The following is a 144179-nucleotide window of genomic DNA, read 5'->3' as shown; positions in this document are numbered from 1 at the left end:
TGATATTCTCAAAGCAGCTTCAAATTCTGACGACTCGATTGCACAAATTACAGCTAAAACTGGTATTTCGGCAAGCGTAAGAACAGCGCAGCGTGTAATTTCGAAGGCTGAACATCTGAAGCGATTTAAACTAAAGAAAAATCCACCACTTAACGATGCTCTAAAATCTATGCGCTTGGGTTTTTGTCGAACTCACATGACGTGGAATAACGAGTGGCACCGTGTCCTTTTTTCAGATGAAAAAAAAAATTAATTTTGAAGGCAATTATTATTTTCACAATCTCCGAAAAGAGGAGCATTAATTGAATCATTTGCATAGCAGAGTGGGAAGGGGTTATGGTGTGGGGAGCCATATCCTATTATGGTATCTGAGAACTGACATTTTTGTCCAGCATCATGAACGCTAATTGCTATATTGGAGTGCTACATGAAGCGTTTCCTCACTTTCAGAACATTTCTGAAAGCTCAGCGTGGTAAAGTCATGGATCAAAATGTTAATGTGCTCGATTGGCCCCCTTACTCGCCGGACCTTAACATCAATGAAAATGTTTGGGGATGGCTATCTCGTAAAGTATATGCTTTTGGAAAGCAGTATACTACCAAAGAGGAACTTATTGAAGGCATTAAAGTGGCTTGGTCGACCATTTCGCTCGATTACATAAAATCATTGTATGATTTTATTCCCAATCGAATTTACGAAACAATCTGTAAAAATGTTCATAAAATGTAAATAAAATTACAAATTTTTATAGCAAACTATCAATAAACTGTTTTTTTATAGTAGGGTCCTATTTATGTGACGCAAAATTTGAAGGCATTTGTTTTACTTGGTTTACAAATTTTTTTATAAAAACAAAACCAGTGTATGTATTGAACCAATTTTTGTAGTGTTTAATAACAACTAAATTACCTTTAAATATAAATAAAAATTAAGTTCGTAACATTTTTTTTGTAGAATCTATAATCTTTTGAAAAAATTTTGTTAGGGGGTCCTATTCATGTGACAAGGAGTGTAAGACTATTTCGGACGGCTTTGAACCTCGACGTAATACAAATTTAGAATTTATTTTTCTTTTATAATAAACGAAGAAACAACGATTTTTTTAGGATTTTATACTTTAAATGCACATAACTTTAGACTCAGTATTGATTTTTAAAAAAAATCGAGAAAGATTTGGATCCGCTATTAACAAAAAATCATAATATAATTCCGAAAATCTTGAGATAATATGTATGAATATCGTCGATCTGGGAAATACTAAACCATTAATCAAGGTTCAAGGATAAACTAAACGAACATGTCAGAGACTGACAGAACTCCACGTCGACATAACTATGAAATCCTTTGGGGATATTCATGTCAAACCTGGAATATCATAGGAATTCTGATTGGAAACCACTCAGAAATTATATTGAGAAAACTAGGTTCTTAACCTAGACGACCATGGTTTTTGGAACACTTCCTCAAGAGCACACAACATGTCAAGTTGGTCATATGCCTACTCAACCTAACCTAAGCAATATTTAACGTTATCTCAAATATAGATGGCTGGATGAATATTTGGGACAAATAATGAATAGGACGATAATGGGCCTAATATTATGCATTATGATGTTTTTCAAATATATTACATTTTAATTTGAAGATCGCAACATCGCTGTTAAACAAATATTGATTTCATTAAATACAAATTTACATCTTAAAATTCTAATTTTTAAAAAAAAAAAAAACTGTTACGAATAAAATGCGCATACATTAAATAAATAAATTTAACATTTGTGTCTACGCAATATCCTGTCAATCAAGAGAAACAAAATCGATACAAACTTACTTTGTGATAAAAGATTCCACTGCAATAAACGTATGTGATTTGGATCAGATAAGGGAGCACTGCATACTGTGTAGTCGTGGTAGTAGTACAAGTTTAGGCAATATTCAGCAAACGAAATCGAAATGAAACAATAGAAATTTACATTAATTCAAAAACAAATTTATACAATTTACAATCAAATGGAAGTAAGTTAATAAAAATCCATTTTGCAAAAATATTCAAATCTATGCAATTGTATAAATAAACACTCACCTCGAGATACAGTATCTAATTTGAGACAACGCAGACCATCTGTTATGTCTGATGAAACCATTTGAGCAGATAGAGTGGACAAGGGTTTCAAAAAGAAACGCGTTAGGAGTGGCGGTTGATGTTCCCCACGTAAATGTTTGCAATGTTGTAAAAGCTCTGGCGTACTCAGACCTTTGGGTATCTGCAGACTATCATCTTGGCAATCGGAATTATTAATTTTTGGGGCCGAATTAAATGAACCCATTCTGTAAAGTAAAAAAGCAAAACGTTTTAAAAACACTAAAACAATAATCATTACAAAAACAAAAAACTAGTAAAAAACAATTAATTAATTTTTAAAAAAGATAAATTTTTCATAATTAATATTAGTAAAATAACAATGAATCATCCATCACTCACTCAAATCATTATAAATATAAAATTAAACACTTGTAACAATATATTGAACAAATATAGCAAATACATATATTATTAATCAATCAATCAATCGAGCAAAAATAAAACTTTAAAAACTATAAAATATGAACAGGCAAAAACGATTACATTCTTGCTAAGCACTGTCTGCTCCATATGTACTCACAAGGTCGGGGTTCTAAATATAATCTTTTTTAAATATATAGTTATCATAAAGAGGGTATGACTGTGACGAGTAGACCCTAGATTCATGTTACTGGCAGACACCTTACTGAAATTACAAATGATATCACACAAAATTAAACGTGGACACAAAACTCAACTTGTCTTATTAAGTAAAAATAAAACTACTAACAAACAATACAATCAAATTGAATTGAATTGTTTATAAGTTTCATTATTGTAATCGTTATCAAAATTATTAATTGAACATAATTCTATTTTATGGAATTTTACTATAAAAATACAGTAATGTGTGATAAACATATTGTCAGAAACAAAGCAGCTGATTAAATTTCTATGCATTTTCATAATCTTTTAATTTCCTGAAATTAATATTAATATTAACAATTTTTTAAAAATTATTACTCAGAATTTTAGTTTTTTTTTTTGTGCGAAAAAATATTTTTTTGTTAAACGGGAAACTTAAAAAAAATATATAGATATAGATAGTAATTCAGACACAATTTTTCAACAAGATCGGTCAAGAACTCTATGAGTTAGAGGGGGTCAAAATTTGACATTTTGGTCAATTGTTCTTAGCAAAATGTGTCCCAAGTAGTTTAGATAGCTATTTCTTCAAAAAAAATATATTTAAAAAAAAAGTTTTAATATTTTTTTTCCGAAATCAAAAACTTTTTTGACTTTTTTTTCAAAATGGGCCCTTTTTTATTAAAAGAAAGATTAGACATTTCCCTTGAATACCTATTTGGTCGCTTAGTGGGATGCGAGTTCGATATCTATCAAAATAAATGTTTTGTAACTTAAAACTTAATTTTTTTGTAAATCAAAAATGGACCCTTTTTTATTTTTTGCTCAAAACAAAGCTCAGGTCTATTCCTTTAAGAGAGTTTTAGTCGCTTAGTGGGATGCGAGTATCAAAATAAATATTTTGTAACTCAAGACATACACATTTTTTTTTAGCAAAATCTAACTTTTTTTCCAAAATGGGTCCATTTTTTTAAATTTTTTTTTTTGCTCAAAAGAAAGTTTAGGTCCATTCCTTTAAGAGGGTTTTGGTCGCTTTGTGGAATACAAGTGGAATATATATGAAAATAAATGTTTCAACTCAAAAATTGTATATCTTGAGTTAGAAAACATTATATCCCCCATGTACATATATCCAATTTTTCCTATTCAAATTCAATGTTAAAAAGAAAAAGAAAAGAACTCCCGTGGATTTTTTGGACTGATAATATATTTATAAAGAATGGTTTTTAAGCCCGATAGAACCTGAAAAAACATATATTTTAATCAAACAATGCATTAACATTTGAAAATGATTTCGGGAATATGTTCATATTTCTGTTTTTGACGAAGCTCATTCTGGACGTCCAATTTTGGTCCTTTGTCCTTACAAACAACACAAACAATGTTACCCTTCAAGGCCTCAATTGTTGCTGATTTATTAACATAAACCAGTGACTTCACGTGATCCCACTGGAAATAATCTAGAGATGTCAAATCATACGATATTAGTGGCCAATTAACAGGTCCATTTCTCGAAATGAAGTTATCGCCAATTCTTGATTTAAATAAATCGATGGTGCGGTAACGATCTCCATTGATAGAAACGCAAGCTCGGGCTTAATATTTGAAGAAATAAGGTATTTTTTTTATTGATTTACGATGTTTTTGAATTCAATTCGAATAAAATAAAACAAGCGCGGTTATTGAGATTAAAGTAGTGAAGTTAAAGTATTGAATATTTGGATATTGAGTACTCAATACTGACTGATTTTTTTTAATATTCAATACACAAAAGTACCTATTTAATATTTTAAGAGTAAGGCCCTAATTTTGTAAATCACGTCACCAAAGTGATATTTATGTGAATAGCAAAAACAAAATTTCAAACATTTTAAAAATTTGTTTTTGTTTTATAAACAAATTCTGAACAGAACAAACGCACCAAAAGGCATTGATTTGCCTTACACAATTTGAAAATTTTGTCTGAAAAACAAAAACAACTTGATTTACGTGATTTACAAAATTAGAGCCTGAGATTTTTAAACAAAAATGCTTTAAAAGAAGAAAATATTTTATTGAGTGTTTAATTCATCTATTTTAAAGAAGTATTTAGATATATTTATGGTTTCATATAAAGATAGTTAAACTTTTGGTTTATACATGTTTAGTAAATTAACTTAAAAAATTTAAAAATATTGCGTAATATCTCAATATTTTGAAATTTAAAGTATCGATATTTTACAACACTAGGTGACTTGTCCTAAGTGTAAGAAGTCTTTCTAATAAATAATAGAATTAAAATAAATTTTATTTACTGATTAGTTTTTGTTCATCAAATATTTGCCATATGTGATCGTACCTTAACTCTTTACACATTTATTTAATTGTTTTTACTTTCGATCTCAGTTACTTACAATTTTTTCTGACAGTTCATAACAGTATTTATGAGAGCGCACTTATATTTAGCGTCATTAAAAATAAGATTTATTACAATTGAGGTTCAAGAACATTTAGTGATTCATGCAAATATCGTATATCTGGTGTATTTGTGTAATTTTTGTATGTTTTGCTTTTGTAATTAATATTGAAATTGCAAGTTAAATAGATTAATATCAATATTTTTTTTTTATAATTAACTAATAGCAGTTTTATCTTTAGAACAACTTGTTATCGTTTGAAAATTTCATTATAGACTAACAGGCTGATTGACTAACAGCGACGTCTTCGCTATTTGTTTGTTTTGAAATTGTTTTAACTACAGTTTTTTCCCCATTTTGTTCATTTGTTTATGACGTCAATTTTAATACGAAAAATATATATTTTTCTGCTGTAAAAAAATATTGTTTCAGACAATTATCTTTGCCGCATGTTGGTATTTTGGAATTTCTGTAACGTAATAAATAAATGAATGAATTTGAATACTAACTGTTAATCACATGTGAAATAAATGGCCAGATTTTATAATCAAAATTATAGATTCATTGTTCTGGTATTATTAAATAAATTGTGTAATTTACTGCAATATTTAAACTAAAAAAATTTCAATTTGGTTAACGATCTCAGAAAACTTAGTTTGATTTAGAGATCGGTTTGGAAATCAAAATGTTTGAATTTCTTAGAGAATAACTGCATTAATATATCGTGAACATTCTAAGTGAAAATTTATGAAATTCTGAATTTTCGAATTGAATTTCAGAATTTTCAATTGTATTTCAGAATATTCCAATTATATTCCAGAAGTTTCCATTTATATTTCAGTACTTTCTAATTTTATTTCAGAAATTTCCATTTGTATTTCGGAATTTTTCATTTATACTTAAAATTATTCTATTAGAATTTGAATTTGCTATTAGAATTTTTTGAAATACAATTAGATAATTCTGAAATACAAATGGAAAATTCTGAGATATAATTGGAATATTCTGATATTCAATTAGAAAATTCTGAAATATAATTGGAAATTTCTGAAATTCAGTTAAAAAATTCTGAAATATAATTCGAAATTTTTTGAAATTTCTGAAATACTATAAGAAACTTCTGAATTACAATTGGAAATGGTGTAGAACTAGTTCTTCCATCATTGTTTTTTATACGAAATTGTCATAATTGGAACTAGTATAGTATTTTAAACCCTGACTTATCAATTCTTGGATATATTTAATCTAATTGCAAGATTAATATATCCATCCAAATTTATTTTATGTTCCATATTTGTTTGGCACATTAAATTTATTTTTCCATAACAAAATTAAATTTTGTTTAATGGTTCTATAATGTTCTTTCGGAACTACACCATTTCCAATTGTATTTCTGAAATTTCTAATTATAAAATTCCAATTGAATTTCAGAATTTTCCATTTATATTTATATTATAGGCGTATTTCAGAAGTTTCCAATTCAATTTCAGAAATTTCTAATTACATTTCAGCAAATTCCAGTTCAATTTCAGCAAATTCCAGTTCAGTTTCAGAATTTTCCATTTATATTTCAGAATTTTTGAAATGTATTTCAGAAAATTCTAATAAATTCTGAAAATCAATTGAAAAATTCTGAAATACAATTGGAAATTTCTGAATTACAATTAGAAAATTCTTAAATACATTTCGAAAATTCTGAAATACAATTGGAAATTTTTGAAACACAATTAGAAATTTCTGAAATACATTTCAAAAATTCTGAAATATAAATGGAAAACTCTGAAACTGAACTGGAATTTGCTGAAATTGAACTGGAATTTGCTGAAATGTAATTAGAAATTTCTGAAATTGAATTGGAAACTTCTGAAATACAATTGGAAATGGTGTAGTTTCTATTCTATAGAACTAGTCTAGAATCAATGTGTTACTATTAAACTCTATAGAATTTCTTAAGAATCACCATTCAGAACGGGTTTTAGAAGTAGTTGGGATATCACTAGTTCTATGAATGTTATCAAAGAATCTGAAGTGGTTGTGGTTATAGGCGTTCAAGAATTAGTGATTTTGAAACAAGTTCTAAAGATTTTCGTGGCTTATTAAAAAATATTTAAAAATTGTTGTTACTGAGAGGATCAGAGGCTTCCCAATTCGTCCCATTTTGTATGAAAATTCTTATTTTGCAGTAAGAATTTTTCGTACCCGCTAAAAATTAAAAAAATATAAATTTTTGTGCTTATTTGGGAATAGTTGAATAGCAAATCTCAATTTTTATACCCTCCACTTTTGTCATTCCGTTTCCAAAACATTGAAATTTTGGTCGCAGATCCACAAAAGTATATACAGTGAGCCTCAAAAGTGAGTATACACCAAAAATGATTCGATTTTTTTTAAGATAATGAAAATCCTAAAATGTATTCATTGATTAAAATTGTAATGTTTCGGTTTGTTGGAGATTGAGTTGAATAATAGATTCGGTTGTGGAAAAAAAGATTTAAGTCGGACTATAATGATTTTCATGATCCTAAAAAAATTCAAAAAATTCGCGGGTGTCAAAGACGATTTAGCTATGTCCGTCCTTCTATCTGTTGAAGGCACAATAGGGCCTAGAGGGAAGGACCTAGGGGGATGAAAATTTCCCCAAACCTTCTCTGTTGGTATTGACAATTTTAAACAAGATGTTAGTTTGTCATTTAAAATATAAAATTAAATGAATCGGGTTTTGCAAAATGCACACAAAACGGTGCACTTATTATATTAGCGGTGGGTATGTGAATAACATTCGATATAGCCGAATAAAATACTCTTAGTTTTTCTTTAAATAAATCTTATATAACCTTGCTTTATAGACTCATATCCATTTTTTTCTTACTTACAATTTTCCTCCCCCTAGTAGTTTAGAAGTTACATATAGTCGTCTTGCTACGCATATTCTTTTCGAATATGCGTACCTTATACAAATTCGAATGATTTTCTTTTCAAATCGAATTATACAATAACTCCCCTCTTTATTTGTAAGTATATATGAAACCCATAGAAATTTGTATATGTATGATCCTTTGTGACAACTTCGCAATCAGTCGATCAGTTTAAGGCTCCGAAATGATCAAAAGAATAAATTAAACATTTCTTTTATTTGAAAGCAAGATCACGATGTGCATTTATTAAAATTTTTACAATCGCTCCCACTGAGTGTCATCTGTCTAAAGTCGAACTTAACATTTTTACCTGCAAAAGTTTACATACTTGATAAAATTTTAAACAAAAATCCTAAAAATCTGGTTTCAATTTGTTTAAGTTAACTGTTAGATTCCTAACTTGTTTTCTGTTTCGTTTTATTATTATTATTAAAATCGATATAAAATCGGTCAATAGCATTCAAATTATATATAATTAATTATATGAATTTAAATTTCTTCAAAACAAAAACAAAAAAAACAAATACCTGTTTAAACAAACAGAGATCAATAAATTATGAAAAATGTTTAATGTACTCTTCAGTTAAGATAATCATTTAATAATTAATTTTCTTATCATTTAGATAAAATTGAATGTGTTTAGTGAGATTGATACCTGGTTAACATGACTTTTTGCAAATACGCTTTACGATCATTTTTGCAGGGTTGTTTGCCGGCACGTTTTATTTCCAACGATTGTTCCATATTCGACATATTCGACGATTATTTTTGGACTAAATAAAAATGTTTAGTTAATTTTAACAAAAATTTTGTTTTATAAATTCTTTAATTCACAGGAAGAGTGTGTGTTTTTTTTATTTAAGTTCTATTTAATTCACGGCAGTTTCACTTTTACTTAAAAATTTTACGAGCAATTGCAAAATAATTGTTAAACAAAAAAATGTTGAAATCAAGACTGGATTTTGGAGAGAAGAATTTATTCTTGAGCAAACCGTTCTTGAAAGAGGTTTTTATAAAACTGATTTTGTTGAAATGTGAAATATTAGAACGGGAACTGGTTGAATTTATTTTTTGTTTTGTTTTGTGTTTTAATTTTTTATTTATTTTTTTTTTGTTGCTGTTTAAAGATTTTGTTTTTATTTATTTTTATTTTAATGTACATATCTTGTATCTCACGTGCGCCGTCAACGAAAACGAAAACTACTACAAATATGTATCAGTAAATAGTATCTATCAGTCAGTATGAGAGTGAATTTTGAGTATCAATAGAACTGGCAACAAGAAAAATAAAACAATAGAAAAACAAAAGCAACAAGAATAAAAATAAGAAAGAAGTTAAATTGACATCTTATTCCAAAAGTCGCAAACTTTGTATTTTCTACAGACAAATCGGTAGAAAGACAGACAGACGGACAAATCTACATATTCTTAATACATTGTTTTGAATCGTATCGTATGTATGCACTACTCGTACATACATATTTTGGAGTTTAGTTTATTTTTTTTTTATTTCAGTTTGTTTTTTATATTATTGTTATTTGTTATTTTTTTGTTGTTTTGTTTGCTATTGTCATTATTCAATAAACTCATTGCTTTATAATAGTGCAAAAAAAGATACATTTATGCATGATCACACTCTTTAGAATAATTATAAGAGCACAAAATATAAATGATCATAAAACACCTAAAACGATTTGATATTTTTTTTTTAAATAATTTTATTGTTTGGGAATAATTTGTCAAATGAACGATCTATAATAACACATACTATCTAAAACTTGTGCACAATTTGGAATTTTGAATAAAAAAATAGGTTAAATTTGGCATATTTTGGAAGAATTTTTAATTTTAAAACTAGCCTTGTTGAGATACCTTTAAAAAATAAGTTACCTAAACAATAACAGTCTTCGGCCACAAAAAAATAAAAATTCAATATTTTCTCAATTTTTTAATTCAAAATCTATTATTGCTGGCCTCGTAAGAGGTATTTGCAACTTTTTTAATATGATTTTCTTATTTATTTTTTAATTAGAAGGTCATACATTGTGACCGATATTATGAAAAAAATCAATCATTGAGAAATGGCAGATTTATTTACAAAATATTTTGATTATGCCCCCACTGTGCAACGATATTAATTTTCTGTTTTTGATATAATTTGAAAGATTTCTCTATACATGAAATCTAATGAATTACATTTTTTCTAGTTTTTTTGCTAAGATTATTTATTATTATTAAATAAAATTTTTTTTTTAATTTTGCGAAAAAATAAGAATTTTAAAAATTCTGAAATCTAAAAATTAACTATTTTCGACATAATTGTTATCCATAGTTGAAGCTTTTTCTATTGGAAGTTGACAAAGAATTATTTTATCATTGATGTGAGACAGCTACTGTAAAAACTCAACTCCAAGACAAGATCATTTAAATCAAGAGAGTTTAAGTAATTCCATAAAATGACTCCCCGGGATATTATCAATGATCTAGAATTACAAATTAGTTCTCGAACTGTTAGTCGTAGGGAAAAAGAGACTGACCTTGGTTTTTTTTAAGAGAAGTAATTAATAACACTATGCAACAAATGAAGACTTTTGGAAAAACACAAGATCATGACAGTATAGGTTCGACTCTACTACGAAAGGGTAGTAAAACCCTATACTCAGTTTGTCCATTTTGGTGACCGATTTTTTTTTATGGGCCCGCAAAGTTTCTGAAAATCAGTGGGGCCTTTAAAAAAGGTGTCATCAGTTTTTGGTTTACAGCTGATGAAGAAAAATATTTTTTTTTACTTTTTTTAGAATAACTTCCAGGGACTCCTAATTTTTCAATAACAATATTTTGCAAAGTTGTAGCTACGGTAAATCTGAATAACTCTTGTGAACATATCAATGCAATCCGAACATATCTAGGCATTCTAAATAGCTGTCAAAAATCACTTTGTAGTTTAAAAATTTTAGTTTTTTTACTATTTTTTGACTTTAAAACAAAAATTATATATTCGAGTGTATACTTATCTATTGTGCTGGAATAACGAATGGCCAAATCATTATCGGTATGATCCGGGCGCATCACTTTATCCAATCCTGATCACGCAAGACCGGTTTGATGCAAGATATGAAAAAACATTAAAATTTTTGAAAGTTGGCAACGTTTGTGGAGCTTCTGAAGAGTAAATATAAGCTTTTTATATAAGTTTTTGATATCGGTGCAAACCTTATGACTTGGAGATTGACATTTTATTTTGAAATGAATTAATTTTGTGTTATTTCGGACGTATTTTACCTTAAAAACTAACAATATTATAAAATGGTGATTTTCCATAAAGAAAAATAAAAACTTTGAATTAATGTAAAATTTGAACAATTACAGATATCACAATAAAATTTAGAAGTAATATAGATCTAAATGTGCTTAAGTCAATGGCATCACTAAAGTTGCCATTCTTTGTTTTCAAACATCGAAATTCCTAAAACGGGGAAAATATGTTCCAAAAACAACATATAGGGCTATACAAATATGAAGAGTTCTTGAGGATCGATGCTTTGCGTTTTTAGAATATTTTAATCAAACCTAAAAATTCGTTTCAAAATTGGCGAAGTTTGGATAGGTCTGGGGGAGACAATGTCCGCTTAAGTTAGTCAAACTTTACTTTATACGTTTTTGCATTAGTTCTCTTTCCAGATCATAAAAAAATGTGTATAGTCCCGAAGAAAATTAGTTTTTTATAAAAGAAAAAATATGGGGACTTTTTTGGGAAAAAACACACGCATACAAAGTTGAAATATATAAAAAGATGCTTCAACTTTGGATGCGTGTAACTTTTTATAGGCACGAAATAATTTGTTATCAGGTTGGTTTTATTTTCTTTAGAATTTTATCGCAAATATACGTCATATATAAAAAACAAATTTCGACCTTTCGTAGGCCCATTATATATAAAATACAAAAAAAAGATCGGGCAAAATTTAAAAAAAAAATTAAACCTAAATATCTCTTGAACTAAAAGAGATACCTACAGATAAAAGAACTTGAACTATTTTTTTCCATGCTAAATTGTTGAGGTACTTTATTTCTGACATTCTTGTTTGATTTATAGTTAATTTTCACGGATAATATTTTTGCGGAACATTTTAATCCCTAAATCCCTGTTTTAATGGTGTTTTTTGCTTTTTTTTAAAAAGAAGGGCAAAATAGACCAATGCCTTGATGGTTTAGAGGGTTAAAATATTCTACAAAAATGTTCTCCGTAACATTTTACATAAATTTGCTGAACACATTTTATATCTAAAATGTAAGGATCACATGGTTTCTTATGCCGATTAACAATAAGAATGTGCCAGAGTTGGGAAATTTTAACCCCCTCAAATGAAATTCAGATGTCCTCCTTTTCACTTCTCATTTTTCTTAATAAGAGACATTTTTTGGAGAAACTTCAAGTTCATTATTATAGAAAATTCTAAAAGTATAAATTTATGAACGAAACTCCTTAGTTTGGTTTAGTTCTCCTTTTTTGGTATCATAATAACATCTAGTTTCTATGCTATACCGCCGAAAGAGGGCGCACCCTCAATTTGGCAAAGAACATTTAGGAGGACTTACGGGTATGAAATTTTTCTCAAATATTATTTTTGATCAGAAATGTTTGGTGTTAAAAAGGAGTAAACTCGGTCCAGTGGTCCAAAATGTGAGACAACCACAAAATCTGAGTAAGTATTATATTTGTGGGTGGTATATAAGATTCGGCAAAGCCGAAAATAACACTTTTACTTGTTAATTTTAATATTAATGGCAAAAATCTCCTATCACACCGTGCGTAAAGTTATTTTAGTAAATAGATTGAATTATCTGTGAAAGCATTGTCAAAGAAATATGTTGTACTACTATAAGGACTGACTGATGTGGCGATTTCTCGTGAAAATGGCGACTGTTTTATTATTTTTAGTGATCTAATTTTCTATTCGTGATGTAATTGCCTTCTTTTGTATAATAATTCGAAAATAATGATCATTGATAAACCTGAATAAGAAATGATTAAAATCGTGAGAAGAGTTAATCGACCAATTGAATACCATATTGAAAGCTAGGCTTAAAAGCGAACCAATGTGGGATTTTTGAATATCAAAACTAATTATCACCATCTTTGAAAAACATAAATGAGCAAATATTACAGGGACCTCATCGTTTCTTTCTCTAAAATTATTAAACAAAGTGTATAACGTTGTCAATATTGTATTGTATTCATTTCAATAAAAATGTAGATTTTACGTATAAAACAACAATAAAAACATATTTTCATATTCGTTACAAACAATTGAGATGCTCCTGTTTATTATTATACTCAATATAAGAAGATAAAGAGAACTGAATTGTATTGAATTGTTTTGTATTTTTAATTGTTTTTGAACAATTGTTTATGTTACGAGTTGTTGTAATCGTACATATATTTTGTTTGTCTTGTTGTTTTTGTTCATTTATGCAAATTTATTATAAAAAGGAATATTTTAATAAAATCTATCTATGCTCATAACTATTTATTTATACAAAATGTAATAAACATTTTCTGTGTTCGGTTTAGTTTTTTTTAATTCGATTAAAAATTCTTCAATGAAAATCGAAATGAAAATGTCACTTTTAACTGAGTTACTTGAAATATTTTATGTTGTTTTAAAAGCTATATGAACATTTGCCTTTCGGTTGACAACATTGCAGCATCTAAATATACTAGGGATAAGCGATTTGAAAAACAAAATTTAATAAATATAGATATGTATGACGAGAACGGTCCAAAACTGTCAATATTAATGAAGGATTTAAAGTATTATTATACCCTTCACCTTCGTCAGAAGGTGTCATTCCGTTTGTAATTTTCACAATATAATTTTCCGACCCTATAAAGTATATATATTCTGGATCCTTATAGATAGAGGAGTCGATTAAGCCATGTCCGTCTATCTGTTGAAATCAACTTTCTGAAGCCCCCAAATAACTTCCATACACGATTCATACATCAATATCTCCGGAATTCTTCGGGCCCGGTTGCTTTTTAAAATCGAGAAAATCAGTCCACAAATGGCTGAGATATAAAAAAAACAGGACAACCTCAATTTTTTACTTATATATATCTATTACAAAGTCATTAATATAGACAATATGGATATCTAATGATAGATATTTCAAGGACCTTTGCAACGACGTATGTATATAAGACAATAGTAAGTTGGATCTACAATGGGTCAAAATTTTAAAATTTAAAAAAAACAATTCGAAAAATTTTTTTCCAAAAAATTAAAAAAAACAACATTGCAAAAAAATAAAAAATTTTGTTTACTTAAAAATATTTAAAATTTTTATTTTGAAGTATAATTTGGTGAAGGGTATATAAGATTCGGCACAGCCGAATATAGCTCTCTTACTTGCTTTTAAATAGTATATTCGATTTAAATAGAACATGTCACAGGGTCACAATTGCAACAACAATATGGAAAGCTTTAATCTTCCTCTACTGATATATAAAGTTTTGTAGCTACCGGGTGGAATAGTAGGTTAGGAGTAGGTAGGAAAATTTCCCGTGAATCGGGAAATTTTTTTCTACATTCCCGGGTACCCGGCTATTCCCGAATGATACTGTAAATTAGGAATATTATAGCCAAATTTCATATAAAAATTTAGTGTTATAATTATTAAATATCATGCTTCGAATTAATTAATAAAATTTGTGCTTAATTCACTAAAATCTTAATCCGTAATTAAAGAATATAACGAATGAAAGGCTGCATTCCATAAATCCATTCCTAATATTTAATTTTTTAGATTCATTCCAAAGCCTTTATTAAACTGAATTAATTTTAAAGTTAATTAATAACAGAATTTATTCAAACTTTTAATGATTAAATTTTTGTTAAATCAAATCATTTACAAAATGAATCGATCAAATTGTCTTAAGCCTTTTGTAATAGATTTGAATTGAAGAATAATTTAATAATTTAATAAATTTTTGAAGCTATTTTGATATGGATTTGAAGAAGAAATTTAAAGAAATTAGAATGATTCAATAAAAAATAAATTCTATAAATAATGAATTCACTTTTTAATTTTTTTGTTTTTTGGTGAAAAAAATAGAGTTCTAACTTGTTTTCTATGTATTTTCGTCAGTTTTTAATTCCCGGGATTCCCGACTAAAAATCCCCGGAATCGGGTAGTGAAAAATTGGAAAAATTCCCGGGAATTCCCGGGATAAAAACCCTAGTTAGGAGTTCAATATTAATTCCAAAAACATAATCAGTTGACTTTATCTCGATGACTTGTTGCTCCAGGATACACTGTACACTGTTATATTTATTCTGAAGAGAGTGATTATCACATGAGGTGTAATTTCAGGGTATCATCATTTTTTTTAAATACAACATTTGATCACTAAGATTTTTTAATGGAGTTGAATATTTGTTTTAAAATATGACATCATATTAAGTTTTTTACATTATTTTTGTTGAGAAAAATCACCAAGAGTTATTGTTTCATTAAAAATAAATTAAAAAATAAATGAATTGAACTTTACCTTGGTATGGGCACAGCAACGCGGCGGCGTGTAAACGTTCTTAACGTTACAATTAAACGTGATGATTTTAATAAAAACTCCATTTTTTTTATCTTGTAATTTAGTTAATAAAAATTAAATAAATATTTAGGTTACTAAACGAGTATAATATCGAAGTATGTATGTATCTATCTATCTAATACTTTCAGGTCCTTATCACTGTGTGGAGTAAGTGAACTTTATTTTTGTATATTTAATTACCGATAAAATCACGTTATTAAAAGATGTTATTAATTTGAAACAATTAGTTATTGCATATAAAAAGTTAATTGGACCATATAAAGTGATATAGAAATTGACAATATCATAATGTCAAATAAGCGATTTTGTGACAAATGTTCCTAAAATGAAATAAAATAAAATTGAGTTGAATTTAGTTGAATTATGTCAAATATTTACAATATTTTTGAAAATGTGTTACCATTGCAATGTCTCGCATATAAAAGTACCTAAATTGCGGAAAATTTTATAGAATTTTAAAGCCCGTTTATTTTACATTTGAAAACGTTCCTTGTGTTACTGAAAGGACGGCTGCGTCTGAACAAACTAAAATGAATTAGCGTCTGATAGTAAATGTAATCGGTTTTTTTTTTCATTATTCTTTATAACAGCTGTATATATATGTATACTTAAATATTATTTTTTTTAATGTAAAAAAAATCTTATCAGTTGTCTAATAAAACGCTAGACGATATTTTAAATCATTTTTTTTTATTTTTTAAAAAAAAACATTGTTTTAAAAGCTGAGGGTTTCTTATCACGAATTCATCTGACATTATATCATTTGACTCACTTACATTAATTGTAACTACAAGGTCATTACAAATCACTCGTGTTTATATGAATAAATATATGTTAGAAATTAAATTCGAATAAATTTCTGGATTTAGCACAAATTCTTAAAGATAACCTAACACCTCTAATCATTATAATGCTCGTGGAAGTCGTACCACGTTCTTTTGTAAATATGTCACCCTAAAAAAATTAGTATGAGGTGAATTATATTTATTGTATTTTTATAAAACTGACTCAACCAAATTTATTGTAAAAATAGAAACAATTCTTGTTTTGCCATCAATGCCTTAGAGTAAAGTTATGGTCGAAAGTGGTGCCTATATCAATAATATCGATACCTACATATATCAATAATATAAAGTATGTATATTAGAGCGATTTCCCAAAATTTATAACCGATCCTCAGAAAATTTGGGGATTAATGTTTGTTTAATTTTGCTGCTGATATCATTTGAATACCAATATAATATATCTCGGAATAAACTACGGTCAATTAATGACCAACATTTCAATATATAGGGCTGATAAGGTAATTACTAATTTATGACCGTTATGGTAGATTATGGACCCACCGATCGTCAAACAATTTTTATGACTGATTAAAATTTATAAGAAACTAACTTGATTTTAGTTTAGCTTACATACAATTTACTTATACTGAGTTTTGTGTAAATAGTAGTGATGTAAATTATTCGAATTTATTTTGATCGATTCAAATTATCAATTAAAATTTATAAGATCTTATACGAATAATTTAATCAAATTATAAACAGAAAATGTTTAATAATTTGTTTGTTATAACAATGAATAAACATTAATGTGTGTAAGTATTTAGAGCTTATTGCAACATTTAATTGACAAAAATAATAGTTTAAATTGACTATATTAAATTTTTTAACTTAATTGACATGATTAAAACTAATCTCCCAATTAGCATATAGTATGAAATGAATTTGACTCAGATTGTTTATCTGCTATTATAAAATTGTTTATTGTATATTTTTTGAGTTAATACCATTTTTCTGAAACTTCTCGATATTTTTTTGTATTATTTTATCAACACAGAAAAAACTATATTTCAATTCAAACATTTATCATATATTAAACTGGTTTCAATTACTTCATAGTTGAATCAAGTATTCATGTGCTCAAAAACAAAATTTTCTGATATTTTCTATTGAATTTTTGAGTTTTGAATTTGATAATTTTGACAATAGAATATACAATTTTCGTTATTGGTTGAACTTTAAATACAAAAATGATGAATTTTCGTAATTGAAAACACAAAAAATAACAAAAATGTGTTTTCAATTACGAAAATAATTTATTCAATAATTTGTGTATTTAAAGTTCAACCAATAACGAAAATTGTATATTCAATTGTCAAAATTATCAAATTCAAAACTCAAAAATTCAATAGAAAATATCAGAAAATCTTGTTTTTGAGCATAGGAATACTTGATTCAATTATAAAATAATTGAAATCAGTTCAATATGTGATATGTATTTGAATTGAAACCGTTTAGAAAATAGTTTTTTCTGTGAACAAAACAGTATTAACTCAAAATACAACCAAATTTAAATAAAACAAAATTTTATTATTTTTAACTTGAATAAAGGCTCAATTCAAAATAATACATTTTTTATGAAAATATACGATGTATTTCTATTTAAATTTTTGTATTAACTCAAAATAATACCATACAAGGTAGTCACTAATTATCACGAAAATGGTCTTAAATGTGGTTTTCGATATGAAAGAGTAATCGGAATACTTTAAAATGTTTACAGTAGATATTGATGTTGTTAGTTTAGTTCTTGCAAAAAGTGAATTTTGAAAAAATGTTGAGTTAATACAGTATTGTTGAACGAGTGCGACATATATTTAGAGAATATATATTGTTTTATTATAGGAGAAAAATCTGTCACGTACGGTATGTCACGTACGATATTAAATTTTATTTATTATAAAATCATCCAAAGATTATTTTTATTTAAATATGACAGATTATAAAGGAAAAATATTTGGTTTAGTGTAAGAAATTAAAAAAAAACATAATGCTTCTCACGATTCGAAAATTTTCGCATATTTCTACATGTTGAGGTACATCTAGAAATATGGGAAAATGACTTCCGTTTTATGTCACGTACGATATACCCTTATTTCGCTCGATATTTTGGACAACAATGATTCGAATGAACTTTTTATTATTTTAAAATATTGTTATTTTTTTTTCAGATACTCTTATTTTTGCAAAATCTATTCCAACGATGAATAAATTCAATTTAATTAAAAGCCTTTGAATAAAGTTAAAGAATTAGATTTTAGGAATAGATGACAATTGTTAATTCAGAATTAACAATTCAGTGAATTATTCTCAAATTGAATTAATTATTGTAATTAATTCATAGCTCTGGAAGCAAACAATACAAAGGCCAGCAAAGATGACCGAATTCTGCTAGTATTTGTGAAACATAAAATACAAAATTCCGACTTTATTTGTTTAGAATTTTACAGATTTAAAAGTAAATCTGTCATACACCTCATCCTATTTTAACGTCGGCTTAGTGAGGTAATTTGTATAATAAAAATAAGTCGTATTCATTTAATCACGTTTTCCACTTAAGCTCCATTTACAGTGTCACACAAGTAATATGATCTGTCTAAACATAATTGGTCAATTCACAAGGTCTCCTATCAGTCATATTGTCATAATTAGAGTTTTTCTTTTCCCGTATTTTTTCATTTCCCGGGAAATAGGGATTCATTTTGAAATTTCCCGGGATCCCTAGAATTCCCGCATAGAGCAAATTATTCAGTTTTAACAATGTAGACTTTGTTAAAAATCTAAAAAAATTCTTTGGTTTTAAAATGAAATTGGATACACATAAAAATCCAATAAAAACTTAATATAAAGAAATAAACTGACTCGATTTCTAATTGTGGTTATGTACAAACCTGTCACCATTTGTCATTTGTATTCGTTAGATTCCAATTAATTCAGTTAATTCGCAAATTACTATTTTTTTTTAATTTTGATTTGGCAATGTTTTGCTTATTAAATCAAAAATTAAGTAAAGATGTTAATTAAAAATTGAAGAAAACCCAATAATATTAAACAAAATTCATTTCCACGGAAGGTGGTTTTATTCAAAAAAATTTTCTTTTACTCTTTGTAAAAAAGCTAAATACTAAAATAATTCCACTTTCGATCGGAATAGAATTCTGTGCCTGCTCTGAACATTCACGAGTTTTTGGAATAAATTGAATAATGAACATGTTATTGGTCTATTTGGGTTAAATATTTTTTGTTGTATAAATCGTCTGCATTTCTTTTGGAGCTTTAAGCTTCTTTTAGAGAAAGTCAAGTTCAAAAAACATCAAATAAAACTAAGGAAAATAATTTCGGGATTGAAAATTTTGAAAAACTGTAATTATATGGTGGTGCCGGGTATAAATATGGGAACATTTTAAGATTAAAATTAAAAAAAGAATTTATTAAGAGAACAAAAACGAGTTATTGCCGTTAAAATGGTTTAAAATGTATTTGTATTATTATCAGCAATATCAATTGGAATAGCAAAAATTCAATTGAACTTGAGCAAATAACAAAACATAAAATCTAAACAGATCATAGACATACAAATCTGAATTTGATTTTTTTTTTCGCACTTAAAATAATGAAATCGTGTAGAAAACATTCAATAAACTACCATGAACCATTAAAAATATAAATAAAAAAAATAATGAATTAGTATTTGTTTCTAATAAATGATAAAAAGTACTTAAACAAAACAATTGAAATTGTTTAAAGAATCTAAGTAAATAAATACCTATAATGTTGAAACTACTCATACAATTAAATAATTTTATGGAATGACCACAGCTCAAATACTGAAGTTAATAATCTAGAATGATTTAGAAAATATCACCTTTAATAAGAGTATGACGCAGATGCTCTAAATATTGAATTGTCGGTTGATTTCTACCAGACCACCAGTTTTGGTAGCATTTGGTTTTTATACATGTTTGTAAGTATGTAAAATAATTTATGATTTAAATATAAGAAATATAAATATGTAATTAATAAGTACATATTTTGTTTTTGTATTTGATTGTTCAATTACCTTACAAGGTAGAGTAGCAATTCGCGTGGTGGTTCATAATCATTATCGTGGTACGGAGACACAGTGTCTAGAATTTTATGACTCAAATTTTGTTTTGTAACGGCATCGGGCACACCTTGCACATCGTCTGTACTACAACTGCCACCAATATTATTATCATTATCATCATCATCGCCAACATCGTTGCTGGCTAGACCTGTTTTATGTTTATAGTTGTCATGTACTGCTCCGACAGACGAGGTGTTGGATGCATCATGTGTATTTTCAGTTTGATTTTTATGTTTAGCATTCTCCATTTCAATTTCCACTTTACGAGCGGCCAGACGTTGTTTTATTTTTGATGTTGAGGTCATTGCCGAGGTCTTGGCAAGTGCTTCCGCTATTTCAAATTTCTCACGAAAATCCTTGAGCATTTCCAACTCGTGTGCATCAATTTGTATGTTTGCATGCGTTTCTTCTACATCTTGGTCACTTGGTGATAATATGGGTAATGGTGATGTGGAAGGTGTAGTTGCTGGTGGTGGTGGTGGCACAACTATCCTGGTCACTATTTCTAGCAATTCTTTAGGTGGTTGCTGCTTATCCAACTCCTCATCATCACTACTCATGTTGGCATTTTGCATTAAAATGTTTGTAAGAAATTTCTTACGCTGTATGGCAATATTACCGGGAGGCCGTAGGGGCAATGCTGGTGGTTTAGTTTCTAGTGGCAACACCAACAATTCTTCATGCTTTACCGGCCGAGGTGGTAATTTTGGTGGTGTATCATAAATTTCATCAATAGGTTTCTCCATAGAACTCTTTACGTATTCACCCAATAACTCGCGATTATTTAAAATCCTTTCAGTGTTACCCGGTGCTACCAGTCCCGCCAAACTCAAACGCAAACGACATTCTTCGGTACATAGACGCCTGCACATTTCATTTATGGCACTTGGCCGTGAAGTCAATTCAGTAGGTGCAGAGCCAACACAGGTCAAACAGGGAGTATAAAATTTTGAATTTCCTATTAGCGATATATATTCCTCAGAGTTGGACTTTCGACGATCACCTCCATGATCTGACTCACCATTGCTACTGCTGCATTCCGACACTAAGATCTCATATTCCAGTTCTAAAAGGTCCAACTCATCGTCGGTATCCAAATTTTGTTGCTTGTGCTCAGAGGTTTTTTTTAAATTTTCCACCTCACGATTGGGTGACATATCATGTATGGGAAAGTACAAGGGTGGTAGTTCTTGTTGTGTTGGCGAGATATTACCAATGCCACCATCGCTGCGTATATTTTCTGATATCTGCAATCTGGAAGGTGTATAGTTGAGGAGTAGAGTGGTTATAGGCATGGATTTGCCCAAAGTATCGGAACGACGATGTCCGCGATTCTTCAGAGCATCTGAACCGAATGTATCTTGATGGGACTGCATTTTGATATGTTTTTAAATTTAGCTAAGTTCGTGAGAATTTTATTGAGAATTATTTCTCCTTGAGTTACTTTTTATAACATTATTATTATTATCGTTTGTAGTAATTAGTTAATTTGTCCGAATTTTAATTTCGATAAAATTTTTGCCAACATTAAGTTTTACGTTACAATTTAGCGGAATAGTTTATTTTTAAGTCCCGAATTTTCCAGTTAAAAAAGTCAATTTTTTTTAAGGCAAGTAAATTACTTTGAATCCATTTTAACCATTAACTATCTATTTACATTTTCCTTCTTTCTTATAATTTTGTATAACATTTGTGTAACATGGGAGAATCTAGAGTTGTGTATTTCATGAATGAAATTGTTAATTATAGCGATTCAAACAACAAGAATGTGGCAGTTGGATGACAACTTGAACAATTTTGAAACTGTTTTGTAGTTATAGTACAACTGCCACTACCTCATTGTATGGATAGTTAAAATGAACGATTTCGTTCATGAACGTCTCAAGGCTGGGTCCATCTCAAAATAGACCGAAAATTATTATTTTCATATTCGTCGTTTTCGATTTCAATGGAATTTATCGCCGTTATGAATATATTCATAGTGTTCATCAAATCATTGGCATTTTGCAGATGCAGATCCAATAATACTTGAAAATCGGACCAACGATGTGTGTCGTTTTCTATTACTTTTCTATTATGGCCAAATTTGAGGATAGGGAGAAAATTCGCTGTTTTTGACAAATTCAGTTTTCAGTAAAATATAAATTTGGGAATTAAAAATAGAATATGATGCTTTTTCTACCACGTCGGCAGACATCCGAACTTTTCACAAAATTTTTAATCACATTTCGCCAAAACGTATCTCTTTAATGCAGCGCTGAACTTCATCTTTCAGAACATCAGTTGTTTGTGGTTTATTTATGTAAACCATGCCCCAGCTAAAATAGTCCATGGCTGTCAACAGAATGGTTTAGACGGCTGAGTGACTCATGGTACCACACAACATCAGTTTGTTTACATGAAAGATAATTAAGTTTAAAAATGCGTTGTTTTCAAACGTTCCAGTTTTTTTTAAAAAAAAGTCTGGTTAACATTTTCCAATTTTGACAGCTCAATTATCATTTAACAGCCAATTTACTAACCTCCTAATCCTAACCTCAAATTGTTTCACCCATTAGTATCCAACTTAAAACTCTTCACAGTCATAGACAATTAAACTTTTAAGAATCGAAAAGTCAAAATCGACTTTTTGGTCGGAAATGTTATTCCGGATTATGTTATTCCAAAAAATACTCGGAAAGTCGACTTAAATAAAAATGAGGTTAAAAGTCGAAAAATAGAAAAAGTTCAAAAGTCGATTATTTTAAAATTTTAAGTTCGAAAACTAAACTTTTAAAAATATGAAGAAATTCTTACTTTGTACCCCACGATTCATCATTGAACTATTGAAAGAACAAATTTTATTTATACCATTGTCAATATTTCATTTTAAAATTTAATCAAAATTAAAGTTGTAGTATTGCACTAGGCTGGGCCGATTTGTATCGATTTTTCGAAATTTCAGAAAAAGTAAATTAAAGTTAAATATAAATAAATTTTTTTACTTTTTCTGAAATTTGGGCGCCTCGAAAATGCTTTTTTTGATATGTCGTAGTGAAATTTTTTTTCTCATGCCAAAAGCCATCAAAAAATCAATACAAATTGGCCAACCCTAGCCTAGTGTACACATTTATACAATTTTCAAGTTTTTTTTTAATATTCCAAACGTCAGAAATCCAATAATTTGATAAACACTTTGAATATATAGTAGTGTGTGGGGACAATTTCATAGAAATCGAAAATGATAAATCCAAAAATATAAACTTCATGTCCGTTTGCGAAAGATTAGCTCATATATGACTTGGGTATGCTCAGTACTTCTCATAAATTTGTTGATTATCATTCCGAATTCAAAAGTTTTTTTTTAATTTTTAATAATTAAAAATTTTTAATTTTACACTTCATTATTAATTTTTTGTAATTTCCGTAATATATTATTTGTTTGTATAATTCATTTAAATTTTATAATTATGTTTCAGTTTAATATTTTTTTTTTTTTTTGTGATTTTTTAATAAAATTTGTTGCTTCACATAATAAATTTATTGTTTGTTTATTAAATTATATTTTTATTATAAACATTTTCATTGCACTCCTGCTGACAGCCGCACCAAATCAAATTTCTAACAAATTTCATTTAAACCGATTTTATTTTTTTTTTTTAAAAATTTTCGTTTTATTTAAAAGTAATAAAGGAAATTTTATCTTATGCGAGTAGATAGATAAAATAAATATTTATAAAATTGTGTGTAAGTTTTTATTGACGTCCAACTTGCGTTTAGAACATGAAACTAGTAAATCCGAGAGACAATAAGTGTTCCTTATTTATATGGCTAAAACCGAGGCTATCCACAATTCCACACAAACACACATTAGTACACACTCCCATACATCCAAACATACATACATATTTATAAATCCAAAAACAGTAAACATTGTTTTTGGGTGAATGTGTGTGAACGAACGAACGAATGAATGAATGGTGAGTAAGTGACTTGACAGCTAGTCAAAATGATTGTAGTACGAATAGTCTAGTAACTGATCTACAAGTGCTGCTGCCTGCCGTCTTGTTTCCTTCCCTGCTCTGCTCTACTCTACTCTCTAAATAACAACACCAGACACAACAACAATAACTTTACCAAACAAACATTAGTTGGCCCGAAAGTCGCTGAGACGGCCAAAAAGTTAGACAGACATTCAGTCGATCAGCCAGCTAACCCACCAACCAATGTTGCTTACAAGCCAGTTTGTTTACAGTCTTCCGCCTTAGGTTGGCTGGCTGGCTGGCTGCTGTCTGACAGATTGACTTGTTTGTCTGTCAATTGGTTGGTCGTTTAGTTCGTTATTCAATTTTATTTATTTAATTTGTTTGTTCAGTGACAAACAACAGCAAAAATAGTTAAATCTTTAGTTGTGATTTAATAATAACAAAAAACTACTGTTTTAGAATTTAACTTTTATTTACTAAATAAAATACTACTTTTCTTTCTATTCAATAATTTATTTATGTTTTTATTTTGTTTTCGTTTTATTATTTATTTATTTTAATGAGGTTTTTGTTATTAGACAAATCAAATTAAAGGTAATCAACAATAATATTTACTTTTTTGTTGAAAATATTTTAAAGAAAATAAAAATAAAACAGACGAGTTAAATATCTTTCAATTTCTATTAGTTCGAAAACCACGTTTGGTGACGACGTTGAAGTTTTTAATATAAGACATACAATTACTTAGTTATACAAGAGTTTTTTATGATCCAGGACTACATCTATTAAATTTGGAAAGAGAAAGTTTATGGTGATCAAAAATAGTAAATTTCAGCATTAATGTTACAAAAAAATGCATTAATACTTCTTAGCATTGAAAATATAATTTAATAGTGAGATAGTTTCCAAAACTACCCGAGAGGTTATCAACAATTTAAAATTGAAAATTTTAGATTATTGATTTTCCGCAGGGCAAATGAGGCTGGTTTTGGTTGCTATTGCTTCGTGAAGAACCTCTTATTTCTAAAAAAACCCTACTGATCGTATACAATTTGCCAAAGAACATTTTAATAGGTCGAGACAGAAATGGAATAATGTTTGTAAGAAGACTGAAGGGAAAGATAATGGACCCAAGGACACAAATAAGACAGTCAAGTTTGGTGGTGACAATATTATGATGTCATAAAATATACTATGACTGGAATTAGGTACCAATCATTTTTAAAAAATGTTATGTATCCATACGATGAAAAAATATACCCTTAGTTTGGAGATACCAGTACCACAATGGCCCCAAAACAAAAGCTTTAGCAGATGCGGTTATAAGGGAATGGCTGAATACTGCAAAGGAGACGAGTGAATCTTGAATTGGTAAAACGCAGCGTCGCTGTGTAACAGTTATAAAAAACAAGGGAAATCCAACAAAATACTGAGTCACTAAAAGGTCCAGGCAAGTTTTGTAAAAATGAAACCTAAGTTACCTAATTGATTCCATAATAATAAACACTTTTTAGTTTAGTTTCTATTTTCAGAATTTTATAAATTATGTTCTTATTTTTTTTTTTTTTGCAATAAAATTTTCAGCGAATTCTCAATAGATTTTTTACTGTCGGTCTTTATGACTATTTTGGTTATTGTGAAAAAAAAGGTTAAACTCTTTGCGCTTTAGTTGTCACTTTTCTAACCACCTTTTCTAAAGTATTTAAAACATTTTTATTTACATATATTGGCATTTTACTAAACAATTGGGTATTCAATTAATCGGGTTTCTGGATTAATCGGTTAATCGAGCAAATAATTAATCGGGGTTTAGATTTAATCGGTTAATAATCGGTTAATATTAAATTATTCGATTAACCGAATAATTTCTATTTTAATTTTAAATTGAAAAGAAAAACACGAATTTTGTATACTTATATAAGCATTTTGTTAATAAAAAGAACAAAAGCATTAAAAACAAACAAAACATAATAATTCTACAAAACAATAAATAAAACATGTGAGTTCTTTTTTTCGATTTTAGGGAGATCTTCTGAAATGATCTTTTAAAAAAAGAATGGAATTTAAATCCTTCAATTTTAAACGATTTTTTTTTTGTTTTAATTAAACTTGACTTGAAAAAACTATCTCACTGTCCAATTTCTCAGTTCTTTTTTAGTTTTTTCTAAGCATATTTTTTAGATTTCTAATACTTTAATAGTTTCCTTAAGTTCTGATTAAAGACTCGTTTCAGTAATATCTTTAGTTTCGTCTATTACCATATCGCCCTTCAACTCATTATCACAAAGTTCAATATAGAATATTCTAGAAAAAATGTCATTTCTAAATTCCTTAGTTTCAGTTTTCGTACTATACTTTATAAAACTATTGCTAGAAGGGAATGTTCACGAGTTAAAAAATTTAATTTTACAAAATAATTCTGCATAAAGTGCAAAAAAAATAGACATTTCGGTTAATCGGTTAATCGACACAAATTAATCGGTTTATTCGTTATTTGAAAATCGTCAATTTTAAATTATTCGAACAGTTAACCGGGAAAAATTAATCGGTTAACCGATTAACGGTTAATCGATTGAATACCCTACTAAACAATAACGTAAGTAAGTAATAGAGTGGTTAGATTGCACAGTACAACACGAAAAAAATAACCATATACGGACAACACTACGTGATAAAAGACCAATAAAAAGAACCGTGTCTCCCAGTTTTGCCCAAAGTCAAGAATTTTTTTATGGGCCCCCAAAGATTTGGGGCCTCGGTGTAATTTTTGCAAAAAAGTGATAATTTCCTCAGGCTCATATCTTGCAAACAGTTCGGAATTCGGACTGAAATGGGTTATATATGTATAATGTATTTCTCTGCATAATTTTATGTTATTTTGTAAGGATGCCGCGTGTAGTCAATGGAAGTGAATATAGAAGATATTTTGTTGGAAGGTATACCTTCGGATAGTCTTGAATCCGACAAAGAAGAGAATTATGAGGTGCAAACCGATCTCATGGTGCTCGTTGACATACCTTTGGAGCTCCTGTCAAAATTTTATGGTGATTTTGATTCGTATGATGACATACATACCTCTATGAAATTTTGTTAAAGTTAGTGACTTATCTACCCAAACTGTTGTGGTGGAACCAAAATGAGGAACAAACTTTAGATTGGAAGAGATGGATGATTACACAGGAGATATAACAAATGATATAATAAAATTGGAGAATGTCTGTCTCACCCACACAGCTATTTCGTTTTGGTCAATAAATTTATTCAAAACTAGCTGACCGTCACGGCTTCGCTCGGTTTCTATTTACTAATGTTAGTTCTTCAAGTTTCTCCCAAAACTGTCTCTTAAAAGAAAACTGAGAAGTGAAAATTTACGAATTTTTATTTTTTTCTTTACCAACCATCATCAGCCAAATCGCTCAAGCCGTTCTCACGTGATGCCATTACATACATGGATCATTTCATGTACATATGTATATATACATTAGGGTGGCCCTTAATAAACGAAAGTTGGATTTTGGCCATTCTCACCCTCTTGCGGCACGTCTTAACCCCAACCGATTTACCTAAAACTTTTTCAGGATGATTTTTTTACTAATGTTCACCAAATTGGAGGGTGAGAATGGCCAAAATCCAACTTTCGTTTATTAAGGGCCACCCTAATATACATATATAGATTATTAGCCTTCAAAAAAATTTATACACTAAACACTATGAAAATGGATATCATAATTACTTTTAATGCCAACCGCCATGGTGGTTAATAAACTAACCACCCCATTCTATAAAAACCTTTAGCTGTATTAATGTGGACTTATCTCATTTTCATATAACGATTTTTCTTTTAATTCTGATATATGATTTAAAGTCTCTATTGTCACTAAAGTTACTCTCAATACACAATGCAGCAATGTTTTTGATATCAGTAGTCGAGATATTAATAAATGTCAAAATGATACAAATTTCCTTAAAAAATAAGCAAATAATTAAAACAAGCTTAATGCTAATATAAATTATTTGCTAATAGTTTTATCTATAATATTTTATTTAAAATCATTTAAACTACATTAAACAATAGAAATTTGAGCAAAGCTTTATCTACATACTTGTAGATAAAATTTTATTAAAATAAACTTTCCTAAAATAAATCAATTTTTGTTGAAGTAGGCAATTTTGAAATTTCTATTTTTAATAAATATGGTTTTAAATGAACTTGAAGTATTATTTTTTGTTTTGTTTAATTTTATGTAGCACAATGTGTAAATTGGTAATAAAATTAACACTTTATATACACATGTTTTCTCTATGCCAAATAAGGAATAAATTTAAAAATACATATTATTAAGTTGATTACGTCTTACTTATTAATCATATAAGCAGGGCAACCCACGTTTTTCCTGTAAATAGAGCATAAAAGTGCTCCAAACAATAGAGTACAACTGTACTCGTACTTCTTCATAAAAAATCATACTAAATTTTTTTATATTTTACTGGAAAGTGTAACTCTTAAACAATTGAGCGGTATTAAATACCGGAAAATAAACTGAATACTAAAATCATAGAGAAATACACATAAAGACGAGACAGTCCGTTTTTTCAAACAAAAATACAACAAATTATATGTCTGATACCATAGCTGTAACTTGTGAATAAAATACAAAATATAAATATTTTTTATATTATTTTAGTTTTTGTTTACAATTATAAATATTTATTTTCCAAATTATTTATTAGTTAAATAAAGTATTTGTCTAATTTATTAATAATATTTACAGTTAAATTTATGCATATTTATATCTTTTAAAACCGAATAAATTATAAATAAAATCATTTTATATTAGTTTAATTAAATTATATTGATATTTTTTTTAGAAAATAGTAAAATTTTATATATTCAAATAAAACAAAGTTGAATAAAATTTAAATTTATTTCATTTAGATACAAATAAAATCAACTAATTTCTTTGGAATATTTATTCAAACAAAACACAAAAAACTAAAATTATTCAAACAAAAAATGATTGAATAGAAATAATTCTAATAAAACTTTAGAAATATTTTTATTTTTCACAAATTTGAAACAAATAAATTTATTTTTCCAAAAATTACTGAATAGAAATAATTCTAATAAATGTTAAAGAATATATTTATTTCACAATAATACTGCTGTAAAATATCTTCTGATTGCATTCTGAGTTGAAAAAGTTATTTTCGAAACGAATTACAAATTTTTTTCAGATTTAACTTGTTTTTTCTTAGTTTAGGAATGGAAAAATTCCGGGTAATTGGAACCCTAGTTCTCTGATATCTAATATTTTATTTTTAAAAACTATTACTTAATCATTGATTATCACTAGAATATGGACACAGATTAATGGTTTCAATTGGAGGTTTATTATTAATTTAAATTGTGAAGAACAAAATTCATGAATTATTTTTAAAAACTGTTTTTAAAGTAACTAGTTGTTCAAAATGATCGTCTTACATGGCATTCCTCGTAGGACTATTTAATAACCCTGCAAGTGAAATTAGACGTTCAAAATATCGTTGAATTATTTTTGAGCATTGTTTTTGTTTATTTATAGCAAACGAAGGATCTTTTTCATAATCCTCGGAAGAAAAATCTTTATCGTCCGAGCTCATTTTCACAAACAAAAATATTTTTTTTATAAAATTGTTCAAAAATTTGTTGTTAAAATATTTGACTTTATTTTCACAAATAAAATTATTCAAAGAAAATTTCTATGAATAAAAAAGTATTCTAAAATTTTTTGTTGAATATTTAAATATTTTTCTTTTTTTTGGAGAAATAAAATTATTCAAAGAAAATTGCTTCGAATAAAATCTATCAACAAATTTTCGAATAAGTAAAATAATATTTTATTCATAACTAGTTGAATAAACTAAATTAATATTTCATTTTTACTATAAAAATATAATTTGAAAATAATTACATGTTTTCATATTGATTAGAATATTTTAAAATCTATTCATTATATAATAAATAAAATACAACTTATTGTTACTAAAATACAAATACTATTAGTATAATTTTATAAATGTTTATTAAAAACTTTTAAGTATAATTTATTTAATATCGTATTCTATTGAAATCAAATAATATTTAATGCTTTATATTCTAAATAGATATATACTAATTAGTATCCTATTTTGAATTATATAGAATGATTTCAATATAAATTTATTTTTTTAAATATAACTAAAATTCAAAAATAATTAAGTTTTTGGAAATATTTTGAATAAAAATATTCACAATTTACAGCTATGTCTGATACAACTACAAAATACATTGACTTACATGTATTTTGTTGTTGCAAGAGTTAGGTTTTTGACAACTACGTCTCGTCTCTATGTTAACCTATGACTAAAATCATAGAATAAATACATAGAAGGGAAGGAGAAAGAAGTTTCAATGAAAAAAATTAATCAAAATTACTCTCCTTTTACACATATGGGCAATTCCACGAGAATCGCAACCACGACTGAAGAAACAAAAACCCTTGAAACTTTTTTTCAAGATGATTTGAATAGAAGAAAATAAAAAAATGTTACTATGTGAAAGTATTTAGATCATATTAAAACATTTTAAAGACAAAAATAATAGTTTAAACTGATTATATTTAATTTTTTAATGGTTTAAGTATGTTTTAGGCTAAAATTGCGGCGAAAACTAGGCTCCCAATTAGCTTGTAGTATGAAATGTATTTGACTCTGATTGTTTTTTCGCTATTGTCAAATTGTTCATTGAAACCGAATGTATATTTTCTATTCACTTTTTTAGTTTCTGTATACATATATTTACAGAATATATATTGTTTTATTATAAGAGAAAAATCTGTCACGTACGGTATGTCACGTACGATATTAAATTTTATTTATTATAAAATCATCCAAAGATTTTTTTTATTTAAATATGACGGATTGTAAAGGAAAAATATTTCGTTTAGTGTAAGAATCTCACGATTCGAATATTTTCGCATATTTCTACATGTACCTCAAAATGAGTTCCGTTTTATGTCACGTACTCAACGTACTTATTTCGCTCAATATTTTGGACAACAATATTTCGAAAGAACTTTTTATTATTTTAAAATATAGTACCCTCTGAATGGAACATAAAGACCAAATTATTTTTCAGATACTCTTATTTTTGCAAAATCTATTCCACTCTATAGGCGTACAAATGTCACGTACGATGATATGGAATTGCCCATATACATATGTGATAGCATAACAAAATACATGGCAATACATTCTCATGGATTGGAATTTTCACAACATACTTAGGATTTTGCCTCTGAGTTACCAATCTAGTTGTCATTTATGACGAAAATTCTCAATATTTTGATAAACCTGCATACATATGTATATAGAAGATTAAACTGTTTAATAAATTTTATAAAACAAATTTCTTCTAATTTGCACTTCATATTATTTGTATCATATTTATTTATACATATGCTCGTATAAAAAATCAAGCCTTGACCGAAAGAAAGTTTCCTCATGTGCTGATAAGTTCATAATATATGTATGTAGGAACACTAGGGTGGCCCCTATTTAGCACTTTTTCGATTTTTGAATGCTCCAAGGGCTAAAATTGTATTCCGTCAAATAAAGACCAAATGCTGAAAATTTGAGCAAAATTAAATGTTGGAAAAACAGTTCAATTAAAAATACTTTTAGTTTTTGTAGTTCATTTACCTATACATGTTTAAATATAAGAAATTTCTGACATCGATAACTCATGATAACAAAAAAAATCATAGACATTTTTTGGTTTAATATGGATTAATAAAGTCTAAATACCAATTTATGCACAGTATTTTACCATACGAAAATAATCATAATGAAAGTTCTCACTTTCACCATTCACCGTATTTTTGGAAGCATAATTACAACAATACTATGTAATTTCCACAGCATTTCTAATTATAAATCTTTACACGTGATTTTTTTAACTTCAATTATATAATTTTAGAAATTTTATTTAATATAAATATTGTTGTAATTATGCTTCCAAAAATAAAGTGAATGGTGAAATTACGTTGATATTATATATCAACGTGTAGGAAATTATGTCCTCTTTTCAAAAATGTACAGAATTTTTAAGAATTCAAAAAAATATAGAAGACTTTTTTTCAAAAATATGGGTATAAAATATTGTAGCTGACTTTTTTTGAAAATTTTAATTTATAAAATGTATTAAAAGTTTTGTTTGTGAATAGTTTTTAATGAAATTTTATACTTATAGAAAAACTTTTGATCCAAATCCAGAAATGAAAAACATATTTGTGAATTGTTAATGACAATCCCACAATTCTCAAAAATCCCAAATTGGGATTTTTTTGATTTTTGGATCTATTGAAGGCACCAAATTCGGGGCTATGAAATCCCTTTGCGCAATATTGAAGAACATATTGGAACATACAAAACTGGTCTTAATTTTTTGAAGGCAGCTATACGTTTAGAGAACATGTTGTCTAAAGTTGAAATTTACATAAAAAATAGGTCTACTTTGGAAGGCTCTGGACCGACCACGCACTAATACGAATTTTGATATTATTTTGCTTTTATAAAATTTCCCGAAATGTTATCTTGCAGAAAAATATAAATACATTATTTATCTTCTTCTTATTTTCTGTATAATTTAAATTTATGTAAGTACTTTTTTGGAAAAAAAATGGCGAAAAAACTTTTTTACTATTTTTAAGTTTGAATACACATAACTTTTGACTCAGTGACGGTTTTTAATTTATTAATTTCCTTACGGTTATTAATAAATTTGTTTTTAATTCAAAAAAAGATAATTCAAGAAAATCGGGAAAGAATTGGATCCGTTACTAGCAAAAAAAGCAGATCAAGGCAGGTAAAAACATAAAATAGTATTTTTGAAATGCGAATAACTCGTAAACTATAAGAGACTGGCTGTCGCGGCAAACATTGTTCTGCCATAGCTCTCACAAAGTTTGAAGACTCCCACTATAATAGTACCCCAGATATGCAATAATAAATTTTTACTTTGTATGGGAGGTGCCATGCCCATTGTTTCTATATAGGTCAATTGTGAAACCATCCAGTGATCCACTCAAACACACACAACAAATTTCATCGAAATCGGCCCAGCCGTTAAGGAGGAGTTCAGTTACTAACACACGTACAGAAGAATTATATATATAAAGATAATATATGGCTAAAGCAACGTTTTTTGCAGGTCTCGTCTAGTAGACTTCATATATATAAAAATCTTTTAAATCAGATCGCAAAAAAAATTGTAATCATTTTTAATTTTTTATATATACGAAGTGCCCTACTTTGGGGCATTGTGGCTCAGCGCCCCCATGGAAATTTTTGTTAAAATCGGTCTATTTGTTTAGAAGTTACAGATTTATTTCCACTTTTTTTCTCAGTTCCCCCACTGTGCAACGGTGGCCATTTAAATTCTATTTAAGTTTCAAAAACTACCATATGTTTTTGATAGCCGATTTTTGTTGTCTGTTTTTTACTCTATTGTAGCGTTGTATTTTTTTACAGCATTTAACAAAAACTACACTTCCGATGTGGGGATATTGGGGCCTCTTTTGTGCATTTTCCTACCAATAATTTTATTGTTTAATAACCTTTTTTCTTATTGGGCAAAATATATAAATTTTGCCCAATAATAAATTTAACAAGTAAGAAAGTATGGTCGGTCAAGCCCGACCATATAATACCCTGCACTAAGTAAAAGAGCAAAAATATTTTTCTGTTAAAATTTCTATTATTTATATTTTTGAGTGATTTTCGGAAATGGGCCTTATATGGGTGCTATGACCAATTATGGACCGATCAGCATGAAATTAGGTCGTGGGATTTGTGTCTATATGAAAGTTTACTAAGTTGAATTTTGTGAGTATACCAACATTTTTAAGCGATTTATGCACGTTAAAATGATTTTCGGAAGCGGGTCTATATGGGAGCTATGACTAATTATGGACCGATCATAACAAAATTTGGTGACATGAATTTTGTATATATAAAACTTATTTGGAGCGCAATTTGTGGAGATACATTTATAAATTAAACATTTATGACCGAAAAAGTCCAATTTCGAGAGGACATTTGTATGGGGGCTAGGTGAAATAATGGACCGATTTCAGCCAGTTTCAATAGGCTTGGTCCTTGGGCCGAAAAAAAAACATGTACCAAATTTTATCGAAATATCTTCAAAATTGCGACCTGTACTCTGCGCACAAGGTTTACATGGACAGCCAGCCAGCCGACCAGACGGACGGACGGACATCGTTTAATCGACTCAGAAAGTGATTCTAAGTCGATCGGTATACTTTAAGGTGGGTGTTAGACTAATATTTTTGGGTGTTACAAACATCTGCACAAACGCATAATACCCTCCCCACTATGCTGGTGTAGGGTATAAAAATGTAAAATTTGGGATGATGTCTGAAAATGTTTATATTTTATGTTTAAACATCTATTGGTAAATGAAGAATAAAAACAAATTTTTATTGAAATTTTTTAAAATAATTCTACTTTGACCCAAAACTCGAAAATTCAAATAAAGTTTACAACCTTTAAAGTTTTAGATGACGGAGAACAATTTTAGACATTACAAAATTGTGTAAAATAAGGTTCAGCCTAATAGAACATTAATAATTATAACCGGACAAAGCAAAATAGTATTTTTTAATCTAATTTCAAACAGACATTGATAAGAACTTTATAAGATTAGTAATACATATATAGGTACTTAAATATTATGATATTAAATGGCGATAATTCTAAATTTGAAGCACACGCTTTAATAAAATAGAATGGAAATAAAAATTATAGTGAAAACAAAAATGTTAGACTTTAACAGACGTATTCACAAATGTTTATACAAGTAAACAAAGGTTTGCTAAAAGGCAAATCAAAACATTTAGGTGTTTAATGACATACAAAATTTAAATCAAACATCTTATCCTAATTTATTTAAGGGCAAACAAGATTAACATTTCTAAAACGTAATAAATTAAAAATCAATTGTTATTGAAAAGGATTTCATATAATCAATTAGTATTATGCCATGTAAGAACACACTTTTTTGTAAACAAATTAATTTAATGAATTGAAAATGAAAAACAAACACAAAATAGATTTTTTTAAAACGTTAAAAATACAGCGAAATATTGTAACGTTCAATCATACATATGTAGGTATAGTAAAGCTTAAATGAATTACATTGCTTAGTTGTATATTTTATTTTGTAAAAAAATACAAAAACATTAATAAGCCTTCAGTAATAAATTAAAGTAAATAAAAAAATGAACAATTTATTAAGACAAGTAGCTAAGCACTCGCCTAAGTATCTGCCTGTCTAACGTGTATCAGGTTTTAAACTCTCTCTCTACACAATGTCCAATTATATTTCAGAAGTTTCCAATTGAATTTCAGAAATTTTCAATTATATTTCTAAAGTTTATAATTGTATTTTACAAAATTCTAATTATATTTCAGAATTTTTTATTTCTATTTCAAAAATTTCCAGTTGTATTTCTATTAGAAATTTCTTAAATACAACTGGAAATTTCTGAAATATAATTAGGAACTTCGAAATTTTAGAAATTTAGTTGGAAATATCTGAAATGCAATTGGAAACGGTGTAGAACCTACTCGTACATTTGTTTTTACTTTAGAATATTGTCATAGATTTTGTGTTGAAAATGCAACTTCATTTTACAATTAACATACTCAACATCAATTTCAAGTGCACTTTCATTTTAGCTGTTTGTCAATAACTAGTTGTAATTTTGATTTCCGGAAAAGATTCTAATAAATGTGTATGTGTTTCTGAATGTTTGAAAATAAGAAAATATTACTTCATCGGTGTTAGAAATTAAATTAAATTATTGTATTGTATTTTTTGTATAATTATTCTCTTCTAAAATTTTTGACATGTTTTCTTTCCATCTTTGTTTTAAATTAAAATCTTTAAACTTGCAAATATTAGAAGAAGATGCCCTCAGATTTCTGACTTATAATTTGTTGCTAATAGTACTTTTAATATATTTTCAGTTTCAAATAACAAATAGGATAGTAAAAAAAATCTGTTTATATCATGAAGTTATCTCTAATACTTTAAAAGATATTTAAGTTTCAATTTTGAAATTTTTACCTTGACTTTATTATGTTTGTCGCAAATATCTTTCGTAATAGTTGTCAAAAATTTGTTTAAACTTCAAACTAAGACGTAAAACCTTTCTTTCCAAAATCTCAATTCGCCTAGTCGTGAAAAATAATCAAATTGAAAACTTTGATTATTGACTATTAATCTTAATTTTTTTTAAAATCATTTTCACAAAGATTTTTAAAAAAATTGTAATATTGCTAAAAAAAACTAGCCACAAAAATTTATCTCAAAGATTTTCAAAAAAATTGTAATATTGCTAAAAAACTAGCCACAAAAATTACTAATTATACATTTTTAAATCGATATAAATAAACGTGCATCCTACTTCAGGCAATTGTCGAACATAGTGAGTTTTAACAAAATTCTAAGCTTATTATTGAATCAAAAAATGTAGTATCGAGTTTTTCAAATTTATTCACAAATTTTAATAAATAAATTTATTGGATAGATCTGTCATTTAACACTAAGTAAATGACCAAACACCTATTTCTTTTAAAATTTCAATAATTTATATTTGTGATTGATTTTCGGATATTTTTATATGGGAGTTATTTTCAAAATTGCGAACTGTATTTTGCGCACAAAATTCACATGGACAGCCAGAAGGTCGAACTCATAAAGTGATTCTGAGTCGATCGTTACAATTTAAGTTAGGTGTTAGACTAATATTTTTGGGCGTTAAAAACATCGGCACAAACGCACAATACCCTTCCCACTATGATGGTGAAGGGTATAAATTCAAACCTATTTTTCTTAAAATTGTGACGAATATTTGGGAAACCAAAAATACTTATTAAACTACCGCACCTAGCCTATATCAAAAATATATGTAAGTTTCATTCAATGAACAAAAAAAATTTTTTTTAGTAAACTTGTGTTATTAATGTTTTTCTTATTATTGTTTGTCTAATTATCTATCTTTTTAAATAACTGATTTTCAAATAATTTTTTTAAACAATTTCTTCTTGTAAATTGTTTTATCCTTTGTTGTATTTTTAGCCATTTTCATAAATAAATAACGTTAATAACTGACAGATGGCATAAATTAAATCAAAATCTTATCATTTTCATACATAAACATAGCATATTTTTGAGAATCAAAACCCTCTATCTATTATAAAGGTCCCCAATAATGGAAAATTTTAAAAACCAATTACATCATCGCCGCCAGCCTCAACAACTCCAATGGGAAATGAAAGCTCACCATTAACTTGACAAAACTGCCAAAGGGTTTTGAAAAGTTAGCTCGAATTTAATTTTTATTTTTACATAAACATTCATTGACTTTTTCAGAAAAATTTGAAACTATTCTATATCAAATGAATCTGAAATTCTATTGAATACTAAAGGGTAGCTGTCACTTTTGAAGCTTTTATTCTATGACATTTGACAAGTAGAAACTACGCCATTACTAAAACACGCTTCAAAAACGCATTGAAACTATTAAAATTCACTACAAAAAAGTGTCGAAGAAAACTCAGGTTTGTCCATTCCTCGTTGTTCTTTGGAATTGGGCATTCCACAAACGTCATAGTGGTCGGAGTTGGATGATATTAATCTGGACAACGTTTACTTTCAACAAGACGGCGCTACGTGCCACACAAGCAACGAAACCATTGCTCTTTTACGGGAAAAGTTTCCGGACCGTGTTATCTCTCGAAGAGGTGATCACAATTGGCCACCGAGATCTTGTGCAACTTTTTCCTTTGGGGCCACGTGAAATATAAGGTCTACGCCAACAGCCCAGCATCGATTCAAGACCTCAAAGATAGAATTCGTGAGGCTATCGAGAAAATAGGGCAGCCACTTTGCGATTTGGTTATGGCAATTTCATGAAAAGGATATGGTCCTGTAACATCAGCCATTTGACTGATGTTGTTTTTCATTATTAACGGCATACCTTCCTCTTTATTATGAAATAAACATTCGATCATTTATCTCAAAAAAATAAATAAATTAAATTAAATAACACCTCTTGTTGGAAAACCATGTATAATTTATTTTCAGAATGTGTTTTTTTTGGTCTATAAATAAGTTTTTACTCCACAAACAAATTTTGCTAGAACGGAGTCAAACGACTTTTTCCCTCGGTATCTGTAATTTGTTTTACAAATATATGTCATCAATAGAAATAAATAATTTTACTTTATTTCAAATGGAATAGCAATTTGGTGGTAGCGTTCACCTTGTTTGTTCGTCTGCAAAAAGTGGATTTTTATGGACATATTGACACCAATTTTAGAGAACGCAGCCATAATTGTCTGTACGGATCTCTGATAGCTTTAATTTTTCCCAGTAAGCTCTCTATAACTTATTTAATTGACTTAACTAAATGTTTATTAACCCGTTAAAACGGGAGGTTTTAATTTTCACTAACTTTCAGAAGAATTTCTAAAAATTTTCCATGATATATTTCACTATTCGCTGGTCCATTCAAAAATATATTTTCCACATTGGATTCAATGCAACAATAAGTACGCACAATTACATTCCATTAAATATTTTTATTATTTTTTTTCAATTTTCAATCATAGTGCAAAAAATGGTAAAAAAACCCTTTGGCAGTTCGGTTTACTTAATGGCCTACTTTAATTTTCGGCATCGATTTTTTGATAAACGATTTCCTAAAGGTTCTCAATCGGGTTTAGATCTGGTTATTGTGGTGGCCATTCCATTACATAAACTCTTTCTTGTGCTAACCACGATTTAACAACAGCTTAGGGTCGTTATCGTGCTGAATAACTCATCGAAGCGGAATATTATCCCAGCATAATTCATCCATTATTTCATTAATTTTGAGCAATGGGCCAACTCCAGCAGCTGAAAAACTACCCCCATACCATTACGTTGCATCCTGCATACTAAAAAAATATTCCAAGCACATGAATATTTTGTTTACCTTTAAAACTAGTTTAAACAACTTTTGTAAAATTCTGTTGCTAGTTGCATATGTTTTGACCACCACTGTATAATAAAATTAAACATTTTTCGTAGACAACACTGTTACCAAAAATTATTGCTATTCATGCAACATTGTTTTGATTTCGCTTATCTTTCCGATTTATTATTATTTTCAAAAAAGCCTAAAGATATGCCATTGAAAATAATCAATTCAAGTGTACTTTGGACTTTTAGTTCGATGAGTTGGTGTAACATTGGCGATAACAGTTTGTCATTAAAACATAGAAAATTTCTGTTGTTGTGTATTTTTCTAAAAGACGGGTAAACAAACTACCCCCACCTGTTTATGTAAATATAAACACATATAAATACATACATATGTACGTATGTATTTATAAAAAAAAACCATTTCGTTTTATTTTAAGAAATAATAAGATGCTAAAATAAAATTGGCAGCCTTAAACGGAACCAAAAATTACAAAATTGCTATTGAAATAAATGAGCAAAATAAACACAAGAAAAATATGGAAGTATACATAAGTATGTAGGTAAAGCCCGACTAAATAATACACTACACTTATTATATAAAATACAATAGGAACACACCATACAAAACCTTAATATAATTCTTATTTTAGTTTAGATTATTTTACACATAAGTAGTTTTTTCCGAAGACTGGGGAGCAGTTCACGCTTATTCCTTAAACTGACTTGCACATACATACTACGTTTATACGCACGGCTTATTCGCAAATAAAAATATTGCATTTAGAAAAATTTGCCGCATAAACAGTGAATTAATTTTTTATTTGCGAATAGCTAACTCACGAAAACAATTCCTGATTAACGACACTATTTGCAAATAAGATTTTAAGCATTGCCATATGTTTTAACATTTTTAGTTTATTAAGACTTTTTTTAAATATTTCATTGTGTTTTTGCATTAATTGGATTGCGAGACAAATATGAATTTTAGATTCTATCATTTTTGCATTTAAAAAATAAAAAATTTATCATATTTTGTTCAAAAACATTACTTTTATTTATTAAAGTTTACCATCCGGCATCACATAAAAACATAAATTTTCCGACTTATAAACAGTGAGTTAGTTAATTGCAAATAATTTTTATTTGCGAATAGGCTACGTATAAACGTAGTAACATATAACTAACTTTTTGTAAGCGTTCGAGGTAAGTATTTGCGATCAATGACATTTCAGTTTTGTTTCAAAATCTCTGGTTAAAAAATATTTTTACTGAAATTGGTCCATTGTCGAAATTGGTCAAGTTGTGATATACTTGTTGAAATGATATAAACTTAGTATCCGAAATGTAGACAAAAGTACTGGCAATTTAAATTTTTTTTACTTTATTGTTAATATTTTAATATTCTTTCAACAGTATTTCTGAAATATGAGAGTGTTTTTTACTATAGGTTATCTGAGAGATTTATACGCCTATAGAGTGGGATAGATTTTGCAAAAATAAGAGTATGTGAAAAATAATTTGGTCTTTATGTTCCATTCAGAGGGTACTATATCTTAAAAAAAACAAGTAAGAGAGTTATATTCGGCTGTGCCGAATCTTATATACCCTTCACCAAATTATACTTCAATATACAAATTTTAAATATTTTTAGGTAAACAAAATTTATTTTTTTCAGTTTTTTAATTTTTTGGAAAAAAAAACTTTTTAATTTAAAGAATTGTTTTTTTTAATTTTAAAATTTTTTTTTAGTTTTTACAATATTTAGCAAAAAAAATTTTATGAAAAAAGAAAATTCGGTTTAAAAATTATTTTTTCCAACTTACTATGATCTTATATACGTCGTTGCAAAGATCTTTGAAATATCTATCATTAGATATCCAAATTGTCTATATTAATGACTTAGTAATCCAGATATACACACAATTACTGAAGTATACGTACGTTCTACTTTTTGGGACTTTTTTAAAAAATCGTAACTGTGTGTAGGTCAAAAAACTAGGTTGTCCTGGTTTTTTCCTTATATCTCAGCAATTTGTGGACCGACTTTGCTGATTTTAAATAGGAAACTTCTCGAAAGCATGTCTGACAGAATTATTGAAGATTTGGATCCCGAAGATATCTGGGGTCTTCAGAAAATTGATTTCAACAGACAAACGGGCATGGCTTAATCGACTCCACTATCTATAAGGATTTATAGGGTCGGAAATGAAAAATGTAGAAATTACAAACGGAATGACAAACTTATATATAGCCTTCTCACGTAGGTTAAGGGTATAATTAAATGTAGTCAATTTAAACTATTATTTTTGCCCTCAAAATTATGTAATACGCTCTAAATAACATTTTAGTGTTTCTCCTATTAAAATCATCTTTAAAAAAAAGTTTCAAGGGTTTTTGTTTTTTCAGTCGTGGTTTTCATTATTGTGGAATTCCCATATTGAATTGAGACAACAATTGTTCATATAATGGGTCGAATATATCTCCCATTGTGGGATTTAGAAAAATTATACCGCTATCCCATCATTTTCAATCTAGTTTATAATCTCAGTTTCCACTATGTAACACCTCAGTCTTCAAGCCGGAGCTATTATTACGTTCTTATTCGACCAAAAGCTCCAAAGTTTCGTCCTCCTCCCCACTCGCCCTACAGACGTCATTGTCTGAATGCGACATTTACGAACGGTGCGATTTCAATTCAATATGATCTGTAAAGACAGCTATTAGCCTTCATAATACTGGTGTGTTCATATTCAGGATGCTATTCGTTCTATTCCACCCCGGTGAATTCATGCCATTGCATAATGTCTTCATTTCATGAGTTATATTTTAAAATTCCGGACAAGTGAAACCAATATGAATTTCATACTTTCACCTGTGAGAATTCTGGCAGCTAGGCTGTCTCTGAATATTCTTACAATATCCTATTATCATGTCATTTTAAGCATTTAATACTTTCGATGATTTCAACAACTACTGGTCTACTGAATTGTATATTTTCATTGCTCATTTCCTTAATTCAAACATTCAAATCAAATGTGAACTTCTAAACTTTTAATGTCGATTGTAAACTCTGGAGACATTATCGGAAGGAACGATAACTGTGTGTTACAAACAATGTCTGTAATAGGTGCACTTCGCATTGCGACAGTAATTGAGACAATGAAATGATAACATTATCACAATCCAACAACAACAACAATAACAAAAACAACAACCACAAAAGAATTGGAGCATATAAAATGTGTAAATATTTATACTCCCCACATAGCAACAACAAATTGTTATAAATAAAGAAAATGTTATTAATTTCAATATTCTTTACTAGACTGTACCTCTCAATAGAGGGATGGGGAACAACAGGATTTCCGAGGCATTGCAATTGTAACACTTATTTATTTATTCATTCATTTGATTTGAAAATTGAACTTACCATTTCTTTAGATTAAATCCTTATTTGGGGAGTGACTTTACAGAATTCGAATTTTAAATTCAATTCAATTCAGGTCAGTCTGTCAATTGAGCCACAATAAACACGTTTAAAAAAACAACAACAAATTTTCGTTTATTTATAAAACTGATAAAATTATTTCATAATTTCAAATTATGTTTCATTATTTTCAACTTGTTCCTTTGTTCACATTATTAACAATATTATAAAAGAAGAACAAACTTGTAAGCCTTGAATTTTATAATCTTTTAAACTACAAGACTTTAATTAGACACTTTTTTCTACTATTGTGACTGCAGCATTTGTGTGTGATTATTATTTTTATTTAATAAATTATTCCGAATAGCGCGATTGTCGATTAATGAAAACAACGTTTCTTTTTTGTAGTCCGATCAAAAATCAACTAAAACGCAAAGAAAATACTCGAGAATCTTTATACCCAAAAGAAAATCGTGATTCCTATAAGTCATCGTCGTCATCCGACTATGAGTGGTAAATGAAAATAATAAAAAAACGACTAAAAAATACATAATAAAATCAAAATCAAAATAAAAACAAATATAAACAGTTTATTTTGAGTTTTTTTTGTTTTGTTACTGTTACTGTTTAACACATTTATTTAATTTATTATAAGTATGTTTATTATTTTCAGTTTTTACTAGAAAATACAGAACGAGCATAAAAACAAAACCAACGAGGGAGAACAAAACACAGGCCAGTCAGTCAGCCAGCCAGTCAGTCACTCACTCAGTCATTTTGTGATAAGGATAACAACGATAATTGTTTAAATGTATGAAAATACAATAACATTTTATTTATACTTGCACATAGTACATATCTACATAAATGTACATATAATAAATATAAACTAAATGTTATAAATTCTTAAATAAACAGTTCTTTGCAGTGTTGCCTAATAAGAGAGTCGTGAAAAGTTGCGATCTCCGACATAACAAAGGTTTCTCTTTTGTAAAAATTCATATAGATTTGTATAAATCACATTAGGGTTTGCAATACCGAACTGGTATTCCGCAAAGTGATCGTGAACAACTATAAGTATTTCCCAACTCTATGGAATCAAATAAAACATAATTGCTATATGAGAACCCCTGCATATTTTTGGTGTAGCATAGTGTTATTTACCCATTTTAAACGACATATTCTGGGAGAGACATTTGTATGGGGGTTTGGTGAAATAATGTACCGATTTCTACCAGTTTCAATAATCAAAACAAGTAAAATTATACTTAAAAATATTTTTTTAAATATTTTTATTTAAACAAAATTAATTTGTTTTTAAATTTTTTTATGCAAATTCTTTTTTTAATTTTTTTAAAAAAAGTTTTCTCCAATTTTTTTTTTAATTTTTAAAAAAAAATTTTTTGGAGATTGATCGATCTATACTTAATTATTTTATGTTTTTTATTGACAAAAATAAATGCATTTTTTTAATTTTTAGGTCATATTTTGTTTTTTTTATGCATATTTTAGGCGCATATTTTCCAATAATAAATGCATGAAAATCCGCCCCCTAATAATCACACATACGACTGTTGTTTTTGTTTTTACACAGTTTATTTACTAATACATTCTAACCACTTAGGTTTTTGACAACTGAGTTAGGTCTTTGACAGGAGAGTTTCCGATCTAGGAGGACATTTGGATCTTGGGGGTTTGGTGAAATAATGGACCGATTTCTACCAGTCCTAGCTCTGAAAATGTATGTGCCCAATTTCATCGAAATATCTTCAAAATTGCGTACTTTGCGCACAAGGTCTATATGGACGGACGGAAGTCGTTAAATCGATACAGAAAGTGATTCTGAGTCCATCAGAATACTTTTGGGCATTACAAACATCAGCACTAACGCAATGTACCCTCCCCACTATGGTGGTGTAGGGTATAAACAATGTAAAATCGTTTAGTTAATTATGTACTTTGTTATTAACATTGGTAATGTTCTCTCAATAATTTACAAACAAAACAATAAAATTAATATTGTTTGTTTTGGTATAAAATCGACCTTGCCATTAGATTATGAGTACAAACCAAAGTTTGATTAAATTGTATGGTTATAAATATTTTTGAATCTATTACAGTGTTGGAAAAAATAATAGCAACAGCAAATAATTTTTTAAATTTTTTATTAACCCTTCAATAAATAGTATTAAGTAACTACATCAACTTAAAAAGCTTCAATGTGCTAATATATAGAAATAAAAAAAATTTCATCGAATTTAGTTATTATTTTCATATCTGAGGAAAGCAACTTTCTAATAATTATGATATCCTGATATCTCCGATTCATAGATCTTACACTTTTAAATTTATAATAAATGATGTTTTTTATAGAGGCGGATGAATCACTTTAAATTGAAATAAAACTGAGATAAACTTTTTTAATATCCATCCATTGTAGATCCAACTTACTATGGCCTTATATACGTCGTTGCAAATGACTTTGAAATATCTATCATTTGATATCCATATTGTACATATAAATTACTAAGTAATCCAGATATACATAGATCTCAGCCATTTGTACGCCGATTTTCTCGAGCAATCATGTATGTAAGTTATTTAGGGAATAGGGAAAGTTGATTTCAACATACAGACGGACATTGCTATATCAGCACCGATATCTATAACGATCCAGAATAAACATACTTTGTGGGGTCACAAATGAAAAATGTAGAAATTACAATCGGAATGACAAACTTATATACAGTCAAGGAAAAAAGTCTAAATACATCCTACGATTTTGAAGTTTTAGAGAATTAGTGGCAAAAATTAAAAAAGATGTTATAGCAATGTTTAAGGTATTTATAATTAAGACTGTTTGAAGTAAAAAATAATATGAAAAAAATATAACATAGAAATTATTGGGGATAAACATTATTTGTCAATTCACAAGGTCTATTATCATTCATATTGTCATAATGTCCTGATATATCAAAAATTGGCGGAAAAGATCGAAAAATGTTCCAATAATATTGTTACTCCACGAACAATTATAAAAATTTTACATGACAACGTATTTAATAGCAGAACAACACCCAAAAAACCTTTCAGCGAAGAATCGTAAACTTTGGCTTGAATTTTTTAAAGCTCATATGAACAAGGGTATGGATTTTTCGAAACGTGTTGTCCAAAGTTTGGAGAAAACCAAACACTGCATTTGATCCAAAGAATATTAGGTATAATATTCGTTCAAACATGGTGGAGGCAAAGTTATGGTTTGGGTGTCATGGCGTCATCTGGAGTGGGTCGTTTGGTTTTTGTCGAGCGTAACATGGACCGCTATCAATATAAAAATATATTGGAACAGAATATTAAGGCATTTGTTGATAGTTTGGTCCTGGGAAATCAATGGTTTTTCCAACTAGATAACGACCCGCTCTTTTTCGAGCATACGCCGAAAAACACCATCTATTACAGAGAATTTGGTGAAATTAACGCACGTCTTATTGATGCCCAAGGTGTACCAACCAAATATTAAGAGTTAATTTTTATTTATTAATTTTATATAAAATTTTGAAATAATAAGGGTACTCATTTAAACGCTTAAGTTTCCCATTTGGGCAAATGTGCAAAATTTGCGCGACGTGTTTCATGAACTCACCTTTTCAATTTTGCGCAAGTTTATACAGAAAATTTATATTTGATAAAAATGTCAAATAAAAATAAATTCAACAAAAGCTTTTAAAAAAATTTGTTCAAATTGCATACATTTTAATTTGAAAAATGTTGAATGAAAGTTAAATCTTTGGAACAAATGGTGGTATACATAGTTTGGAAGATTTTGTTTATATTCTATCTGTTCGTTAATGTTTTCAGACACAATGCCATTTAATCCAATCATTCTGTTCCAAAGTTACACAAATTTCACATGCACACAAGTTTTATATTTTTTGATTTTTATTTCTTATAAATAAAAATAAACAAAAGCAGCTGATTCATCAAATGCACAATAAATTCAAGTTTGCGAGTCTAAATTGACGCGCAAACTTATCGGAGTTGTGCAAACGAATTTCCATACATTTTTTGACAGTTCATTTGCGAGAGTGTAAAAATGCACAGATTGCACAGTTTGCGAGACATATAAGCGTTTACATGAGGACCCTTAATATTTATTTTTTTGTAGCTGTATGTATTTTTAATGTTTTTGTTATTATTGTTTTTATTATGTAAATTAATTAAAATAAATCATAGGGTGTATGTAGACTTTTTTCCTTGAATACCCACTCATGGTGAAGGGTATAAAAACCGAAAAATAATTGTTAGTTTCGGTTTTAAGTCATGAAAACACACGGTTTCGATTAAAACCGAAACTCTAATATGTACATGTAATTAATAAGATAAGAATACTTGTATAGATTGGTTTAATACAGTTTTTATGTCGTATTAAATTTGCTTTTGGTAGAGAATTTTTTTAAAAACTCCCAATCACCAACTAAAACTTAATTTATCCAGAATATTGCAGTTCAAATCTCTACAAGCAAAAGCTAATCAGCAACAATTTATTATAAAAGATACAAGTTATAATAGTCTAGTCAATACAGCTAATTTAAAAAAATAAACGTCATGAAACTATAAAAAAGTAATACATATATTTTAATACAACTGCTGTAATAGCTACATAAATAAATACGTCAAATTTAATTTAATTCAGTACAATAACACAGAAGTTTCTGCTAAAATAATTATCTCCATATAATAAAAATAAATGGGTGTGAAGATAAATTCGTAAGTTAAATACGTTCCACATCTATGGTAACTACATAAAAAAGCACTGTTAAATAAAGTGAATTTGAAAAACTTAGTTTTTTTTTTTGCAAAAACGCATTAAAATTAATTTTTTTTTCATCAATTAAAGAAAATACTTTAAATTTAAACTTTTAGTTAAAAAATAAAAAAAAAACATCTACATATTAAGATTAAAATTACAGTGTTTATATGTAGTATTCAAGTTCATTGTCGGGCAGACCTGAATGGGGTTTCGACATAATGGGTGAAAGCTGAGAGGGAGTGGATATCAAAACTATATAGGGTATAACCAGTTGTTTCTCAGGGAGGGCGCTACGAGGGGCGGAATTTGTTTCAAAATTGTTTAAACATTAATGTTCAAAGTGTTATAGGGGCCATTTAGGAAAGAACATAAATGTTAAAACAATCTCCCTGAGAAACAACTGGATATACCCTATCTAGTTTTGATATCTACTCCATCCCAGCTTTCACACAGTATGTCGAATTTTAATCTTAATATGAAGAACAGGCCTGTCACACATTTTGTTCGGAATGGTTTCAATTCCGTAGTTTTTATTCCGATCGACTTCGTTTTAGGTTCTTCAGATTCCGTGTAACTTATTAATTCCAAAAAAATTTAATAATTCTATATTTCTGATTTTAATTTGACAACGTTTTTAATATCAAAACAAAGGTGAAGGTTTTGGTACAGAAATTGATGAAAATTTTTAGAAAAATAAATAAATACAAAGAAATATCAATTCCACTTTGAAAACTGAAAGTGGTTTCATTCCGAAAGAAATTTTCGTTTTACTTTTTCTGAAGAAGCAAAATGCGGAATTAATTCCACTTTCGATCGGAATGGAATTCTGTGACAGGCCCGGAAGTTTTTTTTTTAACTAAAAGTTTAAATTCAAAGTATTTTCTTTAATTGATGAATAAATTTATTTTATTGCGGTTTTGCCAAAAAAAAACTAACTTTTTCAAATTCACTTTATTTAACAGTATTATGTTATGTAGTTAACATAGTTGTGGGACGTATTTAACTTACGAATTTATCTTTCGAATAATCGAACAACTTTTTATGATAAATTTAAAAATGTCTTGATTCGAATAACGAATAAAAATAATTACTTTTATTATTATTACCTATTTTTTTTAATATTTTTTTATGATGGCATTTTTAAATAGCAGAGGAGTAAAAGTGATATCTAGGGATGCCACAATATGATATTATATTGAGAATTTTTATTTTGAAATCTAACAAATTAAATACAACCATTATGTTCAAAATTATATAAGTTACCCCAATAAGTTAAATTTCTAAACATAAATTTTTGTAATTTAGAAAAAAAAATACTGAACGATTTTGGAATGGATCTCGAAACAGAAATTGTAGGGTCAAGTTATTACAGGGAGGTCGTAATGCAAAAATAGGTCATATCGCCATAATGTATTAACTAATCTTTATGTTTAAACAAATAATTCTAAGCAAAATGTTAGCTCAGAAGCAAGTGATATTGAAATTTGGATACCCTATAATAAAAAATAATATGTAGATAGATTTTGTTTTTCAAGAGAAAACTAATAGAAAATCTGTTAAAGTTAATTTTTGATAATTACTTTTGTAACGTTTTTGTAAATATATTGTTACGAAATTGTACTTGAATTCAAATATAACGATTTTAACGGCTGATTTAAAAATAGCATAATGCTTTCAAGTAACAGTTCTGTAAAACTGTAACATATCTGTGGGCATTGTTAAATAAAAGCTTTCAGTTGATTTGATTGTAAGTTGGCAACGCTGTATTCGATTTCGAATAATCAGTAGAGGTTGCAGTCGTTAGTGAGTTTATCAGAGACGCTTTTCGAAACATCATCTGAGTGCCTTAAAGTGTGTTGTGTTTTTCAAGTAAATTCGTGTACATTATAAATTGTGTCTGCAATTCTGAGAATTTATAAACCTGTATAAAAAAACATTTAGTGGCTATTTAATTCTGTTGTTGTACATTTTAAAGAAATAAAGAGTTGTTACAATTTTCAAACTACTAAACGGCTTTTATTTGCAATCAAAAGTATCCGGTTTATTTAAAGGAAATAAACCAGCGTTTTGAAAAGGTTAAAACGTAACAATATTTTATTGAAAATGTGTGTTTTAAACATTTTCAATAAAATATATTTTAGTAAATATTACTTGATTTTGATGACCTCTAGTGACATTAAAATATGTTTGAAAAATATGATGAGACCATACATTTTATTTCCTTCATATTTTTGCCTATGAAATTAATCACCGTGTGCGTGTTTGTTTCATTTCGCAGATATTAAAATATTTCGGTAAAATGAACTCAATACCTCAACAAAAGAATTCCAGTACATATTAAAAATTGTATAATTTGGCAACTAGGTACATATATTTTCAAAACAATTCACGTGTTCTTTCAACAATACAAAGAAAATATTTATGGAATTTTCACAAATTAAGTTTTCTGTTTGTGGACTTGTGTATTAATTGTGACTGGTAATGCCAACATAAATATGTATTCATGACAATGAACTTTTCTTGCACATTTTACAAACGAAATGAAACTATTTACTGTTTTATCAATAACAAATTCTTTTGTCCAGGAATGGGATTTACAATTGTTTATACCGGCAGTAAACTGTAACTTTTCAAACGCACCAAGTAACGATACGATTAAATACATATATAAGTAATATACATATGGGGCATTTCATGTCAAGTTAACCAACTTTTGAAATCGATGTCTTCCGATCGGTATGAAATTTGCACCAAGGTTAGTTCTATTGGATGGTTTTAGACACAATTTTTCTGAGTATGTGTTTTTTCTCATCCATGTAACTTATTATCTATAGTTCTTAGCAAAATGTATCTCAAATAGTTTAGATTTCTTCAATCTTTGGAAAAAAAAATTTGACATTTTTTTCCGAAATACGCATTTTTTCTCAAAAGAAAGCTTAGATATTTTCCTTGAAGACCTATTTGGTCGGTTAGTGGGATTAAATGTTTTGTAATTCAAAACATAAAATTTTTAACTTTTTTTAAATTTTGTTTGCTTAGATATTTTACTTTAAGACCTATTTGGTCGCTTAGTGGAATGCGAGTGAGATATCTATCAAAATAAATATTTTTAAACTCAAGACATAAAATAAATGGCCCCTTTTTAAATTTTTTTTTTGCTCAAAAGAAAGCTTTGGTCCATTCCTTTTAGAGGTTTTTGGTCGCTTAGTGGGATATCTATCGAAAAAAATATTTTGTAACTCAAAACATACAATTTTGATTTTTTTTTTGCAAAATCGAATTTTTTTAATTTTAATTTGTTTTGCTCAAAAGAAAGCTTAGTTGTTCTCCTTTAAGACCTATTTGGTCGCTTAGTGGGATGCGAGTGGGATATATATCAAAATAAATGTTTTGTAACTCAAGACATACAATTTTTGTGTTAAAACATTTATTTTGTTTGCATCCCACAAAGCGACCAAATAGGTCTTCAATCTGTGCCGAGAACCTTAATAGGTAGTTAGTGATTAAAAAGTCTAGTCGCAAACAGATCCACTCCGACGCCAGGGCATGGGTCGGTTCTAATACTTCTTTACCTAGTCCATGTATGACGTCGCTGCATGGATCGTCTATCCCCTTACGCACATACTCATGCGAATCACTTTAAAACAATTATAATAACAACAATCAACAAAAACCTGAAAGGTCAGCAGGGGAAACCCATGTTGGCTGATTGATTAAAAGCTACACTTACCCTCGCTGACAAACTGTCAATAAGGCATTTGTTCAAAGGTGTGCACTTGTAGTGCCGCAACGGAGGAAGAACCACTTCATCAGCAAAATCTGCAAAAATATTGGCCGTAAACCCGGTGAGCGAAATACCACGCAAACAACAGATAAAATTAGATCTTGAATACTGGCTATGAACCTTTTTAATATTATTACTTATAAACATGTCCATCAGTAGAAGGTTCTACTTATCAACAATGTTGATAGCATGCGGTTGATTAGCATTGATTATAAGTATGTTGCCCTACTAAATGTTTAAGCTGCTTACATTAATTTCGAAAGCTCTAGAATTTGAATATACGAGTTTTTACTGTTAAGAACAATCTAGGCTACTCAGATGCAGATGGCAGTGTGTATAAATAGTGAGTGCGGCTGCAGTAGTGAAAGAGTCTAATTTGAAACATCATTAAGTAAAGATATCAACTGCATTACCAGTGTATATTTGTACATTATAAAGTGTGTCTATTTCTTCGAATTTATAAATGTGTATAAAAACCAGCGTTGTCAACTATTTTTAACCAAAACGAGCCGTCAATACTGTCAAAAGGCGCTAAAAATTACATTTTAATATAAAATCACTAAAAATAACATTAAATTCAACTATTTGGTGTTTTAATTCTGGAACAATAGTACATTTTACATTAAAATACTATTTTTAAGTAAAATATTTCAGTTACATTTTTGACATTTTAAATTAAGTTTAGTGTTGCTAGAAGAAATTTTGAAAATTCCCTATACATACTAATTGAATAAAATACTTGCTAAGATTTTTTGTATGTAGGGAAACATTTATTTAATGAAATTTTATGCAGAGTTCTTCTAAACAAAATGATTCCGTCTTATCTTTCACTGGCATAATTTGAAATTTTTAAGATGATTTTCCATTTTGTCAAATCATAAACAATATAAGGAAAACGCGCTGGTTTAGCGCCTTTTTCAAAAAAGCGCTAAGAAGAAAAAATACTACTTTTGGGTTGTTAAAAAGCACTAAATATAACGCGAAAAGCGTTAAATTGGCTACGCTGAATAAAAACACTGAGTGACTATTTTAAACTGTTGTTGTACATTTTAAATAAAGAGTTGTTACAAATTTTAAACTGCTAAACTGATTTTATTTGCAATCAAAAGTATCCGGGTTATTTAAAGGAAATAAACCCCTCGTTTTTAAAAGGTAAAAACGTAACAATATATTCATTCTATCCGACTGAGCCAGAACTTCTGTGATTATAGGAGCTGACGCAAATGCTCACCACACAATCTGGGGAAGCCCTGATTACAATAATGAAGTGCCCGTTTTTTATGGGCCCCCAGAGATTTGGGGTCTCGCTGCCATTTTTGCAAAAAAGTGATCATTTTCTCAGGCTCATATCTTGCAAACAGTTCGGAATTTTGATTTACTCTCTGAGGCAAAGTTGTAGCCCTTGTCATAAAGAACAAAAGTTGAACAAACATCAAAATCAAAAAAACATCTTCAAGATCAGAATCGCAAAAAACTTTAAAAAATTCAAAATAATTTATTTTTTTAAAAAGCTGCCTAAAAGTATGCTTAAGTTTAGTTTATGGTCAAAAACACTTAATTCCTTTAGTTTTTTCTTACTAACTTATAAATGGTGTTAAGAATTATTCCTAAAAATGTCATGCATTAAACACATTCAAGACAGCAGACTACCAACTTCAATCTGTCAATAATAAAATGCACACGTTTATATGAAGACGATTATTTTGACGACAGCACAGCTACACGGCCACACGACTACTCATGCCGATGTAGCCGAATTAGGCTCAATAATGAGATCTTAGGTACATTTTTGTAGTTGATTGTTTCCTAGAATTTTGAACGGTTTGCTACCTAAGGACCTGAACAGGGGCAAAATCTAATGATATGACTTTCGGAAAAACTGGGAGACACGGGGTTTTTCTTTTTGGTCATTTATAACGTAGTGGTGTCCGTATATGGTTATATTTTTTCGTGTTACACTGTGTTACCATCAGCGTTGCCGCTTTGGTCCAATTGGACCAAAATTGGTAGTTTTAAGTTAACAAATTGACTTTTGGTAGTTTGGTTGGTTTGTTCCGATTTTTGTCGCATTTTGGTAAGTTTTTTGAATATGTATTTTTAAGAACAAATTAACAAAAAACTTAACAAAAAAACTATGTTAATCCAAAATAATAAAATTATTTATAAAATATGAAGACAGAATTATCTTAATTAAATTAAATGTGTACGTATTTAGTAGTGTTCAGTTCAAAAAATGCCAAAGGCCTTGCAATACTAAAACTTTTAACGTATTATAATACATTTAATTTACACATTTTAAATATTTCAAAATTATAACACATGTTATTTTAATTGTGTGTAATTATGTTAAAAGAAGAAATAAGTAGTGAGCAAAAACATTTTTCTTTTAAAAGTTCAATAATTTATTTTCGTGAATGATTTTCAGAAGTGGGCAGCTATGACCAATTATGTACCGATCGACATTTGTGTTGAATTTTGTCGGGATACCAACACTTTTAGGAGTTTTATGCTCCTTAAAATAAGTTTTAGAAATGGGCCTTATATGGGGCTTATGGTCAATTATAAAACCATTCACACACAATTTTTAGATGTGACATATTTATGATTGTAGTGTAATTAAATAATATTCATATTGCTATAGCAGCAATAATATAATTTTAATTTAACTATTAATTTTGAAAGGAATCCAAATAGCATTTCACAAATATTTAAAATTTGGTAGGTTTTGGTAGTTTTTAATCTGAAATTTGGTAGGAAAAATATTTTATGAGTGGCAACGCTGGTTACCATACATAACGTGAGAAAATGTCACATTTTGCTATCAAAACAGTTAGTAATTTATGAAAATTGTAGCTGGCTGTGGTGTTGAGAAAATAAATTGGAAAAATACCAAAAAGGCAGATTAAAACAAAAAATTTATTCAAATAATACCTATATTTTCCAGTCTCTTAAATATTCCTTAGCACTGGAATTATCAAATTTTATATTTTTTATCAGCAACAATAAATAAATAATCCACGACCCAAAAACAATAATTTAATATCCAATCTTCAAGTCAAAATCCCGCTCTAAAAGTTAGTCAATTCTAGGTGTATGGGTAGGAAAATGTTTCTCGCCAATTAATTATTATGAAATATTCCCAACTCTGATATTAATATTAATGTATATATGGATGGATGTATGTTTGTATTAAAATCCACACTTTTATGTATTTGGAAAGTTCTTGGGGACAAACAATAAAAGAAAAAACCAACATACATAATTTGAATTGTATGTATGTATATATTTATGTACATATGTATGTATATACTTGTATTATACAATAATAAACACTTGTCTTTACATACAAAATATTATACATATATACATAATTGTATGTATACAAACTTTTCTTAATAAATTAAATGAAAATGTTTACTTACAGAAATTTCTTAAACAATTTGTAGAATGACACAAAATAGTAAATAATTGATGAAATTAGCAACATATTTAGTAGATTCACTTATTTTTATTCACTTTCTGTTTAGTTTATTTTCTTTTCGTTTTTAATAAACAATACTTTAGTTTAGAAATTTCTTTCTTTAATTTGTTTAAATTGACTTTTGTACTTTTGTAAATGTTGTCTTTGTTTTTAGTGTCGAATTAAATAATTTTGTGGAATTAGCACTAGCATTTGTATTTGTATGAATATTTTATTTTCTTTTTAAATTATTGTTATTTTTATGTACATATTTTATTTTATTTGTCTTTTTCTAATTTCCAAAAAATATTTATTTTAGATGAGCATTCATAGCACATGCACACACGTTTCACCTATAAAGTAAAGAACTAAAAGCACAGATGAAGAAAAAACTTGTTTATTGGATCCATTATTATTATTGGAACTTTCAACTTGCTTTTGGATACCGTAAAAAATGTAAACAAACTACCAATCAGTGATGGTACTATTTTTTTTATTTATGGTACTTTTGTAATTTTAACACAATCGGGTAGTAAAAAGCACAAATGTTTCAAAATCAAAATGAATTCATATTTATGATGGTATTATTTACATTATCGTACCAAACTATTTTGAGTGGGTATATTTAACATGAATCATATTTGGATTACAAATCAATTCTTCCATTATTATTTTCAGAAACAATCATATGCTTATTATTGTTTTAATACATATATCTGCAGATTTCGTAACTGAATATTCGTGTGGTCAAAAACAAAATTTTCTAATATTACTCTCTCATATATATATATTATTTCACTACGACAAATTATTACAAACTATTTTCCATTCCCACGACAGCCGGTTCTACGCACCGGAATGACCCGAGTTCAGTCGGCCAAGGGCTGTCAACTCAGCAATCACTACTGCTACAACAACAAACTATTTTCAGAATTATTTTTTTTTATAGCTTTTTGGTAATTTTATTCGAACTTTTTATTTTATATAATTCGATAGAAAATATTTAATTAGGCTTAATTAAGTTCATTTTATTGTAATTTATTTGTAATAATTCAAAGAATATCACTGAATACTAAAATTTTAGACAATTGGCCAATATAATAAAATGAACTTAAGCCTAATTAAAAATTTACTATCAATTTAATTAATTTTTTTATTACAATAATTTTTGAGGTTATTTTTGTTTGTGATAGAAATTAATCGATTGAACTGATTTTATTTTTTTTTGAATTGAAAATCGAATACAATTCTGGTGTCTGGTGAAAAATAAAAACGCATCAACACATAAACATTTTTGTTACCAACACATATTTAGAGTTAGGTACTTTTGTAGTAACACATATATAGAGTTAGGTACTGCTGGTATTCAAAGGATTTCAATTATTTCATAATTTAACCAAGTATTCATGTGCTCAAAAACTAAATATTTTGTACTTAAGTTTAAACGCCCTATTCATAAATGAATTTTAAATTTAAACAATGTTTTAAAATAAAATTTTATATGGAAATTTTGCTTTAAAACATTAATTTTTTTATGAATAAGTATTGAATTATTGATCGAACTTAAAAAAAAATGTTTTTGAAAATACAGTATTCGTATTTAAAATCACATTTTAGTTTTTTCTGTTTTCAATTACGAAATTGTATTTACCATTTTTTTATTTAAGTTCAACCAATAACGAAAATTGTGTATTCAATTATCCAAATTATCAAATGCAATACTCAAATTGTAATAGAAAATTTAGTTTTTGAGCACATGAATACTTGATTAAATTATGAAATAATTCAAATCCTTTGAATATCTTATAAATATTTGAATTGAAACTGTTTAAAAAATAGGTTTTGCATGTGTTGTCATTTTGTACCTTTCTTCTATTGTACATTTTTTAACCCATCATTGTTATGCGCAATTTAAATTTTCATCAGCTGATGGGATAAAACCGTGCATATGGTAAGGCAGTTAAGCAAAACATATCAATGTTGGCATTGCAGTTTTATACGCTTTTTGAAATGCTTTTATGTAACTGAAATAATTTTATATTTTTTTTGCGGATTTAATAGTAAAACTATATAAAAACATTTAAAAGCGAATTTTTGATAACAGTTGATAACAAAAATACATGTTTCTTAAGTATTATTGAATTTTGTACAAATATGATTTCATAATCTATAATGTAATCTATTAACCAAAGAAGACAATTTAAAACGTAAACCTCCACCATTACAGTTGTATACATAATATTTACAAAAACTGTGAAAATGCTTGGAAAAAATAATAGCAACCCAGAAAATTATACATACATAATATGTATTACATATGTATATTGATTTTACTGTCGTATGAGCGTATTCTATAATCAATATATTCCAAGTAAAAACTGCTTATTACACAGTTATAGGATCTAAAATTTAGCATCGAATTTTCGAGTATCTTATACCCACCTCATAGCTAGTGGTAAAAATATTTACCTCATTCTCACCGGGTTAAGTAAAATATCAAAATTTTTTAATTTTCATAAACAAGTGGGAAAATTCAAAATGTGAAAATAAATCTGTAATTTCTAGACTGATTTTACTAAAACAGTGGGGGAACTGAATAAAAAAGTGGAAATAATTCTGTAACTTCTAAACGAATAGCCCGATTTTAATAAGTTTAAGTTTTGAATTTGGGCTTATAACATTGAGGGGGGCCGAGCCACAATGCCAAAAATTGGGGCACCTCGGGTATATCAAAAATTAAAAATGATGCTAAATTTTTTTTTGCGATACTGGATGAGATCTACAAAAAACATTAGCCATATATTATCTCTCATAGCTTACGAGTTATTCGCAAAGTAAAATTTTATTTTTTTTTCCTACCTTGGTCTGCTTTTTTGCTAATAACGGATCCAATTCTATCTCGATTTTCTTGAAATATCTTTCTGAATTAACAATAAATTTATTAATAATCTTAATAAAGAATTGCAGTGTTGCCATTTTAGAAATGAAGAAAACTGTATAGTAAAAACGGGTAAAAAAATTACGAAAAAAAAGAGTAAAAAGCGCCAAGAGAAAAAAATTAAATTTTAACAAAAATATTTGAAAATTTATTTTTTCACTTGCAAATAACACATTCAAAACGGGTAAAAAGGGTAAAAAGGGTAAAATTTTTTAAAAAAAGGGTATTTGGAAAAAATAAAAGGGTAACGAGACCAAAAAAGCGTCATAAAATACCCGAAAAGAATTGGATCCCTTATTAGCAAAAATGCAGACCAAGGTAAATAAAAAATAAAATTTTACTTTTCAAATGCGAATAACCCGTAAACTATAAGAGATAATATATGGCTAAAGCAATGTTTGTTGTAGATCTCGTCCAGTATATTCCATATACATATTTTAAATTTTTGATATACCCGAGCACCATTTTAAATTTTTGATTCGAGGTGCCCCAATTTTTGGCATTGTGGCTAGGCCCCCTTAATGTTATAAGCACAAATTCCAAACTTAAACTTATCAATACCTCCTCTATAGTCATACGAAATTTTATTATTTCCACTTTTTTTCTGTTCAACTGTGCATTGCATGAATATAAGTTTTGAAGTTGGACCATCTTTGGGGTCAAAATAAATCAAAGGGGAGTTATATTAAATACTAGGGTATCCAAATTATTCGATTTTTCGTTGATAAATACATTTTATATATTCATTCAAAAAATATTATTTCTTCTTTATTTAACAATATTTATAAAAAAATATCTTTACTTACTTATTAAGCCAGCAAGTAATATTGGAGCCAAGGCATAACTACTTATTATTTGACTGAAACACTACTTACCTTTGGTCGAGATTTTTAAAAAATTCATGCGTCAAGCTTACAAATGTAGTAAATTTATATTAGCAGAGTTATACAAAATTATAATAGTAACTATATTTTTAGTATGCAGATTGATAAAATTGTATATTTACTGAAATTGACGGCTAATATAGTAGCAATTGTAAACCCTGAAATGTACTTACAATCAGTTAAGAAATCAGTTAAAAAAAAACAAAAAATATTGCCTTGTGTGGGAATCGAACAGTCACATTATTTGCTTGTGTTTGATAGTCAAGCCGCTAACTCACTGCTCCATGTACGAGTTATTTTATTGTAAGTTAACAATAGTTTGAATATGATATGAACCAAAAACTTAATGGCTTTGACAGGTGGCGAACCACTAACCTCCCGTTTTCCAGTCAAACACACTTGATAGCTGTGCTAAATGCAAAAGTTCATTACCAACCTGTATAAAAATAAGTACTTATTCTAGTAAATAAAATAATGTGCTGGGTAACCACCACTCATTACAAAATAATGCATGAAATAACTAGTTGTCATTACAAAAATTCACAAAATTTTTGCTGGGTAAGTATAAAAACCAGGCAGAATTGAAATAAATTGTATAATCACATTTTCATATTCATGTAGTATCAGAGTTGGGGGTAGTGCACTAAATTTGCAGTTTCCACTAAAAGTTAGTGATAGTGCAAAATGTTACACTATCACTAATAGCTATTTAGTGGTGAGTTAAAAAATAACAGCCTCACTAAGCAATAGTGGTAGTGGTACAAGAAAGTTTTTCACTAAAATTAATTTAGTGATAGTAAAAAACGTTTTTAAAGTTTAGTTGAAATTTTTTTTCTCCACTATCACTAAATTAATTTTAGTGTAAAACTTTCTTGTACCACTACCACTATTGCTTAGTGAGGCTGTTATTTTTTAACTCACCGCTAAATAGCTATTAGTGATAGTGAAAAATTTTGCACTATCACTAACTTTTAGTGGAAACTGCAAATTTAGTGCACTACCCCCAACCAATGTTTAGTGGTAGTGGAAAAATTTTCACTATCACTAATTTTTTTAGTGGTAGTTAAAATATGTTTCACTACCACTAATTTTTTTAGTGTTAAATAAAGTATTTTTCAGTGATGAAAAATAGTGGAAAATCAAAATGATGTCACTATAGTGCGATTTAGTGGAAACCTTAGTGCACTAAATATTTAATGCACTACCCCCAACTCTGTGTAGTATACATATGTATGAAAGTTACATAAAATAGTATTCAAATTAAATATTAAAAACAATAAATGTCTGTTGTTTTAATTAAGATTATAGCATTCCGAGAAGATCAATTTTTACCAGATTTTTCAAAGAACATGGCATCCTGTAAATAAGTTTAAACAAAAATTAATATAAAAACTTACACCCGAATACAAATTAAAGAATGTAATAAAAGTATGTACACATAAGGATACAAGCTGATTCTCGTCCTATAAATCATTTTAGCAATACTCAAAACTGGAGGGTGAAATTTATTTTAAACGTGAACGTACTCAGAATTCTGTCAGAATTGTTTCAATATACAGGGTATGTCGATAAGCTGGAGCGATTCGCATAATTACGCGAATCCCTCGAAACAGTTTTTCAAATAATTTTTGAGAGTTTTTCATAGATACATAAATTTTAAAATTATTTTCCAGCCGGGTTTTTGAACCAGGACCTAATTCTTAATTAAATTTTCAAAGTCAAATTAAATGTGATCTTTTAAGCATTCATAACGAATTAATTCATAAGCCTAATTCCCTTCATTGTTTTAAGTATCATACATTATAGAATCGAATTCTGATTGAAGAAAAAATATTTTAATTTAATTTGGATTAGATTTGAATTAACAAAAAATTAATAATTTAAAGGTTAAATGAATTCTATTATGAATTAATTCAACAATGAATGAATTCTATTGAAATAAATCCCTTTGATTGAAGATAAAGAATTAGGTTTTTAGTAATAGTTTTATGAAATGAATTCTGATCATTTTTTAATTCTGAATTAAGATTTTATTAAATAATTAATTCAAAGCATCTTCTAGTTTTAAACATTTAAAATGGATTAAAAAATGACTGTGTTTTAATTTGATAAGTGCCCCAAGATATCAAACAATATTTGTCAGATGCAAATGTAAAATTCTAAAAAGTGATTTCAAGTAAATTTGCAAGTACATTTCATAAATTTTAAAGTATTTAAGTTTTCTTTCCTTGCCACACAAAACTGATAATAATATCCCACTAACTCTATAAATTCGTATATTTAATTGTATTTAAATTTTGGAGATAATAAATTGCTTTTGTATTTTAAACGAAACTTTAGACTAAAAATGTTTAAAGAAATCTCAAATCCCATTTTTAATAAAATAAACAAGCGGTAAAATAGCTAAATAATAATATGTAATTTCGTATTATACTCACAATAAGGAATGTTGCACCTAAAAGCACAGCTTTCATACGCACATCCAAGTCTAAGGGAAAAGTAATGCCAAAGAAATCGGCATCAGTAAAAATTTCACGTGCTAAGCCAGACCATTGTTTACAAATTTTGCCAACATTTCCACCAGTCAGAGAAACGATCTAGATTGATTTAAAAAAAAAATACACAAACAAAATAAATTATTTCACAAACAAAAATCACAATAACTTACATTAAATTCGACATCACCGCACATTGAAAATGTACAAATAGGACCCTCAATACGTAAAACTGTATCACCAATATGATTTTTAATTCTAAATGCTGGTGCACAGAGACTCCATTCTTGTTCGATTGTACCGATAACATTACCGGGTGGTGCCGAAACCTCCATTGATTGTAAACAGCATGGACACAAACAACTGGAACAGGCCAATGGCCGATATACATGCATAACTTCGTTGCGGAAATTATCAAAAATTTTCATATCGAATGGTCGAGCTGGACCACACATATTACGTGTGCAACAGTCGGTGTCTTCCACCGCATAGTACACCATTTGACCGAGCGAATTTTTAATGGAGAATTTATTGTTGGTCTCGAAACCGGTAAATGCCTCTAATAATTCGACTTTTTGTTTAACTAAAAGCTGATCTATACTAGTAAGGTATTCCAAACCGCGTGGACAATCCGGTATGCCGGGAGTTATACTCACCCAGTCGCCTGTAAAAAAGCCAAAAAAAAATTTGTTTCCTATTAATGACAATGATAAAACATTTAGGTACCATTGTGAGCATAATAAAATAGCAATTTAAAGAGAGAAATTTGGGTGGGTGACATTAGAATATAACTCAATTGTAAGCAAATTTAGGTACATATCACAATGTCAAATATTTGTCCACTTTATTAAGATTTTGTTTAGAACATAGTAAACCTTAATATGCTAAGAACAATAAGTAATAAGCAAAGATGGCAACCGAAACGAATAACGGTATCGATATTAATTTTATTCCTATTTCGGTATCGGTAACGGTATTTAAATTATATCGGTATGGGTATACCGGTATAAAAGTATAAAAGTAATATATCGGTATTTATACCGGTATTAAAATGCATCAAAATTAACAAAAAGTTTAAAAAAAAAATCGAAATTACTTATGTGATTAATTTTTTTTTTTATTTATTCATTCAATATAACAAGTAAGAAAGTATGGTCGTAAAGTAAATGTGTAAATGTGCGTAAGTAAATGTGCAAAAACATTATATGGGAACTATGAATAATTATGGACCGATCCATAGTGGTTTGTTAATAGTTTTTTTTTGGTAATAATTGTTACGAAATTTCACATGTTTGAAGCTGAAGTGTTTTCGAGTTGATTTACATTTATTCAGCTTCCTAGCGCTAATGGGGCCAGTGCGTAGCCACTAAAATTTGGTCAACTGGGTCTTAAATTAAAAAAAAAATCGACAAAAATCCCAAATAGTCCTTGAGACTATTAGGTTTATTGATTTTTTATTTTAATTTTTCTCGATCTTTTTATGTTTTCTTATATGTGGCGGGCCTACGGAGGATCCAAATTTATTTTTAAAATATCAGCTATATTGGCGATAAAATTCGAAATAAAATAAAAAAAAAACTTGCTAACAATTACCTTGTCCCTATAAAAAGTTACACGCATCCAAAGTTGGAACATGTAAAAAGGACCGTATTTTTACGTTTTTTGCCTAAAAAGCCCATATATTTTTTCTTTTTTATAAAACAATTTTCTTCGGTACTATATACAATTTTTATATGATCCGGAAAGAGAACTTAATGCAAAAACGTGTAAAGTAAAACTTGGCTCTCTTGAGCGGACATAACACCCCCAGACCTATCCAAGCTTGGCCAATTATACTAATATTTTTGGACGTTACAAACAACAACAGCACAAACGTATTATACCCACCCCACTATTATGGTGTAGGCTATAAAAATAGGCAATAATTTCCCTTAAAGGTTAGGAATACAAAAGTCTTTAATTACAAATATTTAATATTTAAATTAGAAAATATTTTGTTAATTAGTATTTATATAATGTCAATCGACGTAAAAATACAAACATATTCTGATTGTATTACGAAAGCTAAAGAAATTTTCAAAGATAATACTTGGAATTACGAATATACTTAAAATTTTAAAATTAAGGGCATTAAATTTAAATATACAAATTAAATACACATTGTTAATACTGTACTGAATACTCAAGATACATATTTTGAGTATCAAATGAGTATCGGATATCAAGGCACTATGGAACATCAAATATAGTACCAAAAAAGTAAGATCGTAATAATTTTGCCGTCCCTGTCGTCAAGGTTCAAATACTATTTTCTACTAGCATCAAAATTGTTAATTATGTATGTAATTTTAACCCTTTTGGCAAAATTTAATTATAATGCCCGTATGATACCGGTATTGATTTGCAATTGTATTGATACCGGTATGAACCGGTATTAGAGAAAACGGTATTTTAATACCGGTATTTTACCGAAATAATTAATTCGGTATCGGTATTAATACCGGTACTCAATTTCAAACGGCATTTAATCGGTATCTATAACGGTATCGGTTGCCAAACTTGGTAATAAGTTATATGGATGAAAAATAACACCTGTTTGGCCAAAATGTACAATTTTTACCCCTCTGACTCAGAGAGTTCTCGACCGATCTTGTTGAAAAATTGTGTCTGAATTACTATCCAGTCCTATTGGACCTTGTTGCAAATTTCATCCCCATCGGAAGACAACGATTGCAAAAGTTGGTTCACTTGACAAGAAATCCCCCATATGGGCAATTCCACGAGAATCGCTACCACGACTGAAAACACAAAAACCCATGAAACTTTTTTTCAAGATGATTTGAATAATAAAATGTTACTATGTGAAAGTATTTAGATCATATTACAACATTTTAAAGACAAAAATAATAGTTTAAACTGATTATATTTAATTTTTTAATGTTTTAGGCTAAAATTGCGGCGAAAACTAGGCTCCCAATTAGCTTGTAGTATGAAATGAATTTGACTTTGTTTATTGAAACCGAATGTATATTTTCTATTCACTTTTTTAGTTTTTGTATACATATATTTACAGAATATATATTGTTATATTATAAGAGAAAAATCTGTCACGTACGGTATGTCACGTACGATATTAAATTTTATTTATTATAAAATCATCCAAAGATTGCTTTTATTTAAATATGAGGGATTATAAAGGAAAAATATTTGGTTTAGTGTAAGAAATTAAAAGAAAACATAACGCCTCGCACGATTCGAATATTTTCGCATATTTCTACATGTACCTCAAAATGAGTTCCGTTTTATGTCACGTACGATATACCCTTATTTCGCTCAATATTTCAAAAGAATTTTTTATTATTTTAACATATAGTACACTCTGAATCGAACATAAAGACCAAATTATTTTTCAGATACTCTTATTTTTGCATCTATTCAACTCTATAGGCGTACAAATGTCACGTACGATGATATGGAATTGCCCATTTGCCTTAACAAATCGATGCCATTTTACAGCATTGTATTTGGGCGGTCGAGATAAAACATGCTTTTGCATATAAATCCGTCCCCTAATTATGTTTAAGTACAAGGTAAATATTTATTATAAAAAAAGAAAAATATCTCTACTAAAGATTTTTACATACATATCGTCACCTAAAATGTTACATCACTTTTCATAAGTTTATAGGAGAAGCAAAAACGATATAAAAAGAAAACTACTTGAGATGTTGAAACAAAATTTTCAAATCTGATTTACAATAACACTAGAAATATATTTTATACAAAGAAAAAACTATTTTTTTTAAAGCACACTTTATTCTATGTGTCTTACGTTATTTTGAATTGTTGTTTTCTAAAACCAAAATAACGTATAAAAGCAGTTATATATATTTTTTATGTTTTATATTTTCATTACTAACAACTACTTATTTAAACTAAAAAAGGTACTTCATTTAATTTTCATAAAATCTGGAAAAAATTCAAATTTATTAAAAAATATTAGGAAACAACCTAAAATAAGGTAAAATACTATTTATTAATTAATAACTCAAAACGTATACTGTATTTTGTTTAAGAAAATCGTGCATTTGATGATACTTTGTTTTGAATTTTGGTTATAACTTGGTTATTTTTGATAGTAAAAGTTTAATATTTTGTACAACCAGTAATAAAATGAATTTCGATGTTACGTTGTTTTGAATTTTAGGTGAATATATGTACAAGTATTTAAGCAGAGATAGAGAACGATCTATTGTGCAAAATATTAATTTATCATAAAATAATAGTTGATTGTATAACTTACCGGATGGTCCCATAGGTTGACCTGGTGACATAGGCTGACCTGGTTGAGTTACAATAGGAGCTTGTGGTGCACCATATCCTGGTTTAAAAACTCCATTATACTGCTGAGGTGGACCTTCACCGTATTGCATTTGTTGTGGAGGTGCAACATATGCAGATGGCCCAGCATTTGGCGGCTGGGCTCCACCACCAAAAGGTACTTCACCGTATGACATTTGAGGTACTGGTGCGTAACCTTGTGGCTGCTGTCCGGCAACAAATCTGTATGTACTAAGTATTTAGAATGTTTAGAATACTAAAAAATAGTAATTTAATTAAAATTGAATGTGATGTTGCTGGTTCTATTGTTTGAATAGTATTAATCATTCCCAATGCTTAGATTTTAAATATAAGTATAAAAACATAAGGGGATATTTTTAGTTAAATGTTGTTAATTTTACATAATTGACCACAAAACATTGTAAATACTCTTATTTTTACAACAATATTTGTACTCAAAATAACAATAAATTTAACGTATTGCAACTTCAAAAGAAATTTGTCATATTATTTTCCAATGTATTGAGTTCTAACCTCAAATAATAGCTCCGTTCAATAACTAAAAGTTGTTACTAGTTAGTAACAATTGTTACTGGAAATGTGTTCATTAACTCAAAAAACTTGCAAGTAGAGAAAAAATCAAGAGCGCACAGTGGAATGATAAAAAAAAGATGCAATACTTTTTTTCAATTGAAATTGAAATGTTTTGAAATTGATACAAATTTTTCAATTGAAATTAAATTTTTATTTATGAATATTTTTTAATAAAATTATACAGTTATATAGATTTTGCCATTGAAAATAGAAAAATAAAAACAAATTTTGAAATTTGTAGTCAGGAATCCCGCAATTCCCAAAAAAGTGTTGAAAAATCCCAAAAATGGGCATTTTTAGTTTTTTGGCTATAATATCCATACTAAGGGCGGAGTTATCGGAACTCTTAATAGAACAATATTTTGATATTATATTTTGATAATTTTGTCCTAAAATTGAATTTTATATAAAAAAATAGATTTTTTTTGGATAGACCTGGTCTCCTCGGTATCAACAATTTTCAAATTTGTTTACATTTAGAATATTTAATGTAAAGTTAGATTTTCAAAAAGTATAAATTCCTAATACACATTTTTAGAAATTTTTTAGATAACTTAAAAAGAATAAAAGTACTTTTTTCCCAAAAACTAGCGAAAAATCATATTTTTTAAAGTTTTTAAATTCAAATGCATATAACTTTGGATTCAGTCACGAATTTTAAAGAATTCACATACATTTGTTTTTAGTCAAACAAAGGAAAAATAGAGAAAATCGGGAAATATTTGGACCCGCTGTTATCAAAAAACTGGAATGTTGAAAATTTAATTTTCAAATGCGAATAAGTTATAAGAGATAATTGATATCTACGACGAGGTTTTCGTTTTAAAAATTGAACATACCCGAGGTGTCCTAATTCGGGAAACCCTGGCCGCACCCCTGGTGGGCCCATACAAATCAAAACTTAAAGTCGACAACACTTCTTCTTTACGCATGTCAAATTTCATTCAAATCGGACTAAGGGTTACATAATCGTAGCTAGACTATTATTCTGGGGTGGGCAAGTGCCCTTCCCAATTAGTAAAAATAAACAATTTTTTTTATAAAAAAAAATATTTTTTTATTAAAACAATACTAAAGTCATAAAAAAAAAATAGAGCGGAAACTAGAATAAAACTCAAACAAAAAAATTGCTCAAAATAATCACACATACGAGTGTTGTTTTTGTTTTCACATAGTTTTTTCTACTAATACATTCTCACTACTTAGGTTTCTGACAACTGAGTTAGGTCTTTCACAAGAGAGTTTTCGCTCTATGACTAAAATATCACAAAAATTCAGTTTGCTAACATAACTACTTCATTTTCAATATTTAAAACAGCTAATTTATTTTATAAAATATTTTTATAATTTTTTTTTTTTATATTTAAATGAGGTTTTTTTAATTTTCCTCTTGATCTAAACTGTTATTTGTTCCTTATTATATTAGTTAGACAAAATACTATTTTTGAGTTGAAAAGATTTATTAGATCTAAACTCTTTAATTTAAAATTGTAATATTGTATAAATATACTATATATATATGTATATATATACACATCTGCTCAAAATAATAGATACACCTAATTGGAAAAAATTTAAATGGCGGTAACATTGAAAATTTCCTCGCAAGCGTTAAGAATACATCATATTATTAAAATTTCTATCTGGCAATGTCATGTCAGTCAAAAATCTGGCAACTATTTGCTTTCATGTTGATTTTTAAAAACGAATTTATTTGAATTACAAAAAATTATTTGCTCATAAAAATAGATACACATCAGTAATTTGTAATTTGTTTATATACAATTTTTTTTTTGTGCAATTTTTTGCTCCTATTTACGTGAAACAGTAAGTATAATTTAAATTTTAGCAACAATTTTATAAAAAATAGGACTCTTTTGAAGAAAATGGGACGAAATCATCATTGTACCGAAGATGAGAAAAAAATTGTTCAAACGATGAGAAATCAAGGAAAATCATTACGGGAAATAGCAAAGAGCATAGGAAGATCTTTACATTTTGTCCAAAATGCTTTATCTAAAAAACAAAAAAGAGAAACTCGTGGTAGACCAAAGAAAACCAGTCCAGAAACAGATAGGCGGATCGTCCTTATGGTTAAAAAAGACCCTTTCATATCATCGAAAGCTATTTCTGCGGAGCTATGTAACGAAATCAGTCCACAAACAGTTCGTCGTCGTCTTTTACAAGCTAAATTGCCGGGAAGAATTGCCAGAAAAGTGCCACTAATGCGCCAAAAAAATATCAAGACAAGATTAGAATTTGCTAAAGAGCACTTACAATGGTCCGGGTGTGAAAGCGAAAAAAAATGGAGAAATATTTTATGGAGCGACGAAACAAAAATAAATTTGTTTGGAAACGACTGCCAATGAAATGTACGCCGACCAAAAGGAAAAGAATTCCACGTTAAATTTACAAAAAAGACGGTAAAACATGGCGGGGGAAACATAATGGTTTGGGGTTGCTTTTCATGGAATGGTGTTGGTCCGATATTCCGAATAGAAGATACCATGAATGCTAGTGGGAATAGAGACTTATTGGAAAACGTAATGCTTCCATATGCATCGGAAAATATGCCATTAATATGGACATTCCAGCAGGACAACGACCCAAAACATAGTTCAAGATTAGTTAAAAACTGGTTCTTGGAGAATAAAGTACCTGTTTTAAGCTGGCCCAGCCAATCCCCTGATTTAAACCCAATAGAAAACTTGTGGAGTGAATTAAAGATAAGGCTTTCGAAGGAAGTTTTCAAAAATAAAGATTTATGGGAGAAAACGCAAAAAATATGGTACGAGATTCCATTGGAGAAGTGTCAGAACTTGATATCCAGTATGCCCAGAAGAGTGGAGAAAGTTTTACAAAACAAAGGTGGATATACTGGATACTAGCTTTACTTTAATAATAAACTAATTTTTTTAAGATAAAATTTATTAGCTTTTGTTTAATAAGAATTTTTAAAAATGTATCTATTATTATGAGCACCAAATTTTTCGAAATTTAAGAAATTTAATTTACTTTATAATATTTATTATTAATTATGAAATATTTTGTTTTTGTTTTTTACTCTCCTTTTAACTATAAATAAAAATCGACTGAATTTTTTTTATAATTTTACAATATACCATTATTTTTTTTCGTTTTTAAAAAATAAATTTTGGTGTATCTATTATTTTGAGCAGATGTGTATATATACACCTTTGTACAAATATTATTATAAATAAAGAATTGAGTTGAAAAAAAAACTGCAAAATTTGAAAACCGTTCCTGAAGCATTGCACTACGTAACCATTGTTTTATTTTACGCATAGCTGATAAACTTCTTTCGCAACTAGCAGAACTAATAGTAAGGCTTATTGCCACTTGTAAAAGTATGTAAATGCTTGGAGAGAAATTCTTGTCAATTTTGGATTTTATCATATCAAAGTTTAATTGTTTTTCGCTGAATATGTGTTTAAACTAGTACTAGTGCTTCAGCTTTCATAGAATCATAATCAATTTGCAAAACATGTTTGTAATTAATAATGAATTCATCGGCGCCATCCAAATCTAATTTAAAGAAATTGTTAACAGCTTTAGGTAATGCAATGTTTTGGAATCGGTATTCTATATTTAAAATTATGCTATATATTACTGGCTATTTAAAATATTACTATATATTTAACTTCCAATAATCAACTGAAGGAATAGAATCCGGCTTTTACCTAATGTTGATTCTATATAAAAATCTTCAAGATCACTTTTAATTATAACGTAATTTTTTATTACTGACTTACAATTTTCATATCTATTTTATACTGTTTAATTTGAAGAGCTTGACTTAGGCTTTTTAAATCATTATTATTTTCTGGTTTCGAAAAGTGAATGCTAAGAATGTTTTTCGCTGATGATACATATGTATGTGTGAACACGAATCCACAATAACTAAGTTTAGCCTGACGGATAAACAATCAATAGCTTGCGTATTTGACTCCTTTATTTTAGCTTGTAAACCGTTTTTAAAACCAAACATTACATGTGCTCCGTTGTAGGTACGATTGGCATTGGAACATTTTTTAATTTTTTGGGTTCCAAAAACCAAATGATTAATGTTCTAGGGCACTGGAATCTCTTAACGGAACAATCTACAAATCCAAAAAAATATTGCAGCGACTTTCCAAATTTTTATCTGGGGTGGGCAGATGCGAGTCTGGGGTGGTTTTGGGTAAAAATAGTTAAAAAGAAAAAAAAACGTATTGTTGAGTGATAAGTTTTATTCATATAGGTTTGGGTTATGTTTGATTTACATTTGATTTTAAAATATGTACAATGAATCTTATGGTCATAGAATGAAATATACATAAAAGCGTTACTGAGAGACAAAGAGCCTAAGTCTGTTTTCAGAATCTTGCAACAGAATACATGTAAATGAATGTATGTACATTAGGGATATAACTATTGACAATTTTTGCAAATATGCAAATTGGCATAGCATAGTCGTATAGAGTATTAAAAAATATAAAAAACCACGGTATTATTTTTTCGCGGTTGTTAAAAAAGTTCACGCACCAAACGCAATAAAGTTTTTCTTGAAATATTTTAAATTATTTTGATTTTATTTTAATAATAACTGCGGACATACTTCAAAAGATAATTTTTAAATAAGGGAAGTATCCCTCACACTTGCAAAAAAAAATATGAAATTATTTATATAATTTTTCAGAGAAAAAAATGTTGGTTTATTTTAGAAATTGGTGTTGGTGCGTGATGTTTTTGATTCCAAATGACCTAAAAGAATGATTTTCATTACTTATACAACATTGGCCATCACGTGGTGGTACGCCAAAAATTTCGCCAAAATTAGTTATATGCCTAATGTACATATTTTGAGTTTTTATATACATATGTAAGTAATCGAATTTTGGTCTGAAATGAGTGAAATGAGTGATCACAGATCGATGTATTTTGCAAATGTATTTAATAAGTGGACGTATTAGTGGACGAGGACAATTTTTGTTTCTGTAAAAACTTTTGCGGACTATTGCGAACATTAAAAAAAAAATAGTCAAATCGGTCCAGGCGTCGTCCTGCGATTTTGGATATATCGAAAAAAAATTGGGGTGGTAAAATTTTCTTTCAGTAAAAACTTATGTGTCGATTATGGATTGGCAACCGAACTTCAGTTGCGTTGACAGAGGGCAACCGCAAATTTCTGGTTGTCATTTGTCAACAGAAAATGATGCTGCCAGTTACCATCTGTAATACCATTTAGGCAACTGACAACGCAACTGAAGTTCGGTTGCCATCCATAATCGACCCATTAAATTGGATTACTATGAACATTTAAACAAAAAATTAACCAAATCGGTGCAGCCGTTTTCCGATTTTAGATAAATCTTAAAAAGTAGGCGTAAAAGGGGACGTGGTCAATTTTTCATTCCGTAAGAACCTATGGACTATGACCAACATTTTAAAAAAAAATCGGTCCGGCCGTTCTCAACTGATGCAATTACCAACGAACGACATTTGATTTTTATTTTTATAGATTTATGAATTTTGTAATAGCAAGGTTCGGTTACGTCTAAGTTTTCTTTTAAAATACATATATGAAATTTAAAAAAAAATTTTGAACATATTAATGTTTTGAATGTGTTTATACATAAAATGTCCAATACCTTAATATACTTGTCCTGAAATCCTGAAGGCTATAAATGCATCGCTTTGAATTACTTCGATTTCAAAGACTGGAAGACATTTTCAGAAGCAAAGTTTGCCGGTTTAAAAAAAATGTCATTTAAAAATTTGCGGTCAGCTTATTTTGAAAAGAACGCCCCTAATATAAAACTTAAATACTGGATACTTTGAAGAATCGGAAATAATAGAATGTTGTATGAACTCAAGTACTCCATTGTATAATGACTTCCTTAAAATAAATGCCCGTAAATACAAAGATTTGAAATTACTTTGTGATAAAAATACGATCCATAAACAATATCATAATGGATGTAAACGATGCATTGCCTGAAACTAACCAAGAAGATGTTATTTAATTTTTAATTATTTTTCCATTAAATTTTAAATGTTACTTAAATTTGTTTGTTTGCTAGCTTATGTATTAACTTAATTAAAACAGGATGTATTACACTTAATTTCCTCTCTTTTAATAAAAAAAATTAGTCGTAACCAACATAATTTTATTAATATTATAAAATGTGTAAGGGGAAAAAAGACGTAAGCGACAAAGGATATAGTGTATATATGAAATTGAAACAAGCTGCATCCTATATCTCAGATATAATAATACTTATTAACGGAATTTTAAAGAAATACCATGGCCTACTCCAAAGATATTTAAAAAAAAGCTTTCCTGAAAAATTTAGTTTATGTCGGTTACGTCTTTTGTGCGAAAACGGCTCGATATAAACAAAATCATACTATTTAGTCCCTATCCATACTGTGAAACATTTTCTGCAAAACATTTGAGTTTGTTGATGAAAGGGTAAAGAGGAAAGAAAAACTTCCACATATATTTGTTCATATTCATTCTGTACAGAAATGTTAAAATATTAATAGCAAAAACTTAACTGTGTAGACATGAATTCAGTTTCAAACAAGAATTTAAAAATGTTTTGCAGCAAATGTTTCATAATGTGGACCGGGACTTATGAAATTATTTATAAATGTTATGAATTGAAAATAAAATCAAAATAAAAATATAAATTGAAACTTTTTTCTGAAAAAATCTATTTTATTTAATCTAGTACGAAACTGTCGTAGGCATATTACGTTTACGCCAACCACGATAAGAGTGATTTTGAATGAAAAGTTCATGGGAATATCACGAATGAAAAGAATATTTCATGAGAACCTAAATTTATCATGTTTTGCCGATAGGAGTGATTAGGAAAAATGGGAAAAAACTCCCGGGGAATTTTTATTCATAAAGCTTTTCAATTACTTATGGGGACTTTAACTTCAAAGCCTATAGAATATTGTATCACAGATGATGACCAGATACGACACGGTGTTAAAATGTATCAAAGTGTCATCACACATTTAACCGCATCGTAAGTAAGGAATAGCAAATAGTATGGCTATACTTTTTCTTCGATGGGTTTAAATGAAGAAAATATGATACACCAATTTTGTAAATGTCAGTTTTGATGAATCTATATTATATCTGTGTATTGTATTTCATCTTCGAATTAAAATTTAAAAAAAATGTTTTTTAACAACTTTATTTATAAAATTTTATTTAGAAACTATATTTCTTTATTCTTACTAAATTCCAGAAAATGTGCAGACAAGTCGGTTCATTTCCTGATAAATTTTTAAAATTAATTCAGAAAATATTTTTTAATCGGCAAATGATGTTTACTGGGATTCTCTATGACTTAAACTTTGTAGTATTCCCATACACAACGTCTGAAAATATCATAGTTTTTAACAAAACTTTATAAATTCACCTTGGATAAATGTTCAATGCTTTGATAATTTTCTTTTTCACAATAGAGGATATTATCATATAATATTCTAGGATATATATTCTAGTTGCTTGCAGAAATGGTATAAACTACAAAACCAAAGTTAAAATAAATTTGTATTAATTAATAATTTAGCATTAAACAAAGTTTTATTAAAAATAAAACAAGCTAATTTTTTATTTAAAAATTAAAAATATACAAAAATACAGCACAATATTCAAATTCGTTTTGTAATAATACATTTTTAACTTACATATGCGTTTTTTAAACACTTATTAAATACATTTTATATATTCACTCAAAAAAATATTATTTCTTCTTTATTTAACAATAAATAATAACCTGAGTTTAATTATTTATTAAATATTTTAAGCATTTTGATAAAAAAAAATATCTTTGTTTATTATTAAATTGAATTGCAAATACTAAGTATAAAAACCGGGCAGAATTGAAATAACGTATTATAAAATATTTTATAATCACATTTTCATATTCATGTAGTATATGTATGAAAGTTACATAAAATAGTAAAAAAAATAATAAAATAAAATAAATAAATGTCTGTTGTTTTAATTAACATTTTTACAGCATTCCGGGACGATCACTTTCAATGTTAGCAGATTTTTCAAAGAACATGGCATCCTGTAAAAAAGTTTAAAGAAAAATTAATATAAACACTTACAGCTGAATACAAATTAAATAATGTAATAAAAGTAAACATAAGGCAGGCGCGGATCCAGTTCAACCAGGAAATTCAAATTTCTTTAACATTTTTAATTTTTTCTTTTTTTCACACACCTGGATCCGCGCCAGGCATAAGGATACAAGCTGAATCTAGTATTATATTTAAATCATTTTAGCAATACTCAAAACTGGAGGTAGAAATTTATTTGAAATGTCAACGTACTCACTACAAATGAACTATTTTATGTTTAATTTTTCTTTGCTGTAAAAACACCTTATGTAATCGCTGCGCCAGGGGTAAATATATAACAAGATAAACAATTATTTTCAATTTAATTAGTACTCAATTTCCAATTGTCTATTTCTAATTTTATTTCAGAAATTTTTAGTTACATTTCAGAACTTACTAATTCAATTTCATAATACAAAGTTCTAAAATACAATTGGAAATGGCGTAGTCATAATTTAACTTTAACATATTTTTAATTCCAAATTTCATTGTTTACAAAAAGTACCACAACCATAGGGTAACATAGAGACGAGACGTAATTGTCAAAAACCTAAGTCTGTTGTCAAAAACCTATATCTTGCAACAACAGAATACATGCTATTCAATGTATTTTGTTTTTGTATCAAACATATGATTTGTTGTATTTTTATTTGACAAATCGGAGTGTCTCGTCTCTATGTGTAATTCTCTATGACCATAACTTTAATTCGTAAACAATAGTAGTATATTATGTTAAAGAATATAATTTTATCGAAAATGTTTTTTAAAAGCCGTCTTTCGATAATCTGATTCACATAATTATGCGAATCCGTCAAAAGTATTATTTTAAGAAAATGTATTCCAAAAACAAAAAGGTTTCAGTCAAGTGATAGAGAATCAAAATTAAACAAAAAAACATAAACAGACAGTCAGCCATAAACATAGATAAATACTGGGGTATTCGAATTATTAGATTTTTCTCTTATTCGAATAAAATGAATATGAGATTTTAACTTGTTCGAATAATTCGATCACACGTTTAAAATTAATCGAATTATTCGAATAATTTAATTTTTTTAAAAAAAGTAAAGAATGAAGTTTTGATGTCGGTTTTTTAATATTTTATTGTTAAAGGAAAACAAAAAATAACGTTAAAGTTAACAATTCAAGTATTGATAATTTTAAAAAACATTCGAAAACAAAGTCCATCATTAAATTTTCAACAGAAATATTCTGATCAGATTAACTCCCGAACAATCTACAAAACAATTGACTAGCAAACCCATTAGCTTCCGTTTTGGAGCTATGCCTTAAAAAATTTGAGCTAGTTGGACATGATCCTGAATTCAAATACAATATAAACGTATTAAGAACTTTTTTATGTCGTTCATTAATTCGGGTTTTAAATTGAGTAACTAATTCTTTAGTAAATTAATTATTCACTATTTCTAAATTATTTATAACAATTTGTATTATACATCAAGCACTATTAACGTTGCCGAATTTTTGCTGGTCTTGGAGAATTACACAATAAAGGCAATCTGTCCAAAGTTTGATATCATTGTCATTGAACGTGGCGAATTTGAAGTCAGGCAGTGCATGATTGATGCATTTACAAATACGCAAAAAAAAACGATGGTTAAAATCATGTATAAGACGAACTCCATGTTATTTTGCAATATTTGTGTTTATCATTCGATTTATTAAATATTTTGCAACACTTACGTACGCGATTAATAACATCACTTATATAGACATATTTTAAGATCATGGCCTTCATCTATTTCAATGTAATCATTATAAATGTCATCCTCAATATCACTTTCGAAGACCGTTTAAAATCACATTCTCCCTCACATTCAACTCCACTTTAATCTAAGTTAATATTTTGATTATTAATTGCGATTCTTCTAATATTTAGCCAGCTAAATAACATATATTTTATTCCGTAACTTTTCATTGGTTCAAGTCCTAAGTTAAAAAATTATGAAAGATTTGTTTATAGAATTGTAACTTCTTGCAGTAATATTTATATATTTATAGAAGGAGCTATCGGAACACTCATCTACAGTGATCGAAAGTCCCTTTGTCTTTAGTTATTTGTCAAATTTCAGAAACAATACAATTTTTGTGAGTCATTATTACTTATTTAAATTTGAAATAATGAAAAATTTTAAGCAATTTAATAAATATAAATATATATGAACATTTATTCGTTTTATTCGATTATTCTACATAAAATTGTTCGAATTATTCGTTATTAGAAAATGACCATTTTTAAATTGTTCGAATAATTATTCGTAAGAAAATATTCGATTAATCGAACGATCATTAGTCGAATGAATACCCTAATAAATACACATAGATCGTAAACTCTCCTGTCAAAGGCATAACTCAGTGGTCAAATATCTAAGTGGTGAAAATGTATTTGTAAAAAAATTATTGAAAACCACACTCGTACATTCGTGATTATTTTTTGAGTATTTTTTTTTTGTTAGAGTTTTTTTTCTAGTTTCTTAATTCAATTTTCGAAATCAAATTAAATTCTCTTCATTATTTTAAGAATTTATACATTATAGAATCTAACTCTGATTGAAGAGAAAAACTATTTTAATTTAATTTGGATTAGATGTGAATTAATGAAAAATTAATAATTTAAAGGTTAAATGAATTCGATTATGAATTAGTTCAACAATGAATAAATTCTATAAAATAAATAAATCCCTTTAAATTAAGATAAAGAATTAGGTTTTAAGTAATAGTTTTATGGAATGAATTGCTGATAATTTGTTATTGAATAATTAATTTGAAGTTCTGGTATATTTCAAGAAGCATCTAGATAGTAATGCAGCGTATATAAATTGGACGTGAGAACATCAACGTCCATCAACGCAATCAGGTTTATTTAAAGGAAATAAACCACCGTTTTTAAAAGGTAAAAACCTAACAATATGAAATGTTTTTGCTTTCTTATAGATTCCGAAGATAAAAAATTGTTTCAGTATTTTAAACGAAACATTAGACTATAAAATTATAATTTGTGTTTAAATGTAGAATTAGTATTATACTCACAATAAGGAATGTTGCACCTAAAAGCACAGCTTTCATACGCACATCCAAGTCTAAGGGAAAAGTAATGCCAAAGAAATCGGCATCAGTAAAAATTTCACGTGCTAAACCAGACCATTGTTTAGAAATTTTGCCAATATTTTCACCAGTCAGAGAAACGATCTAGATTGATTTAAAAAAATACACAAACAAATTAAATTATTTCACAAGAAAAAAATCACAATAACTTACATTAAATTCGACATCACCACACATTGAAAATGTACAAATAGGACCCTCAATGCGTAAAACTGTATCACCAATATGATTTTTAATTCTAAATGCTGGTGCACAGAGACTCCATTCTTGTTCGATTGTACCGATAACATTACCGGGTGGTGCCGAAACCTCCATTGATTGTAAACAGCATGGAAACAAACAACTGGAACAGGCCAATGGCCGATGTACATGTATAACTTCGTTGCGGAAATTATCAAAAATTTTCATATCGAATGGTCGAGCTGGACCACACATGTTACGTGTGCAACAGTCGGTGTCTTCCACCGCATAGTAGACCTTTTGACCGAGCGCATTTTTAATGGAGAATTTATTGTTGGTCTCGAAACCGGTAAATGCCTCTAATAATTCGACTTTTTGTTTAACTAAAAGCTGATCTATACTAGTAAGGTATTCCAAACCTCGTGGACAATTCGGTATGCCGGGAGGTATACTCATCCAGTCGCCTGTAAAAAAACCCAAAAAAAAATTAATGACAATGATAAAACATTTAGGTACCATTTTGTGAGCATAATAAAAGAGCAATTTAGAGAGACAAATTTGTGTGGGTGACATTAGAATACAACTCAATTGTAAACAAATTTAGGTTCATACGACAATGTCAAATATTTGTCCACTTAATTAAGATTTTGTTTAGATCATAGTAAACCTTAATGTGCCGTTTATTTGTGCTGGAAATTTATACATTTCACTTGTCACTGTGTATGTCTGTTTATTGACATGAGTGTGCACACGTAACCAATTATGCTTAATTGAGCAACAAAAGGGTAAATATTTCAAAGTCAAAAAATAAATAAATGTCAAAAATAAATTTTATGTAAATTACATTTATTTTACTAGTGTAAATTGATTAAAATTACAATCAAACTTATCCAGCAACAAGAATAATAAAAAGTTGTTAACGTGTCATATTTTAATCAAAAGCTTTTATCGAACTTGCAATGTTCTTTTGTTTACATGTTAGTTCAGGTAAATTTTTTTAAAGCTGATAAATTAATCAAAATAATTCAGTATTTTGTTCGAAAATTCGAAATTTGATTAAATTTAAAAAATAATCTCTAATCATTAGGATTCTAAGAATAACCATTCCATTTCAAAAATATCGCGATTTCAAAATTGAAAAATTTGTTAAAATTGTCTAAAATTGCATACATTGAAGCTACTCAAAGTCCAACATAATTTTTGATTCCATTTTAAAGGCAAAGATATTGTCCTTAAAATGGTTTGAAAAAAAATTGTTTAATTCCAAAAGATTAAAGGTCAATTTTCAGAGTATATATTTCAATGTAAAAAATATCAAAGATAGCGGTGTTAAAAATTCAAAAAAAAATTTTTTGAATTAATTTGATATATTTTACATTGAAATATATACTCTGAAATTTGACCTTTAACCTTTTGGAAGTAAACAATTTTATACACACCATTTCAAGGACAATATATTTGCCTTTAAAATGGAATCAAAAATTATGTTGGACTTTGGGTAGCTTCGAAGTTATGTGCAATTATGTGTATATAATTTTAGACAATTTTAACAAATTTTTCAATTTTCAAATCGCGATATTTTTACATCAGAATGAGTTTCCATTGAAAAAGTCACTGATATGAGAAACATATTCTATATATTATGTATGTGGTAAATTTCATTAAAATCGGAGATGGTAAATCCGACTGCTGTCCGCTTTTAAGATACATATGTTCTAAAAATTGAAAATACACTTAAAAAAGAAAATAAATTAACAATAAAAATAATAAAAAATTAAGTAACATAAAACTATTCTGTTTTATTGGAGTCCATAGAGTTCGATAATCACTTCGTTTAATTTTAAAATGATATATTTGATTTAAAGGATGTTATATTGAAGAGAATCTAAAAAAGTGACATTATTATCTTTGTTTTCAATTCCCCTAAAAAGGGAATTAGGAAAATATTGTCATATGATTTATTAACAAAAATATTTTAAACTCATGAAATGTTATAAATACAAACGAATATTAATCTAATCGCTCACACAAGATAAAGTTTATATTTCCAACACTTTGTTAGAAAAATGATTATATCTGTATAATTTTTAGATTAATTTTTAAAAGTTTAATTGTTTAAATAGTTATTTGATTCGAACCAAGGACGTCGTCACATGTTGATAATACAATTTAGCCTACGGGAAATAAACATCATAATTGTGATGAATATCGATTTCGACAATTTAATTTCGTTTTGTTTATTATTGTTATATAGATAATTTACTATTCTATTTTACTTTGATTTTTTAACATTTTATAGCAATATTTTGGGTTGAGTTGCTTGACATCCCTCATTGGTATTGATTTTTTTTAGAATACGACAAAGAACTTAGATTTGAATCACACCTTTGGCTATTTCCATCACAACCCCGAACTTTCGAACTAATTTTGTAGAAACACAACTCAAATACTTTTTTTTATTATATATTTATAAGCCACTTAATTATTGAGTTAAGTTATTTAACAAAATAATTGTTATTGTTTACAATTTCTTATAGATAAACATTATTTGCTTTCAGATGCATTTATTTAATTAGCATTGTTTAATAGTTGTAAAAAGGGACCACAAAAATTTACCTTTGATCTTCATCGCTGAGAAAATATTTGTAACCCTTCTTTTTCGCCGACTTATTTAAACGCAACGAATGTCGAAACTTTTTCGCCAATGGTTTGTTGCTTTCGCGACAAACTAGATTTTTAAATAATTTAGTTTGTTTCCGAAAATGTTCATATTTTTCATACAAAGTATGCCAAACGATACGCAAAACCTTTGATCCATTATTGTTTTCACTATTATTTGTTTGATATTTATCGTTATCATCATTCGGGTGATGCGAAATATCACTGCTATTGTGGGCGTTTGTTGTTAATTCCAAAGTTGATTTAAAACTTACTATCGGATCACTAATTACAGTCATAATTAATTTAAATGTGCTTTAATTGTTCTTTACTTCAAATTATTTTAATATTTCAACTACTACCGCTGTCGTATTCAAGTAACGTTCACTGTGTGACTGTTAATAATTTTTTGAATTCTGTTTATAACTCGCAGCAGTGGAAAAACATATCTATCTTAGCTAGTATTTTATTGTTTAATTTAAAGAACAAGTGATAAGACGACTATATTACCGCCATCGTAAAATGTAGGAAATATATAAAGGCATCAAGATTTATACATTCTGGCCTGTATATTAATGTACAGTACATATATACGCATTTATGGATGAATATGTTTATCTAGGAAAACAGATTTAATGAGTACATAAGTATGTGTATGAGACTAAATAAATAGAAATTGTAATAAATCCAGGTATATTTTAATTTAAAAATTCGAATGTTTAAACACAATGAAAATAGTAAATTTGTTTTGATTTTACAAAATCTAATCTTCGTCATTATAGCCACAATGGTATTAGTGAGGTTTATAGAGTGATTTTTTTGGTTTTTAATCAATATCCAGTTTGAATACTATATCAACTATCCAGCAAAACTCAATATGGAAATTGGAAAAAAATTAAAAATTGCGGATACAATTTTGATAAAAGTATAGATGATTTTTTAAGCAAAGTCCAAAGTTTAGTAATTTACTAAAATCGTTCATATCAAAGACATTTTTTACTCCTAAAAATCCCTTTCAGTTCAACTACTAGTGTTTCCAAAAGTACAGATTTTCGCAGTATTGTCCCGCTGTTAGTCACTAAAAAGTTTTCACATCTAATAATTAGTAGGCATCAAGCTATTAAAGAACAGTTAATTTTGAACCTATTAACACTGTCCAACAGCATTTTTGGAACAGACTAGCGACCCTATAATTCAGAAATGGCATGTTGAGTAGATCATTTTTGTAGAATAAACTTATAGTCCAGCTGGTCTGATTTTTTTTTTACAGTGGGTCAAAGTTTTAATTTTTTGATCGAAGGTAGCATTATACTAACTGAAAAAAAATGTTGTAAGTTAATATCTGAGAGAATTCTTATTGTCAGAGTTATATTGTAGAATTTTATGGGGGATCATTTTTGTGGAAGATCTTAACCCCCTATCTCCTCTCTTTAGGGATCAAGTTGTAAATACGCTTAATTAGCAAAATTACACTCCATATCGGGTGTCACATTTTTTAAAAATATCTCCAAAAATCCAAGTATGATCCGAATGAGTTGAAATTTAAAATGTAAATAGTCCATAAGGAGATCTACAAAATATATGTTAATATATGTACGTTATCTCTTTTAGTTCAAGAGATATTTAGGTTTATTTATTTATTTTTTTTAATTCTGCTCGATTTTTTTTTTTAGATATGGCGGGCCTTCGAAGGTTCGAAATTTTTTTTAAAATATTATCTATATTTGCTATAAAATTTCGAAAACAATAAAAATAACATGCTAACAGTAATCTCATCCCTATAAAAAGTTACAAGCATCCAAAGTTGGAACATGAAAAAATGGCCATATTTTTTATGTTTTTCCCCAAAAACTTTGACCCACTGTAAAAAAAATTCATACCAGCTGGACCATAAGTTTATTCTACAAAAATGATCTACTCAACATGCCCATTCAGAATTATAGGGTCGCTATTCTGTTCCAATCAAAAAGTCTCAATTTGTTGGACAGTGTAATTATTAAATTGGAAAAATACTGCATTATTTTGAAAATATATGCATGTATAAGATGAATTCACCAAAACAAATAAATGGAACTCATATGTACTAATATTTGGAAAATTTAATGTTTGAAATACAATTGGAAATTTCTGAAATTCAAAGTCTAATGATGTGAAAGTTGGGAACCCTGCCTTCAAGTAACAACATGTTTACATAAATCAGCTGTTTAATGTAGCCATCGACAGCCGGAATCTTTTGAAAAATTCATTATCCTGCATGTCTGCCAGGTAGTTAGGCCTGGCATGATAAACTCTTTCAGCATTCACTTGAATCTATTTAATTTCAAACACATAAAAACTATTAACAGCAGTCAGCTGATTGAATTTATCTGTACGATAAATAAATAATTGGTAGATGAGGTCGCGTTAGCTTTGCGACACAATAGAAGCAATTGAGACATTGAGAAAACCCAATTTCTTTAATCTGCAGTTTTTCGTTGGGAAAAAATATAATTACCTAATGAGAAAACGGCCCTAAGTATTTTATTTGATATCCATATTGTCTTATACATTACAATCGAGGTTTTTTGCTTATATCTCCCGATTTTAAATAGCTGTTACCTATGCTTACAGGAATTTGTCAATATAGAATTATAGCTACAAATTCATTTGAAATTATTGTTACTTTATGTCAAATTTTAATTGTACATATATGTAAGTACGCATTTAATGCTAGTAAAAACCAATAATTTCAGGTTTAATAGAAAGATGTTTATCTAAATTAAAACAACAAAAACTATGATATTTAAAATTTCTTGACTTCATTAAAAAATTCATGTTTGTAATGAAAAAGTTTAGCAAAAAAATCATTTTCAATTCATACAGTTTATGGAAACATTTATTTCACCTATGAACTTTTTTCTGTGCATACATATGTATTCATTAAAATGTATTATAAATCAAGAAATTCCACACTTGTATTTGTACTTCTTCTGGTCTAGAAATTTTAGGTCATTGATTATTTCACAGCAAAAACAACATAGTTATCTGTTTCATGAAATGAAAAACATATTAAATAAACAATTGTAAACATGTCTGAAAGAAGATGCATGAAAACAGAAAAGAACTGCATTCAAAGTTTATTGACTCAGAATCCCATCTATAAAACAACAACAACAAACATGAACGCAAAATGAAGAACATTAAAATAATTATCAGTTAATTACCGTCGTATGCTTAAACGATCGCGTTCTTAATTAAACACAATAATGCATTGTACCCTCTTCCAAAGATGTGATAATATATTAAGGGGTACAAAAACCTTAATTTCTTACAAGTGTTATTGATCATGATTAAGTGCAAGTTAAATATTTATTATAGAAAAACAGAAAAATATTTCTACAAACGGTTTTTCATGCATACATATGTTCGAGTATTTAAGCAGAGATAGTGGACGATCTATCGATCAAAATATTAATTTTAAAGATAAATTATAAAATAAAAGTAGATAGTATAACTTACCGGGTGGTCCCATAGGTTGACCTGGTGGCATAGGCTGACCTGGTTGAGTTACAATAGGAGCTTGTGGTGCACCATATCCTGGTTGAAAACCTCCATTATACTGCTGAGGTGGCCCTCCACCGTATTGCATTTGTTGTGGTGGTGCAACATATGCAGGTGGTCCAGCATATTGCGGCTGGGCTCCTCCACCAAATGGTACTTCACCGTATGGCATTTGAGGTACTGGTGCGTAACCTTGTGGCTGTTGTCCGGCAACAAATCCCTTTTTTACATAAAATAAGCAAACGTTTTTTTAAATTAATAAGTCTGTATGTAAATTTAAACAACGTTTTAAAATCCAATTTTGTATGGAAATTTTGCTTTAAAACATTGGCGGTATTCACAATGTAGAGTACTTGGGCTGGTAATGTAGTAAAAGAGCACAATATCAAAAAACTAAAAACAAAATACATTAGAAATTGAAATGTTTGTCAATAAATAGCTTTTCTGTTTTTTTTACTAGGCCATTGTGAATAACGCTATTGTTTAAATTTTTATGAATATGGGGGTAAGTACATATTTAGAATATTGAGAATACTAAAAATTAATCATTCGCAATGCTTATATTTTAAATATAAGCATTAGGGTGGTTTTAAAAAATCGATGTCGGATTGTTTTTGGGGGCACCCCCCTAAAATGTTTAATTTTGTTAGATTTTAAGATTGCCAAAGTTTGAGCACGATTGAAAGATATTAACACATGCCACTGGGGCCTAAAAGTTTTGAAAATCTCGATTTTTTTGGCAGTTTGGCGACTTGTTTTTGATGCTCGACCTTTGTAAGTAATTGGTTGTAATCTGTGATGAGCTTGACTCTTCGCTATTCTGTAGAATATAAAATATAAATAGTATAGCCTTTAATTTGAAAATTAACGGTATACCATAGCAAACATATTTAAATGAAATGGGATTCCAAAGTACAAGCATTTGTCCATAATAAGCAATAATAATACAAATAACGCATATTCGCATTTTTTTAACCTATGAGATAAAACCACCCTAATAAGCACGATACAAATAAATGATGCCAAATTTTTGTTCGAGATTCGATTTGAAATATTTTTATATATGGGGGATTTCATGTCAAGTGAACCAACTTTTGAAATCGATGTCTTCCGATCGGGATGAAATTTGCACCAAGGTTAGCTCTATTGGATAGTAACTCAGACACAATTTTTCAACAACATCGGTCGAGAACTCTCTGAGTTATAGGGGGTAAAATTTTGACAATTTGGTCAAACAGGGGTTTTTTCTTATCCATGTAACTTATTACCTATTGTTCTTAGCAAAATGTGTTCCAAATAGTATAGATAGCTATTTCTTCGATCTTTCGAAAAAAAATATTTAAAAAAAAAATAAAAAATTTTTAATATTTTTTTTCCGAAATCAAAAACTTTTTTGACTTTTTTTTAAAATACGCTATTTTTTTTATTTTTTTTTTTTTTTTTTAAAATAAAGTTTAGATATTTTCCTTGAACACCTACTTGGTCGCTTAGTGGGATGCGAGTGGGATATCTATCAAAATAAATATTTTGTAACTCAAAACATAAAATTTTTGACTTTTTTTGCAAAATCAAAAACTTTGTTGACTTTTTTTTTTCAAAATGGACCCTTTTTTAATCTTTTTTTTTAGGTCAAACAAAAGCTTAGATATTATCCTTGAAGACCCTTTTGGTCGCTTAGTGGGATGCGAGTGGGATATCTATCAAAATAAATATTTTTTAACTCAAGACTTACAATTTTTGACTTTTTTTTTTGCAAATACGATTTTTTTTCCAAATGGGCCCTTTTTTTAAATTTTTTTTTGTAGTCAAAAGAAAGCTTAGGTCCATTCCTTTAAGATATTTTTAGTCCCTTAGTGGGATGCGAGTAGGATATCTATCAAAATAAATATTTTGTAACGCAAGACATACAATTTTTTAATTTTTTTTTGCAAAATCAAAATTTTTTTCCAATATGGGCCCTTTTTTAATTTTTTTTTTTGCTCAAAAGAAAGCCTAGGTCCATTCCTTTAAGATATTTTTAGTCCCTTAGTGGGATGCGAGTGGGATATCTATCAAAATAAATGTTTTAACACAAAAATTGTATGTCTTGAGTTACAAAACATTTATTTTGATATATATCCCACTCGCATCCCACTAAGCGATCAAAACCATCTTAAAGGAATAGGCCTAAGCTTTCTTTATAGCAAAAAAAAAAAAATTACAAAAAGGGCCCATTTTAAAAAAAAGTCAAAAAAGTTTTTGATTTTGCCAAAAAATCAAAAATTGTATATCTTGAGTTACAAAATATTTATTTTGATAGATATCCCACTCGTATCCCACTAAGGGACCTAAAATATCTTAAAGGAATGGACCTAAGCTTTCTTTTGACTAAAAAAAAATTTTTAAAAAAGGGCCCATTTTGAAAAAAAATTCGAATTTGCAAAAAAAAAGTCAATAATTGAATGTCTTGAGTTACAACATTTTTATTTTAATAGATATCCTACTCACATCTTCCTAAGTGACAAAATAGGTCTTAAAGGAAAAGACCTAAGCTTTCTTTTGAGCAAAAAAAATTTTTAAAAAAAAGTCCCATATTGGAAAAAAATTTCGATTTTGCAAAAAAAAATTAAAAAATTGTATGTCTTGCGTTACAAAATATTTATTTTGATAGATATCCCACTCGCATCCCACTAAGGGACTAAAAATATCTTAAAGGAATGGACCTAGGCTTTCTTTTGAGCAAAAAAAAAAAATTAAAAAAGGGCCCATATTGGAAAAAAATTTTGATTTTGCAAAAAAAAATTAAAAAATTGTATGTCTTGCGTTACAAAATATTTATTTTGATAGATATCCTACTCGCATCCCACTAAGGGACTAAAAATATCTTAAAGGAATGGACCTAAGCTTTCTTTTGACTACAAAAAAAATTTTAAAAAAAGGGCCCATTTGGAAAAAAAATCGTATTTGCAAAAAAAAAAGTCAAAAATTGTAAGTCTTGAGTTAAAAAATATTTATTTTGATAGATATCCCACTCGCATCCCACTAAGCGACCAAAAGGGTCTTCAAGGATAATATCTAAGCTTTTGTTTGACCTAAAAAAAAAGATTAAAAAAGGGTCCATTTTGAAAAAAAAAAGTCAACAAAGTTTTTGATTTTGCAAAAAAAGTCAAAAATTTTATGTTTTGAGTTACAAAATATTTATTTTGATAGATATCCCACTCGCATCCCACTAAGCGACCAAGTAGGTGTTCAAGGAAAATATCTAAACTTTATTTTAAAAAAAAAAAAAAAAATAAAAAAAATAGCGTATTTTAAAAAAAAGTCAAAAAAGTTTTTGATTTCGGAAAAAAAATATTAAAAATTTTTTATTTTTTTTTTTAAATATTTTTTTTCGAAAGATCGAAGAAATAGCTATCTATACTATTTGGAACACATTTTGCTAAGAACAATAGGTAATAAGTTACATGGATAAGAAAAAACCCCTGTTTGACCAAATTGTCAAAATTTTACCCCCTATAACTCAGAGAGTTCTCGATCTGAGTTACTATCCAATAGAGCTAACCTTGGTGCAAATTTCATCCCGATCGGAAGACATCGATTTCAAAAGTTGGTTCACTTGACATGAAATCCCCCATATGTATATGAAATCTACTAGACGAGATCTACAAATTCAAAACTTAAACTTATCATCGTTTTTATCGTACCTTGGAAAGGTAATATTTAAACAAAAATTAAATCAGCCGATTTTTTAATATGTACCTACTAAAAAAACCTTAAAAATAAGGTCAAAAGTAAAAAAATTTAAATTTGGGCGCATCGAAAATGATTTTTTTGATATGTTGTAATGGAACTTTTTTAATTATGCCAAAAGCTATCGAAAAATCGATATCGACAAATTTTTGTCCCTACAAATCGGCCCACCCTAATGTGTATTCAGAGTCCAGACAACTTCAGCGCAAAGTACAAAAGTTGGCTTGTTTTTAACTTTGAAATAGTATGTAAAGTACTAAACGGACTGATTAAGTTGCATTTGTTTCGACATTGCGTTGTGTCAGTTGCAGTTGAAGCAAACGTATTATGTGTTTGGCCGTTAATATTTTTTTTTTTTTTTTTTTTATTTAATACAATTTATTAACCAAGCCCATTGGGCCAAATATGGCTTACAAACTACTCACTAACAAATGCTACTACATAAATTTGCAATCGCTTAAAATAATTTAGATATTAAACACTAAACTAGATAATAAATTAAACATGAAAATTAAAAAAAAATAATAATAATAAATTAAATAAGATATGATATAAATTACGTTCAAAATAGGAATATTTATAATATTAGTTATCTTCAATTTCATGATCATTAAGATATAAATATTCTACAAGCTTGTTTTTAAAGTTATTATCTGATAAATTAAATCTTCTTAAGGATTTGGGTAGAATGTTCCAAATCCGTGTAGTTCGAACTTGATATGATCTCTCATAAATTGAACTGTTAATTCGAGGATAAATTATTTGTGGATTCCTTAAAGATTTCGAAAATTCAAAAAATCTTACCAAGTACTCAGGGGTATCCGCAACAATAATCTTATAAAACTGCAAAAGTAGTCTAATCTCTATAAATCTACTAAATTTACACCCCAAAAAGTTAATTACATAATCAGAAACATGTGATCTAATTCTAAGATTATAAACAAATCGTATAATTCTATTGAATAGAAGATTATACCTACGCATCAAAACACCACAAAACCCAGTAAAAACTTCAGCACAATACAACATGTTAGACATCAATAATGCATGAGCAACATTCTTTCTAACATATAAAGGTAAGTAAAGATTCAAAGAATATAATCTCCGAAGTTTATAATTTATTCTGTTACATAACCAATCAACATGTTTTTCAAAACTAAGATGACAATCAATATACACACCAAGACATTTGATACACTCCACAAACTCAATACCTACATTGTCAATCATAATAGACAGATTAACATCTATCCTAGGTGACTTAAAAATCATCGCCTTGGTTTTATCAGGATTAACACAAAGTCCACAATTTGACATCCAGTCAGAAATGTAAGATAATACAGTATTAATAACACATTCTAGGACATCCATAAACTGATATTCCCCAGGAAATAATAACTGAATATCATCAGCAAAAACAAACAACTGACAAGAAAATCCCTCAACAACAAGCATAAGATCATTCATATACAATAAAAATAACAACGGACCAATCACAGAACCTTGCGGTACACCACTTGTGACCAAGGAGTTTATAGAACGATGCTCACCACATTGAACAAACTGACTTCTATTTGAAAGGTAGGAAAATATTAACCTACAAGCAGCAAAAGAGAATTTAAAAAATTCACAGAGTTTCCGTATTAACATTGAATGACTAACACGATCAAACGCCTTAGACAAATCAAGCGATACTAAGACAGCCAAATCATTCCTATCAACAATCTTTCTAATAGAATCTGTTAGACCTAATAAAAGTGAAGTGGTATTATAACCACTACGAAATCCAGTTTGATAAGGATTTATCAATTTATTGGCATCTAAATATTCTAACATTTGTGCCTTCATAACATGTTCAACTATTTTAGATAGAACAGGAACTAGAGATATAGGTCTAAAATCACATTCACTTCCACTCTTCCGAATAGGTTGAACCTTAGCGACCTTCCAATCCATAGGAAATTCAGAATAAGTCAAAATATTATTCACAAGATACAAAAAATGCTCCTGGATGAAGGGAAAAATAATCTTAAAAAACTTCAAGGGCAAACCATCCGGACCAGACGCATTTGATTTTATTCTAAAAAAAGCCAAGTTCAATTCATTCATATCAATACCATGAAATGAAAACCTGCTATCAACAAAATCGATATTAGAATTAAATGGATCAACCGTATCCACTATCCTATGACTCAAAAATGTCCTATTCAATTGGTCAGCATCCAACTCATCAACAGGTGCTTCAGTATCTAAACCTCCATTTAACCTAATTAGATTCCATATACCTTTAGTATCAAGGTTCTTAAACCGTTCATAATGTGCATTTCTTTTCACATTCCGAACAACTGTCTTTGCCTTATTCCTAGTTCTACAGTATATTTTCCAATTCTCTCTTGAGGGCATAAGCAAATAAGCTTTAAATGCCAAGTCTCTAAGTGAAAGATGATATTTAATATCCGGGGCATTAAACCAGTCCTCTCTAGGAGTATAAACTTTTCGCCTTATAATAGGAACAAGATAGTGCAAATATTCTACACATTCTAATAAATTACTGAGTTGGCCATTAACATCAGTATTCCTGTACAATTCAGAGAAATCAAACTGAAGAACCTGACGATGTAACATCCCAAGATCAACACCATTATAGTCCTTGAACTCAATATATTCAGGGTGAGATGAAGTAAAACCAGATACACTAAGAAAGATAAATGCATGGTGTGAAATAACAGGACACTGCATTTGATTAGACAACAAAATAGACATTGAACTACTAACAAAAAAAAAATCCAACAATGAAGTACAATTTCTTGAAACATCAAAGTGAGTAGGTAAATTATTGTGAACACAGCAAAGATCCAATCTCCTACAAAAAGAGTGAACTAAGTAGGAATTTGATATATTAAATAGATTCATATTATAATCCCCCATAATAACAACATTAGTGTATTTAATGAGCAAATCACTCAATCTTTCCTCCATAACCCTTATATTATTATTTTTACTATCAGGAAGATAAACTACTCCAACCAAATATATCACTCCCCCAATTTTTATCTCAACAAAAATAGCCTCAAATACTCCATAATCCCTCGATCTGTAAACTACATTACCCCTGTATTTATTAGAAACAAATAAACCTACTCCGCCACCTCTTACACGCCCTATTCTATCACTCCTATAAAATTTATATCCAGGAATCACAATTGCCTGAGACGAAATATAAGACTTAAGCCATGTTTCGCTCACGCCAATAACATCCAAAAAACAATCATGTAGAATATGCCTTATTTCATCCAACTTTGTTGAAGAAGCTGTTATTTTAAAACTTTGGCAGTTAAAATGACCAAAGTTTATTCCATTAACTAAATTTCCTAAATTTGAACGCAAATAAGAGTTGTCATGGACAACTGAACCTAAATTTAAATTAACATTCATATTGATAATAATAAAATAAAGATAGATATAAATAGATTAAATAAATTATAAATACTAAAGTCTGAAGTCTGAATCAATTTGATCTGAATATCAGTAAACAATTGAATAAAATTTTAATTTTAACCAGAAAATTAAACATATTCATAATAAATTTTCTATTCTTTCAATAGTTTGTAAAAAAAATTTCAATACGAAATTTGTTTACAACACATTGACAATTCAAAAATTGAATATGAATAAGGTCATAACTAAAAAAAATTTGCAATATAAATAATATTTAATAAATTTAATAATATTAAATAAATTAAATAATATTTAATACATTAAATAATATTTAATACATTAAATATTATTTAATAAATTAAATAATATTTAATAAATTAAATAATATTTAATAAATTAAATAATATTTAATAAATTAAATAATATTCAATAAACTAAATAATATTTAATAATTATTAAATATTAAATAAGACTACTTAATTAATAAATTTAAAATATAATAAATTAAATTAATTAATAGTTGCAGTAAATCACGAACTAGACAAAGTTACTCCATTAACAGTGGCACCATCCTTCAAGTCAGCACATTCATTTAAGTTAAATAGTTTTTCTAAGCCATTTAATAAGGTAAGTTGTACTTTAGGCACGTCACCATTTATAAGCTTAAATTTTTTAATTTTATTTTCCTCCCACATCTTCCGCGATATGTATATTAATTTTGATGATGATTCATTTAAATGATCAAATAGTTTAATGGGACTTGCAACTCTACCACCAATAACATCTTTAAGTATTATTGGATTAGATTTAGAGAAGTTAGACATAATACAGTCTCTAGTATACACAGAGTTAAATTTGACCAAAACTGAATTGCCACCATTTATATAACAGCAGTGTTGAATATCAATTGGCCAGAGTTCAACATTACAAATTGCTGCAATACGGGCAATGGGATATCGAAGGTCTTTTATTCCCTTTGGTAAACCATGTATTACGATATTAGATCTGTTTAATCTTCTTTGAAGTATATCGTTTTGTTTTTCAAGGTCAAAAATTTTATCATTTAATGATTTGTCTACTCCATGAACAATCTGAACACAGCTTTTCACTTCTTCTTCTAGCTGGCTAATTTTATCTGAGTATTCCGAACGCACAGCATTTAGTATATCATCAACTTTGTTTTGAAACACTTGTATCCCATTCTGAAGTTGTTTTTCAAGCTCCATTTTATAAGAATCTTGTTGCTTCTCCAACGAAGATGATAGTTCTACGAAACATTTACGCAATTCATCACATATGTCATTCGTGTCAATAGTAGGACTAGTAGACTTATTTAATTTAGCAGTTTGTGAAATTTGGGTATTTGTTGATGTTTTATTAACATTATTACAACTTAAACAAGTATATTTAAACATTTTGTGGTTGTATAAAAATGAATGTTGTTCTTTTGTTATTTTGAGACAGGTGCTATGATAAAAATTTCCACATATACAACATCCAAGACTATTTTGGTTGTCTTTAACATTTTTGTTGCATTTTGGACATAAATAGACGTCATTTATAGCCGGCATTTTGTAGCATCAAATATATGTACTTATTTGTTGATGTAATATTTATTGTTTGTTTGTATGTATATATAATTCTCAGCTAGGAAGTAAATGACACTATTTCATATACTTTCTATGTTTTATTGAGTGTGAATTTGTTAAATTTTATTAACAGAAGTATTGATATTATTATTTTAACTTTAACTACACATTTATTAATTATTTTTAGTTAAATTAGAATAATTTTCTGGGAACACAAAATAAACACATTTATCTTGACATAGCAGAGTTGCCAGACTTTCATTTCCGTTATACATACATTCATATGTACATTTTTCAATGTTTGAATTTTTCATTAACATGTATCAGTTATTGCACTCAATTCTACATCCCTGTTAACACTACGTTTCTGCTGTTAAAACAGATGTTTGCATACACTTTTACGCAACTCTGTCACTGAACACCAGTACATAAAATATGGCAATATTATAAATTGTTTTCTACTTTTTTCACGACCATTGAGAAAATATGAAGCAAAAGTGAAGAAATAATTTACTAAATAAATTAGTGTATATAAATGAAATTAAAAAAAGTGAACTCACAAATAATTTAATTGTATGCATCTTTAATACAAACAAAAAATGGAAATGGAGACTTTGGCCGATGTAGTATTTTTGGTAGAAGGCTCTGCAGCCAATGGTGCATATATCAATGAACTGAAAACTAATTACATTGTTCCAACTTTGGAACACTTCAGCCAGGGACCTTTAGAAGACCGCGAATATTTAATATCGGAACGTTATTCTACACAATATTGTGTAGTACTCTATCGTACCACTGCGAATTTACTTGAGCCAATGTGCACTACATTCGGTCCATATGCATCGCCTCAAAAAGTAATGGATCTTTTTGATCGTCTGCCTTTGACTGGCGGTGGCATGGAATCATGTGCAAATTTGGCAGAAGGTTTAGCTACAGCTCATATATGTTTTGATGACATGAAAGAGCATCGGACACGTTATAATAAGGATGGAAATTTATCGACTCAAAAACATTGCATATTGATGTGTAATAGTTCGCCATATTCAATGCCGGTTATGGAATGTTGGAAATATACAGGAAAAACAGGTAATTATAATTTGATCATTTTATATTCATGAGTTTTTATCAATCTTATTACCAGATTTTAAGATAGTATCAATTGATTTTGTAAAAATACACATTAAAAATAAATTAATTTCAGTGGAACAATTAGCTGGACTTTTTCACGAACGTAAAATAAATCTTTCTATTATTGCACCACGTAAAATACCGGTATTATTTAAAATTTTTATGAAGGCTGACGGAGATCAGCCTTTAACGGCAAAGAAATATGCCAAAAATATTAGACACTTGGTGTTGCTAAAGGGCTACCATCTCAAAGAAAGGCCACAAAGTCCAAATAGTGCAGCAGCTAACATGGGGAACCAGGCAAATCAAGTGGTTGGTGGTCCAAATCAACAACAACAACAGCAGCAACAACAACAACAACAAAAGAATGCTCAACAGCAGCAGCAGCAAAATACTGGTTTGCCAATGGATAATACGCATGGTACACCTCAACAGCAACAGCTTCAACAACAGCAACAGGTAGCTCAAATGGGTGGCATGAATCCAAATCAGCAACCAGGAAATCCACTTAATCAGCAACTACTGCAACAGCAGCAACAACAACAGCAGCAACAGCAACAGTTTGGTGGACAAAATCCAATGCAAAATCCTAATTTCCAAGGTCAAGGCAACCGCTGGGTTTTCAATCCCAATCAACAACAGCCTCAAGCACGGCCACAATTTTTGCCCAATGCACCCGGCGGACCTATGGTCCCAATGGGGGGGCCAGTCAATCAAGGCGGCATGCCTGTACAAAATTCGGCTTTAATATCACAACTTAGCGCTCCACCCAATCAAAATGTTAATCCGATGATGCAGCAACAACAGATACGCATGCAAATGTTGAATCAACAACAGCAAATGCAACAACTTCAACAGCAGCAGCAGCAACAACAACAGCAAAATGTCATGAACCCAAACATGTCAGGACCTGGAGGACCGAATCCTCAGCAGCAGCAAGTTCCAGTTTCTGCCAACAATCAGCCCAATACTTCGATGGCCAACCAACAAAATCCTGGCCCATCTTCAGATCAAGCCGTTATGCGTGATAAAATTTGGTCGGGTGCCTTAGAGTGGGTAGAGAAAAGTAAGCCTGACCAACAGAAAATACCCCGTACTCTACAATGTACTGTAACCGCCAACATCAAAGATGGAGAGCCTGAAATAAAGGCAATCAACTGGCCATCCAAACTACTCATGCAGCTAATGCCTAAACATTTGGTCGGCAATATAGGCGGTCAATTTCTCAAAGACTCTAAAATGGTGGTGTTTAAACCGCAACCATGTGAGGCCCTAGATGCCCTGGCCAAAAATATGACAACTATATTTGCCGGCTGTGTGCACTTTACGACGCCACCCAATATGCCTGCATGTGATATTAAGGTTTTGATTCTCCTATATACAGCTGAAAAGAATGCGTTCCTTGGATTTATACCCAACAATCAATCGATGTTTGTGGAACGTTTACGCAAAGTCATTCAGCAGAAACAATCGATGGGTATGCAACAAACGGCTGGAGGTGGACCTAATAGCATGCAACAACAACAACAGCAGCAGCAACAACAACAGCAGCAGCAGCAACAAGGTCAACAACAATTACAAAATCCAATGGCTGGTCAAATCTCCAGTAACATGAATCCTCAACAACAGCAGCAGCAGCAACAAGATCCAAGCCAACAACAACAACAGCATTTCAACCAATACAATCCACAGCAACAGATGAATATGCAAATGGCTGGTGGTCCAATGAATCAACAAATGATGGGCGGACCACCCATGTCCGGTGGCCCCGATCAGATGGTAGGCAATAATCCTATGCAACAACAACAAATGACAATGATGCAGCACCAACGTATGCCCATGATGTCTGGAGGTAATCCCAATAATCCCCAGCAACAACAAATGCCTCCTCAACAAATGCAACAACGCATGGTCCGACCCATGATGAATAACAATCCCGGTCTAAGACATTTACTTCAGCAACAATCCACACCCGGTCAACAATTTCGCCCGCAAATGGGTGGCGTTGGCGTTGGCGGTGGACCGGGTGGTGTGCCAATGGGTGGCGGCGGTATGCCCAATCCTAATCAAATGACCGGTGGTCCAGGAGGCCCTGGTGGTGGTCCAAATCGTCCATTCGACGATAACTTTGAATATATGTAAACATTTTTGAAATATCAATGTTTGTTTTCCATTTCATAATGCCTCACATCGTATTATCTTTAAGTATCTCTACACATTTTGAAACTTTAATAAAGTTTAAAACTCAATTAACCACTAAATATTTGTATACCTATTTTTCTATATTGTACGTTTTCTCTACAAAATGGATCATTTTTGGGATTGTCCGCATTTATTACTTCAATGTAAACACACATGCAATGTACACTTAAGGTAAAATGGCTTTTGCTTTAAAATTTAATTTTATAGTTTTTCAAAAAATAAAAATAAAGTTTTGGAAAAAATAATAGGGAAGACCAAACATTTCTATATTTTCTTATTAGTCCTTAATTTATTAAAAACATCAATTTAAAGCGCTTTAATGTGTTTTACTAGGACATTAACATAGACAATATGGATATCTTACGATATCGTATATAACGCCATAGAAAATCGGGGCAACAACAAAATATATGAATTTTTTGGTTGTATCAGTCAACATACTTGTTTAATATTTAATGTATGTTTTTAAATTCTTAAGCTATATGCTTTTCAGACTTCCTTTTGAATTCGGTTATGTTGTGTCATAATACTTTAAAAAAACTATTTAAAACTCTGGATTTTAGTTATTTCATTTCATTTTTCGATAACACATGTCAACAAATAAAAAAACAAATTTTGCTGCCGAGATACCGTTAGGGGTTTTGTATTAGATGTGAATTTAAATTCAAAAAGTTTAGGAAACCTTAAAAACATACTTAATGAGAAACACGTATTTCATTTACTTTAAGGTTCTGAATAAGTCGTGGGTTCCAAACATTGTGTGTAATGTTTGTAGTAAACATTAAAGACAATGGGAAAGCGGTAAACGTAGTTATTTGATGTTTGGTCTACCTATGGTTTGGACAGAACCGAAAAACCTCATTGATGACTGCAGTTTTTGTGTTGTTAAATTACATGGCATGAATAAAAGGAAAATGATTTACCGTCTGCTAAAAGGCTTCTACTGTACTTAGACGATTCAAGAGATAATATAATTTTGCTTACATTTACACATCAAATTGGAAATTATGAAGCAGTATGTGAAGGCATTAAATAAAACTGGTCCATGTTTAGCCTTTCTTTCAAGGCTAATTTCATACATTCAATGAAGGATTTAGAAGCAGCGGGTTGGAAATCTTTTGTTGCCGTTGTGATAATTTTCATTGAAAATCAGAAGGTTGAAAATTACGAGGAATTAGTTATAAACCTTTTAATTAGTTTTAAAGATGTAATATGATCAGAAAAGTACACCATCTGCACAATCATTTACACAAGTTTCCTGAAAATCTTGGATCATACAGAAGGAAATAAACCTATTATTAATAAGATATAGATAAAGCTTTTCCAAGACAAATTCTGTGGCTCTGAATTAATTTACTCTAAATAGAAAATTTATAGTTTTTTGATTTGAAGCTCAATTCAATTTGAAAATGTTTAGACAAAGTAATTTCATGCAGTTTTCCAACACATGAAATTACTTACGTTTTTTTGAAACGTAAACGACCATAACTCAGCCATTTTCCAACCGATTTTCAAAAAAAAAAACACTTTTATTTGAAATGTAAATCATGTATATTTTTTAAAACCATATTTTTGGTGTAGCGTAGTAAATACATACACCCTAATTATTATAAATAATATTTGTTATTCCGAAAAGTAAAGATAAAAAATTACGTCATTTGTTTAAAAATAAATAAAAATAATCACACAAATACGTATGTACATTAATATTAATTTATATGCATGCAGTGGCGACAACTTATATAGCCTTTTTTGCTGCATACAAAATACAATGAATTTAATTATTGTTAAATATCAAATCGATTTTTTTTTTTAATTATTTGGGAATTTATAATTTTGCTCTTCTGCTGTCAATAAATTTAATATCTCATGTACTTTGAAATGTTTGTATTGCCTTAAGATGAATTCTTAAAATAGTCAAGTCTAGTCAAGGCTTAAAGCTTGCAATGGCTTAAGGCCGATTTAATAATTATTTTGCAAAAGTATTCATTTTTTAAACTCTTGGTTCTAAGATCGTTTAAACTTATGCAACGCAATACATAACAAGCAGATCTTCGAATTAATTAATTTGAGCACAATTCACCAACATTTTAATGCGTAATTAATTCCAAAATCTAATTATTTAGCTTCACTCAATACAATTCATTCATCACTTAATTAATTCATAACAGAATTCAGTTAACTTTTGAATGATTGATGGAATTAAAATATTTTTGTTTATAATTCAATTTGTTATTAATAAATTTGCAAAATTAATTTGAAAAAAATTGTCTAAAGTCTATTTGTAATAGATTTGATTTGAAGAAAATTTGAAACATTCAACATATTTTATTAAGCTATTTTGTAAGGGATTTGAACTAAAGAAAGATTAACTGATTCAGTGATTAACAATAAGGATTGTCTACCAATTAGAATGGTTACGTTAATTGCAGTTATTTCGGTAACGGTATTTTAATGATAAAAAAATTAAATTTAAAATAATTAGACAAAGGTTGTATTTTATTTTTTAAATTTTGTAGATTTCATTAAACTCAATTTTAATAATATAAATTATTTACAGAATATCGGTAACGATATTTACAGGTAACGGTATAGTATTATAGTATTAGGTAAATGTATTTTAATGGAAACGGTAATTGCAGTTATATCGGTAACGGTTGCTTAGTGGTAACGGTAGCCAACCTTATTAAAGAATTAATTATATAAGGAAATAATACGTGATTAATGGTTTAATAGAGTTGTTAAGAAGACATATTTGATTTATGCATATGACTGACATAGTTTAGGCTTAATATCAAAAACTATTAATGTAAGTAAGCTAACAAGTTAAAATATGTTGAACAAATTGCATGCAAATCTAAACAGATTGTGTTTGATTTCTTATCCACAAAAAGAGCTATTTAAGTTTTCACCACTGTTTGTACATACTTTCATATAGTACACTAATAACCCGGCTTGAGTCGGTTTCAATACATTTGTTTTTCAATACATTTGTATTGATTTTCATTTAATTGGTTCCGAGATTCATAATTTTAGCTGAAAAAATAGATTTTTCGATACAAACAATTTCATATTAACGACGCAAATCGAAGTACAAACGACGCAACTTCGAAGACATGCGGCGCAAACTAAAACCAAAAACGACGCCATGCGACGGAAAGTGAAACATAATCGGCGCAACTTCGAAAGCACAGACATTTTTAAAAGACGCAACTTCGAAACGACGCAAACCGGGGTATTGGTGTACATGTGAATACGTAAAAATCGCATTCCTGAGTTAGATTTAAATAATTTGACAGTGCATTACATACTGACATAGTTTAGGCTTAATATCAAAAACTATTAATGTAAGTAAGCTAACAAGTTAAAATATGTTGAACAAATTGCATGCAAATCTAAACAGATTGTGTTTGATTTCTTATCCACAAAAAGAGCTATTTAAGTTTTCACCACTGTTTGTACATACTTTCATATAGTACACTAATAACCCGGCTTGAGTCGGTTTCAATACATTTGTTTTTCAATACATTTGTATTGATTTTCATTTAATTGGTTCCGAGATTCATAATTTTAGCTGAAAAAATAGATTTTTCGATACAAACAATTTCATATTAACGACGCAAATCGAAGTACAAACGACGCAACTTCGAAGACATGCGGCGCAAACTAAAACCAAAAACGACGCCATGCGACGGAAAGTGAAACATAATCGGCGCAACTTCGAAAGCACAGACATTTTTAAAAGACGCAACTTCGAAACGACGCAAACCGGGGTATTGGTGTACATGTGAATACGTAAAAATCGCATTCCTGAGTTAGATTTAAATAATTTGACAGTAAATGAAAAAAACGTATATTTTGTTAGTAATATGTACTAAACTTGTTTGAGGACATTTGCGTTTTTATTCTGCAAAAAGAAACGTTCCAATATGGATTTTTTTTTAAATTTGGTGACGATATTGTGCATTCTCCTATAAACAATTGAAAGAAATCTCATAGGAAGAAAACATAATTTCAATTTCACAAAAATATCTCTCCCATTAACTGAATGAAAAGCAAAAATTCATCGAAATACTTTTTAAATTTCGTTCTCGAGTGTTTTCGATGGTGATATCACATTCAAATGCTTTGTTAATAAGGGAATACAAAAGTATTTCAGCAAATATGTATGTACATGTATAATATAAATATTTTGTTGAAAACAATCAAAGAACATTTAAGGGGCGTTGTGCAAAACATAGTTCATATGTAGAAATATGAATGTATGTTTTCGAACACATTAAAAATGTGTGCATAAGTACTCACGTAATTGCCTGGTGGCGGTGCTCCTGGATTATAATTTCCTGGAGCTGGAGGTGCATTTGGCGCATAACCCGGAGGGACGTAGCCACCTTGATTTAAATTACTCATTGGCATTGACATTTTTCGTTAAAAGTTCAAACGTCTAGACAGGTTCTTTAATGTCGCCCTAATAAATTGCCAAATTATCTGTAACAAAATGGAATAATCTATTTAAAAACGTCAATATTATAATAATATATCATTTTCACTTGCATGCTCTCATTCAGAATTGAAAATGCACAAACAAATAAGTGAAAAACTACGTCATTGATTGCGCTGTTATTATTATTATTGTTATTCACCCAATGTCCATACATAAATATTCATTTGTCTGTACAAAACAATGGGGGAAAGTAGACAGGCAATTCTTGATGTCATCATTACTTACATTAATTATTTTTAATGATCCGCACACGTTAAGTATTTTTGAGTATTAATTTAATGTTTTAATTTATGCCTTTTAAGGAAATTATTATTTTTGTTTTAGATCCACTAATGTAAAAAATTTTATTTTGTGTTGACGCAACTGTTAAATGTTAACATTTCACAATCTGTAGTTAACATTGGAATAATAATGAAAGAGTTTTGAATCAGCTGACTGCGTTAAAACTAGTGCTGCCATGTTGTAAGTTTTTTAAGACTGCCGGTTATAACGGATATTTGTCCACGTAATTTATTTTCAAATATAAAAAGATGTAAATAAAACCAAAATGTACTAGGTAATCAGCAGTGAATCAAATTATCTTTCAATAACTTTACTTTAGAAAAAAGGAAAAATATAACGCAACAATAATATTATCTACCAATGGTTCATACTCATGTGGAAACATCTAGTATGCTGTTATTGAACAAACAATTAGCAGCCCTTATATCCTCTGCCTCAAAAAAGGAAAAAGAGACTTTAATTTGTATCGATATTTAAAAAGCATCCAAATCCCTCGTTTGTGAAAATACAAAATTTGTTCTAAATAACTGAATGCTTCTGGCCGAAACTTCCAAAAATATTGACTAAATATCAATCCAAATTTTCAATTATATTTTAATAATATTGTATAATATAATAAGTATTGTCCACACAAAAAGTTTATTTTTTTTGAAAATTGTCACAAAAAGCATCCTAAATACAAATTTGGTGGACTTCCTTCTGTTGATATCGGAAAACTGGCAGTCATAGACAATAACTAGATAGGTAACTGAGAGCCAAAAACCTAAGTCTGTTGTCAAAAACCTAATTCATGAGATTGTATTGCATGTATTTTGTTATTGTATCACCCGTTTGTGTGAAAAGAGAGTAATTTTTCAATATATATTACTCTCTCCTTCCGTTCTATGTGTTTATTCTATGCTGGCAGTGTTCTTCATTTCTCTATTAACAATTGAAAATTACCATTTCTACACATTTTGCTTAAAAAAGTCATACATTTATTGCATTGTGTTACATTGCAACCTGCGTTTATGAAGTCAGTCTTTGTCACAACCCCATTATTTCAAGAATTGCTTCTTTTTTTTTGCCAATCTAACTGCAATAAATATAATAAACATTATTTAGTTTATTATTAAAATCGAAAAATACTTACTTTTCCATGTTCAAAGAATTTTTTTTTAAATTATCCGATTAATGGCAAGGTACGTAACCAAAAAGCCAGGGTATCCCACACAGCATAAAGCAGCAAAACAAAGAAGTCCCAGTAAAATTAAACCAGGAGAAATAATTATAGCAGGAGGATTAGGTTACTTCAGTTCGCGTTAAATCAAAATTTTAAAGAGTTCATTATCAACTTTGAATAAAATTTAAAGATGGGCATTGAAAAATGCCTACTTCCTATGATTAAATGCTAAAGATGTTTGATAGTATTAAAATAAATCTGAAATTTCAGCTTAATTAATAAAATTAATTAAACGATTAAAAATATTTATATTGTGTGACTTCAATACATCAAAATGATTTGAAAATTTCTGAAACAGCTCATGTCTTCGTCTAATAGAAGAATGTTTCTCATGAAATATTAAATGCTCTGTGGTGTCGATCAGATTACAATGAGGACAATTAAAGTTGTCCTTTTTACCAATCCTGTGAAGATAAACACCATCGTAAGTATGCCCAGATAAAAGACGATTCATAATCTTAATGTCCCTAGGGAGCATCTCCAAACTGTCAGATATTTGAGGAAATAATATAAAAATATAGCTCCCGTAAGTCGAGATCTATCCACATAATATGACTGCCAATCATGTTTTAGAGCGATTCTAATTGATCTCAAAGTTTCAGCATAAGTTAAGGGAGCATGGATTAGATTACCAATACGAGAAGCCTGCTTGGCCATATAATCAACTTTCTCATTGAAAAGAACACCAGAATGAGATGGTACCCAAACAATATGCAACTCAATAATGCAAGAACGATCAACAGTCCTATGAATATCATAAACCAAATAGTTCAGAGATCGTGACTGACCTAAAACAATTGCAGAGTTACGACTATCAGTATAAATAACGATGGGAAGATGTCCATTATCAATAGCAATATCAACTGCCTTTTTAATAACCAAAAGTTCAGCAGTTAAAGAAGAAAAGTACGAGGATATTTTAAAAGATAGAAACGATCAGTATTAATATTAAAAACATCCATCCGAAATGGAGGCATCAGTAGCAAGAGGGACAAAACCCTTCAGTCTATATTCCGCAAGTTAAGAAAGATAATGAGAAGATATAAATTCAATAGGTGCCCCAGTGCCCTTACTAAAGGGTGGATTGGAATTAAACTTATCTTATCAGATAAAAACAATTTTTTTTTATTTTTTTTTTAATTCTCAAAATTGATGGCAAGGGTACGTAACCAAAACGCCAGGGTATACCACACGATTTAAGTAAGTCCCTAGTCGACCTATATCTTCATATAGGAAGCTGGAACGCTTAAAAGACTTCACGATATGAGTTTTAATTGGTACTCCACCAGTAACGAAGAGTTTTAATGGTCTCCACCAGGGTTTATCAAATTAAAAGACACGCGTGTGCCCTTAGGGCACTGCTACATGTTCAATATATATTGACCGCGATCCAGTATCGTGATATTTATTGAACGTGTAGTATGCAGTATTGATGGATCGCGATCCAAATCGCAGAATAACCTAATTTTGTGTGATCCATTACAATGGATCACGATCCAAATATCACAATATAGATTGAACGTGTAGCAGTGCCCTTACAAATGGAAAATTTTACAGTAATAGGGGGTCAGACGGCATGTATTGCATGTGTATTGGGACATGTATTCGATACATATGGAATTCCATGTGTATGTCAAAATTCACGTTATACATACGATTCATAATTTCCACGTTCAAACGTACATATGTAATTGCATGTGAAATAACCTCTATTAGTTTATATTTTTGTTGTTTTTAACAATATATTTATTTAAAACATTTTTAAATCACAATTGATATATTTAATGGAATGAAACTTATTTTGTTATGGTTTTTCTTTACTCCTTTTTATTTATTTTTTTATTTTGCACTCACACAGTGTTGTATTTCAAAATACAACACTGTTATACACAAGAAAATAGAACATGATCTAATTGCCAAAAATAATACAAAGTAATACACATGTATTTTACATACACAAAGTTTCATATGGATCACACGGTATGTATATGTTTACATATGGAATAAGGTCCCAATACATGACACAAAACACAAGCAATACATTTTTTTTTCAAACAAACACAAACTGCGAAGCGTTTTGCTTGTCTACAGATACACCCAGAGTCTCTGGCGGGAATCGAACCCGCAACCCTCAGCACACTATTGACTGGTCTATCGGTGCACCCATGCCGTCTGACCACCCTTTAAATGTGGTATCAGACGACATGTTTTTTTCATATTTAAAGGGGGGTCAGACGGCATGTATTGCTTGTGTTTTGTGCCATGTATTGGGACATTTCTCCACATGTAAACATATACGTACCGTGTGATCCATATGAAACTATGTGTATGTAAAATACATGTGTATTACTTGTGTGACCCCCCTATTACTTGTTATATTTCAATAAAATCCCAAAACAAAATTTTCTGTCCCCAAATGCCTAAAAAAATCCCATACTTGGGACAAATCAAAAAAACTGGAAAGCCTGTTTATTAATAACATTCTTTTGAGTGGCAACTCTAATGATTTTCTGAACAAATTCACTGTAGAAAAAATGTGTTGGTAACCTTGTAACCGGCATCATTTTGTTGTTGTTTACTTTCACAAAAAAAAGTAATAATCTTTTAATAAAATTGAGAAAATTGTAAGTTTTGAATATTAATTAAATAGTTTTTAAATGAAAATGGTTAAAATAAACCATCATATATGATATATCTTCTAGTTGTTAACATTGCTATAATGTTAAAAATTCCGACGAATTTCATCAAGTGATAAAAGAAACCTCCAAAAATAATTGATAACAATAAAAAAATAGAGTAAATAAAATAAAAATAACATTCCTAGGTATACAACTGTGTAAACATACATACGAAAGTGCCAACTCTTTCTTTTGGGACACAGTTATTAACACTTGTTATCATACAAAATAAATCTAATTAGAATTTTGAAAATTGTCTGCGTGGCTAATTTTTCAATTGTTGTGCATGGTGTTAGTAGAGTGGGCGCAAAAAACAATAATTCAATAATTGTTTTATTATTTTCACTAGATTTTATAATTTAAGGAGAAAATGGTTTTGAAAATACATTTCACACTATTACTGGTGTGTTTGGCGGCACTAGCCGCACAAACCATGGCCGCGATAGACGATGCAGATTCTTGTTACTCATTTGCCGGTGGTTCTGTATATCCAGCTGAAGCGCCTAAGGGTGATCACACATTGCAAACAACAAAAGCAGTTAGTAAGTATATTCGTTTTTGGAACTCATTTACATCCCTAAACATTAGCTGTTATATTACAAATGAATTTCTAAAACTTGAATTATATTACATTTTATTTTTAGTTTCAAAAACAGCTCCTCCATTTGAGGGCACTGCCGTCGTTAATAAGGAAATTGTTAAGTTGTCCTTATCACAGTTTACTGGCAAATACGTGGTATTACTATTCTATCCATTAGACTTGTAAGTAAATATTATTTTAATTATCGTTTTATGAAGTAACATAATCAGGGGGGTTACGAAAATGAAAATGTGTGTTAAATAAATTGTAATTCGAAAAGATTTCCTTTCGAATCGAATTAGGTACCAGGGTAACCCCCAGGGTTTTCAAAATCCCAAATTCTATTAAAAATGTTTCATATCGCCTTAAAAATGTTACCTATATTTCTTGTTGCTAACAATGTTGTTTAGGAAAGGCTTCCTCTGGAGTCCCTCAAGCTTCTGTTTATTTTGTATATTAATGAACGCCCTTATGTAATTGAATCTACACAATGCACTACTTTCCTTTTTGCAGACGATGTTTTTCTTATATTCAGAGATAATAAGAGATTCAATGAAATTTGTCAGAGCAATATGTATAAATTAATGTTTAGAATGCGTCAGGCAGTGGACTGTAAATAATTTCTTAACTATTAACATATCAAAGATATTCACCCTTATCGTGGTTGGCGTAAACGTCTTACGCCTACGACAGTTTAGTAATAGATTAAAGAAACAGTTTGCATTTTATCTTTAATCTAGTACGAAACTGTCGTAGGCGTAAGATGTTTACGCCAACCACGATAAGGGTGATTATGTTGACCCTACGGCTATTTTATTTACTAACATGGATATTTTTTTGGCTGATGATGAGATTCAATTTGTTGATCACCATAAATTCTTAGGAATTGTTCTTGATAAGAAAATGTCTTTTAGTAATCATATTAATTCTTTGTCAATATGGTTCAAATATGTAAGGTGAAAATTGGCATATGCGATTTACCCCCAGTAATACGAAGTCTGGTTATGTTTTAACTAATAGTTATATATCCGGAACTGTTGGATTTTTTCTTACTAGATTAAGACGACTTATTAATGCAATTGTAAGATTTTCTTGTAATATTCGACGTAGACACCATCATATTTCAGGTTTTGTGGAAAGCTAACCTACATATTCAGGCATGTGAAGAAAAACGATTGTTTTCAAAACTGAAATCAATTTCAAAAACGATTTAGGTGTGATGAATTTCGATTGATTTCATATTCAATTTTTGGTTCATTCTGTATAAGCAAATTGGAATTTGGAACTAATATGACAAACCAATTCAAACACATCACACCTTTTGTCGTTTTGAAATCATTTTTGCATCTAAATCGTTTTTCATCACATACCTGCTTAATTTTTTTATTTCTACACAATTTCCATTTTAAATTTTATATTTTTTCTATTTTTAGCACTTTCGTATGCCCAACTGAGATAATCGCCTTCTCGGATCGGATTAAAGAATTCCGTGAAATTAATACCGAAGTTATTGCCTGCAGTGTTGATTCTCATTTTACCCACTTGGCATGGATAAATACACCACGTAAAGAGGGTGGTTTGGGCAATGTTAAAATACCTCTACTCTCGGATTTGACGCATAAAATTAGCAAAGACTATGGCGTTTATTTGGACGACTTGGGTCATACATTACGTGGTCTCTTTATTATCGATCAACGTGGTGTTTTGCGTCAAATCACTATGAATGACTTGCCAGTTGGTCGCTCAGTTGATGAAACAATAAGATTAGTGCAGGCCTTCCAATATACCGACACTCATGGAGAAGTATGCCCGGCTGGTTGGAAACCTGGTGCCGATACTGTAAGTACTTAAATTGTATATTTGTATGTACATATGATTATATGTTTATTGTTCTCTATTTTAGATTGTACCAAATCCCAAAGAAAAGACCAAATATTTTGAGAAAAATAATTAAACATGGAATAAATAAAATTCCTTAAATACAGCATCATTGTGACAAATGCATTTTTGTGCATTTCTTTTAATGTATTTTTTACTATCTATATATTTCCATCTTTTTTGAATAAAAAACTTTAAATTTTCCTTAATTATCGTACACGTTTATTTGCGCTAGGGCCTTGGGAACGACTACCGCCAGTTTCCTTGCGCTTTCGTTTGTTTAAGGGATTACGGGGATCGTAAACATCGTACCAGTCGTCACCTTTTGTCGAAGCATCTTTCGCCAATATCGGGGCATCCTCTTGAAATCTCAAGGTGTGACAAAGCCAGTCATCGCCTTGTATTTCCTTTTCCACTGCTGTTTCATCAATTTTATCATTACCCTGTTCGCTATCTTCTTTTTGTTGTCTTATAGCATCTAATTTGGAGCGAAATTTCGAAAGCAGACTTAAGGTGAAATCTTCACGTGATGCGCCTTTTTTAGGTATTTTCGTTTTAAGTTTTTCATATTTTTCCTTTTCATCTATGAAATTTTTTATAATTTCATTGTCGTCGCTTTCAGTTTTGACTATTTTGCTCTTAGCATCCTTCTCTGTTTTCTTTTCAAACAGTTCATCTTTTATTTTTTTGTCAGTTTGGTATTGTTTTTTCAATGATTGGATTTCTTGGCGAATTTCTTCTCTATAATGAAAACAATTTAATCAATTTTATAAAAAAAAAAAAATGTATGAATAATAATACTTTTTCTTGTCACTTTGCTGTTTCTTTTCCTGCTCATGCGTTAATAGGAGATCTTCTTCTGAATCTGAATTTTCCAATTTTATTTCATCAGGTTTTACTTGACTTTTATGGTTCTTGAAAGATTTTGATTTTAATTTGTCCTTAATGCGCTGCCTTCTTTCAACAGACTCATCTTCATCTAATTCTTCTTCTTTTATGGTTTTATGATAACTCTCAGGATCAGATTCTTCCCCCTCTTCCAATAGGTTTTTTACTTTCACCGGTTCTTTGCTCAATTTTGGATCATCTAATACGTCGTGAAGAGATTTGGCTTTGCCAGCGTTCTTTTGTACAAATTCAATTGTTTCAACCTCATCCTCTTCGGCCTCTTCACCAAACGACAATAAACCAAAATTTCTAGAGAAAAATGCAACACATTGCTTTATGTTCAAAAAAAAAACATGAGATCCAAGCACTTACTTGACACCCTTCTCTTTCCTCTTCTTCTTTTCCTTCTTAACTTCTCTGTTCAGTTCTCGGGGCACAATATCATCAAAGGGATTATTGAGTATTTCGGCTTTTAAAATCTTATGAGGATACATGGGTCTTTCATTGTGATCGACGAGGCCTTCCTCCAACTTAAGCATGTTGAAAATAGTGTCACCCGTTACTTTGGCGAATAGAGTATTTTTGTTTTGCAACTCGGGTGTTGGAGCCATAGTGAAAAAGAATTGCGACGCATTATCATCCTTATCTGAGTTGGCCATACCAACCAGACCACGCCTCGCAAAGCGGAGACGCGAATGAAATTCATCTTTAAACGGTTGACCATAAATTGACTCACCACCAGTGCCATCACCATTTGGATCTCCTCCCTGTACTATGAATTCCTTGACTACACGATGAAATATGGTGTTGTTGTAATAACCTTCCATGCATAACTGTATGAAATTCCTACAGGCTTTAGGACATTCACGAGACCATAGTTCAATGTCAATATCTCCCACGGTAGTTTGGAGAAGAACCTGCAAAACATTTGAATTTTATTTGAAATGTCCTGGTAAGACTGAGAAATATAAATTACTTTGCCTGACGTTGGCGGTTCCTGTATATAAATATTGCTCATGTTGGTTTTCTTAAATTATTTCCTTTTTATTTGGCGTTGCGATATAAATAAACAAAATTTTTTTCCGCTTTTTTCGATGTTGCTTCTTCAAAATAAAAACAATATAATTCACAATAGATAAATAAAAACATATGTAAAGTAGTCGAAAGACACCATTTGTTTGGGAAAAATTCAAACAGTGATTACGTTGTCAAAAAAGTCGAAAACTAAAGTTACTAAAAGTCGATAAAAGACGAAAGTTTATTTTTTTTTATTTATTGTTGTAAAAATGCAACCACATCGAAAGTAGTCGAATATTGCAAAAAGTCGACAATTCAAACAATTTTAAAAATAGAAAAAAGAAGTGTTGAATATTCGACTTTTTGTTTCCATTTATAGCAGACGATGCGCAGAAAAATTACACTTTTTTTAAATTGTTTCTAGTTATGATGCCGATTATTGGGTACAAAGAAATAACTCCGAAATCAAAAAGTCCAAAAAAAACTAACTAATTCAAAAAGTAAAATAACTCCTAATATATTGTTTTTGGAAATTTTTGTATTGAAATCAATAAAAATAAAAAATTTGTATCAATATTTTACTGCTTTTCTTATTAAACTACTTTCTATTGTATATAATCTTCCAATTTTTCATCTGTATACATACATAAATTATTTTCAGACAACTTCTTAGAGACCTAATTGACGGGGGTTTGAATATTGTTACGTTTTTAACCCTTTAAAGTGCCAAGTAGTTTACAAATTATAACGTGTCTTTATTTAGTCAATTTTAAACAACAACAGATTATTTACATTTAAGTTAATTCTTGGCCTAAAATAACGCCATCACCAATTACCGCTTACGCCTAAAGAAGTCTCGTCCAGAAACAGCCAAATCGATCTATACCTTCGTATAGGAAGCCGGAATTCTCGCATTTAACTCCTGAGTTTTATGGTATCCACCAGCGTTCTAAATTGAGTTTTGTTTGGTATTTGACCTCGAAGGCAGCGTAAAAAGGACGGTTATTACGAATAACAACAAACAGTTCAACTTGTATCTCTTTTGTTTTATACAAATACACTTTTATAATTCACAAGAATACACGGGTTTAGAAAACACTTAAGTTATTTATCATTTTGGTGTTGATTAAATCAAGATTCAAAATAAACTAACTGGTTGTTGCTCTTGATACCAGTGCTTTTAAAACTGCTTCACATTTGTTTACACCAATGAAAATATTTATAACATGATGAATGATGAAACCAGCTTTTACCAGTAGCATTTTAAAATTTACATGCGTTTCATTACTAATAAAAATAATTATTTTTTATTTTTAATGCTTTATAAAACCTGGAATATTATTCACCAGAATGGGAAAATATCACACAAAAGTAGAATCATATACAGTAATTTTGACTTACCTGCACAATCAACTTTGCACGATATTTTGGGCAGGTAAGTTAAAAATGCAGTTAACCTCAATGCACTTACCTGCTCATTGATGCTGGTAAGTGCATTTACAGTTTACAGCCCAAAAAAGCAGCTAACGGCAAATATTTTACACGAAGCTTTGTGATTTTTCCGTCTAAAAATAACGTCAAATTGATATGTTAGCTACTTTTAAAATTATTAAGAAGTGTACAACATATTTTTTCACTCAAAATCGTATTTTTCTTATTTGTTTTGATTTAATTTTGTATTAGACAGCTAAATTAAATTTTTTTCATGAAAACCAGTTATAGCTTCCAAAAGTATTATGCACTTATCTTAAATGTGCAGGTATGAACAATGCACTTAAATTAACGAATTTATATGGAGTTTGGTAAATAAATATACAAAACACAAGTTTTGTGCACTTATATGCAAAATGCTCTTAAGTGAAAGGCAGGTAAGTCAAAACTACTGTATACCCATTAGTCGAATGTCTACTAAAACAGAGCTATTGAAGACAGTTGTATTTCGAATCATCAATTTGGATTTAAAAGTACTATCTATCGAACAAACTCATAAACTTGTAAATATTGTAAGAAAAACGTTTGAGGAAAAATATTGTTCTGTTCTCCTCTTCGATGCTTTTGAAACTGCTTCACATTTAACCTTCGCTTTACCAATATCCACCCGGGTGACCATTACGGATTTAGTAGTTTAATATTTTTTTTTAATTTTGTTTCGATTTGAATGAAATGAAGACTCACTGAACAAATTTTAGAGTTCCGTAGAATTAATTAAAATCATTTTAAACTTTTTATGAGGTGTTTGTGTAAAAGTGCAGCACCACCCGGGTGGGTATTGGTAAACCATGTACATAAAAAAACCTTTGGTAAAGCGAAGGTTAATGTCTCCACTAATGAAAATGATGCTAAACATGATGAATGTTCAAACCAGATGTTACAACAAACCGTTACCAGTGACGATTGATATTTGAAAATTAATTTGTTTGTACTCGGTAACAGTATTTACCTTTAAGTGAGTAAATACTAGGGTATTCAATCGATTAACCGTTAATCGGTTAACCGATTAATTTCGGACGGTTAACTGTTCGAATAATTTAAAATTGCCGATTTTCAAATAACAAATAAACCGATTAATTTGTGTCGATTAACCGATTAACCGAAATTACTATTTTTGCACTTTAAACAATCTTTTTGTATTTATTTTTCCCTTTCAATTCAAATTAAAATTAGATATTTTTTGAACATCCAATAAACATGATTATTTACATGTCTTTGAAACTTTGTATTTACATTTATAGACGAAACTTTTTTAAATGAGTCTTTTAAAATAACTAAACGAAACTATTAAATTAATCAAAATCTAAAACAATTCAAAAAGGAATATTCTTTATCATGCTTTTGATTTCTCCAACATATACAATCAGCGAGACAGTTTTTTTCCAAGAAAAGTTTTATTAAATTTAAAGAAAACAAGTAAGAAAGTATGGTCGGTCAAGCCCGACCATATAATACACTACACTAAGTAAAAGAACAAAAACCTTTTCTTTTAAAATTTCAATAATTTATATTTTTGAGTGATTTTCGGAAGTGGGCCTTATATGGGGGCTATGAGCAATTATGGACCGATCACCATGAAATCAGGTCGTGTGATTTATGTCTATATTAAAGTTAACTATGTTGAATTTTGTGTGTATACCAACATTTTTAAGCGATTTATGCACGTTAAAGTGATTTTCGGAAGCGGATCTATATGGGAGCTATGACTAATTATGGACTGATCGTAACAAAATTTGGTGACATGAATTTTGTATATATAAAACTTATTTGGAGCGAAATTTGTGTAGATACATAGATAAATTAAACATTTATGACCGATAAAGTTCAATTTCGATGGGACATTTGTATGGGGGCTAGGTGAAATAATGGACCGATTTCAGCCAGTTTCAATAGGCTTGGTCCTTGGGCCGAAAAAGTAATATGTACCAAATTTGATCGAAATATCTTCAAAATTGCAACCTGTACTCTGCGCACAAGGTTTACATGGACAGCCAGCCAGTCAGCCAGCCGGCGAGCCAACCAGACGGACGGACGGACATCGTTTAATCGACTCAGAAAGTGATTCTAAGTCGATCGGTATACTTTAAGGTGGGTGTTAGACTAATATTTTTGGGCGTTACAAACATCTGCACAAACGCATAATACCCTCCCCACTATGGTGGTGTAGGGTATAAAAATGGTTTAAATTATATTCTTTTTATAAAATATTATTTCAGAAGATCTCACTAAAACCGTAAAAACTCACACATAGTTCATTTGCTGCAACAACGTTATAATTCAAAAAAGTTGTTTCGAGAAAAACGTCTTTGAATATTTTATGATATTTTACTATTTCTTAAATAAATTTTCAACAAATCATGCGATTTCAGAAATATAAATAGTAGATGTTAATATCTTTCTAATCGGTATTTAACCCAAATTGTTACTTATCAAATATACGAAAAAACATGAATTTTAATTTTGATGTTTACAACAAAAAAACACTTGCAGCAAATAGGCGATATGTTTACAAAAATTATCTCAAATTCCTTATTTGCTGTACACAAAATTCGTTGTTGTATTCTCAATTTAAAATTAAAATAGAAATTATTCGGTTAATCGAACAATTTTAAATTAACCGAATAAATCTAAACCTCGGTTAATTATTTGCTCGATTAGCCGATTAAACCAGAAACCCGATTAATTGAATACCCTAGTAAATACTATTTCGATCAAGGCGTATTTAACAAAGTGACAGCAGTGGCGAATTGAAATAAATATAGGCGAATTCACTTATTTTTTATATATAGAGTTTGACATACGGGCGAATATTTTTTTGTATATGAAGTAGACCTTGTTACAACAAGAACAAGGCGTATTTACCAAGGTGACAGCAGTGGCGAATTGAAATAAATACAGGCGAATTCATTTATTATTTATATATGGAGTTTGACATAATGGCGTTCCGGCGAATATTTTTTATATATGCAGTTTGACATTATCGTGTACTAGTTCTGTAATCAGCTGTTCTCATGAGGTCATCTTATTAGATTCGCCTTGAACAAGAACAACCATGCCACAAATATGATAAAACTGATAATTCTTGAACGGCACTGTAAAAACCAAAACATTTCCCAACACTAATAGCAGACTGAACATACCCCAAATCTGAATAAGCTAACCAGTCATATGTAAATGACAACTAAAACGTCAAACAAAAAATTTAACAACGAAATTTCTCTTTATTTCCTCGAAAAAAAATTGTTTGCAAAAAGAATATCAGAAAAAAACGAAATAATATTTCCAAATTAATTAATTATAAACAAATCAAAATCGAAAGCAAAAATGAGTAAACGAAAACTTCCTAACAAAATGAATCACAAACATAAATAAAAGTGAATGGAAAGTGAAAAATATAAAGCAAAAAAAAAAAATTACAGTGACTTTTGTTAGAATTCCAGAAGAAACGACATAACAAAATAAAAGAAAAAAGGCAAATTTCGATTTCTTTACGAATTTTAATTAGAGTGGCAATAATATTCAAAATAATTGTATAATTGTGCAAAGTGAGAAGTGCCCGAAAAAGCTCAAACAAATAGAAGGCAAAAGAAAAGATCATCAGTTTACATACCGTCCGCACGCCCACTGCGGTTGCAAGGACAAAAGTGAGAGTTGCACATAATTTGTTGCTGCAGCAGCGTATAGGTAATATACTCATAAGATAGTATATAGCATTTCTTCTAAACTTTGTATGACGTCGTACGAATGCATTTGCATGTTTTTTATGAATGTATAGTATTTCGCAAGTTCATTTAGTTATATGTCTGTCTGACTGACTGTCCGTCTGGCATTCTGGATGTCTGACCACTTTCAACTGTAGGGGTTGTGAAAAACACGATCGTAATAGTAAAATATGTTTGGTATACTTTGATAGTTTTGTATTCCCCAATAGCACTTTTTCTTTGTTGTTAGCCTTGCCTTCATTATGTTGTTAGATAGATTTGTAATGCTGCTGCCGCTGTTGTTGTTATTGTAATTAGACAGTTGTTATAATAAAAACATTGAAGTAACTAACAATGCAAATTGTAACAACTTCAAGCACATACACACACATATACTCACAAACACAAAATACGCAAGCATGTAAACAAACAGAAAAAATACTAACATTTGTTTAACACTAATTTGCAATTGATTTTATTTTTTGTTTAGTAGTTCTATATTTTAATATTTTATTAGGAAATGCTTTTTAAAATACATATGTATACAAAATTAGAGCACGTTGAATATTTAAGGGGTCAACTGTATTGTTGTTGAAATTTATTATTTAGACTTCATGAATTAAAATCTAACAACATTGCGAAATACTAAACAATTATTAAAAGTACACTTTTGAAAAAATATAATCAGTTAATAATATAAAATTAAGAAATACATACAGCGTGCTAGTGCATAGATCATATACAATCTTATGTACATATATTCTGCATATCATTTTATACAATAATCTACATAACTGATTCTATATGTGGTCAAAATTTGGTGAAATTCTACTTCCACAAAATGGCTCAAAAGATCAATTAAATATTACTTTTGTTCCAGATGTCTACTAATGCTGGCCACACACGGATGATTTGTGAGTCCGAATTGTTCGTGTTCGACTTGTTAATGGGGCTGTGCGCGAACAAAATCACAGTAATTGAAAATTTTCAATCACAAATCAGGCAAACAAATCATTCCGTGTGTGGCCAGCTTTACACAAAAATTTTAAATTCAATTATTTCGAAATGGCAAAAAATTATACACTATTGTTTTATTAAGGGGACGACATATTTTGTAAATATATGTATACAAAAACTAAAAAAAATAAATAGTAAATATATATGTATGTATTTGATTTCAATAAACAATTTGATAATAGCATAAAAACAACCAGAGTCAAATTCATTTCATACTACATGCTAATTGAGCGCTTAGTTTTCGCCGCAATCTTAGCCTAAAACATTCCAATTAAATTAAAAAATTAAATATAGTCAGTTTAAACTATTAGTTTTTGGCCTTAAAATGTAATAAGCTCTAAATACTTTCACATAGTAACATTTTAGTGTTTTCTCCTATTCAAATCATCTTGAAAAAAACATTCAAGGGTTTTTGTTTTTTCAGTCGTGGTTGTCATTCTTGTGGAATTGGTCATATGTTTATTGACAATTTAATTTGAAACGCTTCGTATTATTTGTCATTAGAAAATCCTTACAATCATTAGTAATTTATTTATTTATTTTATTTATTTTTATTGATTTCAGTCCATGCTTTAATTTTTGAGTTGTCATCTTTAGTTTCGAAGTTATTGAGACAATAATATTGGATTTTCACATAGGAAGGAGTAAAAACCGTTTGTCCGGCCAAAGAACTCCTATTATAAAAATTAAATTGCAAAAATGATTTTTCATATACCCAATAAACTAAGTTATTGAATTCTCAAATCCGAGGACCTTTATAAACTTTTCACTTTTTTGTTCAAGATGAAAAAACAAAATTGATATAGGGCTGCTGCAGGGAACTTAGCTGAAACATAATTAAATTTTGGAAATAGAATATGTATTGGAAAAGTTTTCGTTTGTTTTCGATTAGACCTTCTAATTATTTTGTTGGACGATTGTTAGGAAAATTAACTCTTTTGCCTCAAGAGTAGCACAGTGGGACGGATAGTCACATTTTTGTATTTGATACGATTTTAAGGATTTGTATATATGGAATCTAATGGAAGAATTCTACAAAAACATCTCTATAGCTACATCTCAGTATTTTTACCTATCTTAGTCTGGAAAATTGGTAATAGCGGTTGCAAATCATTCTCCATTTTTTGCAAAAATATTTAATTTAATTAATAATATATTTAGATGTATTTATTAAAAATAATTATTTCAGTCAAAAGTTATGTGTATTTGAATTAAAAAATAATTTAAGAGTACCTTTTTCGCCATTTTTACCTATACAAATAAACAACATATTTTTATTTTTCTAAAAGGTGAATTTTAAGAAAAATAATTTCAAAATTTGTATTACTACAACCTTCCGAGTAGACCTATGTTTTCAATTAGGGAAAATTAAAAGCAGTTTTGTATTCGCCCCGACCTCTAGGTACCTTCAATCAAAAAATCTAAAATACCCATTTTTTGGATTTTTGAAAAGTTTTATGGGAATTCTGTAATTCTCAATTTTTTCACTTTTGCATTTTGATCAAAAATTTCATTAAAAAAAATCATAAACATTTTATTGCTTTTTAAAAATTTAAATTTTAAACAAAATCTGCTACATTTTTCTTCTTATTTTTGCAAAAAATCTTCTATGAATTTTTGAAGTTTTAAAATTTTATACATTTAAAAAAATTGAAATTATATAAAAATGCACGGTATTATGTTAAGCGCATATGAACAAACAATAAAGAGATAATTATTGCTAAATTCGGAGTCGAAAAGATTAAGAAACTTTTTATTTTGAAAATTATTCTGTAAAATGTAAACTGTTGGGTGTAACTTAATGAAATTTAGTTTTTCCATTCGCGGCAAATATTTAAAAAATCGGTTCATTCTCGGAAATTTCTCTTTTAGACCAGATTAAATTATTAGTTGAATATTCACACAATAATATGAGCCCTTTTCCTAATTTCCATAATGGACAAAAATCCTCACCAGATTTATTTTTTCACAAAACTCAAATTTATTGGAATCCCAAAATTATTTCAGATATCCCACTACCACAGTTCCATTAAGTGACCCTAGGACTACCATTTCTATATAGTGTCATATCCGAGACCTTTTCCTAATTTCCATAATGGCCAAATATCCTCTCCAGATTTATTTTTTCAAAAAACTCAAATTTATTGGAATCCTGATATTACGATGGGTATGGTAATATCCATCTATTATTTCAGATGGATAGTTTTTTTTTTAATTTTTTCCATTTTATTTTCTTATTCTGAAATTATTTCAGATATTGTAGATATAAATTTGTTTATTATAATTCAAGTATTATGACTGTTAAGTGATTAACAGTGCTCTGTTAACTGCAAAATGGGCTGAGCTAAAATATGTGGTTTATGTCTGTGCTAAATAAATTTAAATTTATCTTCACACATATATCTATATTGCTCCTTAGATGTAGATCTATCAGTCGTTCTAATGTCTTCAGAAGAAAATACGATAGGCTAATAGGTCTAAAATCCTTCGGTTTCGAGTGGCTGGCCTTACCGGCCTTAGGTATGAAGACAACCTTGACCTCCCTCTTCCTACTGAGACAACTCTTGGAGAAATCCGCCAAAAGGAATAGTGCTGTGTCCGGGATGTTACATAGCATCGCCGGAAATACTCCATCGAAAGTTTTCAAAGTTCTTTCCCTAGTGACTATTTCCTCAATTCATAGCTCTCATTTAGTAAACGAGTGAAATTGTTCACCGTATATTCCAAATTGGATGGTATCAGTTCACAGGAAGTAGACTGTTCCAGCCCAATACGAACCTTGTCATGAAAGGTTCCCCAATTTGTCCGCCTAGGATCCCTAAATGGTACCCTTGCAGACGAGTTACAGTCCAAGGTGAAGGTAATCCTACTATGATCCGAAAAGGAACAGTCCGTGGATACTAGGGTATTCAATTAATCGGGTTTCTGGTTTAATCGGTTAATCGAGCAAATAATTAACCGGGGTTTAGATTTATTCGGTTAATAATCGGTTAATTTAAAATTATTCGATTAACCGAATAATGTCTATTTTAATTTTAAATTGAAAATACAACGACGAATTTTGTTTACAAAAATATAAAAAACAAATAAAACAGAACAATTCAAAGAAAAAATAAAACCAAATATGGTGTTTGATGCTTTTTGTATACACATTTGTGTTTTTTTAGGATTTTAGTGAAATATTAAAAAAAAAAAGAATACAATTTAATTTTTTGTCCTTTTAAACGATTTTTTTCTTTAGATTTAATAAAACTTGACTCGGAAAAAACTCTCTCGCTGATTGTATACCATAGATGTCTTTTTTGGATTGTTGTAGATTTTGAATACTTTTAATAGTATCGCACAGAGAAACTTAAAAAACGCTGAAAATTTCATTGAGTTTCGTTAATAAATAAAGATTTTATTGCATATTACATTCATTGAGTTTCTAAAACTAAAATTTATATCAAAATTTTAATAGGATTGCAAATATTAGGAACAATTTGATCCACATTTATTCCGAGCTATATTTTTTTGTTTAGATAAGTTAATTTTTGGTCTTACAAAAAAAATTTCAAGTCAATATCTCAATATTCAAAAATATGAAACTTTAAAACTCCGTCCTTCAAAAATGTTGCACTATTTCATACTAAAAAATTGGTATAAATTTTCTTAATATTTTATTCAACACAAATCATTGGTTTTGACTCAGTCACATTAAGATAATTTATACAAATTTTTTAGTAGGAAAAAGTGCAATATTTTTACTATTTTTTGAATTTTTAAATTGAAAATCGGTTATTTTTGGATTCGTAATTGATATTGCTCTGAAATCTTTTGTATGTTATTGGTAATTTAGTTGTCTAACTACCAAAAAATATTCGAGTCCATTCGGTCCAAAAGTGCGCCCTATATTTTTAAAAAAGCGGACCAAGGTATGGCAAAATTTTAAAATTTAAATTTTGAAATGCCTATAACTAAGAAATTATAAGAGATAAATAGCACACGCAAGCATGTTTTTTCAAGACCTAGCCTAGCGCTATCCAAAAATATAAAATTCTTTGAAATCGGATGGGAAACAAAAAAATGGCACGTGTTTAATTTTGCATGTCGAAGGTACCCTACTTTGAGCCTCCATAGCGCCGCCCCTGGAGCATTTGTAGGGCCCATTTTAATAAACTCGAATACTCCTTGGCTACGCCCAATTCAAATTTTATCCCGATCGGACCAGCCGTTTAGAAATGCCAGATTTATTTCCAAAAAATTTCGATTCTGCCCCACTGTGTATCGTTAAGTTCCGATAAAAGACTCGTTTTAAAAAAGTCTATACAAATAAATGCAAACAAAGTTTCAAATACATGTAAATTAAATACGTCTGTTGATATTCTCATTAAACATTTTTCTTGGATGTTCGAACAAATATATAATTTAACTAGCTGATCCGGCAAACGTTGTTCTGCCATACAAATTATTTCTAGTGAATATTTTGGTTGTTAAATAAAAAATAGCGAATGTATTCTAAGTGAAGTTGGCATTATAGGTATTTTTGATGCCAAATGAAGAGAAATACAAACAAAATTTTTTGGCGAAAAATATTTTAAAAAATGGGTGGATAGGGACATCCTAATGTCCTAGCGGTATGATATATAATATTCTCGTACCTACCAAAAATATATACAAAATTTCATAAAAATAGTTAAATATTGATATTTGGATATTGCTCATACAAAATACTAAAATCTCGGCTAAAAAACGGCTGGATGAGGGTCGGTTGATGAAAATTTGGGGTTATAGGTATTTTTTAATGCCAAATAAATAAAATGCGAAAAAAAAGCTTTTGGCCAAAAAATGGTAAAAATAAATTCTGGATAGGGTCACCCTAATGACCGGCGGTATGAAATATACTTTACGACCTATTCTCATACCTACCAAACATACATACAAAATTTCATAAAAATCGGTTGAGCCGTTTCGGAGGAGTTCAAACACTAACATTGTGACACGAGATTTTTATATATTAGAAAGAATTGAAATTTGTATTTGAATTGAAATGGAAAAATAAATACAAAGAAATATGTTAAAGTGCAAAAAAAAGGAATTTCGGTTAATCGGTTAATCGACACAAATTAATCGGTTTATTTGTTATTTGAAAATCGGCAATTTTAAATTATTCGAACAGTTAACCGTCCAAAATTAATCGGTTAACCGATTAACGGTTAATCGATTGAATACCCTAGTGGATACCCTCCAATCTCATCTCCTCTTTTATTAATATCAGCAATGCCCCACTGGCTGTGATGAGCATTTGCATCACATCCCATCACCAGGATAGCACCTCTCCTTTTTGCATACGCCGTTAGCTCCAGCACCTCGTTGCCTGGTGGATCTGCTACCTCATACAGCATATACACCGAAGCCAATGTCAGCGTCCGCTCACCCCTGGTTTCTCTGTTGACGACAGTGATGTCACCGCACCTAAAAGAATGAGAAATTATTAGTTTAAGTTCTCTCTTTGCCAGGATACACGTTCTTACCTTGTCCTCAGTGGACGGGATAAATAACGTGTATCCCGCTATCCCCAACCCGCAAACCTTATTTTGATTGATCCAAGGTTCTTGGATCAGGGCCACGTCGGTTTGTGATTTGGTGAGAAAGTTTGTCAATTCTGTCGAGGCCGCTTCACAATGATGCAGGTTTATCTGCACCACTAACAGCCTCTTTGGTAGTGTCATGTTTCGAGTACCGAAACCTGACAGTGCCAAATCCAAAATTGACAACCCCTTTCACCTTATCCAGAATCTCGAGGGATTTGCGATCCACTGCGAACCGGAAATCCCTCCCGTAGTTCTCCTTACACACCATCGAGGCTACAGCCTTCCATTGGTCTATAGGGATATCAACGTTCTGTTTTTTTCAATAATGCCAGTATGGTTTCCACCGGTCTTACGGGTGGAGAATCCATACTGTCACTATTGACCAAGCAGTTTATGACCTTGACTCCCTTAAATCCCTTAAAGTCCCTGAAATCGGAAGTCTCCATAGTAGTTGTAAGTTTTTGATTTATGTTTCGTTCAATTTTGTTCCCACGAGTAGGCACGTAAAACAACGGACCATCCACGCAGTGACGGCGTGCGTGGACTTGGCAACTACTTACAACAGCGTATTACCCTGATGCTGAGGGGAGTTGTTAGCGGCTAGTTTATTTCTACACTAACTAACCATCCAGGTCCTCGGCACTGCTTCCACTCACCTTGACCTTAAAAGTGTATCTTTTTCGTGGTACCCCCGGTAAAGCTATACAAGTGGCGAACACAAGTGTGGATATCACGAGAGGATATATGTCATAATATTTGACGCGACAGCTATGGAACACACTATCGCCCCAATATCTTGACAAGATGAGTAACCTTTAGTTAATACACTCCCTTAAAGTCGCGACCTCCTTTGTGAAAGTGCCAGAAGAACATGCTCAACCACAAAGGGGGTCTTGACCACAGAGTGTATACAGAGTGTACAAGATCGTTACCCAGGCGAAGGTCTAACCGGTAAAGAATTACTAAAGGTATTTACAGACGACAATATTGAGCATTAATATTTGTTAAAATGTATCATAAAACCAGTTCATCGTTTAAAAAAAATTGTATTAGATTTTCAAATAATACAAATTACACTATACAACACCAAAAAAAATTACGAGGTCTGACCAATAAATTTTGATAGAGGAAACAAAAAAAAAAAAGACACGTGTATCGGCGATTTGAAAGTTTACATCTGAATATCATTTGAGGGGGGGTTACAGTTTCCCAACTCTGGCACATTCTTATTGTAAATCGTCATAAGAAACCATGTGATCCTTACATTTTAGGTATAAAATGTATTCAGCAAATTTATGTAAAACTAGCTGACCCGGTGCGCTTCGCCACCCCAATTAGAAGAAAGAAATAGTACTATCAAGTCTCACTTTGTGAATCTAATTGTAAATGTCTAATTTCATATTTCTGGGTCCGTTATTATAGAAAATGCAAAATGTGTTCCTAATTTTAAATTTTTAGGTTTATTATTATAAAATATTCAAAAAGTACCAATGCAATAAGGAAATAGTAACATTGATTATCACTTTTAAATTCGCATTCACTAAACCATAACCCGTCAAGTTTGAATTTTAGATTTGTATATCATTTCCTATATTATCAACTAATTTTGTTTCTATAATACTTAAGATTTAATAAATTATCACAAAACCGAAACCGATCGGTTTTTAATTTTTTAAAACCGAAACCGCGGTTTTGAAATTCTTCGATTTTTTGGAAACTCTAGGTCCATTATTATAGGAAATTCAAAAAAGTACCATTAGAATATATAAAAAGTACCAAAAATCCCCCACTTGTGGTTTCCCACTCACTCGGGTCCATATAAGCTTAATTTCATGGCTTTAGGTTCATTGGTGTAGAAATTACGAAAAGTACCATTCGAATAAAGAAAAAGTACCAAAAAGTCTCCCCTAGAATTCTAACTTACTTAGGACCATGTATGCTTAATTTCATGTTTTTAAGTCCATTGCTATAGAAAATTAAAAAAAAGTACCATTAGAATAAACAAAAGGTACCATGAGGTATCCGCTTGAATTTTCAATCACTTAGGACCATATACGCTTAATTTCATATTTCTAGGTCCATTATGTTATAGAAAATTCAAAAAGTACCATTAGAATATAGAAAAAGTACCAAAAAGCACCCACTCGGGTCCGTGAAGAAATTACAAAAAGTACCATTTGAATAAAGAATAAGTACCAAAAAGTCTCCCCCTAGACTTCTCACTCACTTAGGACCATATATGTTTAATTTCGTGTTTCTAAGTCCATTGTTATAGAAAATTCAAAAAAGTACCATTAGAATATAGAAAAAGTACCAAAAAGGAGCCACTTGCGGATTCCCACTCACTCTGGTCCATATAACCTTTATTTCATATTTCAAGGTTCATTGGTGAAGAAATTACAAAAAGTACCAATCGAATAAAGAAAAAGTACCACAAAGTCGCCCCATAGAATTCTCACTTACTTAGGACCATATACGCTTAATTTCATATTTCTAGGTCCATTATATTATAGAAAATTCAAAAAGTACCATTAGAATATAGAAAAAGTACCAAAAAAACACCCACTTGTAGTTTCCCACTCACTCGGTTCCATATAAGCTTTATTTCATGTTTCTAGGTTCATTGGTGAAGAAATTACAAAAAGTACTATTAGAATAAACAAAAAGTACCAAAAAGTCTCCCCCTAGAATTCTCACTCACTTAGGACCATATATGCTTAACTTCATATTTCTATGTCCATTATTACAGAAAATTCAAAAAGTACCATTCGAATATAGAAAAAGTACCAAAAAGCAGTCACTTGTAGATTCCCACTAACTCCGGTCTTAATTTCATGTTTTTAGGTTCATTGGTGAAGAAATTACAAAAAGTACCATTCGAATAAAGAAAAAGTACCAAAAAGTCTCCCCCTAGAATTCTCACTCACTTAGGACCATATATGCTTAATTTCATGTCTCTAAGTCCATTGTTAAAGAAAATTCAAAAAAGTACCATTAGAATATAGAAAAAGGACCAAAAAGCCCACACTTGTGGTTTCCCACTCACTCGGTTCCATATAAGCTTTATTTCATGTTTATAGGTTCATTGGTGAAGAAATTACAAAAAGTACCAATCGAATAAAGAAAAAGTACCAAAAAGTCTCCCCCTAGAATTATCACTTACTTAGGACCATATATGCTTAATTTCATGTTTCTAAGTCCATAGTTATAGAAAATTCAAAAAAGTACCATTAGAATAAAGAAAAAGTACCAAAAAGTCTCCCCCTAGAATTCTCACTCACTTATGACCATATATGCTTAATTTCATGTTTCTAAGTCCATAGTTATAGAAAATTCAAAAAAGTACCATTAGAATATAGAAAAAGTACCAAAAAATCCACACTTGTGGTTTCCCACTCACTCGGTTCCATATAAGCTTTATTTCATGTTTCTAGGTTCATTGGTGAAGAAATTACAAAAAGTACCATTCCAATAAAGAAAAAGTACCAAAAAGTCTCCCCCTAGAATTCTCACTCACTTAGGTCCATATATGTTTAATTTCATGTTTCTAAGTCCATTATTATAGAAATTTTAAAAAAGTACCATTAGATGAACAAAAAAGTACCTATAGTACAGTTCACACATTTTGGTACCTAAATATTATCCCCTATTCCTAACACTAACTTCACTCAAATACATATCAGCTAACTTTAATGTCGATAACTGAAATAATTTAAAATTTTAAAAAAGTACCATTAGGAGAAAAGTACCAATTTCCCTTTTCTTACTTAAACAATTTGAAATTTAAAAATATTCCATTTTGCCAAAATTGTTTATGCTACAGGCATGTATAAAAATATTAAAATCTGTGTTAATGTGCCCAAGAATAAATATATTTTAAAAAAGTACCAAACTGTTTACCCGGATTTGGCCCAATATACACCTTGGTACTCGAGTTCCAAATAACACCCTGTTAGTTAATTTTTGTATGAATCCAGGAACCAACGTTAAAAAAAATTATCAAAATTGGCTTAATAATTTCAAATATAATGTATTTTTCCGATTTTATCCCCTTTTTGGTACCTTTTTTATCCCCATTGAGGTGGTACAATTTTATTCAAATAAATTTCTGTAACGTGGTGGGAGCTCATAATAAAATATTCGTATGTCTATGTCAAATTATAGAAAAACATATTTTATGAAAAAGTACCAAAAATTAACACAATTTTTATCCCTTAAAGGTTCGAATTTCCAAAAAGTACCAAACTTATATTTTTTATTTTTTGTTAATTAAAGAATACGATTTAAAATTTGTTTCTATGTTTATTGGTTTAAAAGATACATAGGGTGCAAAAAAAGTACCAAAATACAGTTTTTACCCGTTTTCTCCCCTAAAAGTTTCGAATTTCTAAAAAGTACGAAACACCTGTCAGCTTATTTTTTAAATGGAGTAACATGCTATTTTAAGTTTTTTTGTATCTTTATTAGTTTTGAAGATATAAGGTTACCGAATTTACCCGTTTTTACCCTTTTTTACCCCCTAAACGTTCGAATTTCCAAAAATCCCTTCTTATCGGATCGTTTTGGGGAGGGAGGAACCCACAGTTAAAATTTCGTGATTCTAGCTTCAGCCGTTTGGGCTGTGCGATGATGAATCAGTCAGTCAGTCAGTCAGTCAGTCAGTCAGTCAGTCAGTCAGTAACGTTACTCTTTTATATATATAGATGTTACGGAGAACATTTTTGTAGAATATGTTAACCCTCTAACTCCTCAAGGCATGGGTCTTTTTTGTCCATCTTTTAAAAAAGAGCAACAAACTCCATTAAAACAGGGATTTAAGGGGTTAAAATGTTCCGCAAAAATATTCGTGAAATTTTACTATAAGTTCCTGAATACACCAAAACGGAAAATTCAACCAGAAATAGGACACAACAAACGAGAGCTTAGGGTTAATTTCGCATTTATTAAGAATTTTATTTTAAAGTACCCCAAAAATTTAACATGCGCACCCATTGAAGGACGCTTATAGCTAAAATATGCGTATGGTAATAAAGTGGAATTGCCTAGAGCTAAAAAAATGTAATTAATGAAGACTTCCTATCCAAATTCTTAATAAATACGAAATTAACCGTAAGCTCAATTTTGTTGTGTCTTATTTCTGACTTTCTCGTTGAATTTTCCGTTTTGGTGTATTTAATGACTTATAGTAAAATTGCACGGATAATATTTTTGCGGAACATTTTTACCCTTAAATCCCTGTTTGAATGGTGTATGTTGCTCTTTTTTAAAAGAAGGACAAAAAACACCCATGCCTTGGGGATTTAGAGGGTTAACATATTTTACAAAAATGTTCTTCGTAACATTTTACATAAATTTGCTGAATACATTTTATACCTAAAATGTTCTTTAAAATAAAATTCTTAATAAATGCGAAATTAACCCTATGCTCTCTTTTGTTATGTATTTTTTCTGACTTTCTGGTTGAATTTTCCGTTTTGATGTATTCAGGGACTTATAGTAAAATTTCACGTATAATTTTTTTGCAGAACAGTTTAACCCCTTAAATTCCTTTTTAATGGTGGTTTTTGCACTTTTTTAAAAGAAGGACAAAAAAGACCCATGCCTTGAGGATTTAGAGGATTAACATATTCCAGAAAAATATTCTCCGTAACATTTTACATAACTTTGCCAAACACATTTTATACCTAAATGTAAGGATCATATGGTTTATTATGAAGATTAACAATAAGAATGTACCAGAGTTGGGAAACTTTAACCCGCCCTCAAATGAAATTCAGATGTAAACTTTCAAAACGCCGATACACTTGTCTTTTTTTTGTCTCCTCTATCAAAATGTATTGGTCGGACCTTGTAATTTTGGAAAAAAATTTATTTTGTTGTATAGTGTTATTTTTATTCATAAATATTTTAAAACAATTCAAAAACTTTTAATTTTCGTATAATAATATTTTAATTTTGAAATATATTGATACACAGCATAGATACACAGTATTTTCGTCATTAAATACTTAAATATAAAAAAAATTTTGAAACCAAAAACATAAATTTCCAAAAAAAACACAATTTAACAACAACAAAAAATAAGTAATTTCACAAAAACACCCTTAAAAAAACAATTGAAATTTTCATAGGAGCATTTACATTATGACTTTAAGTCACGATTTAAAGCCATGGATTTCTGTTCTTTTCTTATTGGTTGTTGATGACGAAAAAAGGCAAACATGGTTGACCAAAAAAGGCATCGTATAAATGGAAGGGGATTTTCGTAGGGATTTTAAGACAGAAACAAAGAAAAAAAGACATCAACATGTAAATGTCGCCATAAACTATGCACTAAACTATTATTTCTTTTATATTTACAGGCGTTCGGACCGAAAAGAAGTAATACCATAAAAACCCAATAAAATGAGTGGCAAAGTTCGTTTAAAGTCAAATGGAATTTTGGATGAAGATCCATTGACACTCCAGGATATTGTATATCGTTATATATGCAAAAACTTACATGTTATCAGATGTGAAGACATCGACGATGACCATGAAATTGATGACGTCGATAATGACGACGAAAAACGATATCATTTACGTGATGGCATCGTCTTACCGAATGATATATGCGATCGTCTTATAGATACGTATCAAAAACACTTCTATAGACAGTTTGATGATAAATTTATCAGTTTATTTAGAGACACAAACCGGACTTCATTAAATGTTGTACATTTGCGTAATAGTCATTTAACAAATTATGGTAAGTAGATGTTCTTTCTCTTTCTATGTAATCTATTGCAATAATATTAAAATGTAATATAATTAATTGATTTATTACACTAAAGATTATCTATCGCATTCGTGTGATTTTTTGTTTGTATTTTTTTTTCTATAACACTTAGAAATATTGTCTCTTACGTTATTGATTTCGTTCGAGAAATTAACTGATAAGCGGTCAATTTACATTTTCCTCATAGTGATGATACAGGAATTGCAAGGTGTGATGCCATTTAAGCGTTTTATTCAATCAATAAAATGCTGTTGACCTGATAAGATTATTATGTATGATTAATCTTAATGTATAATATAAATTAATACGGTTTTGCTACTACATATTTTTTATACCCGCCACCAAAAAAATGGTGGTATATTAACACATAGAAATATTGATCGTATACCCTAAAAAGTATATATTCTGGGTCCTTATGAAATTCTAAAACGATATTCCTACTGTTGGTACGATATGGTCTAGAGAGTAGGACTAAAAGTGATGCAATTTTCTGATAACATTCTCTGTTGATCAGAAATGTGTGGTATTAAAAAAGTCCAAAATCGGTCAAACATATAATACAATTTGGAGCAACTTGTCCGTCCGTCTATACAAAAGCAATTGAGGACCAACAAATTAGTCATAAATATTATTTGGTTAATGCCAAAATTATGTGGCCAAAAAAGAATGAAATAGTTTGAAATGATAAAATGTTGATACAATAAATTAATAAAATCGGCTGGGTGGAATGTATATTACCAAAAATTAGCAAAATCGGCATAGTTCTAAACAAATTTACAATGACGTATAGAAGCATAAAAATCACAAAACCGACTAGTATTTTGTCCTTGGGTTTCCAACTTGAATATCTTCAATCTTGATAATGAAAAAATTCCAAGAATTAATTTAAATAATTAATTTAACAAAATACGATTAACATGGATTTAAAATCAAAGCTTTGCTAAGAGAATAAATCGATGTCTGTCAAAAATCAACGGTGGAGGCAGCACACGGTTTCTAGATCTCGACAGAAGCAACCAATATCTTGAGGCTGAAAGTATTGTCGCCTGGAAGTACACTTTCGAAGACTTCAATTCACACTAACAACCCTGGCATCATTTTTCACGACCGACCCAACGATTTCATCATATCTGAACGCCGTATTTACATCAACCATAAGAAAGATACTGGCACGGTTTTGCGAACGCACTTCTCAAAAGAAGCAGCATATTTGCAGATGAGATCCGAAATACAATTCTTGACAACCAAGACCGGCACATCTGAATCGTTATATCAGTATGTTGGTAAATGAGGATATGTGGAAAAAATGGTAAGATCTTCTGAACTGAAACTTAAGCTAGGGAGTTGGTGAGTTGTGGTCTACAGTCCGGTCTCTCTCTAAACCGTCGAAGAAGGATGCTGCCGTGCGTTCTGACGTCTTAATATTGAGCAGCCATAGAGAGATAAGGCGAAACGAAGCGGTCTTCGCAAACTACACAACCTTCCAGTTTCGTACACATCACAACATTTTACGTCAATTGATGTTGCAGAGGCTATCAATACATCCAAACCATTCATCTAGCGGACAGTTGAGTACCTGACCACAAGTTTTAACCTTTCAGTAAGGAGCTTGATAATACCATGTGTGAAAAAAGTGTAGAGTCATCCCAATCCTCATGTCAGGGAAGGACGCGACTGAGGGACAATCGTACAGGCAGATATCCCTATTGTCACTTGTCGCGAATACCCTTGAGGCTGTTCTCCTCCCCTAGCCCTCCACCTACCAACAGCTAGTCACCACCCTATATTCCGTAAATTGCCAAGCACAACAACATTGCCACCCAGATCTCACAAAACTTAAACCAGCAGAGGACTTGGAAAGGACGATACTCCTCGACCTGCTATCCTCAATAACCCAACAATTTTAAGAAATCGGACCAAAATTACTGAGTGATTGGAGACAAACGACAATCAACCCGTAGAATTAAACAATGAGTTCATCAGGGCGGGGGTCCTGTTTACATGTCTAAACTCCCAGCTGGTCAAAAAGGAGAGGAAGTAATATCGTAGACGACGGTCCATAATATTGATGACCTATGCAATCTTGTGAATGGCTATATCTGAGAAATAATTTCTTCACTGCATGTAACGTGCAGCAGCGAAGTCTTCAGCAACACTCTTCACCACATGGACGAATGAAGTAAATCTCCACATTGTCTTCTTAATCGATGGAACCATCCAAAAAATGGGGTCACCTTTGACGCCCTATTTACCTCCTCAGTTCATGCCACTACAATCACACATAAATTGCGAAGTAAAAACAAGGATCTCAAATGGGGATTTCTCGTATCGTAAATTTCTCCATTTTCAGGAGGAAGTAAAGAAAAATTCCTTCTGGAATTTCATCAGAATTTCATCGAAATCACACAAATTGAGGCTCCGCCAAGGAATGTCAGAGATGACCTACGTACGAGAACAGCCTACAGAGGTAGGTGCAGGATTCATGTACTCGTACTTGAGACCATTGAACGACATTTATTGAAACACCATCAATTCCGTGGTTGCAGAATACAAACGAATGTCCGCAAATAATTTTTTTGATTTGAATAACTAAACGATTTAATATCAAAGAAAGGTTTTATGTATTTATAATATTTGTTAAAATATTTAAAAAAAATGTATTCAGTTATATGATGGAAATTTAACGATTGAAACCGAAAAGGTTTGTGATTAGGGTTTTTCTCGGGAATTTTCGGGAATGTCTTCATAAGTTTTCTTCTAAAAGTTACAATATTCAGATACGTTTCGATATTCAAATTTGTTGCTAATTGAATTATTCTATTATAGCGATAGATTTTTTCGGTTATAGCAACAGATATTCAGTTTAGGGATATTCAATGATTATTATTCATATTTAGAGAAAATAATAACAATAATAGTGTTTCAAATTTGTTTATCCATTGAAAATTTTTCACCTACACATGTTTTATAGATTTAACACGGTCGAAATTCTTAAGTTTTCTAAATAAACAATAAATTTATTGATTTTATACTGATTAAAACTACGACTGTAACAATACCGATCAAATGCCACTATTAAATTAGAAACCCTTATAAAGGCTTGACCAACATTGTACAACCAAATATAGTTATTTTATACTTATTTTAAAACCCTGCTAAAATAATAAGTCAATTTATTCGAAAAAAAAAATTTTGGTTTTTGGTTTAAATTAGTGTTAAAATATTCCCGGGAATTCCCGTGACTTAAATGATTTTCTAATTTTCTCCCTGGAAAGATAAAAGTCCTGGAAATTAGGAACCCTAGTTGTGATGTATTAATTATTCCCATTTTTAGTTTAGTTTTAAATTTTAATAGCATCACGATAACTGATTTCCTTCATTTTATCACTATTTCACATGAAAATAGTTAAGATTTGATTTCAAAATTATTTATTAAATCATTAGAAATTCAATTCCATTTTTAAATGACCAAATTAGTTTTTGTTTATAATAATTAAAAATCTTGGACAATTTTTTTAACTTGCAATATTTATTCATAAGTTTGTGAATGTGAAACAAATTTGTATATCTTGTTTTATTTCATTGCAGGACTCGAAATACTAATGCGCCACAAACTATATTCACTCTCGATGTGGTATTGCGACAATGTTACCGTGCAATCTCACGAACAACTTGCTCACTATGGTGAAAGTCTACGTTCGCTGGAATTGGGTATTGGCTCGCATATGCTACAGAATGCCGAGCCGAACGATAAAGATCCTGTAGATTTTCAATTCAATTGCCCACACCTCCGTCGTCTTGTGTTGAACGGTGTTGTGTTACATCATCGTTTGCAATTTGCACACCTGGAAGATTTAACACATTTAGATTTGACTTCATGTGTTTTAGCGAATTTCAGTCTTCAGACTTTGGACACCCTGCCTAAACTCCACACACTGATACTCTTTAACGTTTGGCCAATTGTAAATCAACTACCTGCCATTTGCTGTTTAAAACGTCTTCGTACATTGGATATTTCGATATCGAGTTCTGGTAACGGTCATGGCACTTACGATTTACCAGATCAATCCCTGGAAATGTTAATGGATAATTTGTGTGATTTGACACATCTGGACATATCCGGTACTAATTTGGCTGGCAATGGTGTGGCAACCAAAGAATCCAGTCATAAAGTGAATACAGATATACCGGGACTTGCGACACGTACACAAAGGCCGTTACAATTTTTGGGTTTATATCATACAGCACATTGGGCTTGTAAACGTCATGACATACCAGCTATAGAGGTGAGATTTTTGTTTTCTTATATTTTTTTTATAAAAAACTAATTCTTTCACCTTGGTGATAATGAAGTGAAACTACGCCTGTATAATGGAGGAATCATTTGGCATGGTTATAGTTAAAAGAAATGTCAGTGTCAATGATAGCCCCAATTACAGCTATTGAAAATTAATAGATTCCGGAAACTGTGTTTTCATGCCGATACCGAAAATGAACGGAACCTATTATTCGGACTAATCTGAAATATACGTCTTTTTAGCTTATTTTGGTCTGTAATTCGAATAATCGAGGAAAACATATGTTTTTTATACGAATGAATAACATTTTTCAATTTAGAATATAAAATTATTTTATTAATAAATAAATAAAATTAAAATAGTGATACAAAGGTGAACAAAAAAAGAGCTATATTCGGCTGTGCCGAATCTTATATACCCTTCACCAAATTATACTTCAAAATACAAATTTTAAATATTTTTAGGTAAACAAAACTTTTTTTCCAAAGTAGTTTTATTTCTTTTTATTGGAATTTTTTTTTTCGAATTGTTATTTTATATTTTTTTTCTTTTATTTTTTTTTTTAAATTTAACATTTTTTTTTAAATTTTAAATTTTTTTCGTGCAAAAAAATTCGGGTTAAAAAATATTTTTTCCGATTTTGATCCAGGTATCACAAAGGGAACGATCATTGGACCCAAGTGAGCTGTACGAGACGAAGGGTTTGGAGGGCTGCCTGAATACCATACCATTGACCCATTGTAGGTCCAACATACTATGGTCTTATATACATCGTTGCAAAGGACTTTGAAATATCTATCATTAGATATCCATATTAGTAATCCAGATATAGGTCAAAAATAGGTAAAAAATCATATCTCAGCAATATGTGGACCGATTTTGCTGATTTTAAATAGGAAACTTCTCGAAAGAATGTCTGACAAAGTTATTGAAGATTTGGATCCCGAAGATTTCTGGGATCTTCAGAAAATTGATTTCAACAGACAGACGGACATGGCCTAATCGACTTAATATACTTTATAGGGTCGGAAAATTATATTGTGGAAATTACAAACGGAATGACAAACTTATATATACCCTTTTCACGATGGTGAAGGGTATAAAATATGCAGAGGATCTCATGTAGCAATTCTGTTTTACTGGAGTTCATATTTTTAAAATTACAACTCAATACATCATAAATATGTCTTTTCGAAACGAATTTTCAAATTGTTTATATAGATATGAGTTTTACAAGAAAAAATCGGTTGGAAAATGGCGGAGTTACGTGTGGATACCATAAGGTCCATTGTGATTCCCTTCGAGAGTCCTGAAAGAGGAGTACATGAAGATAAGGAAGAAGAAGAAAGGTTATGTCTTAGAGATAGCAAAAGGAGAAATAATAAAAAGAAAAATCCAAATCAGCAATTGGTTACGGTTTTGATCTCACTGTAGAATATCCTTTAAATAGCCAACCTATTGCCCTCATAAACCCTACTATGTTACTCCATTTACAGCCTGCAACACTCCGAAGTTCATCAAGAAATCTTTTACCTAGCGATTTAAATCTATGACTGTGTTGTGTCGGGCAGTTACACATAATGTGCTCTACTGTCTCCTCTACATCCCCACACTCCCTACAAAAATCCTGTGTGTTATTACCCCTATGAAGGCCCCAATTGAGCAGTGACCGGCTATAACTCCTACTAGAATTCTGAGACCACACCTATCGAACCCAATTAGTGTCGACATCAGCAACCACCTGCTACACTTACGGTGCCGTAAGTGTAGCGAATCTTCTTAGCCAGAAAGGCCACAGATTTCCTGGTGCCATCTTTGGCCCTATCCTATTTCGTTCGGCAGGTATTACAGTAATATCGTGCTCATCGTCAGATAACAGAAACATCCCCTTCAGTGATGGTGAGAAGGGGAATCAAGAGAGCCAATCAATAGGAGGTTGTCTACATGGCGCTAAAGTCGCCAAAGTTGTTCGGCAGTTCGAAGTGAAGGAGATGCCTAGTGCCCCTCCACGAGTTATTGATAATACCAGCCGAACGATAGAGGATATGGCCAAAAATGCCACTAGAAAGCCTCACCTTGGTAAAGCCTCTACTATACAATTGGCGAACCTACTAAACAGGGTTAGCACGAGAAAATATGTCTTAATATTAGACCCAACAGCAACAGATTACACTATCGCCCCAATATCTTGACGAGATGAGTAACCTTTAGTCATACATTCCAACAGAACATGCACATACACAAAGGAAAGTTAGACTTAAGCCCTCGCATCGCTACAAGATCGTTACCCAGGCAAAGGAACGGGTTTATTTAAAAAACTTTGAAAACTATTTTCGGTAAATTATTTGAAACCGTGCCAGTCTGCATTCTTTTGGTTGATGTAAGTTCGGCGTTCTGAGACGATAAAATCGTTAGTTCTATCCAGACAAAGGTTTATGGATACATCGTCTGATCCTAGAGAATTAACTGCACGCCAGGTTGTGCAGTTAATCAGACCAGGATGCTATGATGATATCTGGTGAGCTAGCGCAATTACCCATAATCCGCATCATCATTTATTGAGCAAAAGGTGGATTCGTCAATCTGTTCCGCCAACGACGCTCTTCTCTGGTCTGGAAGTCCCCTAGGACCAAACATGTATCACCATCCAATAAGGTCCTAATGTCGGAATGGTAGCTTCAAGATATTGGTATCTAGAAATCAGATCGAGAAAAAGCTCTATACTGCACGGTGTTATGTATAATAAATGCGATGCCTCCACCGTTGCCTCTGGTGCGGTCTTTTCGGAGAATTAATGAATTTCTATGAGGAAACACTGTTTACAACAGGATGTCCTAAAAGTGGACAATTTTTACACCTCACAGTGTACCATGTGATAGAGAATGTAGGTGGAACTTTGTATAAATCAAAGGACAACTGTTTTTTCCCGTGCATACTTCTTACCATCTTCCTCTTTTTATATTTGTAAATTTCTGTTACTCCTTACTTTTTACTCGTTCTTAAGAATGAAAATCATCAATTTTTATTCAATTAAAATAAAACTCGAATAACTGACAACCATACCTGCAGCACACATTTTACATTTTGGACTCCATTAATCCAGTTTTTCATTTAGAATTGAAAAGTATTTTATGAGTGAACAGTTTTTACCATGATATAAAAAAATTACAACGTAGTTTCATTTATATTTTTTTGACAAGAAAGGGGATTTTTGAAGTTTATTTTATTTGTAAATATTCAGTGAAACGTTGCCATATTTAGAAAAAGGTTACAATACTCCGAGAAATTTTCCATCCAGTTCACAATATGTACTGCAATTTATATTTAAAATAAATAAAAAACGGATTAATTTAAGACGTGTGCCTTTATATCACATAGGCCATGACAGTGATACCTTTTTCAATCAGACTTTTAAAAAATGGATGTTTTTAAATTAATCAGAGGAATTCTAATTCTAATTCCATTGAATTTGTATAGGAAAAATGAGAAAAGGGGAAAAACTCCCGGGGAATTTTTATTCATTTATTTTTATTATTTTTATTGAGATAAAGCGCGGCGTAAAGGCACAATTCCATGACATTGCCGGAGACTTTGTAGTTTATTTTAGAATCTTTGGTGGCGGATAAGAAGATAAAACCACAACAGAGCCAGCTGTTGAATGATATAGTGGAATATCGTCAAATATTCCACTGTATTATTCATCATACCGTTTCTGACAGTTATCCCAATGAAATTGTCTCTCAAATCTTATTAAGAGATTACACAAACGTAAAATTGTTCTCTTATTCGTGGATGTGCAAGAGGTTTGTGCCGGCAATCCAGCATAAACTAAATCCTTATGCTAACGATACTCAGGAATTGAAAGTCTTGGCCAGAATTGTATTGCTGCTCAATGCCTTGGATAAACGAGCAATAATATTTTGAATAAAATATTTTTTTATTTTATTTATATTTGAAGTAACTATACTTCAATAAAGGCAAAAATCGGATTTTGTTTAATGAATATGGTAGCTTTGTTTTAGATATAAACTTCAAATCCCCTTTATTGTCAAATGCTTAATTAGGTTGACATAAATAGAAAATGAAACTACCTTGTATTTTTTTATATCATGGTTTTTACCATAGTAGAAAAATAGAAGGTAGTTTCATTCTCTCTTTATTTTTTCAAATTCTATGTCTGACATGCTTAAGGATTATGAAGATTTCATAAAAATAGTAATACCATATTAATTTAAAATTTGCCCATATATTCTTTGAAAAATATAAAAAAATGACTTTCAAATTGAGCTAAAAACAATGCTAATTTGTGAACATTATTTTAAGAATTATTGAGTTGCATTTTCCCCAACTGCGAAAATTCAAAATATTTTTTCAACAATTCAAACATAAATTTGTTTAAAGTCAATAAATTACCCAACAACCTACAATAGATATTTCAAAGACCTTAGCAACCTACAATGGGTCAAAATCGAAAAAAAAATATTTTTTAACCCGAATTTTTTTTCACCAAACATTTTTTTCGTTAAATATTAAAAAAAAATTTAAATTTAAATAAAAATTTTAAAAACCAATTGGAAAACATTTTTTTTACAAAAAAAGAAAAAACAGTAAAAAAAATAAATTTTGTTTCCTAAAAATATTTAAAATTTTTATTTTGAAGTATAATTTGGTGAAGGGTATATAAGATTCGGTACAGCCGAATATAGCTCTCTTAGAGCTAGTTTCTTACTTGTCAGTTAAACTCAGCTTAACACGCTGTTATATTAAACCTGAAGCATATTTTGCCGGGATTTAACCAATGATTGTGTTTCTCACTAATAGATTAATTTTGTTAGCATTGCCATACTTTTGAGTCAAATCACATGTTTATTCCTCAAATTTGTTTATATAAATATGGCAACACTTTAAATTTTATAAGAAAAAGCAACCGCGTACATAATTTTTTTTGTAAATTTTTACTTTGTAAAAGAAAAAGTAACATTAAAGTATATAAAATGTATATTAAAAATTATATTTATGTTAATAAAGCAAATAAAAACAATGAGCTGCTGTGCTGAATTGTTTATTTTATTTTTCATCAGTTTGTGCATTGGCATTTTATACTTAAGTTTAACTCACCAATGATGCTCAGTTAAACATAGATTATATAGCATATAAGCAATAAGTGAGAAACACAATTTTTAGTTTAATCTAGGTTTAAGCGATGAATGTAGATTATCTTTATCCCAGAAACTAGCTCTTAATTGTTTTTATTATATTCAAAACTTGTTTTTCCTTTCAAATTACATAGTCTATATCATAGGGTACAACTAGACTCTAGTTACTAGAGGCGTAACTGAGAGTAAGCTGAGAGTAGCAATAATTTTCTCTTCACACGTACTTGTGATATGTGAATTCAACATACTTGTGAGAGAATTAAACACATCAAAGTACTTAAAATTGTAACATTGATTTTTCCACTAAATACAGACCGAACCACTTTATTACACTTCTATGCAATATTTGGCAATTTTTTTGAATACTTTGCAGGACACTTTTATTTCCAAAACACATTAATTTTGCTCAAATGAAAAAAAAATATTTTTTATTAATTTTTGACACTTTATTTTATTGTGGTAGAATTTAATTTATAGAACAGAGTTTAAATTTTTGGTATTGAAAATAGAACAAAATTTAAATAAATCAAAATTTATACATTTTTATAGAACACTGTGTGTCGGGTGAAAATTAAAAAGGCACCAATACAACCTCAAAACTATGTACTAATACATTCTCACGACTTAGGTTTTTGACAACAGACTTAGGTTTTTTCCCTCTCAGTAACGCATCTATGGATATATTATTCTATGGTCTATATATTTATTATAGAATCCCAAATTTTGCCCTAATATTCGCAATCCGAATATTCGGTTAGCCCCCAAAAATCAACTAAATCGGTACGAAAATGTAAAAGATGTTTATAGGTCAGTGTTAATATCTTTAATTTCACACAAGATGATATTTACTAATTTCGAAGATTGTATTAATTGTGTTAAGTTTTTATTTAATGTTTCTAATTTATCTTAGATTGCCGGCGATGCGAATGAACAACAAATTTTAACTGCTGCGCGATATTATTACGACCGGCCTGTTCTATTAACAAGAGTAAGTTTTTTGTGTTCTCTTTTTCATTGTTGGATAACGATGTTTTTAATGGCAAAACTTTGTATCTCATTAGGTTCTCAATGATTTATATCACCTCTTCCGGTTTGAAAATTGCAAAGACATACACACTGCTTTAGATGTTGTATTAACAGCTATGGATAGACATTTGAAATTTAAACATATGCAAATATCTGGCAGGTTGGTTAATTGTGTTTTATTTTTGGGGTATTTAGAATGATTAAGACATGGTCCACATTTCCCTTTTATTCAGTGCGACATTATTTTATATTGTAAAGGGACGTGATCGCTCTAAATTCGGTACACCTCTAAGAAATCACATAATACGGACATTGCTCAATGGCATGGAAATGCATGTAAATGACGATACAATGCTACGAAATGGTTACCTTACTTTAACACAATTTCAAATGCCCAATGATGTGGTAGGTGTTAAATGCTAAAAGCAGCTTAAGCCTTCAATAAATTATGCTACTATAAAACTATGATTTATTTCCATATCTTTTCAAGTTATTTGAGTATGAACGTCTTATCACGATACTTTTGTATGGAGTTTCCAAAACAGAACAAGAAGGTTTTGTACAGAGAATAGCTATATATTTATTAAATACACTGGCCTGTCAGGTTGATGGTCGGCAAAAACTATTTTTGGGTGAACTGGGAGTTGTTAGTGTAAGTCTTTATCGTACTTATTTTATAAAATAATTTTTATTTGTTTTTTTTTGTTCCACATTTGCGCAGACTATGTTAAGCTTAATTAAAGATCGTTTAACACGTTCGGTATTCGATGATGTCATGGAAGTGGCGTGGTCAACTATGTGGAATGTAACTGATGAGACTGCTATTAATTGTAAGAGATTTTTGGATGGCCGTGGTATGGAGTATTTTTTGAGATGTTTAAATGTAAGTAATTGTGTAAGTATTTATTTTACACCTCACTGCCACCTGATCTCTTTAAAATGAACCAATGTGTGTGTTTGTTTATTGGTTGATTTGCAGGCATTTAGGGAACGTGATGAATTGCTACGGAACATGATGGGCTTGTTGGGAAATGTAGCCGAAGTTAAATGGTTGAGGCCAAAATTAATGACACAGAAATTTATTGAAGTGTTTGCTGAACTATTATCATCCGAAAGTGATGGCATAGAGGTATGTATAATCGTTTTTTGGCTAATGCTGTGTATAAACTATTACTTATGTCAGTATTATATTATTGTCATTGTTCGGATGTTCTTTATAAACTTTTTTGTTTAAAACACAAAAATTTATGAAAACGTTTTAGAATAAGGAAATTAATTTATTGAATAAACTATTAATATAAGGAAAAGTACGCAAATACTTCTATAATTAATATATTGTTAGCTTATGATTCTAATACTAAACTATAGAATACCAGCGTTTTAAAAGAAGCTCATGTTTTTAAGGGTTTATAATAAGTCAATTGACCGGTCTTGTCACACTCGTAGTAGTAAGGTATAAAATCAATAAATTCTTTCGTTTTATTAAATTCGGTTATTTCAAGCGTAATATTTATTTGCCAACTGAAAATCTGTATTTATAGATATAGTGGAATCATTCGATTAGCAACAAATTTGGCAATCATAAGAAATCTTAATATTGTAACTTTAATCCTCTGCAACTGACTTGGATTATTTTTTACAATATAATTGATGTGGGGTCTAGCTGACTTCTCACTCATTTACTATGTTGAAGTTTCTGACTAGCACCTTATTTGCGTTATCTATAATAGTAAATAGTTTCCAAGATAACATAATATTAAAATTTGAATTAAAGGAAGTTTCTTTAAAAATATGACTTATTTTATTTAGTTTCACTTTACGAAGGTACGCAAAATTTTGCGGTGTCTGTCAGACTACGACATCAGTTGCAGAGGGTTAAGAAGAAAACGTTTAAAAAATTCCCGGAAAATCCCGGTAAAAATTTTCCGAAAATTTCTTAAAAAATATTCTAGGGAATTCCCGTTTCGAACCCTAGTCTAATACTTATAAAATATTTAGAAAAAATACTGATGCATCGTACAAAAGTATCTTAAAAGACGTATTACAATTTTATTTTGTTATTTCGATTTAATTGCTTGTTATTTGTTGTAACAGTTAAAACTATAAATTTTTTAATCTGCGGTTTCTGCATCGCGGCCAAGCCCAAGAAATAATACTATTTCAACGGGGTTGGTCCACAAATCCATTGGACCAAGGATTGGCTGGACAGTTGCATATGTGGGTAATCTAGGGGACTCTGACCATTTGCTAAGCATACATACAGTCGGCATTGAGCCCATTGCTCCATTCTACTTCGCAATTTGTACGTGATTGCAGGTAACAGGCTGTCAAAGGTGAAGCCCAGAATTGTTGTGTCTTTCTCAGTCGGAATTTGGACTCAATCGACTACGACGCCATGGTTGAGATTTACTTCCTTCGTCCGAGATAATCATTCACAGGATCGCATATGACATCAATGTAGTGGTCCGTTGTATGCGATATCATCTCATGACTTCGCCCTGAAGAACACCTTGTTTAACTATCTAGGAACTACTGACGGCCACTCAGTTTATTTACGACTTGGAGTTTTATTTTTTTGGCACATTCCAGGATATCCGGGAATTCTTGAAATATATAATTATAATGTAAATTCGAAATATTAAAGCCAAAATTCATATAAAAACTTAGTGTTAAATAATCATTATGAACGTATGTTGTATGTACATCTGCATAAATCTTCATTTCATATTTTCCATGTAATTTTTCACAAACAACTTTTCATAAAATATTAAAAGTCAAAGATGAAATTTACCAAATTAGTTTGATTTGTTGTTTGGTCTTAAAACCACACTCACTCTAAAACTCTGTCATTGTTAAAAAAAACATATTTATTGGATAAGCTTATCATCGGTCAATTTATGAAAAGAAATTATCAAAATAATAACTTTGTACCAATACAAGTCAATGTTTTGAAATGTTTGTAAAAAAATTTTGCGTTTTATCAAAAGTTTTTTAGATTCTCAGATATGAATGAATCCAAGGAAAACAAAAAAGTTAAAATAGAACCATTATTTTAAGAGACTACTGACAAGCGGTGAGAAAAGTGCTTGAAATTTACAACATTTCTTCTTGTAATGTTATTTAGCAGATTTTTCCAGTTTTAAATATATCCTTGTGTTAGCTAAAGGACATTTATTTGTTAGTAGGATCTAAATTTAGTGGTCGCCGAATGCAGTATTTCTTGTTCCTGTTTAAAATTTAATTATTCCATTTTTGTATAAAAATTTAATTAAAACGAACAAAAAATACGCCATGAATAAGTTCTAAATATTTATGAAATTTAGGAAAAAATTTAGTGAAGTAGATAGAGCGATGTCCGTATATCTGTTTAGATTAACATAAACAATAATAAGCGGTCCATTATTGCCGAGTGCATTTGCTGTGCTGGGGGAGGAGAACAACCTCAAACGTATTTGCGACAGGTGACAAGATGGATGGTACGATTGTCCCTCAGTCGTGTCCTTCCCTGGTTTGAGGATTGGGATGACTCTACCCTTTTTCCAGGTACAGGATATTATAAGATTCCTCGTTCCGTCTGTGATAATCGCATTGGAAGGTTTGGCTACATTGATGATCTCTGCAACATCAGTTGACGTAAAAACCGTTGAGTACAACTTACAAACTCCAGAAATTCGGTTGCTATTCTTCAGATGATCTAACCATTTTTTCGATTATCCTCATTTACTAACCTGCTGCTATCACGATTCTTAGGTCATCAAGTGTTGCCGCACTACGGATAAACTACCAACTGGAATGAAGCGAGCTGTTACTGCTGTGGCGGTTTCGTGCAACTTTCTTTCTGCTTGGTGTACGTTGTAGGGTGTTGGACGATCACTGAAAGCGCGATCGGTGAAATCTCTGAAGCCGTTCCAGTCTGTTTTCTTATGTTTGATGTAAATACTATGAAATCGTTGTGTATGCGGTCTGACCATTGTTAGAACTTAGCTGCTGTAAATTAGTGCATTCATGAACAAAATGTGGTTTATTTGAATTGGCCTCCATATTCACTAGATCTTAATATAATGGAAAATGCCTATGGGATGCTTGTTAGAAAAGTATACGAATTTTGACAAATTTGGTAAAATTCGAACTAGAACTATTTTCGAAAAATGGGAAAATCATTTCCGTGGAATCACACTTGAACAATTTTGTGTAAATTTTACATCCTATTAAATCTTTGTTATTGTCAGAACATACGATGCGCTCTTCAAACATAAACAATTATGTATTATGTCACTTAAACAAATATGAGAAAAATTTATCATTTTTATCCTTTGATCAATCTTACCTAGGACACCAATAAATTATAAATCGTAAAAAACTAAAATCAATTTTTTTTTTATAAACATAGGTAAGTTACAATGCAGCTGGTGTGCTGGCACATATAGCTTCAGATGGTGCAGAAGCATGGACAATTAAGGAACCTTCGCGCGATGAGGTTCTAATAAGTATGGTAAATGCCATAAGACGTTGGGATATTAAAAGCGAACGTAATATTAATTACCGCAGTTTTGAACCTATACTAGGATTAGTACGCTGTTATGAGACACCACAGTGCCAACATTGGGCTGTATGGGCCTTGGCAAATCTAACACAAGTAAGTTTTTGATTCAAAGAAGTATTTTTTTTTATCGTCCAGATTCAGTTAAATGATAACTCACAGCCATTGTGCATTATTACGAAAATTACTCAATAATTATTACAAAACTTTTGTTTCTGAAACATGTCCTAAATGGTTAAAAAAGTATCTAATTTCCATTTGTTTTCATTGTTAAATCCAGGTGTATCCAGATAAATATTGCCAGCTTGTTGAACAAGAGAATGGCATACAAATACTGAATGAACTAATTGATCATCCGAGTCCATATGAGGATATTAAAGCTATAGCGCGAATGGTCATTGACCAGTGCACTAAACGTCCTCGTCCCATGCTGGAGGGCTAAATGATACAAAATCTCGTTGCCACTATGAGTGAGTGAGTGTAGTATAAGAAGGAGATTTTAGAGAACATAAATATAGTGTATAATTACATTAAAAGAAAAAAAAACAAAACATACATAAAATGCTAAATAAAATATTAAGATTTTAAGACTTACTTTATTTCGTTAAATCCTGATATTTGACATATTTCTTTAATAACTATCTTTAACTTTATTTTCGTCTTTCTCGACTTGTTTTTGCTACAATTTACTTTCTTTGTATTCATTAATATTCATTTGCAAAATTAATGAAGTTTAACTTGTATAAAATATATTTAAAACAAAAAAAAATTATAATATGTATTATGTTTAATTAATTACCCTGTTATAAAGTGAAAACAGCAAAAAATATAGTTAATGAAAATAAAACGGAAAAAGTAAAATAGTATACACATACATGCAAATAAACAAAAGAAATATACAACAAGAAATTCAATTGTTACTAAATATTTAATTGTTTCTCTTACTGAATTTTTATTTTATTTGTTTATTTTTTATTTATATTCATACTTACATACGCAAGAAGAAAGTAATATAGATTTATAATAAATTATTAAAAAAAAATATATATATATTAAAATATTAAAAAATAAACGAAGTGTTATTTTCTTTTACCAGTTTACTGAAAACAGAGAAATTTTGAAAATTGATTAATGAATTAATGGGGTTTATCATAGTTGTTTGTATACTGAAATTTTGGTAAAAACAAAGACAAACGTGACTTTTAATATCTCAAATCGATTTTTGTTTTTAAACTACAGAATTCTTGAAAGTATTATTAAGGGTGATAATTTATTTTTTTAAAGATTAAAAAAAATGTTAAATTCATTATCAGCCCGACCATATAATACCCTAATCAATAATTTATTTTCGTGAGTGATTTTCGGAAGAGGGCCTTATATAGGACCTATGACTAATTATGGACCTATCGCCATGAAATTAGGTGGTGTGATTAGGGTTTTTATCCCGGGAT

At 29.6% G+C, this 144179-nt stretch overlaps 7 protein-coding genes across 17 annotated transcripts in view; 3 read left to right on the top strand and 4 right to left on the bottom strand.

The window, feature by feature from the left end:
* cu (curled) overlaps window positions 1–55185 on the bottom strand; it is a 62831-nt gene extending 7646 nt beyond the window's left edge. The window contains exons 1-4 of one of the 8 annotated variants that reach the window (XM_065503299.1): window positions 43053–43203; window positions 15575–15954; window positions 2085–2329; window positions 1833–1898 (exon numbers count right to left, since the gene is read on the bottom strand). In XM_065503299.1, coding sequence (XP_065359371.1) covers window positions 1833–1898; window positions 2085–2329; window positions 15575–15657 — 394 coding nt within the window. In that variant the 5' untranslated portion in view covers window positions 15658–15954; window positions 43053–43203. Of the gene's footprint in view, window positions 1–1832; window positions 1899–2084; window positions 2330–2664; window positions 2800–5101; window positions 5241–8674; window positions 8818–15574; window positions 15955–20536; window positions 22292–43052; window positions 43204–55065 lie in introns of those variants that run through there. The other 7 variants (XM_065503303.1, XM_065503300.1, XM_065503302.1 and 4 more) reach the window with 7 other exon arrangements.
* Window positions 55186–60134: 4949 nt separating this feature from the next.
* Window positions 60135–65983, bottom strand: LOC135954299 (phospholipid scramblase 1-like). The gene is made up of 4 exons (XM_065504409.1): window positions 65724–65983; window positions 61594–62084; window positions 61364–61522; window positions 60135–60282 (listed from the first exon to the last, which is right to left on the bottom strand). Exons 1-4 carry the CDS (start codon window positions 65935–65937, stop codon window positions 60247–60249), a joined length of 900 nt encoding a protein of 299 aa, XP_065360481.1. The 5' UTR covers window positions 65938–65983; the 3' UTR covers window positions 60135–60246.
* A 7945-nt stretch (window positions 65984–73928) lies between these two features.
* Window positions 73929–100983, bottom strand: LOC135954121 (phospholipid scramblase 1-like). Of its 2 annotated transcripts, XM_065504191.1 has the most exons (6): window positions 100829–100983; window positions 100405–100587; window positions 83972–84233; window positions 77789–78279; window positions 77561–77719; window positions 73929–74457 (listed from the first exon to the last, which is right to left on the bottom strand). In XM_065504191.1, exons 2-6 carry the CDS (start codon window positions 100519–100521, stop codon window positions 74398–74400), a joined length of 1089 nt encoding a protein of 362 aa, XP_065360263.1. In that variant the 5' UTR covers window positions 100522–100587; window positions 100829–100983; the 3' UTR covers window positions 73929–74397. The 2 variants fall into 2 exon arrangements, with proteins under 2 accessions (XP_065360263.1, XP_065360264.1); XM_065504192.1 differs by lacking the exons at window positions 83972–84233; window positions 100405–100587; window positions 100829–100983 and adding an exon at window positions 80432–80588.
* MED25 (Mediator complex subunit 25) lies at window positions 93280–96158 on the top strand. The gene is made up of 2 exons (XM_065503307.1): window positions 93280–93855; window positions 93971–96158. Exons 1-2 carry the CDS (start codon window positions 93369–93371, stop codon window positions 96037–96039), a joined length of 2556 nt encoding a protein of 851 aa, XP_065359379.1. The 5' UTR covers window positions 93280–93368; the 3' UTR covers window positions 96040–96158.
* A 3649-nt stretch (window positions 100984–104632) lies between the features above and the next one.
* Prx4 (Peroxiredoxin 4) lies at window positions 104633–107452 on the top strand. Of its 2 annotated transcripts, XM_065503326.1 has the most exons (5): window positions 104633–104731; window positions 105135–105327; window positions 105430–105547; window positions 106799–107204; window positions 107269–107452. In XM_065503326.1, exons 2-5 carry the CDS (start codon window positions 105156–105158, stop codon window positions 107317–107319), a joined length of 747 nt encoding a protein of 248 aa, XP_065359398.1. In that variant the 5' UTR covers window positions 104633–104731; window positions 105135–105155; the 3' UTR covers window positions 107320–107452. The 2 variants fall into 2 exon arrangements, with proteins under 2 accessions (XP_065359398.1, XP_065359399.1); XM_065503327.1 differs by lacking the exon at window positions 104633–104731 and having other exon boundaries at window positions 104947–105327.
* On the bottom strand, window positions 107443–109247 carry LOC135953426 (spliceosome-associated protein CWC27 homolog). The gene is made up of 4 exons (XM_065503324.1): window positions 109108–109247; window positions 108504–109048; window positions 108045–108440; window positions 107443–107984 (listed from the first exon to the last, which is right to left on the bottom strand). The coding sequence occupies exons 1-4, from the start codon at window positions 109147–109149 to the stop codon at window positions 107453–107455; spliced, it is 1515 nt and encodes a 504-aa protein (XP_065359396.1). The 5' UTR covers window positions 109150–109247; the 3' UTR covers window positions 107443–107452.
* A 4554-nt stretch (window positions 109248–113801) lies between these two features.
* LOC135953264 (protein zer-1 homolog) lies at window positions 113802–143800 on the top strand. Of its 2 annotated transcripts, none has more exons than XM_065503060.1 (11): window positions 113802–114323; window positions 127293–127678; window positions 131297–131994; window positions 138073–138150; window positions 138224–138348; window positions 138422–138593; window positions 138679–138840; window positions 138910–139083; window positions 139168–139317; window positions 142579–142824; window positions 143009–143800. In XM_065503060.1, exons 2-11 carry the CDS (start codon window positions 127336–127338, stop codon window positions 143168–143170), a joined length of 2310 nt encoding a protein of 769 aa, XP_065359132.1. In that variant the 5' UTR covers window positions 113802–114323; window positions 127293–127335; the 3' UTR covers window positions 143171–143800. The 2 variants fall into 2 exon arrangements, with proteins under 2 accessions (XP_065359132.1, XP_065359133.1); XM_065503061.1 differs by having other exon boundaries at window positions 113804–114323; window positions 138910–139071.
* The last annotated feature ends 379 nt before the right edge of the window (window positions 143801–144179 follow it).

The sequence above is a fragment of the Calliphora vicina genome, chromosome 3 (genome assembly GCF_958450345.1).
Source record: "Calliphora vicina chromosome 3, idCalVici1.1, whole genome shotgun sequence".
Lineage (NCBI taxonomy): Eukaryota > Metazoa > Arthropoda > Insecta > Diptera > Calliphoridae > Calliphora > Calliphora vicina.
The sequence above is the reverse complement of the archived record's forward strand: the minus strand, read 5'-3'. Positions and strand labels throughout refer to the sequence as shown.

Coding starts and splice junctions, on each gene's coding strand:
- LOC135954299 (XM_065504409.1), bottom strand. CDS start 65,937: ATGTCATACGGTGAAGTACCTTTTGGTGGTGGAGCCCAGCCGCCAAAT. Junction 62,085..65,723: donor TCAACCTATGGGACCATCCG/GTAAGTTATACA, acceptor GCTTTTTTACAG/GCGACTGGGTGAGTATAACT. Junction 60,283..61,363: donor TAGGTGCAACATTCCTTATT/GTGAGTATAATA, acceptor ACTTATTTACAG/GATGCCATGTTCTTTGAAAA.
- MED25 (XM_065503307.1), top strand. CDS start 93,369: ATGGAAATGGAGACTTTGGCCGATGTAGTATTTTTGGTAGAAGGCTCT. Junction 93,856..93,970: donor GAAATATACAGGAAAAACAG/GTAATTATAATT, acceptor AATTAATTTCAG/TGGAACAATTAGCTGGACTT.
- LOC135954121 (XM_065504191.1), bottom strand. CDS start 100,521: ATGTCAATGCCAATGAGTAATTTAAATCAAGGTGGCTACGTCCCTCCG. Junction 84,234..100,404: donor CACCGCCACCAGGCAATTAC/GTGAGTACTTAT, acceptor TATGTAAAAAAG/GGATTTGTTGCCGGACAACA. Junction 74,458..77,560: donor TAGGTGCAACATTCCTTATT/GTGAGTATAATA, acceptor ACTTTTTTACAG/GATGCCATGTTCTTTGAAAA.
- Prx4 (XM_065503326.1), top strand. CDS start 105,156: ATGGTTTTGAAAATACATTTCACACTATTACTGGTGTGTTTGGCGGCA. Junction 105,328..105,429: donor GCAAACAACAAAAGCAGTTA/GTAAGTATATTC, acceptor TTTTATTTTTAG/TTTCAAAAACAGCTCCTCCA. Junction 107,205..107,268: donor GGAAACCTGGTGCCGATACT/GTAAGTACTTAA, acceptor TCTCTATTTTAG/ATTGTACCAAATCCCAAAGA.
- LOC135953426 (XM_065503324.1), bottom strand. CDS start 109,149: ATGAGCAATATTTATATACAGGAACCGCCAACGTCAGGCAAA. Junction 109,049..109,107: donor AACCGCCAACGTCAGGCAAA/GTAATTTATATT, acceptor AATGTTTTGCAG/GTTCTTCTCCAAACTACCGT. Junction 107,985..108,044: donor CAGCAAAGTGACAAGAAAAA/GTATTATTATTC, acceptor TTTTCATTATAG/AGAAGAAATTCGCCAAGAAA.
- LOC135953264 (XM_065503060.1), top strand. CDS start 127,336: ATGAGTGGCAAAGTTCGTTTAAAGTCAAATGGAATTTTGGATGAAGAT. Junction 127,679..131,296: donor TAGTCATTTAACAAATTATG/GTAAGTAGATGT, acceptor ATTTCATTGCAG/GACTCGAAATACTAATGCGC. Junction 138,594..138,678: donor TTCAAATGCCCAATGATGTG/GTAGGTGTTAAA, acceptor TATCTTTTCAAG/TTATTTGAGTATGAACGTCT.